Consider the following 144,179-nt stretch of genomic DNA (forward strand, 5'->3'; position numbering starts at 1 on the left):
CATCCTTGCTGATTTGTTCAAGTGTGTAATTTGATTGGCAGCTTGGTTTTTAAACTGAACCGTTACTTAACTTGACCAAGCAAGTTTATTTATTTTTTTTAAAAAAGGCATTTATCAGCCTATCTTTTTCAAAGATGTGGAAAGAGAGAAACATCTAGCTTAACTACACTGAAATCGTGTACCTCTACTATTAACACCATTTAAGAAACCGTTTGGCAGTTAAAACATGGTGTATTATTTTGTTCTTTTCTGAAGGCAGGGGGATATGAAAAAGTTAAAACAGTGGCTGAAATAAAGGGAAGAAGGTCCTGTGTTTGTGCTACAAATTCACTTAGTTCACCAGGTACGTATAAGAGCTCTCAAACACTGGACTTAAAAATATCTATAGCGAAAAAGTGAATAAACTCCTAACTGGTGACACGTGTCACAAAGTCTCAGACGGGGGGTGGGAATCTTAGAAAATTGTATTCAACAGGATAAGTCAAAACAAACAGATTTTTTAAAAAAAGTATTTTACTTGTATTGCATTTAACAGATTGTAAACAAAGATACAGACATAGGTTTGCATTGCAACATCAAATCACAACATTTATTTACCAAACAATTGTTTTTTTAATAAAAAAAGACATTTTCACAGGAGTGATGATTTATATATAAAGTCACTTCACTCCAATATTGAGCAACTATAGGAGACCTGGATGCTAGGACTCTGGAATACCAGGCCTCCCAAGTATTTCAGAATCCTTAACTAAAACATCATTAAGGATATGCCCCATGACTGAGAATTTTCATCATGCGCTCAAAAGTCCTAAGGCCAGTTCAAAAAATTTGAACCTTACATTTGGAATGTCAATCTTTGAAAAGAGGGATAGATATTCTGACAGAGGGGCAAAAGCTGATGTTCACTAAGTAAACTCCTTCTCTCACCCCAAAATTCTCCCTTCCTCCTCTAAAAGCATTGACTCATACTGGGGTACAGTTGGATGGGCACCAGCCTGTGTACCTCAAGTAACCCTTCATGCGCAAGCCTAAGCAGCAAGGGCTAGGCTATTAGACTATTAAGGGCAGCAGACCAACTGATCTACATATGGCTTATCAATGATATACAAGGTAGCGCCCATTACCCACTAGGCCATCTGGGGAGTGAAATGAACTACATTCGCACTAAATATGTAACCGATTGATGAACTAACATTGGAAAAAGGTGCTCAGTAATGGTCAGTTTATAGACTGGTCTGGAAAGAAAAAAATATGCTCCCCAAATTGTATTCCCATCCATCGTACGGAAATTTGACTATGATGCACAAAACCATTTAATAGGCAGTGACAGTACCGAAGATGACAGGTGCTAGACATACATTACAACCAGAGGTCAACTTCACTGTCACCAATCCTACTCTACCTCTCAAACACACAACTTCTGCCAATATATTAAAAACAAACTTTTTTTAACTAAATTGAACTGTTTAAAATGGCAACTTTGAAAAAAAATTTCAAATAAAAGTTGCCAATAGAATTTATAGCAGCATGAACTGGGCTATGACAATGCTGCAGAGATGGCAAAGCAGAGTAATTAACAGGGATCTACTAATGAAAGGAACATCTCGCCTGCTTTGTAAATGAGCACTGTTTAATGAAAAACTACAGCAATGTGGCGGGGGGGGGGGGGGGGGGGGGACTGTGAAAATTCTTGTCCTAGGATGGTTTCCCTCTTGCACACGCTTCACACCTTATATAAAAAAAGATCACCAGACACAATCCCCATGAGACCAATTCATTACAAAATTCAACTCCTGCAATTTAATTTCAGAGCTATTATAAACAAGTTTAAAACAAGGACAAACCCAGATTAAAAAAAAAAATCAAGATTTTTAAAGAGAACTTTGGGGCCTTATTATGGCAGTTCAGGACCTTGGGCAGATCACAGGACAAATCTGTTCAGGGTCCCGTGACTGAGCTAAATAAAACAGTTCTTGGCTTCAAGGGACAATTATCTTATTATACACAAGTCTCATCAGTAAGAGAGTGCAGAGTTTGAACACAAAATTTGCAAGTTGATTCCTTGTTTCAGTCAGAGTAGGGCAAGTTTCAGTTGTAAACTAAATTTCTTGACCAAGAACCATCATGATGCCAAAACTCTCTCTCTGGGCAGGAGTCTTTGAATTAGGAATCCAATTAAATTTTAGAAAGAAATATTTTCACCACTCTGTAGTTTAAAAATTAAACAGAAGCCAAGGTGAAGATTAAGGATTTATTATTGATAGGGATTTTGCCAAAAGGATATCCTTTTGTTAAGTTACTGATATTAAACTTGTACCACACAATCTAAACAGTCTTTTGATCACCGAACTGAGGTGCTGCTCACTAAATCTCAGATTTTTAACAAGCATTCTATATTGGCTTCATTCACACACATTGTCACATCTTGAACCAAACAGGCATCATAGAAGATTCAAGGCCCACAGGACATTCATGGACTTGTGTTCAGACTGTACACTTTTCCTCTTCCTCCTCCTGCCATTCATAATGCAGAGGCAGGAATGCAAACTGCCCATTCAGCTTTTGCAAATCATTTAGATTTCTATAAACAATAGCCCTCAGCAAGCAGCAGGGATCTAACCAATTCTTTCCATCATTGCCTTTATAGACATTGTTTCACAAATGAAACAAAACTCTGGCACAAAAATCCAATTCAAGCAACACAAGTCCATATCGTTGGTCTGAGTGATATTCTACACAAATTCATGGTGGAGATATGTACTGTAAAGACCTCCAGAGAAATTAGGCAAAGCAACTGCAAGTCATGACAAACTGTAAACAGTAATTGCCATTATCCTCCATAAAAGATATTTTAAGCAAGCATTACCAGGACAGGACTTCACTCAAGATCAACTTTAAGAACTTTAAAAGAGCTGTTAGAATTTAGGAGAGATGGTGGAAAGCCTAAATAATCTTCCTTTATTCTGGTGCTTCTGGGAGGTTGAGAAAATCGCACCCATTCTGCCCAAGTGACCACTGCAAAGCTTCCAAAAGGTTTCTGTGCAACTCTATTGAGACCCATTGATATGCTTGGCTTCCATCACTGGTCCTTCACACCATCGATGCCTGTTGTTCTGCAGAAATTACCACTCCTAACCATTTTACACAGCCTAAAATGGATGCTTATATTAAAATAAAAGCTCAAACGGCATCCCAGAACAAACAATATCCTTCAATTATTTACCACCTTTGCTAACTAGCCCAAGATTTTAACTGTATGAATTAATTTAATAATACAGCATTTTTGAAAGAACAAAATTTAAGATGGTTTTCTGCTAATTAAAGCTTAAGGAACAGGAAAAGAGTGATCTACAATACTTGGAGGACAAAAGCCCAATGACCAGAATGCAGGGCTGCAATTGAAGAGTTAGTTTGTTAAACATTTTGCAATAACAGGGTTTTCAACTTCCAAATTTTGATGCCATCATGGGGAAGTTAATCAACAGGAGGGATAGAGAGGTGGCAGGAGAGCCAGACAGTCCCCACAGGGAAGGCAGGAGAGTCAGTCCCCATGTGCATCTTTCTAGTAGCTGGCTAGACCATGGCAGAAGCCATGGTGGAGAGAAATGCATCACTAAAAAAGGTAATCCCTGCCTCTAAAAATTGGTTAATGATAATATGTAATTTATCAATATACATAGGATCCAATGGAAAAACAACCCAGATGCCTAATAATTAGCAATTTTATAATAAACCCACAAACAGATCAATGGCTAAAAAGCATTAACTATCATCTTTCTTTGACATTGGAAGTGGTAATGGTTTGACAGCTCATCTATTTAGAGTCTTTGTGGTACAGATATGTCTCTAATCCCATGTGCTGGCAGATAACTCAGTCAGTGCTGTTCAAATCCAGTAGAAAAGAAATAAAACTCAATTCAATCCTTCGTTTGATTGAAGTCCTAGCTCTGGGCTGGGCAGGAGGCAACCTGAATGTGTGCAGAGATGCAGTTCGAGCTCCTGACACTCTTGCTCCATTAACAACTAAAAACGTTGAAGAATATAAAAAAAAACCATCACCAAGCAGTGAGGTGATGGGGTTTTGCTTCATTAACATCCCTAACGCCAACACTGCCCACTCCATTTATAAAACACCAGTTTAGTAACATAAAAACATTTGCCAGTAAACAGTGCAGATTAGAACTCCAGTAAATATCGTATTGAAACATGTAACGCAATGAAAGCCATCACATCTCTCCTACCTGAATCTCAACTAAAGCTTCACATTTACTAATTAAAAGTGTTCTAACTCCCTTAAATGGGTAAAACTCAGTCAACCACCCATCTTTTCTCTGCATGGTTAACAGCCTGGGTTTCAGTCAACAGGTACTTTCCACTGCTTCCATTAAATGGTCCCGGAAGGAGCATGGTTTTGGAGGAATATCCTGGAGAACGTTTCCTCCAAATAGTGTCTGTGTCACACCTAACAGCAAACCTGTTCTGACAGAACAGAGGACATGCACGCACACACACACACCTTTCAGCTTTATTCTGAACTCCCCATCCCCACTGTTACCAGCAGACATGGAAATCCTTCAGAGTCTATCCATTTTGACACCACTACTAAAAAAACAGTTTAAAACAAAAATGGAAAGAACACCAGTCACAGTAAACTTAAAAAAAAAACACTGGCAATATCCAAGGGCAAAAACACTTAAATAAAACATGCTAAAACCACATTTAGAAAAAACCCATATTGCACAGGGTACATTGTGTAAACATTTAACTGCTCGAAATATCTGCCTCTTTGGATTAATTCCATCCCATAATATTGTACAGTTGCATAATGAGGTCTCTCTCATTATGGTAATTCCAGCACCGACTGATGTAAACAACGCTTGGGTTTCTCTGCAGTGGAGAAGAGATATTTGATTGGTCAACCCCAAGAGTCTAGGGATTTGCTGAAAAGAACTGCTCGTTTGCGAGTTTAAAGGTCACGTTCTATGGACCTGGGTTACGAAGGGCCTTGGAACTTAGAAACCCAACCTATAGCAGCATTCACAGTATAGTTTTAACATAATTCAGTCCCTTGAGTGGCTGGTCCATTTAAATTTCATCAGCCATAACTATCCAGCAATGTTACACGAGTCTCTTGCTGTTTGCTAGACACATCTTGGCAGAGGTGCTGGATCTGGTGACTGGAAGAGGCAGAGGCAGAGGCAATCTGTCCAAGCCTGAAAGAAATCATGTTGAAAAAAGTTAGAATCACAATCAATTTGTTGCAGAAATTTTACAGGGGGTGAAAATCCTCAAAAAAAATGGAATGTCCATTTTGATCTGCAATTACCTTAATTGCAATTTCTATTTTTGAAAATATATGTTATGAAGATATGCTGTACAGAATATTTATTTGTAATTTTATCAACTGGTTGTATATATATTTTTTTAAAAAAGGACATGGACATGGAGTAGCTGCTAATTTACACCTGTGAAGTCACATTCCATTCCTCAGAGATGCAAAGAAAAACTGACATGGAGAAGTCATGTGATAGAAACTTTTGTGGATGCTGGAATTGGGATCTAAGCAGAGAACACAGACGACCACAGGAGTCTCCCCCACTCTCCCTCCACAACATTTCAAAGTTTGCACCCTGCTTTGCTGAGAAAAAAAAGTGTCTACATCCCTGCAACAAACAGACTCTACTAAAAAAGCCATTGGATTTTCTACAACAGTGATTGCAGGAGAAAAGGGGATCTGCCAGCCACAATTCCAGACGCAGTGAATCTTTATTGACTTGACTTATTTATCTATCTGCACTTTAACTTGGCTAAGTTTAACATCCGATACTCTGTATAGTTTATTTCTTTTTGCAAGCTTGGGGTTTGGGCGCATTAGTGGGAAGGACGACGTATTTGTACATTTTTAACATTAATATTGTTATCTGGTGGGTTTTAGCAATAAAACTAATTCCTTACATGTTTAACTCAATAAAACCTGGCTGGCTTATTTCTTACAAGACTGCACACAGTCAAGTATATACTGAACAGGCACCACCACATCCTTTTTGAAATTCAAGCTTCTGCTATAACCAAACGAGTGGGAATAAAAGGAAAACCAGTCTATTCCTCCTCGCCTGGTTGTAACAAAAATCTAAATAATTTTGTATACTCTCCTCTGTTTGTTTCATCATCCATGTACACTGCAGGACAAGCAAATCCAGATTCCAACCCATGAACTCCCAGCCTACAGGCAAGTGCTACACAATATTAACATTTAGAACAGGGTTTATGTCTCACCACTGACTATCTGATAACTGCCATTATCACCAGCCTCATATGAGGAATTGTGCAAAGTTATTTTCAAAACTAAACATCAAGATTTGTAATCCATGAACGAGAGGAAAAGCAAAATCAGATTCTAACAATCAGCTCACATAACCTACCTCCTTGCTCTGAGATAAGTCAGCATTACAAGAGTTTACAGTCTATTTTAATGTAATCTTATCAAATTTAATTATAAATAACTTAGCACTTTTTTCCAGTCAGAATTCATTGTGATGAAGGATGCCCCTACTGTGAGCCCAGGCCTCATCAGGTCCGTTTGAAATTTTAATATAATCTTTACATCCAGAAATGGAAGTTAATTATTTTAGAACACAGGATTGAGTCCATAATGCTCACGTTCTTTCCATATTTTGGATTTATTCCAGCTGGTCAGAGAGTTTAGTTATTGTGAAAGGCTGCCCTTGGTCAAATAAATTATTCAAAAAGAAAAAAATGAATGTGAAAAATCAAAGGCACATTTGTCAATTGGGTGACTTAAGTGTCTGCAAAGCAACAGAAGAAAAATTTAAAAATACTTCACAGACAAAGCATTTTGGAGTTTGTCTGGAAAACCATTTCCATTTTATTAGGATATCTGGCATGGACATAATGGGCTGAGTGGCCTCCTTTTTGTGCCATAAGTGTTTGTGTTGCAATCATAGACAAGTGTTGGGGGCAGGCCAGGAGGAGGGAGGAAAAAAAACACCAGCTACTGTTCAGTTTAAGAGAAGCAATTATATCCAGATATCTGTATCGACCACTTGCTGGGCAATTTTGGTAAGTCCCACAAAGCCAGAGAACACCAACAAAATAGAAAGCCAGCCTCTACCTAACAGAACAACAGGGTGTATAGAGGCAAGGAGAGCAAAGGGAAATGAAACACTGATCATATCAACATATTTAAAAGAAATAACTTGCATTGATATGCTGCTGTTAACATCCTCAAAACATCCCAAAGCACTTCACAGCCAGCCAATGAACTACTCTTGAAGCAGTGACTATTCTGTAGTCAAATACCAATTTGCACTTGGCAAATGAAATGAACGACTAGGTTAGACCCATTACTTTAGCCTTTGTGCATCATTATGGGTTAAATAATGCTCTGGTCATGTTAGGTCTGTGGTCAGCTTTTATCCAGGTGAAAACATTAAGCTGGACAACAGAAAAACAGCTCCTCACTGCAAGCTCCTATTCCCCCCAACCCAGGGTCCATCAATTAGCATCCAAAAGCACCAAAAGGTTTTAATATTGCATATTCCAAGAAGCAGCTTGTCACAGTCAGGCTGTTTAATTGAGGATGCATAATAACTTTATACTCCAGGTTCAGAAGTACCTTACTTAATGACGTGAAAATAAAATGGCGTTTGGCATCAAGAAAGTCTGTCCGTTAATTTAGGCATACCACAAACAATGGCAGGTAACTGAACAGTTTGAACAATCTGTGCAAATTATCTTGATACACTTATAACTACCATACAATTAAACACATTGTCGTTTGCTTCTGAAGTATAAAAACCCCTCACAATCCAGAAATTGCCTTTTATGAAAGACTGCTAACGTGCCAATATCAACTCCCTTTAATAGGTGGGTACAGATTCCTAATCGTATGGTGCGGGCGAGGCTCTTGGTCCCTCCTTATCTTGACCCTTCCGAACGGGTTGCGGCCCCGACTTTGTGCTTGGGCAGCCATTGCATTCAAATTGTTGACAATGAGAGATTAGAAATGGTTCCCAGGAGACAAAACTTTTCACAGCAACATTTACCCAGAGGAACCAGACTGGGATTGTATTTCAGGACAAACGTCACTAGTTACTGACCACAGATCTAACATGGCCAGAGCATAATTTAACCCTTGTTGATGCATTTTTCAAGGCAAACCGTAAAAAGTGAATTTGGAACCAGTTTCAGGCAAAATGAGTAACGCCAGACGACTACTACAAGGCTCAACATTTTAACATCAAACATACTGCAATCAAAATCTTCAGTTGGCACAATGGACATAGCCATACCAAATTTTAGGCATTAATGTTGATGAGCTCGCTTCAGAATCACCAACTGGGGATTGATCAGTGTCAAACCAACAGCAAAATATTTGGAGAAAGGGAATGCTATTGCACCTTATGCACAATTTGTAGTGGCAAGGAACCCAACTTGGTTCCAAGTGGCACCAAAAACAGTGAATTTAGGACAGTTTGGAATAAATCAAACCCCATTTTGTTTGTGTTAATTCACGTTGCCATTTCTAACTCCCCCTCCCCAAACACTGTTGTCTTATTTGACTTTGTTTTGATAAACTTGCAGTAAATTGGACTGTTTGGAGAAGGCCCAGGAGAGCTGAATGGCACCAACTCTTGCTGGGATATAGTTCCATGGTGCCTGCAGCCATCTAGTAACTCACCCAAGTGGCCATTCTTCATTTGACAGCAAAGTATTCCACAGGGATGATTTCCTCCCAAGAGGAAATTTAAAAAATAGAAACAAAAAATAAAAACCCTACAATTCAGAAGAGCAGGGGGTCAGGAAAAAGGTGAAGGAAAGAAATATTAGAAACACTGAGCAATAGCTTGATCAAAAGGTGGGTTTTTAAGGAGAATCTTAAAAAAGGAGGGGAAAGGGTTTTGGGAGAGAATTCCAGAGCTTGGAGCATAGCAGGAAGGGGAGATAGACAAGAGGCTAGTTTCAGAGGAATGGGATTGGGGAGTTGTAGTGCTAGAGGGGGTTATGTCAAGTAGGATGGCAATTTGTAAACAGCTTGGTTCAACCCTAGCCAAGGAAGGGAATGGGTTGAGGGGGTTTGAGTTTGCAGCAGGAGCTCCCAAGAGGAAATGTAAAAAAATAGAAACAAAAAACAAACCTCAATTCAGACCAATCCAAGGTAAACAAAGTAACACTGGGCCTTTCAAGAGTCTGAAACTCACTAGAAGTGGTTTCAAGCACGACTCCTAATGATGATATTGCCAGCCACTGAGGCCACCTGTACTTGATAACAAAGCTGTTCTGTGCTCACTGGTCTGTATGTATTCCTCCAGCTAGTGAAGAACTTACAGGGGCCAGAAAAAGTCACAGATTAGGAATTGAACAATTTGTTGCTACCTAATATCCTGGAAACTGTAGAATCTTCCCTGCAATACAAATGGCATGAAGCCGAGGTAAACATCTTGGAGCAGCTCCAAAACATAAACTTGTCAGAGAATTGTGCTTAAAGCATCCAAACTAACTTCATTCCAGAAGACGTACCATTACTCAGCAAAAGGATGTTTGTTGTGTAATGGACTGATTCACTATATTGGTTTCAGATGTAGCCGTAGGACATTAGTTGGTATGCTCAGGTGAAGTCCAGCATCTCTGATCTACATACAAAATATCTACCTGATGCAAGGGTACAGGTTTTAGTGAGACAAGATGCCTCAGCTGCAGCATTCAATTAGGATTTTGTACCCAATTATTGAATGAAATTCAGCTATCCACAAAACGTTAAAACCTCTAGTTATGTGGAACATCACAAATAACCACTGCACTCCCAATAGGATTCTAGTTCAAAAAGGTGTTTGGCCATTTTTGAATACACCTTGGTCTTGTCAAGATGTACCCAATCAGAATGCCTGACAGGAGAGTGTACCTAATCCCCAGTGTGCTGTTCAATACCTAGAATCACAAAACGTCGGTATAACTACCTTCTTTTTAGGTGCAAGATTTACTGGTGTGTCAGGACACTGCTGCACCTGTACAAGTAGGTACTTACCAAATGCACGGAGAAGCTCTGCTTGCATAGCTCTGGTGAATTTTTTGACCAGGCACATTGCAGTAAGGCCAGCAAAAAAAATGTTGTAGAGAAAGATGATGTAAAAATTCCCCAGCCAGTTAAAACTGCCAAAGTTCCCCAACAGATCAAAGTTTGTGATTCCTAAAAGCAGAAAAAAAATTGTTTTAATAATCAAAAGAGGTAAACAATTCCAATACTCGATCTAACATCTGTAGGATGAATCAGAAATGTTGCATTACTTGACTCAGATCATTTAATGAGAGGCACCATAGTAGGAAAAGTGAAATGGTTGTTAAAATGGACCTTGCTGCATTCAAACCTTCAATAAACGTGTGTTCTTAAGAGCACACAAGTGAAAAACAGATGAATACACTGCTTCTGTTGAATTCTTTTTAAAAAAAGCCAGCCATACTGCAGAACACATTTTCACAAATAAAACGTCTCTTCTAATTTTCTCTCCTCTGAAGCTATTAACTTTTGCTAAAGTACAGTAGCATTAACAAGGTGCTCATTCATTTGGAAGCCTGAACCACGTACACGAGTGCAAGGAGCTGAGAGTAGCAGTGGCAGAAAGACAGAGTCAATATTACTGTGTATCTGCAGTATTTTCTTTCCTATTACAGAATCCTTGCAAATAATGCAAAGAGATAAATCCAGAGCAGCCTCAATACATGATTTAACAAGTGTACATACATCAAATAATTGGGTCCAGGATTAGAGCAAAGAGAGAAACAGGGAGACTTGGAAGGTCCTAAATTCAATCCCTGGTCTGAACTCTAGGTACCCAATTTCTCAGTCATGACTGAAGCAATAGTGCTACAATCGGCTGCAGTGCCCGTGCTAGGCGTGGAGACACGATAAAGGCCAAGGTTCCTGCTCCTGATTACTATCCAGCCAATGCATATGTACCATCTTAAATCAAATAGTTGGTCAACAGTCAACACATGCATAAATATTTAATGGCAGAGTGTCTAACATATGCAACTATAATCCAGTGAGGGAACCAATGCCTTCAATAGGAGGGGAAATTATGTAAAAAAAGAGAACAAGGTTACATAAATTCTCCAAAATTCCGCCTGATAAAACAAGGCAAGAGAAAAACTGAATTTTTTGATGCTGGTTTTGAACTGAAAATGGGGCTTTGAACTCCCAATGGCTGTAATGGAGTTTGGTGCCACCTGCAGGCAGCCTTAAGTAACTTAAATCCTAACAGCAATGGTGCTCACAAGATGCCATCAGGGCCAAAGGCTTGTCATGACTTGCGTAAAGCAAATTTGTTTTTATTGCATTTGCTTCTGGGATCTCTAATTAGCATTTTGGAGATCACATTCCACAATTTAATCTGTTTTTCTCTGGAAACAGAAAACCAGTGCCTTCCTTGCATTATACAAAGGGACAACTATTCCTTATTATCAAATATCATATTAATATTCTCTGGTTACCAAAGGCAATATGAAAAGCAGTAGCAAAAGGTCAAATTGTCTTGTTAACAGTGAGCCAATTCACTGATTGCTATTGGTTACTTTCAGAGAAGTCACAAAAATGACTAGTGGGCAATAAATGAGAGACAGGTGCAGTGCGCAGTTTACAGTGATTTTTCAGAGATCCCAATTTTATTCACAAATTATCCATTTCCATTTTTCCTTCCATTTTCTTCATTAATCTCAAAGACAACAATACTGAAGTAAGGCTCCACAGTATCCCAGCCAAGTCACCATTCATCACAAGCGACCCTCAACAGCAAGCATAAGCAAACCATTTAACCAGAAGGAACAAACAACTTCAAGTGCAGCATTGAGAGTGTCATGTCAGAGATGCCATTCTAAACTGAGGCCCTGCCTGTGTGTTCAAGTGGTCACAGAGGATCCAACGGAACTATTTGAAGAGAAGCAAAGAGCTCCCTATGTACTTCCCAAAAAAAAAACCCAGTAATGCAGTGAAGCTCTGCCATCAGGAATGTGATAAAACACTATATAAATCCAAGCTCTTTCCATCTTGTCTTCACCCAATATTTCCCTCATGCACGCACACAAAAACATTCAGCAGGGTACACGGGTTAACAAATTGACAACTCTGGTTGATTTTGTTCTCCTCCCTGTTCTGAACCGGTCGAAGCCAATTAAAACATCCCCAACAATGCCCCAGCCGAGATGTGTAAACTCAGCAGACCTGGAGAGTTTCAAACAGTAGCTACAGAAATTTACAATTGCTTACCGAGTGTCCGGGAGAATACTGGCAGGGCAGAGCTCAGAACAAGTAGTGACACGCAGTTCCCGATTATCTAGATGAAACAGATCAAAAGATCTTACAAACAAGAAAGATAATGGTATCCTTTAAGTGACCTTGATAACACCATCTCTGGAATACCATGTCCCGTTTTGGCTCCCTCAATTAGTGCGGGATATCAAGGCCATATAAAAGGAGATTTACAAGAGGGCCACTAGATTGATAACCAAGTTTAAAAGGCCCCTAATTACCAGGACAGGCTAAGAGAACAAGGACTTATTACTTCTGAAGCAAGCGGACTTTAAGAATCTCAGTTATATCTCCTTGAAGTAATTTTTTTTAAAAAAAAAAGTGTATCTTCAAATACACGCTTTTCCCCTTTGGGGAATAGCAGGAAAGTGGTGGAAGGATTCCCAGGCTGATTATCAGCTCATTGAACCGCATTATGAATGCTCCTTCTGCGACCCAGTGCTGGAGGGGTCTTGAACCTGGAGCTTCTGGCCCAGAGGTAGGGATGCTACCCATTGTGCAACAAAACCTCCTATCTTAAAAGTAATTAAAGGATTAGACTCAGTCCACATGGATAGGCTACTTAAACTCAATAGGTTAGGAAGGACCAGTAACTCAAGCATTGGTTACAAAAAGCATAGAAATCAGATAGATGCTACAAAGTGAATCTTTCTGCAGAGTCAAACTCTGGAATAAATTGACAGCACATCAAATGAGTGCAGGCTCACTATAAGCATTCAAAAAAGGAACTGGTCAAGTTCCTGTGAATAGCTGACATCTCTACATACAAAAGGGAGCAGGATCATTGAGGGGTCAGTGTTACAAGTCACTGTTTGATCACCTCCAGGGTTTGGAGAGGATTGCTGCAGAGTTTCTTTTCCTAAATTGACCAAATGTTTTGTCTTAAATTGTAAAATTTGCCTTTTCTGGGACAGTGACACTGGCAGTCAGCGGGGATAGGTGTTGGGATGGGGTGTGTGTGTGTAAGCTACAGTACATTGGGACAGGGCCAGTGGTATTTTGTAACCATACGATATTTAACTGACTACTTGATGGCTGTATGGAATATTACTCATTGCATAATAGAAACTGAACTGGACCAGCCATATAAATACTGTAGCTACAAGAGGTCAGAGGCTGGGAATCGTGCGGTGAGTAACTGACCTCCTGACTCCCCAAAGCTTGTCCACCATCTACAAGGCATAAGTCAGGAGTGTGATGGAATACTCCCCACTTGCCTGGATGAGTGCAGCTCCCACAACACTCAAGAAGCTCAACACCATCCAGGACAAAGCAGCCCACTTGATTGACACCCCATCCACCACCTTCAACATTCACTCCCTCCACCACCAACACACAGTACCAGCAGTGTGTACCACCTACAAGATGCACTGCAGCAACTCATCGCCATCTTGAAGGGCAATGAGGCTTGGACAATAAATGCTGGCCTAGCCAGCAATGCCCACTTCTCGTGAATGAATAAAATAATATCTATGAGAACAAGATGACACTGCTACCCATGGTTGCTGAGCCATTGGGCAACACAACTTAGCTGATGATGGCCAACTATAACCAGGTTATAATTCTATACAGCCCCTAGTGTGGATCTTCTTTGTAGATTTAAAAATCATAACATTTACATGCCATTCAAGAACTAGAGAGGATTAGATGGGAGATTTGGAAAGGTAAAACAGCCACAGGTCTTCTCTTGCCTAAAGTATTATTATGCAGTTACCCAAACTTGTAATAGTATACACAAGAAAACAATGTGGCATTTTATAATACAATACAGGTCTAACCATTATAACCCTCAAGAGGAAATTATTTTCAACAGACAGGTTTCCAACCCTACCTTAGTCATGGTGGTGTCCTGCTTCCTGGGGGCAAGTTTGATAAAAAGTGGAGAACTGTAAAACCCAACAACTGATGACACCATTAAGTAACTGCATTGAAGTTAAGGTACAATAAAATACTCAACACGTCAGATAAGAACTAGTCCTAGAGCATCAAAAACTACTGAGCCATCTTATGGCCGAGAATTTAAACTGAGTTTGCCCTCTAGGGCGGGCCTAAGAGCCCACAACCGCTATCGGAATAAGGGCAGGGGGCAGTTCTCCCCAATGTCGTGGCCAATATTTATCCCTCAACGAGCATTTCAAAAACAGATTCTGATCATTAGCACAAAATTGTTTGTGGGAATTTTCTTTGTGCAAATTGTCTATACATTTCCTAAATTACAGCAGTAACTGCAATTCAAAAAGTGCTCCAGAGGAGAGGAGCACTTCCTATTTCAGCACTAGGCCATGCACTCCGTGACCAAGCCTTGTGCCAGACAACCAGGGAGGAAACAAGAAGCCCTGAGAGGCTGCTGCCACCAAGGTCTTTCTCACTGCTGAAGATCCCAGGGGAAGAATTCAGGGAGGGGTGGTGGTGACAGTGGTTGAGAGGGGGCAGTTTACAACTCTTTGATCCATGGGAGTCCTAGGGCAGAGCCTTGCACCAACCTTCTTTAGCCACCAATACTGGGGAGACCAGACAGATGAACAGCAAAGGAAGATGGTTTCTAGCACAAGAGAAGATGGTTGTGCTTGTTGAGAGCTAATCATCTTAGCCCCAGGTGCAGGAGTTCTGCAGGGTAGTGTCCTAGGCCCGACCATCTTCAGCTGCTTTAATGACCTTCCTTCCATCATAAGGTCAGAAGTGGGGATGTTTGCACAATGTTCAGCACCATTCGCGACTCTTCAGATACTGAAGCAGTCCATCTCCAATGCAGCAAGACCTGGACAAGTGGCTATTAACATTTGCACCACACAGGTGCCAGGCAATGACCATCTCCAACAAGAGATAATCCAACCATCTCCCCATGACATTCAATAGCATTATCATCGCTGAATCCCCCACTATCATCCTGGGGGTTACCATTGACCAGAACCTGAACTGGACCAGCCATATAAATACTATGGCTACAAGTAAGGTCAGAGGCTGGGAATTCTGCAGTAACTCACCTCCTGACTCTCCAAAGCCTGTCCACCATTTACAAGACTCAAGGCAGGAGTGTGATGTGCCTGGATGAGTGCAGCTCCAACAACGCTCAAGAAGCTCGACACCATCCAAGACAAAGCAGCCCACTCGATTGGCACCCCATCCACCACCTTCAGTACTGGAGAAAGTGGGGGCTGAAAAACTGGGGCGGTCTATGCCAGAACCGTGCTGGGACCGGTTTTCTAATGAGCCGCATAACTAGGGGAGTAGAGGGGGCTTTAAACTAAACAAGGGTGGGGAGGGGTGATGGATCAAGCTTTGGGCGATGTAGCAAATCAAGGGGTAGAGTCAAAGCAGGAGAGCAAAATAGTAACATGGGAAATGAGGGTCAGAGGATGGTAGGAAGTGACAAACAGAAAAAAACCCAAGAGCACACCAATAGTCAAGACTAGATGTTACAAAGATAACAAAAAAACAAAACTAAAGGCTCTGTATTTGAATGTACGGAGCATTCATTAAGTAAATGAATCGATAGAATACATTGAAGTAAATAAATATGATCTGATGGCCATTACAGAGACGTGGCTGCAGGATGACAAGGATTGGGTCCTGAATATTGAGTAGGAAGCTAGGTAAAGGTGGAGGGGTAGCACTGTTAATCAGGGATGGCACTTGTGCAAAAGTCAGAGATGACTGATTCAGGAGATCAGGATGTAGATTTGGTTTGGATAGAGGTGAGGAATAGTAGGGGAAAGAAGTCACGAGTGGAAGTGCTCTACAGGCCCCCTAACAGTAACCACAATAAAAGACAAAGTATACAAGGAGAAATATTGGGTACTTGTGATAAAGGGACAGCAATAATCATGGGTGATTTTAATCTACATAGACTGGAAAAATCAGATTGGACGAGGAGTTCATAGAATGCTTTCAAGATCATGCTGCTCTAAGAAACTTCCCGGCACCAACCAGAGAGCAGGTTATATTAGACTTGGTATTGTGTAATGTGACAGGATTAATTAATGACCTCAGAGTAAAGACACCCCTATGTAGCAGTGGCCACAATATGATTGAATTTTACGTCCAGATTGAAAGGGAGAAGAGTGGGTCTAAGACCAGTATTTTAAACTTAAGGGTAACCATATATGGGCATGAAAGCTGAGCTAGCTGAAGTGAACTGGGATACTAGGCTAGGTAATAGATCAATAGAGAAGCAATGGCAGACATTTAAGGGGATATTTCAAAATACTCAGCATAAGTACATTCCTACTGTAAAGAAAAATTCTAAGGGGAGGACCCGCCGTCCATGGTTAACTAAAGTTAAGCAAAGCATCAAACTTAAGGAAAAAGCATATAACTCTGCAAAGATAAGTGACAGGTCAGATGATTGGTCAGAATAGAAAGAACAGCAGAGAATGACTAAAAGGTTAATCAGGAGTAAGAAATTCGAGTTGAGATGAAGATAGCTAGAAATGTAAAAACAGATAGCAAGAGTTTCTACAGGTATTTAAACAGGAAAAGAGTAAGTAAAGTGAGTGTTGGTCCTCTAGAGAGTGACAATGGGGAGTTAATAGTGGATAATTAGGAAATGGCGGATGAAGTTAACAAATATTTTGCTTCTGTCTTCACTACAGAGGATACAAAAACATTCCAGTAATAGCTGTAAATCAGGAGGTGGAAGGGAGAGAAGGACTTGGTGAAATTACAATCACTAGGGAAGTGGTACTGAGCAAACTGATGGAGCTGTGGGCCGACAAGTCTCCGAGTCCTGAAGGACTTCATCCCAGGATCTTAAAAGAGGCGGCTGATGAGGTAGTGGATGCATTGGTGTTAATTTTCCAAAATCTGCTAGATTCTGGAAAGGTTCCATTAGACTGGAAAGTAGCAAATATAATCCCTCTATTCAAGAAGGGAGGGAGGCAGAAAATAGGAAACTGTCGGCCAGTTAGCTTGACTTCTGCCATGGGGAAGGTGTTAGAATCGATCAATAAGGAGGTTATAACTGGGCACTTGAGAAGCTCAAGGTAATCAAGAAGAGTCAGCATGGTTTTGTGAAAAGGAAATCATGTTTAACCAATTTATTGGAGTTCTTTGAAGGAGTAACATGCGCTGTGGATAGTGGGGAGCCTGTAGACCTACTGTACTTGGATTTCCAGAAGGCATTTGATAAGGTGCCACATCAAAGGTTATCGTGGAAAGTTAAAGCTCATGGTGTAGGGAATAACACATTAGCCTGGATAGAAGATTGGCTGGCTGGCAGAAAGCAGAGAGTGTGCATAAATGGGTCTTTTTCTGATTGGCAGGATGTGATAAGTGGAATTCCACAGGGGTCTGTGCTGGGGCCTCGACTATTTACAATTTATATCAATGACTTATGAGGGGAGTGAAAGCACGGTAGCTAAATTTGCAGACGGCAAAGATAGGTAGCAAAGCAGGTTGTGATGAGGACATAAGGAGTTTGCAGATGGGTATAGATTGGTTGAGGGAGTGGACAAAAATCTGACAGATGGAGTATAATGTAGGAAAATGTGAAGTTGTTCACCTTGGCAGGAAGATAAAAAAGCAGAGTATTACTTAAATGGTGAACAACTGCAGAATTCCGAGGTACAGAGTGATCTAGATATTCTAGTGCATGAGTCACCAAAAGTTAGTATGCAGGTACAGCAAGTAATTAAGAAGGCTAATGGAATGATATCCTTTATTACAAGAGAATTGAACATAAAAGTAAGGATGTTATGCTTCAGTTATGCAGGGCATTGGTGAGACCACATCAAATAGTGTGCGCAGTTTTGGTCTCCTTATTTAAGGAAGGATGTAAATGCATTGGAGGCGGTTCAGAGAAGGTTTACTAGATTGATACCTGGAATGAGCAGGTTGTTTTATGACAAAAGGACAGACAGACTGGGATTGTTTCCACTGGAGTTTAGAAGAGTGAGGGGTGACTTGATTGAAGTATATAAGATCCTGAACGGCCTTGACAAGGTGGGTGTGGAAAGGATGTTTCCTCTTGTGGGCGAGTCCAGAACTAGGGGGCACTGTTTTAAAATTAGGGGTCACCTTTTTAGGACAGAGATGAGGAGAATTTTTTTCTCAGAGAGTTGTGCAACTTTGGAACTCTCTGCCTCACCTGACCCTACCTCCACTGCCTTCTGAATATTTTTAAGGCAGAGGTAGATTGATTCCCTTGCCTAACAAGGATCTACGGTCATCGGAGGTAGATGGGAGTGTGGAATTTGTAACAAACAAATCAGCCATGATCTTATTGAATGGTGGAGCAGGCTCTAGGGGCCAAATGGCTTACTCCTGCTCCTAATTCGTATGTTTGTATGATAGCATTTTTTTTATTCCTTCAAGATGTCAACATCACCAGCAAGTCCAGCATTTATTGCCCATCCTCAGTTGCCTCGGAGTGGTTGGCTAGGCCATTTCAGAGGGCAGTTATTGCTGTGGGTCTGGAGACACATGTAGGCCAGACAGAGCCACTGAAGGGCATTAGTGAACCAGATGGGTTTTCATGACAATTTTATGCCCTTCCAAACCCACAACCTCTCCCACCTAGAAGGACAAGAGCAGCAGACACATGGTAACACCAACAGATGTAAGTTCCCCTCCAAGCCACACACCACCCTGACTTGGAAATATATCAGTTGATACTCTATTGTCATTGGATCAAAATCCTGGAACTCTCTTCCTAAGAACACTTCCAACAGCCTAGCAAACTACTCAGAGGGCAATTGGGAATGGGCAATAAATGCAGCAGTTCAAGAAGGCAGTTCACCACCACCTTCACAAGGGCAACTCAAGATGGGCAAAATAAAATGCTGACTTTGTCAGCAACACCCACATGCCAAGGGAAAATCAAACATCACTTGGGGCAGAAGACAGGGAACAAGCCCTCACTCACGCTGTGGGTACTTGGCCTGTGCATTCTACAGGTGAAGATCCAATGATGTGCTTTGGGAGAACTGGAGGAAAGCCTGGTGAACAGAAAGGGGAGGTGACCCCACATCATGAGGCTCCATCTGTCTTTATTAGAACAGAATAGCATTGAAAGGATACAAAATGAGAATGACTTCCATAGCTGCTCCAAGTGAACCAAACATAGAGAGAGAGTCTTTCCCCAGAAGAGGATCCTAGAAGAGAAAAAGCACTTAACAACACTGCAAACATCACATATCATGAGTTACTCAAGGCTCAAAATACCAACATCCTCAAGCTGGGGCAGCAGTCACATAACTACAATTGGCTTTAGTGTGCCAAGCATTTTTATGGAGGGATTTAGCCAGGGGGGTGGTGATGGTGGAGAAAGAGACAGAAGGAGGGGAGTAAGGAGGTTGGGATGGGTAGTAGTCAGTGTTCCTGGGTGGTGATCAATACACAAAAAGCTCACTACTGGAAGTGTACGGTTGAGATATCAAACTGGATAGTCAAAATGCCTTCTAACACCCTCTGTCCAGGCGCACACAAGATTGGTCATTTAGACAAAGCAATGATCAGCTGTCAGTACCTGTAGCACTTGTAACTCAGCAGAAAGTGGGGAGGATACAAAATCCAGAAATCCACCACCACACTGCAAGAGGAAGCTGCAAACTCTCAGCTGCCATTTTCCTCCAAAACACAGAGATACTTATATACATGATGAAAAATGGGGAAAAATAAATTCCTGCAGCATTTGCAGTTTAACAGGCTGGTCCACATCTGGAAAAAAAGAGATAGGCCAACATTGGCTCTGAAGAGCTGATGGTACAGAGTTGCAAAGGGTCAACCCATCTTTTTCCTTTCTGGCAGACCTACAGTGCATGTTCCAGCATTTTCTGTTCTTCATTCAATTATGGTTTGTGCATGGTACAGGAGCTCCCCCTCCAGGTTATCAAAGATAGTACATGATATACCTTGAAAAACATTTAGGGGCTACATTGTATAACACAGCACAAGTAGCAGCTCAAGAGGCCATCTATTAGGGGAGACTATATACACGATTTATTTTTGCAAATGTTGGCACATTGTTGCATATGCAAGTGAGGATAAAGTTTTATCTTGCGTTTGTAATTCAGCATGAAGTGTCAGTTTAGAGAGTTGCAGGGAACCTACTGTCAAACACTACTTTTGCAAGTGAAAAAAACCCCAGCAGTTTTGAAAATGGAGCTGCACCAGGCTATTACACACGTCCAGGTTTTCTACATTCAAAATTAAATATCCCAACCTTCATGTAGATGATTACACATAATTAAGTGGCTTCTATCTTCAAGATTAGGCTTTATTCCACTTCAACAGGACACAGGTAGTTAATATGGTTACAGAATTCATAACATGCAACTGCCCTTGTATTTGAGCACCATTCATGTACATTTAGCTTTGGAGACTTTCCCTTGCTGATTTTTGGAAACTATAAAGCCACCAGACTGTGGTAATTCCACTTAGTTACAGGACAACAGCCAGACAAAAGCTACAGGAACAGGTCTGGGAAATTTCAGCGACTACACTTCACAAGGTGCGCCGTAGGAACAGAAGGTCATTCAGCCTCTTAAGCCTGCTCCACCATTCAATTAGATCACGGCTCGGTAACTCGTAATACCCTCGCATAACAGAAAATCCTGCTGACTTTCCCAACTCAAGGATGTGCAGCTTTTAAAATAAAATAAAAAAATCGGGGGGGGGGTGGGAAGGTGAGGTGAAATGTTTGGTTCAACCAGATGATTGGATGGCTCTCAGGACATACATGAACATCTTGTTTAATTTGACTATTTATATATTATGTTTTGCTTTCTTTCAAGTTCTTTACCTGCATTCCTTTGGGCATGGCTGTTTCATCAATAAGTAATTCAAGAACATGGAATCCCACCAGCAGGATTGAGATACCCTGAAATTACAGGAGAATCAAAACAATCAATTGGGAAGAACAGCCTTTCCCAGTTAGTATGAGAGTCCCAGAGTAATAGAGATGAAGCTACATTGCTGTGTTTCAGGAGCACTATATTCATTCAAGTGCTGTCTTTATGACCCTTAAAACTGATGGGACAAGAAGAAGTTTGGAGCTATCCCAACCAAACTCAGTGAGCATTAGCCCCTAGCACAACCCTTTGCTACACACAAACAGGTTGGTACAATAGGAGTTGCAGAACATTGCTGAGACAGAGCAGGACACCTTACGCTGCATTTGGCCCATGATGTGCCTCAGCTGGAAGGGCTTGGTGCCGATGCTAGCTGCTAATGTGTTGCATTGTTCATTAGCACAGACACCCTCACTTGGGGAATACAAAATTAAAGAAAAAAAATCACAATAACAACATTTGGTTTGATCATGTGCACTAATTTTAAAATATTGGAAGCTTTATTTATGGACCGAGTAGTGTACAGTTCCTGGCTAGTGTTCCATCAGGACTCAAACAGAAGCCAATCATGTTTGTGCCAAAGGTCAGCAAACAGTTCATCTCCTCAATGAGGTCTTTCATGTTGAATCCAGAAAATCTAACTTCACCATAACGAGCACAAATCAATTAACTCCTGCATAAAGCAAGCTTATTTCAAAGCTAAAGGGCCATACATCATTTTGTTTGAGTTATGCAAATGAGTCACTCCAAAAACAGTAACGGCAGCCTCGTGTTAAAAGCCTTGCAGCTCAACGTACAGGAGGGCCTCGACTCTTCAACCAAAGAATTTCAACATCATAAAATTCCAAGATGTATGAATAGCCACAAAAATAAACTTCCAGGCCACTACTTAATAAACCTGCAGAAAAGAAGTAATGACTTTGAGTTTTTTTTTTAAAAAGATACATTCACGGGTTATGGGTGTCACTGGCTGGGCCAGCATTTGTTGCCCATCCCTAGTTGCCCCTTGAGAAGATGGTGAGCTGCCTTCTTGAACTGCTGCAGTCCCTGTGGTGTAGGTACAACCACAGTGCTGTTAGGGAGGGAGTTCCAGGATTTTGACCCAGCAACAGTGAAGGAACAGCGATATATTTCCAAGTCAGGATGGTGAGTGACTTGGAGGGGAACTTGCAGGTGGTGGTGTTCCCACGTGTCTGCTGCCCTTGTCCTTCTGTGTGATAGAGATCACGGGTTTGGAGGTGCTGTCAAAGGAGCCTTGGTGAGCTGCTGCAGTGCATCTTGTAGGTGGTACACACTGCTGCCACTGTGCGTCGGTGGAGGAGGGAGTGAATGTTGAAGGTGGTGGATGAGGTGCCAGTGAAGTGGGCTGTTTTGTCCTGGATGGTGTCAAGCTTGAGTATTGTTGGAGCTGCACTCATCCAGGCAAGTGGAGAGTATTCCATCACACTCCTGACTTGTGCCCTGTAGATTGTGGACAGGCTTTGGGGAGTCAGGAGGTGAGTTACATGCTGCAGAATTCCTAGCCTCTGACCTTCTCTTGTAGCCTCAGTATTTATATGGCTGGTCCAGTTCAGTTTCTGGTCAATGGTAACCCCAGGGTGTTGATAGTGGGGGATTCAGCAATGGTAATGCCATTGAATGTCATGGGGACGTAGTTAGATTCTCTCTTGCTGGAGATGGTACATTATATTCTGCACATACATAAACTGCAATGACGATTAAGACACCAACTCCGAGTAAAACTGGAATGGAGTGGCATAGCTCAAGTTAGTTGAGAATGCAACCATGACAAAAGGCCCAGTCTCTCCTATTCAAAAAGGAGTAAGCTCTCGCAAAGCACACTTTGATGAAACCCTGGGTTAACTACTCTAGATTTAAACTTACACTCTCCCCAACACTGCCATTTGAAATTGGGTCTCCAAGAAGCTAAGCTTTCCCATCAATTTCTCTTTGTAACATAGCTTCCCAGTCACTCACAATTAGCAAAGTCACTAGAAAACAGTCATCCCAGCAATTCCTTCAATTGAAAAGGTTTTAGGTAGACTTTGTTTACAGCAAAGATGCTTTTAAGATTTTACAAGAAGGAAAATGCACAACATTCAACCCTAATAGGATTAGATTTTGTTTTGCAGAGAAGCACTCAGGATGTCTACAAACAGCACATACACAGACAACTGGCAAACCTTTGCAATCAGTCATTCAGCCCAAAACAAAAAGCTCAAACCTCTTACACTAAAAGAAAGGTCAGACTATAAAGTGTGCTGCTGTCTCCAGGTGACATTTGACAGCGGGTTGGCTGCATTTTGTTGGCAGAGCATTAAAAACAGTTTACAGAACACTTTGTAGTTAAACGTTCCATGTGATCAGCAATTCTGCACAATGAGTGAACAAGATGTGATTAGGTACATTGCATTCTATGCTTGGACAAGGTGCACATTTATCAGAAGAGGACTGTAATGAGGACCAAGTCTAATTTGCAGGTTTGCTCTTTGTATCATTGTAACATGGTGTAGATGGTGTCCTTCAAATATCACTAATTAATTTGTTCAGTATATCAAGTGGCCAGAGTAGAAAAAAGGTCAAAATTTGTATTGGAGCTGGACAGGCGTATGGCTGGAACCTCTTCACCAAAACTGAACCGATATTTTAAACACGGCAAGACTGTTGACGTGGTGTATACGAACTTCCAAAAGGCATTCAATACGGTGTATATCAGGAAAAGCAAGGGTCCCAGGTGTGCAGGGGACAATTTCAAAGTTTGCAGACGACACAAAGCTTGGGAAAATTGTAAATCGTGTGGAGGACAGTGTAAACTTCAAAAGGACATTGACACATTGGTGGAGTGGACAGATAGGTTGCAGATAAAGTTCAATGCGGAGAAGTGTGAGGTGATACACTTTGGTACAAAGAACATGGAGAGACAGTATAAAATAAAGGATACCATTCTAAAGGGTGTGCAGGAGCAGAAAGACCTGGGTGTATATGTACATAAGTCACTAAAGGTGGCAGGACAGGTAGAGAGAGCTGTTTCTAAAGCATACAGTATTCCTGGCTTCATTAATAGGGGCATAGAGTACAAGAGCAGGGAGGTTATGATGAACTTATATAAGACACTGGTTAGACCTCAGCTGGAGTATTGTGTACAGTTCTGCACGTCACACTATAGGAAGGATGTGAACACATTGGAGAGAGTGCAGAAGAGGTTTACAAGAATGGTTCCAGGGATGAGACACTTAAGTTATGAGGAAAGATTGGAGAAGTTGGGACTGTTTTCCTTGGAGAGAAGGCTGAGAGCAGACTTGATGGAAGTTTTCAAAATCATGAGGGGTCTGGACAGAGTAGATAGGGAGAAACTGTTCCCGCTCGTAAACAGATCTAGAACCAGAGGGCACAGTTTTAAAGTGTTTAGCAAAAGCAGCAAATGCGAGGTGAGAAAAACTTTTTCAGACAGCGAGTAGTTAGGGTTTGGAATGCACTGTCTGGAAGTGTGGTGGAGGCAGGTTCAACTGAGGCATTCAAGAGGGCATTGGATGATTATTTAAATAGAAACAACGTGCAGGGTTACAGGGAAAAGGCAAGAGATTGGCACTAAGTTAAAATGCTCAGAGAGCCGGTACAGACACGATGGGCCAAATGGCCTCCTTCTACACTGTAACAATTCTGTGATTCTGTGACTTACCGTTAATGCCAGAAGCAACAGCATTGCCAACGGGTATCCCAGGTTCCTTTGCCAGGGTGATGCTCTTCTCCTCATTTCTGTAGGAATAGGTTTGCTGTTAGATGTGACACAGACAGACACACACACACACACACACAGGCACACACAAAATTTCCTGTCCTTACCCAACTTAAGCCTTCTGGCATGGATATTCAGGAACTGGTTTTTGAGGGACTCCACACTGAAAAACACCCAGCAGGATGACATCTTGCCTGCCACCATAAGAAAGAAGAAAAAAAATACATCAGCAACAAAGTTGCTTTTAAATTCCTTTCACAGTAAATTGCTTTTAAACTTTGATTCAGCTGAAGATCAAGCCTTCTATTGTAATGACCAGCTATCATTGGGGCACAAAGTTGCACAGCTCAAATACATGACTTGTGATTTGAACTACTAACAATTTTCTTAATGGTTTTTTGGATACTCAACACTAATCTCATGCTTGACAGAAAATGAAAAGGGTATCAAATTCAGCTAAGCTGGTTCCATCATCATTGATGGGATTGTACACGGTCATATGTACTCTAGTATTACTGCCGGCAAGAACTGTTTTTGCATACCATTTAGCTTATGCAGCATAGCAGCCTCCTCAAATCGTGTACAGTTGAGTTGTTCATCCAGATCTTCCAAAAGCTACAAACAAAAAGTCAAGGAGTAAGATTGATGCATCCCTTCTCCCTTCAATAACAACATGCATTGACATAGCACCTTTAACAAAACAAAACATCCCAAGGCTCTTCACAGGAGCACTATCAAACATTGAGCCACATAAGGAGACATTAGGGCAGCTGACCAAAAGTTTGATCTAAAATGCAGAGTTTAAAGAGCATTCTTAAAAGGAGGAGAGATAGGCAGAGGTGTTTAGGGAGGGAATTCCAGAGCTTAGGGTCCAGGCAGCTGAAGGCAAGCCCTTCAAATGGCAGAATAATGAATATCACAGATGTGCAACAGGCCAGAATTGGAGGAGTGCAGAGATCTGAGGGTTGAGGCTGGAAGAATTCGAACAAGGATGAGAATCTTAAAACTGATGGGTTGTCAGACAGGGAGCCAACATTGGTCAGCGAGCACAGGGGTGATGGGCAAGCAGGGCTTGGTGCAGATAAAAAGCTACAAGAATAGTTTTGGACAAGTACAATTTTGTAGAGATTGGGAGGTTGGCCAGAGCATTGGAATAGTTCAGTCTGGAGGTAACAACATTACAGATAAGGGTTTCACCAGTTGATGGGCTGAGGCAGAGACTGGTGAGTGGAAGCAGGTGCTCTTGGTGATGGAGAGGCTAAGGGGTCAGAAGTTCAGCTCAGAGTCAAATAGAACGGAGAGGTTACGAACATGTGGTTCAGCCTGTGGTTAATGAACACAGTTTGTGGCAGGGACCAAAAACAATGTTTTTTAAAAATTATTGATAATATTTAATTGAAAGAAATTTCTGCTCATCCAATACTGTGCATCAGGCAAGGAATTTGAGGCAGTTCATCCACCTCAAAATAGAAAGGTTAGATAGTATTCTGGGAGTTCCAATACACCATAGTGACAGGACTGTATTTGCCATCTCCTACATAACCATGAGGGATGAACATCAGGGGGAGGGACAAAGTGGACAGAGTCACTGTTAATCAAAAATAAAAGCTGTTTTCACATGAATTTTCTAATGCTGCACATATATTGGAGAATTGCCTCTTGAAGCAATAGGGCCCACTTGAAATCATCCATATGCATACATGGGAATGCTAGCCTCTTCCAACAGCCTTTCTCTATATTTCATTTATCACTGACGTTCAGAGGTACAATTAACAAACTAAGTGTAAACAAGCTGTAAAATCTTGATTTAAAAAATTCTTAACTGGTGCCAGAATGAAGGGGGGGGGAGAAATCTTCCATTTCCATCCTTTCAAAACCTCAGGATGTCCCAAATGGCTTCACAGGTAAAGGTGGCTTTTTGAAGTTAGTCATTGTTGTAATGGAATCGAGCAACTACTCTGTGCACAGCAAGGTCCCACAAAATAGCAAGGAGATCAATTATGACCAATTTATTTTTGCTTTAAAAAGGTAATGTTTTTCAAGGATAAATATTGGCCAGGGCACCACCTCGACTCCTCAAAAAGAGTGCCTTTGGATCTTTTATGTCCACCCAAGAGGGCAGCTGGGGCCTCAGTTACATGTCTCATCCAAAACTAAAACCTCCAGCAGCACTCCTTAGTATTGGCACTGGAGAGTCAACCTGGATTCTGTGCTCAAGTCTCTGAAGTGGAACTTAAACCCACAACCTTCTGGCTCAGAGGCAAATCCTAGCATGGAGCCACAACTGACACCTTCAAATTAATGAAAGTATACACATATCTTCAAATTTCCTGAGTGTTCAATTCTTTTTGGAGCTCCTTCAGGGACTTTGTGGGTAAATGCAGAAGCTTGTGTACACGAAGGTTAGAAGGTTCCACATTCAGTTGCTCGTTGCTGTGCTAATTTAGACCATCTTAGTCAGGCTTTGGAAGTGTTACAAAGCTCTTGGAGCAAAATGGAAATCATTTCGATTTCTTGCTCATGAATACTGTCCAGTGGCTCTGTTGCCAAGTGCAGGTGTGTACACAAAACCAGAGACTTGAGTGTGATGGTCAGATACCCCACCAACATCATCTCAGTTCACAGAAAGAACAGCAAGTGGAGTGAGATACTAGAGTGCAGCCAGGACTAGTGGAAATGTGCTCAAGAGCCAGTCTATTGAGAAGGAAAAGCTGGAGTTACGCAACATTACCCTAGACTGCAAGAGGTTGCAAAATGAGATTCCTTACCCTGGGTTTTACAAGAAGTTGGCCAGTGACAGTGAACATGCGGGACAAGCCAAAAGGAGTGCACACTGTGAAGGGAAGGAGACAAATTAATTATGGAAATCAAAAACCTATGCAATTTGTTCTTTACACTAGCTAAATACTGATGAATCAGACAGATTTAACTATCTTCTCTGCTGTCTAACTCTGCACTAACCTATAATTTTTAAAGCACTGGGTGGTACACTACACTAGCAGTGATGACCAACAATCTTTTTTAATTCTTTCATAGGATGTGGGCATTACTGGTGAGGCCAGCATTTATTGCCCATTCCAAATTGCCCTTGAGAAGGTGGTGGTGAGCTGCCTTCTTGAACCGCTGCAGTCCATGTGGTGTAGGTACACCCACAGTGCCGTTAGGGAGGGAGTTCCAGGATTTTGACCCAGCGACAGTGAAGGAACGGCGACATATTTCCAAGTCAGGCTGGTGTTGTAGCTTCACCAGGTTGACATCTCATTTTTAGGTATGCCTGGTGCTGCTCCTGGCATGACTTCCTGCACTCTTCATTGAACCAGGGTTGATCCTCTGGCTTGGTGGTAATGGTAGAATGGGGGATATGCCGGGCCATGAGGTTACAGATTGTGTCTGAGTACAATTCTGCTGCTGCTGATGGCCCACAGCGCCTCCTGGATGCCCAGTCATGAGTTGCTAGATCTGTTCGAAATCTATCCCATTTAGCACGGTCGTAGTGCCACACAACACGATGGAGAGTATCCTCAATGTGAAAGTGGGACTTTGCCTCCACAAGGACTGTGAGGTAGTCACTCCTGCTGATACTGTCATGGACAGATACATCTGCAGCAGGCAGGTTGGTGAGAATGTTTTCCCTCTTGTTGGTTCACTCACCACTTGCCGCAGACCCAGTCTAGCAGCTATGTCCTTTAGGACGCGGCCAGCTCAGTCAGTGGTAGTGCTACCGAGCCACTCTTGGTGATGGACCTTGAAGTCCCTCACCCAGGGTACATACTGTGCCCTTGCCACTCAGTGCTTCCTCCAAATGATGTTCAACATGGAGGAGCACTGACTGATCAGCTGAGGGACAGCAGGAGATTTCCTTGCCCATATTTGACCTGAGGCCATGAGACTTCATGGGGTCCAGAGTTGATGTTGAGAACTCCCAGGGCAACTCCCTCTCGACTGTATACCACTGTGCCACCCCCTCTGCTGGGTCTGTCCTGTCAGAGGGACAGGACATACTCAGGGATGGTGATGGTGGAGTCTGGGTCAGTCATACTCACGAAATCATAGGCTATTTCAGAGGGCATTTAAGAGTCAACCACATTGCTGTGAGTCTGGGGTTACATGTAGGCCATGTAACGGTAAGGACAGCAGATTTCCTTCCCTAAAGGGCATTAGTGAACCAGATGGGATTTTACAATTAGCAATTAGGCTAGTTTTTAAATTCAATTCATTGAATCTGGAATTATATTAAATTCGAACAGCTGCTGTGGTGGGATTTGAAATTATGTCCCCAGAGCATTAGCTCAGGCCTCTGGATCACTAGTCCAGTGACGTTACCACCTCCCCCAGGGGCATGCATGCCTTAAACAAAGAAATATCTTTCACACTTCACAGATGTTTAAGTGGGAGAGAAAGTTTAAAATGAACTTACTGGTTTAATAAAATTAAACTAAACAGCATTCTGACATTTCCATCTTAACTAGTGATAAAATGCTGCAATAACATGACTCATTGTAGAAAAGTCATAGTAAACAACATTCAGCCCAAGATCAAAGAACTAGCTGCTTAAAGAAACAAATCAAAGCTCAATATTCTCTTCCTTGTGCCAATGCTCAATTTTTTTGAAAAAAGGGGAAGTTAAGCATGACAAGTTTGGCCAGTTCTACTCCAGTCAACAGCCTCAGTCTGCTTCCCATACCAAATCTATTTGAGTAAAGCTTTGTCCTTGCACTGGTTGAGCATATGCAAGTACACTCAAATTCACATTTGCCCAAGGACACAATTTACAACCATCTGAATTTTAAGTACTGAGATATTTAAACAAACTTCACATAATAATGCAAAAAAAAAAGCTTTTAAATGCCACCAGTTATGAGAAACAACAATCCAAGGTAGCACAAGTTATCATTCTATCCTAGGAGGAGTTACTCACAGAGGAGAAGCAGAACTCCAAATAGAGAAATACACGAGTAGAGGTACGGAAGGTAATAGTCCCACAGATCTGTTGGTGAAAGAGAATATGGATTAAAATATAGACTCAATAACAATGGAAGACTTGGTTGCAACATCTGGAAAGGCCCAGTCATGAGGATATGCAAGGCTCCATCCCAAGATCACACAAGCACAGGAGGAATGAGATGGTCCTCCAAACCCTGTGTTAGGGCTGCAAGACCCACAAGTGCTGCAACCCTTTGCCAATACTATATTACTTTTAAAAATATATATATAAATTGCACTTTTTGCCAGCACTCCTCTTCCAGCAATGACTCAGATGATGGAATGGAAAGCAACATACCCAATTTTGCTGATGACAAAGATAGGCGACATTGTAAGCAGTGTAGACGGAAGCCTAAAATTACCAGCGATATTGATAGATTAAGTAAATAGGCAAAAACTGTGGCAAATAGATTTCAAAGTAAGCAAATGTGAGGTCATCCTCTTTGGGCCTAAAAAGGATAGAACAGGATAATTCCTAAATGGTGAAAAGCTTGAAACAGTGGAGGTGCAAAGAAACTCAGAAGTCCAGATACACAGATCCTTAAGAGATAATTAACAGGTACAGAAAGTTAATCAGAAGGCTAATGGAATGCTGGTCTTCATATCTAGAAGATTAGCATAGGATGGGGGCGGGAAAGAGTCATGCTTCAACTACAAGCCCTGGTTAGACCACACCTGGACTCACTGATCTGTTCTAGGCGCCACACCTTAGGAAGGATATATTGGCCTTGGAGGAAGTGCTATGTAGATTTACTATGACATCTGAACTCAAAAGGGTTAAATTACAACGGAGAGATTATAGGGTTGCATTCCCTGGAAGTTAGGAGGTTAAGTAGTGATTTGATTGACATTTCCAAGACATGAAGGGGAACAGGTAGGATAGTCCCTTCAGCAAGACACTCACCGTACAGAGATTCTCTGCTAGCTGCATCGTTATTGATAATTGCTGATGCCACCCACACGATCCCCAGAACCAGGAGGGTCAGAAGGAAGAGGACAACAACCGTTTCATAAACTCGAGCCATAATTCCCTGTGGAAAAAGACAATACCATCTCTGAGACTGGGTTCCTGTATATTAAAAAGGACAACGACCACGCCTGAGCTGAAACTCCAGGTCAGGCGAGGTATTGAAACCAGCAAACATAACGTCAGCAGCCAGTGCCACCAACGTCCAGTCGAGGCTGTTTAATTGACCTGGTCATCCAGTGCCAGAAGCTTCAGGCAGACGAGTACAGTGGGATCCACACTGAAGGACATGCCATCAGCAACAGACAAAGAAGCTAATCCTTGAATTAGCTGGAGTCCATGACAGGCAGCGCAGCTGCAGCACACAGCAGGTCAACGAAAAAGAGAGTAAAAACAGCTACAATGACCAGTGGTGGAGAGCTGAACCTACCCCCAGGTTAAGCAACTAGCCACCTTCAAAGGCCACAGCCAAACACATCCTTCAAGATGTCAGAAAACTGGATTTCTTTTTATATACAAGTTAACTGGGGAAAAGGAAAAATTCAAGAGGATTAAACTTCTAGACTAAAAGGACTCAAGACAAACAAACAACAACATTCTTAGCGTCTGCTTCAATTGGGTTTTTTTTTAAAAAAACAATTAGCCCATCCTCAGTGACAGTAAGACAACCAGGCTCTTGACCAGCTCAATTCCAATCAATTGTTAGCATAAAATTACCAGAGCCAAAATAGCTCATTAATTCAAAACTTGTTAAAAAAAAAATACATGACATGCAAACAAACACGTTTCTGAATCATCATCAGCAAATTCAAAGCCTGACAAGAAACTATTGGTTTAGCAACACAATGCCTGATCCAGCCAGAACAAAGCGCTCTTCAGGTCCCGCTCTCCTCTGTTTAAACTATTCCAGGATCAAAGGTAACCCCCAGCTGCTCTTCTTTCCTACTGACCATCTTCTTAAACCCCTCTCCATCCTCACCTCCAACAAGAGGAACTATGAATGCTTGTTATTAAGATGGAGAGCATCTATTTAGCTGCTTCTGCCACATTCCTCCTTTCCCCTCACCCCCAACCCCAGGCCCAAACTCACATCTGTCTCTAGTTTCCCTCTCATCACCCCTCATGCTCTGAGCTTATCTTGGCCATCAGGCCCACCTTCTGCTCTTTTCAAGAGCTGTATAAATTCTGTTGTGCCATGGGGTACTGTACTTTGCTTCAACCAAGTTGGGAGGGAAGGGCATGTCCATGCTTCAGTTCTTTTGGTATATTCGCACTTCCTACTCTATGGTCGTGCACTTATCACACTACAGATAGTAACCTGCACCATCCTATTTTAGTGATGATTTCAATTATATTCAGCCATTTACTGCTGATCTTTGTCTTTCTGCAACACCACAATATCCCTTCTCACCTTTTTTGAGCCAGCAAATCCCTCCGATTCAGTGAAGAAGTAGGCAAAAGGCATCAGGAACACCAGAGAGATGTTGGAGAAGAGGAAAACAAGATTCCACAGGCCTGCAGGGGAAGACATACAGGACACTTACATTCTCTGGAGACTTCTCCGTTAACACCTGAACAATTAATTCCAAATGCCTTTGCTGTACAATAATTGGGTTCTGCAGCCAGTACTGGTGCTAGATAATTAAAATTATCCGAAATAGCCACCAGAACCATCACTGAATGCTAACTGGGAACATTAGTTCTATTGGGAGATAAAAATAAAATCATCAAGGAAATAATTTTCAAACTATGCAGTTGGAGACTTCAATTTTCAAAACCTTTCAAAATTTCCATCACGAAATTCGATTTGAATCTCAGGTTGAATGTATTCCATGGGGTTTCAACATATCAACCAAAACATCCAGTCTCCTGGTGCACTGCCCTCCCACACCAATTGGAACGCAAACAGGCTGAGTTCGCTGATTGGACACTCTTGACCATTAAACAATCCCCTTCTGTATCGCCAAATATTTTTTTTTTTATATATAACTACAACAGAAATCCTCAAAGAATGGAGGGAAAAAAAAACACTTCCTAATGTTCTCCCAGGATGTCTGCAACAGCATCCTGGAAATTAACCTTTGAAACCTGGGCACTCCGAGCCAATCCTGCAGGATTGGCATCCCTAATTATAACCAGCAATTTAGATACTGTATGTGGCTAATGCTTATGCTACAGGATGAAAAAAGGCAGTGTTGAAAAAGGAAAGAGTGAGGAGCGGAGAAAAAAAAAATGCCCAAGCCTAGATTTTAGTGATACTGGCAAGCTTCCACTTAGTTTAAAGCCTCATTACAATATCCCAAATTGTCAGTTCTCTGGGGCATTGGTGCTACTCCACAGGTACCGAAAAACCACACTCCACAAGCATAATGAAAACATGGCCACTTTCCTCAAAAAGCTAGAACTGTGTTTGCACGTGGGTTACCCCATTTCACCACTAGATGGCACCATTAGCTCACTCTACAGAACCTGTCTCATGCTGAGAAGCACAGAAAATCAGTACTTCAATTTGAAAAAAGCAACAACATAAATTCCAAGTGTTCATTTTCAGGTGTAAAAAATGTTAGCTGCATTCACTATTCGAATTGGGACTCGGGCTGATATCAGGTAGACAGAAATGTGGCAAGAAAAAATTAAATGAGGAATCATTTAGTGAGCAGCGGATTTGTTTTTGAATTCTATGGCCAGCCAATTTAACCGAGATTGTTGTGCCTGTTTCTGCACATTTTTTTTTCCTCTGTAGAGATTTGCTGTTGCCAATTTTCTCCCAGCCTGAAGGTGCTGACACTGGCTGAATCCATGGGCCCAAGGCACCCTCCAATACCTTGCTTCCAATGGTCATTCTTTGAGAGTTCACAGTGAAAGCCAGCTGACAAATTCTCACACACTTTCGGTAGAATTGCCGGTCAGTGATTAGCACTAGGAACCCTGGCTTATTTTCCCCTCTTCAGCCAGGAAAGAGACCAAATGCACCACCCAAATTACTGCTTCGGCTAACTCACAATGCTCTTATCAACTGTTCTACTCTGGTACAAGGAGTCACGGTGCACAGATAACAATGGCCTTGATTTGGTTTTAAAAACTGCACTTTTCAAAGCTGCCAAGCTTCCCCTAGTTAGTCTCATTACAAGCTCCCAAACTGTCAATTCTGAGGCTTTGTGCTACCCTGCAGGTGTAGCAAAACCACCACTCCACAAGCAATTTAACACTTTAATACGGCTTTTCCTCTGCATCCAAAATGGAGATCGCCTTTTGCAAATAAGCTGAAAAAGGGCCCTCGATCTGAAATTTTCCCTCTTTCTCTCAAAAATGTAGCTCTTTATTAGATGTGCTGCCTTATCACAGCTAATGCATAAAACTCTGCACTCTTGTCAATTCTATTCATTACCTGACACCAGACAACATTGTTATTTGAGCCAAAACAAGAACAAAAATACCTGGAAAAACTCAGCAGGTCTGGCAGCATCTGCGGAGGGGAACACAGTTAACGTTTCGAGTCCGAATGACCCTTCAACAGAACTAACCAAAAATAGAAAAGGGGTGAAATATAAGCTGGTTTAAGGGAGGGTGGGACAGGTAGAGCTGGATAGAGGGCCAGTGATAGGTGGAGATAACCAAAAGATGTCATAGACAAAAGGACAAAGAGGTGTTGAAGGTGGTGATATTATCTAAGGAATGTGCTAATTAAGGGTAGAAAGCAGGACAAGCAAGGTACAGATAGCCCTAGTGGGGGTGGGGTGGGGTGAAGGAATCGAAAAAGGCTAAAAGGTAGAGATAAAACAATGGATGGAAATACATTTAAAAATAATGGAAATAGGTGGGAAAAGAAAAATCTATATAAATAATTGGAAAAAAAGGGGGGGGAAATCAGAAAGGGGGTGCGGATGGAGGAGAGAGTTCATGATCTAAAATTGTTGAACTCAATATTCAGTCCGGAAGGCTGTAAAGTGCCTAGTCGGAAGATAAGGTGCTGTTCCTCCAGTTTGCGTTGAGCTTCACTGGAACATTGCAGCAGGCCAAGGACGGACATGTGGGCATGAGAGCAGGGTGGAGTGTTGAAATGGCAATCGATCCCTTCCCCCCACCCCACCCCCACTAGGGCTATCTGTACCTTGCTTGTCCTGCTTTCTACCCTTAATTAGCACATTCCTTAGATAATATCACCACCTTCAACACCTCTTTGTCCTTTTGTCTGTGACATCTTTTGGTTATCTCCACCTATCACTGGCCCTCTATCCAGTTCTACTTGTCCCACCCCTCCTTAAACCAGCTTATATTTCACCTCTCTTCTATGTTTACTTAGTTCTGTTGAAGAGTCATTCGGACTCGAAACGTTAACTGTGTTCCTCTCCGCAGATGCTGTCAGACCTGCTGAGCTTTTCCAGGTATTTTTGTTTTTGTTTTGGATTTCCAGCATCCGCAGTTTTTTTGCTTTTACCTTATTGTTATTTGAGCTCCCATTTACTCACCGTGAATAAGGGAACCATTCAACCACTGCATATAATAATTTTCTGGCAATGAAAGCAGGATCTCGTTGCTAATAATTGAAAATGGAAGGAGGAAGACTGCACCAGCAGATACTGCAAGAGTGAACGTGCACATCCATAACCTAGTTTAATAAAAAAAAGTCACAGTTAGACAACTGTGTTGTTAGGTCTAATCTACATCACTGCAATAGATTAACACCTTCCATGGAGCATATGGATCAGATGTGACACACCAGAATGAGGCATAGCTCAGTTCTTTTTCCCTGAAGGCAGCTGACTGCAGAGCCTCCATTCTCTTGCCTTCAGCTGCGCTCCTATAAATAGGCATACTATGGCATAGGGAGCCAACTGCAGAAAGGAGCCACAAAGACACCCAAGTTCTGAATCTACCAACAGGTTATGGCTGCGTGCTCTGGGAGAACAGATGGTGCAGGCCAGTCATGTGGGTTAGAACCAGCAGCTTTGCATAAAGCATCGGGGCCACCTTCCCTTGGGGGAGGGGGGGTAGATAGTTTCATATTTCAGTAAATAGCGTCTGCTAACTAGATTTTTAAAAAGTCTCCTCAGCATTTCAAACAATGCGGATAATCCTCGGAACACCACGGCAGCAGAGGCAATGAGATAACTCGTTATCCAGTTCAAGGTACAAGAACACTGACATTCACATCTAAATGCTTACAAAACAAGTGACTACACTGCAAATGTACTGCATTAGCTATGAAGCACTTTGGAAAGGGTGTGAAAGATGCTTTACTGATGCAAACTCCTTCTTTCCCTCCCAACTTTCAAGTCAAACACTCCACCAGCTCAGAAAGAGAACTGGTTAGATTTCTGGACAGCTCGCGCCAGCTGCTATCCTAGCTTTTCTTTAATAATCGAAAAAAAATTTCAACATTTATTGCATCTCAAATACAGCAATTTTGTAGCCAAAATAAATATCAATTAGCTTATAACACAAATACTGAAATGCCATGTCAAAGCAGGCAGAGGTAGGAAGGTGTATGAATCCTACACCAATACCATTCCAAAATATCGTGTGTAGGGCTTTGGCTAAATTTTATTCATTCTTGGGATGTGGACATCTCTGGCAGTTATTGCCCATCCCCAATTGTCCTGAGAAGGTAATGGTAGAGCCTTTTTGAACTACTGTAGTATTTTTGATACAACAGAGTGGCTTGCTAGGTCACCAAAGACCAGTGAAGCATCAGAGTAGCACAGCATAGAAAGAGGCCATTCAGTCCAGCGAGGCTACGTGTTGGTGTGGGTCTGGAATCACTAATAGGCCGAGACCAAGCAAGGGCAGCAGGTTTCCAACCAGAAAGACATTTGTAAACCAGAGGCATTTTTCCAAAAAATCCAACAGCTTCACGGCCACTTTTACTGATACCATCTTTTTATTTCCAATTTTTTAAAAATTCAGATTCTCAAATTGCCATGGTGGGATCTGAACTCTCATTTTCTAGATTACTGGTCTAGTAACACAATCACTATGCTACAATAGGGCAGCACAAATGTACATAAAAAAACTTTTAGACCAAAAAAGGCGGCCAGATAACTGTATGAGTTAACTTCTACATATAATTACATACGTAGCTGTTCAAAGGACAGAACTGTGATGGCTTTGTACCTGTCAGGATTACGGACAGATACAAAGTCCAATTAACGAGTGCATTTTAGACATCAATTTAAAAAGGGGGCTAAGTTACAACACTGAGTCATTATTATAAGTTTGCGGCTTGAGGAAGTAGCTCCCAGAGATCCTTCTTTAGGTACATCAATAACACCAACTGGGTTAACACTCAAAAGATGATTAAAGTGGGCGAAATCGAGTTTGATTGAAAAAAAATTACACTTACGTGATGCGATTGACTGTTGCATCTTCATTATTGTCTAGAGAAGATAGATAATTTCACATTACAAGCATGTTAGAATAAATGCTTTACAACAATGGCTTTCTTGGATTCAACTGGGAACGTGCTCTGTCACATCTTAAGACTGAAGAAAACTGTGGTCTCAATCAAAGCTTCAGTTCTAGATTTCAACTGTTAGTCAGAGAAACACGCCTCAGTTTAAATCTTAAATTAAGGACAATAACCATGGATGACTTTTAAAAAAAAAAAATCCAGAATTTCCTTTCTTCACAAAGTGAATCAAGTATTACTTTGGTTTAACTTCCACAGTCTTAAGGACACAAAGATTGAAGCAAGAGGCCATTTGACATTATCAAGTTCACTCCGTCCAGAGCCTATGCACAATTATTCCATCATAGATTCCCCTACTCTAGGGAACACCAAATTCCTTCCCCGAAATTAAACAAGCAGTACTTACTCCTGCCTCTATAGCCTTCAATCCCCTTTCTCAGCAGATAGCAATTCATTTCTGTTTGAAAGTGTTGTCGAATCCCAAACCAACCTAGAGTCCTTTCCACATGTCTATTATCCTGTGAAAAGAGGGAGTGAGCTTCCTCCACCCATCCCCAATAATCTAACTTTGCTCTAACTCGCCAACTGAACTCCCCATCCCACTACCTCTCCATTTTTGTTCTACCATCCCGCACCAATGTAGCTCGAGCACTTCACCTTTCTAGAAGGCACTCAGCAGCTCTCTGGTCTTAACATTTACTTTAACAGTTTTAAAAATAATAACAGCTCCTTTTTCTTTACACTTAGGAGATGCTTCCAATGCAAGAGGAAATGTCTTATTTTGAAGGTGGTAAAAAGAGAAAAGTTGGATTGGCTCGAGTTAGGGGCCCTCCATTGAAACTTTTTGCTGGGGTGGGAGGCTGCACAGTTGGCACTCTTTCCTTTGGCCTAGACTGCTGGACTCTGGCAACTGGAACGCTCTCCCCCGTTAACATTTCTCATTTGTCTTGACCCCAACACACCCCAAAGTGGGAATGGGGGAAAGCAGCTTTGAGGCCAGATCTAAAAATAAAGACTAATTTGTGGACAATATTGGTTTCTTTCACTGGTATGACAGAATAATGGTGCATGTAGTCTGGTCTGACTTGGGACTTTTAAAAGCTGGGGAGAGGGGGTATAGAATGGAGAGCCAGGCAAAGGGGAAAGGAGGGAAGTTATGCTGAATTGTTACAGCACAGAAGCAAGCCATTTGGCCCATCATGTCTGCACCAGCTCTCTAAATGGCACTAGGTGAAATGCTTATTCTCCTGCCTTCTCCCTATAACCCTGCAGATTATTTGAAAGAAACCCAATTCCCTCCTGAATGCCTCAATTGAACCCGCCTCCACCACACTCCCAAGCAATGAATTCCAGATACTAAACAATTGCTGCATGAATAAGTTTTTTTCCTCATATCACTTTTGCCAATTACTCTAAAGCTGTGCCCTCTTGCTCCTTTCATGAGTGGGAACGGTTTCACCCTGTTTACTCTGTCCAGGCACACAGTATCCTAGACTTTACTAATATTGGTATAGAATACAAGAGCAAGGTGGTTATGCAGAACATAAGAAATAGGAGCAGGAGTAGGCCATTCAGCCCCTCAAGCCTGCCCCACAATTCAATAAGATCATTGCTGATCTGCCCCAGGCCTCAACTCCTCTTTCGTGCCAGCTCCTCACAACCCTCAACTCCCCAATATTTCAAAAATCTACCTACCTCCTCTTTAAATACTTTCATTGATCTAGGCTCCACATCTGGGGTAGAGAATTCCAGACATTCACTGCCCTCAGAGAAGAAATTCCTTCGCATCTCAGTTTTAAATGAGCGTCCCCTTATTCTGTAACTATGTCCCTTAGTTCGAGATTCCCCCACTAGTGGAAACATCTTCTCAACACCTACCCTGTCAAGACCCCTCAGAATCTTGTGCGTTTCAATAAGATCACCCCTCATTTTTCTAAACTCTAATGAATAAAGGCCTAACCTGTTTAGCCGTTCTTGATAAGTCAACCCCTTCATCCCAGGAATCATCCTAATGGATCTCTCTTGAACTGCCTCCAATGCCAGTACATCCTTTCTTAAATACGGGGACCAAAACTGTACACAGTACTCCAGGTGAGGCCTCACTAACACCCTGTACAGTTGTAACAAGACTTCCCTATTTTTAAACTACAACCCCCTAACAATACAGGCCAAAATTCCATTTGCCTTCTTAATTACTTGCTGCACCTGCATGTTAACTTTGTGTTTCATGCACAAGAACACCCAGATCCCTCTGTGCTGCACTTTTTTGGAGTCTCCCTCCATTTAAATAATAGTCTGCCTTTTGATTTTTCCTACCAAAGTGCATGACCTCACACTTTCCTACATTAAACTCCATCTGCCAAGTTTTTGCCCATTCACTCAACCTGTCTATATCCCCTTGCAGATTCCTTATGTCCTCATCACAACATGCCCTCCCACCTATTTTTGTATCGTCAGCAAATTTGGATGCATTACACTCTGCCCCCTCCTCCAAATCATCAATATAGATAGTAAATAGTTGGGGCCCTAGGATTGATCCTTGTGGCACTCCACTAGTTAAGTCTTTCCAAACTGAAAAAGACCCATTAATCCTGACTCTCGGTCTTCTGTGTGTTAACCAATCCTCAATCCATGCTAATACATTACCCCCAATACTGTGAGCTCCTATCTTGTGCAATAACCTTTTGTGTGGCACCTTATCGAATGCCTTCTGGAACTCCAAATACACTACATCTACCAGTTCCCCTTCATCAGTTCTGCTTATATCCTCAAAGAACGCTAGCAAATTTGTCAAACATGATTTTCCTTTCACAAAACCATGTTGACTCTGTTTGATTGTGTTAAGCTTTTCTAAATGTCCTGCTACTTCTTTAATAATGGACTCTAGCATTTTCCCAACAACAGCTGTTAGGCTGACTGGCCTATAGTTTCCTGCTTTTTGTCTCCCTCCCTTCTTGAACAGGGGCGTCACATTAGCGGTTTTCCAATCTGCTGGGGCCTTCCCGGAATCCAGTGAGTTCTGTAATATTTCCACCAATGCCTCCACTGTCTCTGCAGCCACTTCCTTTAAAACCCTTGGATGCAGGCCATCAGGTCCTGGCAACTTGTCTGCCTTTAGTCCCATTAGTTTGTCAAATACTTTGTCTCTTGTGATAGAGACTGTTACAAGATCTTTCCTCCCATTAGCTCCTTGCTTATCTGATATCTTTGAAATGTTTATAGTGCCCTCCACCGTGAAGACCAATGCAAAATATTGGTTTATCTTATCTGCCATTTCCCTGTTCCCCGTTATCAATTCTCCAATTGCATCCTCCGAGGGTCCCATGCTCACTCTAGCCACTCTCTTTTTATATACCCGTAGAAGCTCTTGCTGTTTGTTTTTATATTTCTTATCAATTTGCTCCCTCTTTATTAGCTTTTTAGACCTTAAACCTCAGCTGGAGTATTGCATATAGTTCTGGGTGTCACATTTTAGGAAGGATGTGAAGGCATTGGAGAGAGTGCAGAAGAAGTTTATGAGAATGGTTCCAGGGATGAGGAACTTTAGACATGAGGACAGATTGGAGAAGTTGGGACTGTTTTCCTTGGAGAAAATAAAGCTGAGGAGACTTGATAGAAGCATTAATTGTGAATATCATTTCATGTTGAATCTATTGTTGGAATGGAGTAGGATTGGAAAGGGTTCAAAAGGAGGGCAACAATAAAACAAGAAAGAGGTCAAATAGCCAAAAATCTCTTCGAATTGTGCGGTAAGGGAGAAAGCAGAATGAAGGAACATACATCTGAAGCCAAAACATAACTACACTCGAGTTAGGGACTGAGAGAACAAAGGCAGACTCATACCCTGAAAAGGTAAAGCAGCACCAGCAAGTAATTATATACCTTTGACATTAAAATGTCCTATATAGCATAACAGAGGAGGAAGAGATCAGGCACAGAGCCTTTGCGAATGGGTTGGGGAGGGTTCTGAAAGCTTTGAAGGCTTAAGGCTCTAAAAAAAAAAAGCAGAGGGAGATACACAGGGTTTGGAAAATGTTCCAAAGTTGGACCAAGGCAGCCAAAGGTGCCACCAAACAGAGTGGAGAAAAAGTGCACAGGAAGCCAGATTCAGGAGGACTTGAAGGCTCGAAAAAGTTGCAGAAAGTGGGGTGAAGCCACCAAGGAATTTGCAGCTGAAGATGATGAGAATTTCAAATTTCAATCCACTGGGGGAAGGGGAGCCCATCTGTGTAACCTCCTCCAGCCCTACAATACTTCAAGAACTCCGCATTCCTGCAATTCTCACCACTTGTACATCCTGACTCACTTTGTTCCATCATTGATGGCTGTGCCTTCAGCTGTCTACAACCCAAGCTCTGGAGTTCCTTCCCTTAAACCTCTCCACCACCTTTAAAGACACTCCTTCAAATTTCTCTCTTTGACCAAGTTTTTAGCCACTCCATTTCATATGTTCTTCATTCAGATTGGTGTCAATTTGTCAGATGATGTTGCTGTGATACACTTTTTATATGTTTCCCTACATTAAAAGGCACTATATAAATGTACATTGTTGTACGTAGATAAAGACCACTGCAGCCCAAAATTAACCACAACCTACAGGATGCATTTATATTCACCCAAAACTCAACTGGGAGAGCATTTCAGAAATGGCTCCGATATTTGTGGCTACAGAAATGGCCAACGTACACCGCTCATTAATAGAGGAACAACATGTCCAGGATGTCGGCAAGACACCAAGGAAGTTTTAGGCCACACACAGATGTCATTGCATGTACTATTGGACAGACAGTCTTGGCACCACGGGGTACTGGATGAATAGCTGAAATAACATGAAAAATTGAATAAAAATAGCCTCGGCAGCTGTTGGCCGTATCCTCAGTTTAACAAAGAGTTGTCTACGTTCCCTCTATGTCCTGAAACTTAATGCCATCAGAAGTTGGAAGATACTGCCCACCCCCCCACCAAACGTCTGAAACTTTCAATGCTGTGTGTAGGTGAACCACAGACCAGCCAACCCCTCAGTTTGATCCCTTGCCTGTGTGGAATTAGTTGACCTCAGTGCCTCTGGGAGAAATAATTCTGGTCAGTAGAGAATACCAAAGTCAGATTGACAGCAGCAGACATTAAAAACATAATTCCATATAAAACAATGGTCTAATTAAAATGTTTATCATTGCACGGTTCTGCCAATAACAATTGGATAAATTAAGCACCTGGGTGCGGTTATAGGATGTACAGATCAACAAGGTGTTATGTTCAATCCCCAATCTATGCTAAATAATCCTGGGTACCAGTGGGGTATGACACGTGGTCTTGCAGGAAGAGAGAAAAATGTTATACTCCTATTCAGTGAGACCAACAATACCCAGTTGTGGCGCCTTCTGCGCTCAGACAATTTGCTTACAATTGCCTTCTTGGAAACGTAGCAATCAACAGTTTGCTAACTGACACTTTCTTTGCTCTTCATTTTTCAAACCAAACTCCCCTTGTTTGAAACCAACTGTATGACTCCAATCTGTTGCTGTGGGAAATTTCTCAATGTCAGCATTTTTCGAATTGAACTCTTCCAATGGGCAGGATGAAAACGTGGAGGTTTAGGAAATGGAAATTAGTGTTCAATGTGCACTTGTCTTTCAGTTTTTCCACATAAACCCTAGCCTGGCTGAACTCTAATAACCTCACAGGTAAATAAATTAAGCAGCCTGCTAAACAAACCCAATAACAGAAACATGTCCTGTGAATGAAAACAAGTCTCAACATTTAAAATGAACTTAATGGAACAAAACCATCCCCCCAACCCCCCCAGGGCAGGGTTCTGCCTTGGAAGAGCTGTGGAGACTTTGAAAATGATAACAGCATTGACGAGAGTGAGACAAAGACAACTGCATGTCGATCGTGGATAAGCCCTTTTGTTCATAGAAACGCAATACGCTATAGGCAAAAGAGTCTATGTCACTCACTTTCAGTTTTAAATCGGTTCAAGGAATCTTTATAATTCAGAGTTGCACCCAGTAAATAGTTTGCATTTTTGTTTTAAAAGTAAAACTTGAGCTAGGCCAGAGAGTGGCACTCTGTGAAGGTGAGGTTCTTCAAAGCACGGCATGGAGAAAGTAACAAAGCTGGTTTTTAAAAAATAATTTTATTTCAAATGGGTTAGTCATTTCAAGAGCATATGATTAGTGAAAATTGTGGGCTTTATTTTTTATTGTGTTACTATTAAGTTCTGGCAAATTCCTATTGCTGTCAACTTTATCAATTATCTGCAGAAACCCTGATAACCAACGACAAGCTATTTAATCAATTGGTATAAATTTATAGATTAGTTCAAGCTAACGCATTTCATATACGACTCATAGTTTGAATTTAATTAACTGACAAACTGAGTTTGGTTTTTAAAATCAGAGATTCGATCACATTGGGGGTCATCATGCCACAAGGTAGGAGAGATTCGAAACACTTGAAATGAGTTACAGATGCTGCATTTCAAATACATGCAATCTTTTAACATTTCACACAGCCCAGTAAAGCTGGTTTACAGAGGTCACCTTTCATTTCACCACTGGATTGGCAGGCTATACAAGACTCAAAATAAAATACCAAATTTCGAAACTGTAGATGTAACCCGCATATGTAAACACTCACCCATCAGAATTCTCAAGCTGACAGCCACCACCCTTTCAGATGCACTTGTTACAATGACTTGCATTTATAATCATACCTTTGACAGGAAAATCCCCCAAGAGGTTCACAGAAGCATAGTTACATTAAAAACATGCAGGCTAGACAGGCAATCTACTTTTAAGCAAAGCTGCAACCAGACTAAAGGAAGCATGCAACACAAGTAGGGGTGTGTGCATGTGTAAACTTAGGATACCTCAATCACCCTGGTGACAGTGATCTAGGGTCAGGATGTTCCCACCTGCAAGTATCACATTGAACCTACTAGCTTTTGGAAAGAGTTACAACATACATTGCAAATAACAGGATACAAGGTTACTGAATGGCCCATGCTGTATTTATCTACATCAGCGTACGACAACAGAGTATCAATGACCTACTGGTGGTATCACCATTGGAAATATCCTTAGCCTTAATAAATAATCGATTATTCATGCCACCCAAAGCCTTGGGTCTAAAATAGTCATCTGAGACCAAGTCAGAATAAATTATTTCAGAACTTTATTTTAAGAAAACATCTTTTATTACAAGAAAAAAAAACGTTACCTGCTGCAAAGTCTGCATTCTTCTTAAACCGAGTGATCACCAGATAGGAGAGGATATACAGAGCAGTGAACAGTAGTGCACAGATCTGTGGAGAAAGAACATGAAAAAAAGTTAAGAGCAGCAACCCAAATAGATCAGGCAACAAACAAACAAACGGCACTCAAACGTTCATAAATCAGCCTTCACCAATCACCACCTACTGAAATTCAGGCACAAAGCGAAACCCATTACTCATTTAGATGTGACATCTGCACAAAATCAACATCTCCCATGACTCTAAACAGCCTTGCTAAGGTGGAATTGAGCCAATGTAGAAAGTCTATGGTTGGTTATTTGGTCGGCACAGAGCCAGCTGGACAACATGAGTTCTCATTCTCAAAAATCATTACCCTATCGCCTGTTGGGGGCTGTATGAAAGATCAGCTGCAGTACTTCACTATTATGGAACTGCTTGGCAGCATTCACTGTCAGGACTCTGCATGGAGAATGGTCACTTGGTTGAAGTACCAGAGGGCTGGAGGGGAGGAAATAAGAGTGAGCTCATTTTTTGGTGTTCCCCCTCCCCCCACCCCCAAAATAAAACCCCAAAAACAGCACCTCTCACTCTTTCACCCATCCGCTTGCTAAACAAATCCCATCTTAAATCCTTGACTTCAATTGGGAGGAATTTGTCAAGTGCTGGATGCAATAGGATTGAAATACCTCTGTTTTGCATTCAGAACTTTACTTCTAAAATTACAAGAAGGAATTTCTCCCCCACTGCTGTTTTTGCAAAACAGTGCGCAAGACACTTCTCAATCATGCTGCACTTGCTTCAATGCTTTTCTCCAACCCACAGCAATTATATTTGAAGAATGCAGAGCTGCAACCCCACTCTTGCACTGCTCCAGGGAAGCATGCTATTTGTGCAATTCTACAGCTTGGGAAGACTGACCGATCCACAAGCTCAGCTGCATTTTAAAATCTTAGAAAAAAAAACAAGCTGTCCCACCATCTCTACCCCCACCCCTTCAATAAAAGCAAACAAGGGGAAGAGCACACTCAAATCCCAACATCATTTGCTTTGGGCTTTTTCAGTTTCCTATAGAATGTAAAATCTTGCTTCTTTGAGTTGCTGGGTTATTTCACATAGAAACTGTCACTTATGGGCTCATCTTTTGATCAAAGGTATCTTTAGTCTTGTTCCCTCTCCTCACCTGCAAATCATGAATCAAATTTTGTATTATCTGAATGCTAAATATTGCCATCTCTGCATCCTAAGTCACCAAAACAGAATATGAAAACAGATTTTTGTTGGGATATTAAAAGGGATTTGGAGCAAAGGTAAGTAAAATGGAGTTGAGCTGCAGATTCGTGACAATCTGAACATCAGGACAAGCTCAAAGGGCTGAATGGCCTACACTCGTTCCTTCCTTTTGTTTCACACAAAAAACCCTTTCACTCAGTTAATTCCTTCAGTTGCTTGCAATCACTTTTTTGTATGGGAACCTGGAGTTTTCAGTGAGCTATAGCAGTACTGAAGCATCAACTGCTCTTTCTCGAAGAAAAATGAAGTTTTACTAGTTCATAATGTGACAAATAATTTAAACTGGCCCAGGCCCAAAGATCATACAACAAATCATTTGTAGAGAACAGCCCATCCCTGCAAAACAAACTTTGTTCCATCTGTATGGGTTTTAAAGCTGCACAAAAGACAGAGCAGAGGTAGAGGCAGGTTTGAATCTGCTCCATTTCTGATCAAAGCTAAGCACGGGCTGTGACATCTCCCACCAGGAGCAAAGAAATGTGAGGGGAAGTCACACGAGGGAAATTGTTGCTTGCAGTTGGCTCGTGAGAGGGAGGGAACACTGTATGCCTCATGTCAACGTGCCCGAAAAAAGGTGAGCAACTAAAAAAGGGATAAGAAATAACATAAGAAATAGGCGAAGGCCACCAATGTAAAGGCCTATCAAGCCTACTCCACTATTCAATACAATCACTCATTTTTGGCTTCAATTCCACTTTCCCACCCACTCCTCATATGCCTCAATTCCAAGATGCCAAAAATGTCTTAGTCTCAAATGTATTCAAATGACTGAGCATCCACAATCCTCTGGAGAGAATGCTAAAGATTCAGAACCCTTTGAGTGAAGAAATTTCTCCTAATCTCAGTCCTAAATGATTGTCCCCTTATCCTGAGACTGTGCCCCCATGTTCTAGATTCCCCAGCCAGGGGGAAACAATCTCTCAGTATCTAACCTGTCAAACCCCTTCAGAATCATGTAGGTTTCAATGAGATCACCTCTCATACTTCTAAACTCCAGAGAATATAGACCCAATTTACTCAGTCTGTCATAGAACAACCCTCTCATCCCAGGGACCAATCGAGTGAACCTTGGCTGTACTGTCTCCAATGCAAGCATATTCTTCCTTAAATATGGAGACCAAAACAGCAACAGTATTCCAGGTGCAAGACACGCAAGTCTTTAGTGCCCGAATGATCAAATTCCTTATTGATCAGAGATGCTAGGACCTTTAATGCACTTTAGGGGAAAAATAAAAATCTCATTCCAGCACCCTATGCAAATGAAATCCATTGACCTTGTACGATTAAACTTTCTTTCACGAGAATGATTAGAAACCTACACGGCTTGCTCATGTCCCTGTCTTCAGGGACAGCTAGATAAGCACGAGGGAGGAACGGAACAGAAGGTTATCACGATAGTGAGAGATGCAGAGGGGTGGGAGGAAGCTCACGTGAAGCATAAGCACCAGCATGGGCCAGCTGGGCTGATATGCAATATGCTTTTAATTCAATTTAAAAGAATGAGCAGCCCTGTGCCCAACTCAAGGGAAAGAAAGCACCTAACTCCTTGAATCCCAAGCCCAGATATGGAGAAAATCTGCAGGCTACAGAGAAAGATGGCATGCAATGTTGACAGTGATGTACCCGCTCAAAATTTGAGAGACATCCCTCAAGCATTTGAAGGTGTGTCTGTGCGTCCCTGTGCGTGTGTGCACGCATGTGTGGCATGGAAGAAGGCACCACCAGATTCCTGGGCTTGAAGCAACCTCTACAGGATGACGGAGTGGGAGAAGGAAAAGGAGGAGATTCATGCACACAATTTCAAGGTTAGCTGTGATGTCTCCTATGACTGGATAATTTGATAACACTCACTATTGAAGTGACACATCAAATGATGACTGTTTGGGCAAAGTACCAGAGGACACCCATTGAACAGTGGGACTGGTCCTTTGCTCATTTCTCCATATCTTGCCCCTTACTCTTCAGTTGCTTGCAAGAGCTTACCATTTTCAACTTCAATGAGCAATGCGACTAGGGAAAGGAATACAAGGTGGTTTCCCCTTGTTTTCCATTAAGCACACGTTGAGGAAGGCAAGTCCTCTTCCCAAAGGATCCTCCACCTGTAGGCAGTTGCTGTCCCTCAAGGTTCCGGCTCTTCCACCACTGAAAATTCACTGGTTCCGTCGTTGGCCATAGCTCGTAACCCTGAGCATGGGACCCTTACCCAAGCCTGGGGCAACTTGCAAACAAAGGGCAGGGATGACCATCCGGAGGTCTTAAATGATCCTGCTGTAGAACAACAGCCGCAGTCAAAAATCAACACCTTTAAGAGATGAAGGGAAAGAAAATTTTTCTTCCAAGACAGAAAGGACAGATTACTATTTCAGGGGTTGCAAATCCTGATTGGTCTATTACCCAGAAATGTTCCTGCATAATGTCAAAAGCTAAACATCCAGCCAAATGACAGACATTAAAACTGAGCCATTTTGTAAAAAATGGAAAATTCTTGCATTACTTCAAGTTAAACAAATGACCCTACGGGGTCATGTGCAACCCAAGGCTTTGGTGTTGAGTGTTTGCAGATGTGGAAAGGAAATGATTCAGCTCACTATGCCAACTTTACATTGGGGATGGTGGGGGAGAAAAGAAGGAAAAGGCAGAGAATAAAAACCAATGGAAATAAAATAAAATAGAAAGCCTAGCCATTTAGAACACAGCAGGACTTGCACTGCCAACTGTGGGGGACCCAATTCCAAACCTTATTTCAATAACAAGTATGCCCCTGCATTGAGTGTAGTGTGCACAGATTAAATGAAAAGTTTCTTAGTTTGCACAAAGATACAAAAAAAATACACTGCAATAGTTTGATGCAAGATCCAAGAATAGACACAATGTGCACCAGTCTCAAGAGATATCTAAAAGCCATGCCAATATATTTGTGTGTCAGCAAATGCCTGGCGCCTGTATAACCCATATTCCAGGAATCCACATATGACACAGGGAAAGATTCTGTCAGGCCCATTGCTTTTTAGATTTATTGCAAGAAAAATTGCAAAAGAAGGTCAAGGGCAGCAGATAGATGGGAACACCACCACCTGGAAGTTCCCCTCCAAGTCGCTCACCACCCTGACTTGGAAATATATTACCGTTCCTTCACTATCGCTGGGTCAAAATCCTGGAACTCCCTCCCTAACAGCACTGTGGGTGTACCTACACCACAGGAACTGCAGTGGTTCAAGACGGAAGCTCACCACCACCTTCTCAAGGGCAACTAGGAATGGGCAATAAATGCTGGCATATCCCGTGAATGAATTTTTTAAAATCAGTAAATATTTGGTCAAAAAAAAATAAAACATGTCATTCTGAAATTCTTGTAGACAGCATACATAAAAGGAACATTAAAAATCAGGGTTGGAGGATCTTATTTTAAACATTGGTTAACTTTCTTTCAGTTGTGCACCATTCCAGCTCAATTTACTTGGGGCTGGGAGGAGGAAAAGACATGATGGCTTTGTAGCAGGGTGCTAAACCCATTGTTGCTTTTACTTCACACGTGCTCTGGCATCCTTCCATCTAGGGAATGATAATGGACATGCAGCAAACAATCCATTTCAGATGGGGTCTTCATATAAACATATATAAAAACAAAAACCTGCAGATGCTGGAAATCCAAAACAAAAACAGAATTACCTGGAAAAACTCAGCAGGTCTGGCAGCATCGCCGGAGAAGAAAAGAGTTGACGTTTCGAGTCCTCACGACCCTTCAACAGAACTGAGTAATATTAGGAGAGGGGTGAAATATAAGCTGGTTTAAGGTGGGGGGGGTAGAGAAGTTGGAGGGGGGGGGGGGGGGTGGTTGTAGGGACAAGCAAGCAGTGACAGGAGCAGATAATCAAAATATATGTCACAGACAAAAGAACAAAGAGGTGTTGAAGGTGGTGATATTATCTAAACGAATGTGCTAATTAAGAATGGATGACAGGACACTCAAGGTACAGCTCTAGTGGGGGTGGGGTGGAAAGACTAACAGGGCATAAAAGGTATAGATTTAAAAATAATGGAAATAGGTGGGAAAAGAAAAATCTATATAAATTATTGGAAAAAACAAAAGGAAGGGGGAAGAAACAGAAAGGGGGTGGGGATGGAGGAGGGAGTTCAAGATCTAAAGTTGTTGAATTCAATATTCAGTCCGGAAGGCTGTAAAGTGCCTACTCGGAAGATGAGGTGCTGTTCCTCCAGTTTGCGTTGGGCTTCACTGGAACAATGCAGCAAGCCAAGGACAGACATGTGGGCAAGAGAGCAGGATGGAGTGTTAAAATGGCAAGCGACAGGGAGGTTTGAGTCTTTCTTGCGGACAGACCGCAGGTGTTCTGCAAAGCGGTCGCCCAGTTTACGTTTGGTCTCTCCAATGTAGAGGAGACCGCATTGGGAGCAACGAATGCAGTAGACTAAGTTAGGGGAAATGCAAGTGAAATGCTGCTTCATTTGAAAGTGTTTGGGCCCTTGGACAGTGAGGAGAGAGGAAGTGAAGGGGCAGGTGTTGCATCTTTTGCGTGGGCATGGGGATGTGCCATAGGTGGGGGTTGAGGAGTAGGGGGTGATGGAGGAGTGGACCAGGGTGTCCTGGAGGGAACGATCCCAACGGAATGCCACCAGGGGGGGGTGAAGGGAAGATGTGTTTGGTGGTGGCATCATGCTGGAGTTGGCGAAAATGGCAGCGGATGATCCTTTGAATGCGGAGGCTGGTGGGGTGATAAATGAGGACAAGGGGGACCCTATCATGTTTCTGGGAGGGAGGAGAAGGTGTGAGGGCAGATGCGCGGGAGATGGGCCAGACACGGTTGAGGGCCCTGTCAACGACCGTGGGTGGAAAACCTCGGTTAAACACTCCTTTACTGATGGTTGGAGGGACCAATCCTTGAGAGGCGGGTTCTGCCACAAGTGTTGCCAAGCCGCTGGTCATTGTGGCACAACATGCCAGCCCCCGCAGGGCATGTCACCATTTTCCTGTCGTCAGCTAGTGGCTCCGAGGTGCGAGAATTGATGTCTAGGGCCTTCATGTCATGCTTGCAAGCATCCCTGAAGTAGAGCTTTGGGTATCATACTGGTCATCTGGCTCCAGTTGCCTCACCATACCAAAACGTCCTTGGGTATGAAGCCATCTTCCATCCTGCAGATGTGCGCAAGCCAATGAAGCCACTTCCGTTTGATGTATGCTAACAAACTTGAGAGCTCTGCCTTTGCGAGGGCTGCCGCATCTGTGATTTTGTCCTACCAGGATATACCCATAACGCGTTGCAGGTAGCGAAGATAGAGTTTTAAGTTGCCCATGTTTCACAGCCATTCAGCAAGTGCTGAGAACACTATTCAAGCAGTAAATGAACCAATGGTGGTGGTTTGGGGGGCTCAAACAAGTGTAAACTTTTAACCAAGATGTGAAACATTAAAAGCATACCACAGGGTGCAATGCAGACCGCACACCCTCGCACACGAACAATAACCTGCTCTCCAACCTCTGCCAAGGTCATTCAGGCCAACTGGTAACAAAGCAGCTAAAGATTACTCATCCCTCTTGCTAAGGAAGCACACACGTAGCCTCAATGCACAACTTCTTCAATTATATTGTTAAAAATCAGGGTGTGTGGGGAAAACTGAGGGCCTGTGACCTTGTGCTTCCTCTCAAATTTGCCATTAGCATTCAGAAAGTGAAAAGGTTTGCAATCACCACACCCCAAAACATCAGACAATCTCGTTTAAGTATTAACATGGGAAAAGAGCGCTTCACAGCCAAGTCCAATCCTGCCCTCGCCCAACAACTGCATCAGCAGTTTAATGTACAGCGATCAAGGGCAACAGCCTTGACCTAGAGGAAATAAAACTAACAAGTCAAAACTCTGAGCTCAGACAACCGTGGCAAGTGGGGATCAGCGTTATGGGTATATCCTGGTAGGACAAAATCACAAATGCGGCAGCCCTCGCAAAGGCAGAGCTCCCAAGTTTTGTTAGCATACATCAAACAGAAGTGGCTTCATTGGCTTGCGCACATCTGCAGGATGGAAGATGGCTTCATACCCAAGGACGCTTTGGTATGGTGAGGCAACTGGAGCCAGATGACCAGTATGATACCCAAAGCTCTACCAGGGATCCCAAGCAAAATTAAAAACACACATTACATGCCTGGGTTAATGGCCAAATGGATTTGTATTAGACAACAGGAACGGTACATTTGAAAAACTGCAAATGAAGTGTCTAATTGATGTGATTGAATGACCTTTAGTAAAAAGAATGTTAAACACTGACATCACTGCCAAAGTATTAACCTTGTTAAATTGCTAATCACTGAATGGAATTGTGCAGCATCTCTATGTACACAGAAAGTTACTGCTGCAAATATAAAGCCAACAACTGAATTGAATTTCAACTCTCATTAACTGTGCATTGTATTCAGAGAGCCACAGCATCCACTTCTCTTTTTAAGTTCTCCACAACTCTCAAGCATCTGCACTCAATTATAAAATATGAAATTCTGATACATTTTGTAGGACAGGATATTGTAGGACAAGATATTGTAGAACAGGATGTAGAGTAAAACAGTCACAATATTGCACAAAATCAGTTAACTCCTCCCGCCTAAAGATTTTCTGATGTGGTTTGTGACCATTACAAGATTAGTATAAATCTCACATCCCACCATTCCCCACCCCACCCCCACATCAAAAATAAATCTCTCAAGCCTAGAAATATGCATTTACGTACAAACTTCTCACAGCACATTTAACTATCTAAAAGTGTCTGTTTGCATTTCTAAAACAATGTTATACCCTCGGGGTTAATCCTGTTAATTTGTCTGGTTTGATTGCACAATACTGCCATTCCAAACCAGACCCAGCAGCACCATAAACATACAGATACACAGTTGCTCAAAAATAGCACTCAGGACTTCACGTTTCTGACAGCCCATCTTCTCAGTGTTAGTCAGAAGGAACGAGAGGCAAAGGGGAGGTCTGTACAGGCATCCTCCACTCCCTTCACCCCACCTTTAGCCACCTAGGCTTTAAATTCTGGAAATTCCCCACCCTTGACGACGTTCCTCAAAACCAACCTCTTTGACCAAGCTTTTGGTCAAATGTCCTAATGTCACTACGTGGTTCTTTGTCAAATGTTGTTTGCCAATACTTCAGTAAAATGTCACAAGGCATCTCACCATGTGAAAGGTTTTATATACATGCAAGTTGTTGTTGTACAAGCAGCACAGCATCTGGTATTGATTGGCAGGCTGAGCTCAATTGCCAGTAAATGTGCCTGTCAGAAGCCCCCATATTCATTTGCAAGAACTGTGCAAAAGACTAAAATCATTGCAAGTCTCCAACTACACAGTACATTTAAAAATATACACATCAGCAGAATAGGAGAACATGGGCTCATTTCCACAACTCTCTAGTCAATAAGTTACCAACCTTAGGCATTATTCATTGCGACATTGCAAAAGCGGGGGAGAAAATACTACTCGATTCTTACATTACCCAGCAACTTTGACATCTTAAAACTTTGAACCTCAGAAGCACCTCCCTGAATTACAGAAGTGATCCCATTTCAAAAGTAATTAATTAGGTGTGATGTATTTTGGGCTGTCCAAAGGTCACAGAAATGGCTATATAACTGCAAGTTCTCTCTTTTTCTGAATCCTTTTCTTAAAGATTCCCATCTTTCAGAAACCATTCAAGTGGACATAAAAGACCCCATGACATGATTTGAAGAGCAGGAAGTTTTCCCAATATTCTGATCACATTTCCCCTTCAAAACAACATCACCAAAACAGATTAGCTTAGTCATTGATGTCTTTGCTGATTGGGGGGTCCTTTCTTGCGAGTGAAAATTGGCTGCTGCAATTACCTACATAAACGCCAATGGTTACACTCAGTAATTTATTGGCTCTGAACCACTTTGGGATTCCCAGAGGATGTGAAATGTGCTGCACGTATTCAAGTTCTTCCTTCAAAGCCTATAAACATAAAAGTAAAAACAGGCTCCAGAGTACTGATTAGAACAGAAACAGAACTGCAGTCTTTCCTGCTTGAAGTTAAGTGAACGTTTTCACACACAAGCTGGAAGGATGCCCCACAGCTCTAGGATGTGGGGCAATAAACATTCTCAGGTCTCAGCGTCCTGTTCTACACAAACACTGCAATAAACTCCATTGGGAGCAACTTGCTCAGCAGAGAACGGTTTCCTCCCAGCTGGTTGTTGGAAGTACATTTTACTGCAACCTTTGGCTCCAGTAGTACAGCAGCAGGCTCTAAACCAAAAGCGTGAGATCTACAAACCAGCAGTGACTCACATTTCTGTCCTTCTGCCCTCAGTGCAGCAGTTTAACTATTAATTTTCAGTAACTGAGCTAAACTAATGGGATCAGATCTGCTCACACCCAACACCAACAAACCTGGCCAGCTAATGAAAAACAGCATTGACAATGGTTCAGGAACATCCATTTGTCACAGCTCAAAGTTGCCTAATGAGGAAAAGAAAGAGTGTAAAAAGGGTATGGCAGACAATTTTGGTAGGAGGATTTTACCAAGGTACACATTGAAGGAGGGTTCCTCACTTAAAACTCTGAACCACGACTAAACAAGAAACTATTTTAAGGCAAGGTAGATTTTCATCACATTAAAGAGTCACTTTGCCCGAATATTACAGGATCAAAACACTTTCCCCTGGAAGAAATGGGGCCCCTCAGGAAATAAAGCTGCCGCTTGTCATACCAAATTTTATAAAGCAATTTACATTTACAGAATATTGGAGACTTGAATGCATTTACTTGCACGAAGCTCGGATTAGTGCACCAATTTCTTTAAGAGGCCAACGGGCTGCTTATCCCAGTGCTGCTCACATGATGTCCTTCAGCTAAAAATTATGGAGGAAGTTATTACTTCTGTTCTTCTGCTATAAATCCAACCCACAGGCGCCGATTTAAAAACAATGCTCGTGGTTGGTTTTACATGAGGATTACTACAAGTCCTCAATAAATATTTTAAAAATCAGGGATTTTGGAAGGTCCCCATCATTGTTGAGCAAATGTCAGGACACAATTATGGATAGAAATTCAATTTCTCACAGGTAGGGTATAGAAGGAAAGATAAATGGTCTAAAACTCACCAATACTGAATTGATGAAATATACAAACAATACAGGACTTTGGGGAGCCTCTTCCACCAACTTTATTTTGGTGTAAGGCAGAAACTACTCTTCCTACAGTGATCAAGATGTTGAAGTCCTTCAAAGTACATTTTAGAACCCTTATACAGGGCAAGAGAGAACATGAATTGTATAGCACGCTGCATGACCTCAAGACATCTCAAAGTACTTTCCAGCCAAGTGAAGTACCTTTGAAGTCTAATCACAGTTGCAATGTAGCAGGTTTTATGATATTATTTGAGGGATTAATATCAGCCAGGGCACCAGGAACAACTATCCCTCTTTGCCAGAACAGTGCCATGGGACCTTTTTAATCCACCAGAGATGGTTGACAGGGCTAAATGAGTGTTGCATTTTGGATGAGGTGCAACACTCATTTAGTACTGGGACTGCAACCCACAACCTTCTGCCTTAGAGGAGAGAGTGCTACCCACTGAGCCAATACTGCCTGACAGAAGAGCTTTTTAATATAAAAACAGAAATATCTGGAAAAACTAGGCAGGTCTGGCTGCTGGGTTTTTCCAGGTATTTCTGTTTTTGTTTTGGATTTCCAGCATCCGCAGTTTTTTGTTTTTATAGCTTTTTAATATGCTTTGCCCGAGTTCAACTGACATTCAAATAGCTTCACTAACTACATGTGTTTCCTGTGTACTCAAGAATGTGACAAGGGAATTGCATTGTTTATTGAGTTATCTTGATGTGCACAAACCCCCAAGAGCATCTTGCAGCAAACTATTCAAGCAGTAAATGAACCAGTGGTTTGGGGTGGTGGTGGTGGGGTAGCGGGGGGAGGAGGATGAGGAGGAGAAAGAGGGTTCTGGTGATAGACTGTCCACCAATATCCATTACAAGCCTACCGACTCCCACAACTACCTTGACTACAGCTCCTCACACCCCGCTTCCTGTAAGGACTCCATCCCATTCTCTCAGTTCCTTCGCATCTGTTCTGATGTTGCCACTTTCAAAAACAGTTCCTCTGACATGTCCTCCTTCTTCCTTAACCGAGGTTTTCCACCCACGGTGGTTGACAGGGCCCTCAACTGTGTCCGGCCCATCTCCCGCGCATCCGCCCTCACACCTTCCTCTCCCTCCCAGAACCATGATAGGGTCCCCCTTGTCCTCACTTATCACCCCACCAGCCTCCGCATTCAAAGGATCATCCTCCGCTATTTCCGCCAACTCCAGCATGATGCCACCACCAAACACATCTTCCCTTCACCCCCCTGGCGGCATTCTGCAGGGATCGTTCCCTCCGTGACACCCTGGTCCACTCCTCCATCACCCTCTACACCTCAACCCCCTCCCACAGCACCTTCCCACGCAACCGCAGAAGGTGCAACACCTGCCCCTTTATTTCCCCTCTCTTCACCGTCCAAGGGCCCAAACACTCATTTCAAGTGAAGCAGCATTTCACTTGCACTTCCCTCAACTTAGTCTATTGCATTCGTTGCTCCCAATGCGGTTTCCTCTACACTGGAGACACCAAATGCAGACTGGGTGACCACTTTGCAGAACACCTTCGGTCTGTCCGCAAGCATTACCCAGACCTCCCTGTCGCTTGCCATTTCAACACTCCACCCTGCTCTCATGCCCACATGTCTGTCCTTGGCTTGCTGCATTGTTCCAGTGAAGCTCAACGCAAACTGAAGGAACAGCACCTCATCTTCCGACTAGGCACTTTACAGTCTTCCGGACTGAATATTGAGTTCAACAACTTTAGATCATGAACTCTCTCCTCCATCCCCGCCCCCTTTCTGATCCCCCCCTTTTTTTTCCAATAATTTATATAGATTTTTCTTTTCCCACCTATTTCCATTATTTTTAAATGTATTTCCATCCATTGTTTTATCTCTACCTTTTAGCCTTTTTCGATTCCTTCACCCCACCCCACCCCCACTAGGGCTATCTGTACCTTGCTTGTCCTGCTTTCTACCCTTAGTTAGCACATTCCTTAGATAATATCACCACCTTCAACACCTCTTTGTCCTTTTGTCTGTGACATCTTTTGGTTATCTCCACCTATCACTGGCCCTCTATCCAGCTCTTCTTGTCCCACCCCCACCCCCTTAAACAAGCTTATATTTCACCCCTTTTCTATTTTTCCTTAGTTCTGTTGAAGAGTCATACGGACTCGAAACGTTAACTGTATTCCTCTCCGCAGATGCTGCCAGACCTGCTGAGTTTTTCCAGGTGTTTTTGTTTTGCCTCAGATCTGATTCTTTGGTCTCCTTCAAAGTCACAACAGTGTAGTGCCATGGAGGCTGCTGATGGGATTTTGAAGGCAAGCACATGCCGCCTTGACGGGGTTGATCACATGCGATATCACAGTAATAAATTTTCTTTTCTTCATTCATGGGATGTGCATGTGGTCTGCATTTATTGCCCATGTTTAATTACCCTTGAGAAAGGAGGTGGCGGTTGAGCCTGTGCAGTCCATGTGGTGCTTATTATACCTTGTCATAGCGGTTTGATACAACTGAGTAGCTTGCCAGACCATTTCAGAGGGCAGTTAAGAGCCAACCACATTGCTGTGGGTCTGGAGTCACAGGTAGGCCAGACCAGGTAAGGGCAGCAGGTTTCCTTCCCTAAAGGGTATTAGTGAACCAGATGGGGTTTAGTTTGCATGCTCGCCATTACTGATGCTAGCTTTTTAATTCCAGATTTAATTAACTAACCAAATTTAAATTCCCCAGATGCTGATGCAGGATTTGAACTATATCTCTGGATCATTAGACCAGTAACATAACCACAATGTTGCCACACCTTTAACGTTCCACAGCACTTCACACAAAAGAACAATTAAGAAAAATTAATTTTAAAGGAATTTGTAACGGTGGCGATAAATTTCAAACAGCAGTGCACAGGAGGATGAGTATAGGGATGTAGAAGATTGAAATGTGTTACGATGTAGCAAAATCACGGAAGGCAAGAAAGACTATTTTAAATTTAAACACATGGGGGTCATAGAACTGGAGTAGGTCAATGAAAAATAAGAGGACAATGGATAAGCTGCCTTAATGTGCAACAGGATACATCAGAATTTTGGACAAGTTGAAGTTTAGAGGGTGGCGGATGGAAAACAGCAAGAAGGGCATCACATTAATCCAAAGTCTGGAGATCTCAGAGACATGATTAGAGTTTCAACAGCAGCAGTGGAGTGTGATGTGATTCACAACTGCCTGTCTGGAGCGTATTTAATATTCAAAGAGGGCATCCTGTCTTTGCTCATGACTCCAGTCTAGAAACTTGTTTCTCACATCCAAATTCATTGCTCAAACTCTGGTTTAGCACTGAGCTATTGGTATTGTCAACAATTGTTAGATGCAAAACTCACCTTGGTGACAAAAATAATTAATACTGATCATCAGGTGGTCACTGACCCACCTTTAAGATACCAATTGGCCTATGTACTCCCAGCATTTCATAAGATCATAAGAATAGGAGTCGGAGTAGGCCATTCAGCCCCTAGAGCCTGATCGGCCATTCAATAAGATCATGGCTGATCCGATAGTGGCCTTAACTCCACATTGCCACCTGTCCCCATAACCCTCCACTCCTTTGTCAATCAATTTCAGTTTTTATTTCAGGTCTCCCACACCAGCAATTCTTGATTTTCAGGTCAATTACCCCCCCCCATTTTCAGTCAATTGCATTTGTCATTGCACCCAGTCTCACCACTAAATACAGACTGACTGTCCCTCCAGGCATGCTAGCTTATAACGTTTTTGTAGACAGCATTGACATCTTGGTAATGGTAATTAGCCATAGTCCACAAAGGACCATAGGCATCTCTCTCCAGTATTGGTTATATAGCTTGAGGGGCACCACTCCATCGCAAGAGTGGAACAAGGCGAGGAGGCAGATCTCCATGAACTACCACAGCCAGTACAGGGATTGAACCTATGCTGCAAGCATCATTCTGCACCACACACTAGCCATCTGGCCACTGAGCTAACCAACACCCTGGACTGAATAAATTGCACAAATCTATAGCCATCTCATCTTTCTCATCAACGCATCCCACCAAAGCCATCCTCTTCTCTATTACAGATTATTCATTTCCCTCCACCATTGTGAATATATAAAGAATTGTCTCTGAATAGAGGCAAGTATACAAGAAACCCCAAACTAGATTCAAGTGCAACATTTCTTGACAATTCAGTTTAGGCTTTCATCACAATTCATTTGGGCCAATTTCCACAAGCAACTCAATGTGGTTGAAAAACCTGTACTGTACTCAAGGGAACTGGGTTATATCAGCAAGTCAGATGACTGCAAGTACAATAAGATTAAAATTCCCATTGCAAAGATCCCAATAAAAACAAGCAAAGTCATTTCTAATACAGTCCCTAGTCAGCAACAGTCTCCAGCACAAGGCTGCAGCAGTTTCAGTCATACAAACCACAAAGGATATCCAGTGTGGAAAATGGAAACAGTCTGGTGAATTAAAAAGGTGCTGTAAGAATGGGGTTAAAATGCAGGGAGTGCTGTCCAGCAAAGTCACTGCACACAATTTGCATTATACTCCACCTAGAAGCGGTTGTACCAGCATGAATTTGGATCACAAAAATGTTCTCTCTGCTTGTCCAAATGCTAAAAAAAAATTCAATCCTGTTACAAAAATTACATTCTGAACATTCCTCTCCTCCACAAGCAATCAAACCGAGATGTAGCATGCAGCAGAGTCGTACATATTGTATGACTCCAGGTTCAACTCCTGATCTTTGCAGTTAGCCAATCCCAGTTTGGGTGCTACAATGGGTCTCAATGCCACTAGGGCAACAAAAAGCCCCATTTTTGCTTATGAGCACTATTCAAAATTTATTGAAAAGTATGCATAATGTACAAAATCAGCTAAAAGCGTAATGGATTCAGCAATGAGGTTCACAGGGGCAAACACCTTGCCAACACCCACTGTCCAGTGGTAGCTCCGTCCTTTCCCTTCACCATTTGCAATTTACAAAAATTGGCTCAACACTGCATCAAGTCCACAAAAGAAAACATAGAATAAGATTTTCTGACAACCTAAGATTTAAATTATGCTTTCATCAGGTTTAAATTATCTTTATTTCCTCCGACCAAATCAGCTTTAAAATCTGTACCCTAGGAAATTGGGCAATAACAGTCAGGAAATAGGACTGAAATTTCTACTGCTGACAAAGGTCACAAGAAAAGCAAATGCCAATCTATATCTGAGGATATGAAGATTAGACATTTTGGTTAGTAGCAGGGGAGACATGGTTCTTATGGAACAGAAGCAAGTTGAAGAACGTTGGAGGAGAAATTAAAAAGAAATTCCATGGGCATGAAAGCACTATGAAACGAGGCAACAATCACACATAACAAATTGCCAATCACAGTTATATTGCTGGAAGACGACCCAGGGTAAGGAGAATCTTACGGTAACGAAAAAAAGATGCAAACCTCAAGTGATTTTCATGCACTTCCAGGCAACTAATTACATAGAGGGAGATAGGACCTAGGAGCATGTCATTTTGCTGATCCAATAGGGTAGGGTATGGTATGTTGTGTTGCGTGTGATCTAATAGGGTAGGGTATGGTATGTTGTGTTGCGTGTGATCTAAAGAGAACCTACAGGAGGTTGGTGCTGGAGGGTGGGGAAGGGCAGAGATAAAAATAAAATACGTTTGCAACTTTAATCACTTCGAAGTGATAAATGATAGCACTGTACAATACAAGAAAAAAGGAATTGGCTGTGTTCTGCAGAAATGGGTAAAAAAGTTATCCTGCATTGTGAACAAGAACAGCAGGATCAAAATGCAACTGTTGCAAAACCTTCAGATGACCTCTGATCCTAATCCTGCAATGTGATTTTCTAATCTACAACCCATGATATAATGATTACAATAACTTGCAGATTCATCTCATCATACAAGCTTCTTGATAAAATGTACATTTCCAAGATATTTACAATGAAGCATTTCTTACTTGGAGGGGACTGTCATCAGCAGGTGGGCTGAGACAGAGGCAAAAAACAAGCAATGTTAGAGGCAGAAGTGGGCAGTTTGTGTGATGGAGAGGATATGGGGTTGGAAGCACAGCTCAGGATTGAAAAAGGCACCAAGGCTCTGAGCAATTTAGTTCAACCCAACACTGTGGCCAAGGAGAGGGAGGCACAGCAATCAGTGACAAAGGCACAGGGATTGAGGCAGGAGGTGGAAGACAATAGCTTCATTCTTTCCAATGTTTAGGAGGAGATAATGGGCAAGTGACCAAAGAGCAACATATGCTTGTAAAATAATAAAAAACAGAAAATGCTGCGAGCACTCAGGCACCTCTGTGGAAGAAATGAAAACATTTCAGATCAAAAACCTTTTGTCATAACTGTAAAACCATACTCCAGCAAGAAGTCGACACTCAGTGGAGCAGGAGGGGGGAAAAAAGCAGCCAAAGGAATGACTCTTCCTAGAGTAGTGCCACAATCCAAAGCACTTTACAGCCAATCAAGTACTTTACTTGTCACTGGTTTAATGTAGGAAACTTGGCAGCCAATTTGGACACAGCAAGATCCCACAACAGCAATGTGATAATGACCAGATAATCTGTTTTAGTGATGCTAATTGAGGAATAAATATTGGCCAGAGTACAAGAGAGAATTCCTCTGCTCTTCAAAATAGTCCTCTGGGATCTTCTAACTTGTAGTACTGATTTAATGTGTTATCTGAAAGTCAGCACCTCTAACAGTGCAGCACTCCCTCAGTACTGCACCGGGAGTATCAGTCTAGATTTTTGTGCTCAAGTCTCTGGAGCGGGAATTAAACCCACAACCTTCTGACTCTAAGGCGAGGGGTGGTACCAACTGAGCCATGGCTGACACTGCCAGGAAAACACTAAAGAGTAACTCAAACCATACTATAAAAGCTCCTTTGATCACCCATTCCAATTAATGCCCTAGTGGCAGTGAAGTGCAACTCCACAGGCACTGGGGGTCATTGGTACCTCAAAGTGATCAGTATTCTTGTGTGGACCTGGCCAGTGAGCAATAGCAAGCTATTAGACAGCAGGGTGCATCATTGCCAAGCCCAACCACGTCTTCAACAGCCACACACTTTCCAGTAATGGGACACTGGGTAGAGATCAACAATAGGAACCCTAGCTGATTTTTCTCCTCACCAACATTGGGCTGGGGGGGCGGGGCGAGGCAGGGGAAAAATGTAATTATTACCATTTCATTCTTGAATCTTTTATGGTCATGCGCAGTTACTGATTGTTGAAAACCCGAAGGATGCACATTCTTACAAGCCTGTCACAAGAAGTTAGCTGACTTTGAACACTTGCAAGTAATAGAATATTATCTCAGTAATTCTACAAAACAAAGATGCCACTTTGTGCAGTAATTCAGCAAATGCCGTCAGCAATAATATATTGATTACCAAGTTTGATAATGCCAACATTAAATGATTATCTACGAGCAGGTTAAAGGTATACTTTATGGCTCCACGTCGTAACAGAAACATTTGACAAATGTGCAGCAAACTTTGTGCCTTATGTCTCAACAAGTACTTTAGCATGTGCGCTTTAAAACTCACTCCCTCCACCCCACCCAAACTCACGCCCACTCCACTCCCCAGCAATTAATTCATTATGTCTTTCAATGGATTAGTTCTCTGCCAATCCTTAGCCAAAAGGTGTTTAAATGCTGGGACACAATACAGAGGGTGCTAACAGTTAGCTGGTATCTTGCCTAAGTCTCCATTCCTCAAACAATGAATATCAACAAGCAGCTCAACTGACACAGGCATCACAGTAAGAGACTAATTTAGTTCTTCCTCAAAGTCCATGCACGTGTTCTTTGCAGGTTGAGTCACTAGGTAGCAGTCCAGGAGCGGGTTGATTGCATACCACAGATATGATCTAGCCAGAGATCCTCTTGGTCAGTGTGGGTTGTTAGATAATGTTTTTACCCACTAAACTATTAGAGTAGATTACTGCACAGAGGCAATTAAATTCCTCTGATGTCAAATACGTTAGTTAACTGAAATATTAAGGGGTGAGTGTTGGGGGGCGGCAAGGCAGCGTGGAGGGAGGGGGTTGTCGTCATGTCTCTTATGGGGTAGAATGGTGTGCAATATGGAAGTCACTTCTGAAGAATGCTGCCCAGTGCAAATACTCATGCCAACAAATCTTAATCTAAACACAAGTCAGCACAAAATGTTGAAAAGCTGGACAACTTACTAGAGCCTTACACCATATTCGGCTAGAAAGCATCCCTGAAAGCATTACCGGATATAATTCATTCAAAGTAGGATAAACATATTACATGCACCATATTCACAATGTGGAAGTGGAGATTATACCAACCCTTTGTGTGACAATATGAGTGGCATACTCATTGCATAACCACCATTTTTAAAAAAAAGTTTTAAAAATTGCATCAGGCAACACATAGGACAAGAGTCAAACAGCTTTGACTTCAGTCGAGAGATAAATCAGGATACAACTGCAACCATTTGCGCTCAATAACTGTGTAGTGCCAACAAAATAAACTTTTATATTTTAGCTATGCATTTTAACTTAAGTCAACCATTACTCTGGGATCATCCTGGAGTCGAGCACAACCCCAAACTCCTCTTTACTTCTAACTGTCACCTTTGTTCTCCCCAACCTACATCAAAAATGAGCAGCTCACATTTTTTTAAAAATTGCTTTTAACATGGCCGCTGGTTCAGAGCTCCATGGCCTCATCCCTCCAAGATATCGGCGCTCCTCAAATTCTGGCCTCTTGAGCCTTTCCAATTTTAATTGGTCCGCTACTGGTGGCCATGCCTTTAGCTGTCTAGGCCCCAAGCCTGGCTGATAATCAATCAACGCACCTTCAGTGGCCATCAAGTCCTGGAGTAGGACTTGAACCCAGAGCTTCTGGTTCAGAGGCAAGGACGCTGCCCACTGCGTCACAAGACCTCCTCAAAACATTTCTTTGACCAAGCTTTTGGTCAGCGGACCTAAATCCTTGTGGCTCAGTGTCATGCTCTGTCTTATAAAACGCCTGTGAAGCATCTTGAGATATTTTATGATGTTGAAGGTGCTGTATAAATATAAGTCATTGTTGTTGTTATACCCATCCTGCGCCCACATCGTGTTAGTCCCCCATTCTTTCAAACACCTATCCTGTGGAAATGGTTTCTCCTTCAATCATTAACATTGAAAGCACATTCCAGAGCTTCACAACCCTGTGTTTAAAAATTATTTCCTGCTGTGCCAAATCTCTCACATTTAATCTTAGACATATAACCCCTCATTATAGATCCACGAATCATCTTTTCTATCTGTTCCATCCCTAACACCTCCATCAAATCACCCATCAATCTCTTCTTAAATAGACCTGATCAAAGTCCCATTACGCCTGCAATTACTACATAATATCCCACCTAGACTTCTGCTACATTTTATTGGACAAGATTTGTCATGGCATCCTTTCCCATTATTCTTCCAGTCCATCTCCTCATTTTAGTTCTATTCCTATCTTTCCCAGTTTAGGCAGTACAGAGAGTCTCCCCTCTAGCCCATCCATATACACTATGTCCAAGACTCGATCCTTAGCTTGCCCTTTTCCCTTCATCTGAGGGATTTTGGAGATGGCACATGGTGGTTCCAGGAATGAAAGATTACAATTACCTGGATAGATTGGAGAAGCAAGGGCTCTTCTCCTGAGAGCAGAGAAGGTGAAGAGGAAATTTAATAGAGGTGGTCAAAATCATGAAAGGTTTAGATACAGCAAGTGAAAAAGCTGTTTCTAATGGCTAAAGATCTGATAGCCAGAGGGCACAGATTTAAGAAAATTATTGGAAGAACCGGAGGAAAAACTTTGCTTCAAATGCAACAAGCAGCTCAGATTTGGGATGCACCACCCGATGGGATAGCAAATACAAATTCAATGGCTGCTCTTAAAAGTGAATTGGACAAATACATGTAGGAGAAAAATTGCAGAGACATGGGGATTGCTCTTCAAGAGTTGATGCACGCACTTGATGGGCCAAGTGGCCTCCCACTGTGCTATGCTACTTTGATTCCATCTACATGCTGTGCCTCTACCACTATCACATTGTACAGCATTTGAATATTACTGCTACATTAAAAGGAAAGTCAAATCTCCTCCAAATACTCCACTAATGCCCATAGTGTTGGACACCAGGGCAGGATCCCAACACAGCACGCAATAAGTTACATATTCAGAGATTGTCTAAGGTTGAAAGAAAATGCTTCCTCCTAATAGAACCAGTAAAATAAAACCTCATCTTGATTTTCAAACCTGGTAAAGAGTCAGGAAAGTCTCTAACAGTAAATAAATGGGAATACTATGCACATCTAAAATGGTTTGGTGTGTTCCATTATGAAGCTTCGACTATATCTTAGCAGGCGTAAAGACATCGCTCACTGATCAGGCACTTGGTTTTACAGTTAGCATGCTGGAGATTTGATGAAAATAGAATCATAGAATGGTTACAGCCCAGAAATAGGCTGTTCAGTCCATCACATCCAAGCCAGCTCTTTGAAACAGCTACTCACACAGTCTCTCTTGCTCATTCCCCACAATTTTTATCTTCTTTTCAGATAATTATCCAATACCCTTTCGAAAGCCATAATTATATCTGCCCCCAGCGCAGTGCACTATAGATCCTAATCACCTACTGTGTAAAAGGTTTTCTCTCTTATGTCACCTTTGGTTCTTTCATCATTCACCTTAAATTAATGCCCTCTGGTTCTCGATCCTTCCACCAACGCAAACAAATTCTCTCTATCTACTCTGACCAGACCCCTCCTGATTTTGAACACCTCTATCAAATTTCCTCTCCAACTTTTTCTTTTCTAAGGGGAAGAATCTCGGCTTCGCTCATCTACCCAGGTAACTAAAGTCCATCAGCCCTGGAACCATTCTCATCAATCTTTTCTGCCCTATCTCGCCAACGTCTTCACATGCTTCCTAAAGTGCAGTTTCCAGAATTGGACACAATACTTACAGCTGAGGGTGAACTAGTTTTTTTTTAAATATACATATAAACATTCACCATAACCTCCTTGCTTTTGCACTCTATACCTCATAAAAGCCCAGGATTCCATATACTTTTCTACTTTCTCAACCTGTCCTGCCACTTTCAATGATTTATGCACATCGAGACCCAGGTTGATCAGCTCCTGCACCCCTCTTTAGAATTGTATCCTCTATCTTATATTGCCTTTCCACATTCTTCCTACCAAAATGCATCACCACATTTCTCTACGTTAAATTTTATCTGGAGGGAGCGCCGTTCTCATACTTATCATACCAAGTGATAGTTGACGACCCTTTTTTAAGAAAAGGGTCTTTCGGGCGATGAATTCAACTGGATAAGAGTTTTTTCACCTTGATTAAGAATTAAAGGAAAATCAAAATTAATCGCTGCCAAAGTCCAAAAACTTACAATACACTCGCGAACTCGGTTGTGAAAGAGCTTTGCTCTAATCATAACGTCGTCTTCCATCACGACCCTTCATGGCGAAGACAACGCGCGCTACCTGTTGCCTCGATCTATGAAGTTATCGCTCTCCCCAGCTCCAGCTCCGTACGACTATAGTCTTCTAATCTGCCACCCGCTGCATCGTCACCATGGCACACGATCCCGGATTGGCTGCAGATGCCACGAGAAACCATAGCCCCAAGCATACCATTGGTGGAGATAGCGTCTCAAATGGAGACTGGCGTATGATTGGCCAAAATGCCTCACAGGCAATGTGCGATTGGTTGTGGTTGTCCGCAAAGCTTCAACCGATTGGTGAGAAGCGAAAAGAGATTAACCAGTAGTAATAGAAAATGGAAAAGGTTTGCGCATCTGATTGGTTGTGAGCTTTTCCGAAGGCAAAAACACGAGGCGAGAAGCTCCACCGAGGCCTTTAATTGGTTGAACGTCTTCTATTTAAACTATGCGTCATGCCGGGAAATATGGCTGAAAAAAGAAACTTTAAATGTTGGTGCTGTGATACAATGTGTAATGGAAAGAGGCCAATGTAAATGCCTTGTTATTAAATGTTGTTTAAAATCTGTACCAAAATAATTAGAATGCAACGTTTGAACTAAACACACAAGAAATGGAAGTTGTTTCGTATAAAGGCACTTTCTTTTGTCAGTGCAAAATTGAGAGAATATACTTCTCAGGCTTTATTGGCATAAACAGGTAACACTAAAAGAAGAAAACTAAAATAAAAACAGGAAGTTATTATGAAGAAAAGTTCTTTTTTTTACAAAGAATGCATATTTTCAACATTTCCCTCGTTTGTTTTCTGTAAAATGACTGGATTGCAGGAGGACAGTACAACTACGATTTAACTTTTTGCTGCACGAGTACAGAGAAAAGCCAACAGTCATTTTAATGAATTAACGATGAAGGGAGGAAAGTTCAAATTGACCAATCAACAGCTGCTTGTAAACCAGCGTGGGCCACACTGCCGCCTGGAGGCAAATCCCAGCATCAGGTCTTGCTCCTTTACACCAGTTTTTAAAAAAAATACAATTAGACCATATATTCATCCTATCTTCTTTCTAGTCTCCCCGAGCCTCCAACATGTTATTTGTGGCAAAACCAGAGCATGGTAGAAACACCCAGCAAGTCGGTGGAGAAAACGAGCTAACGTTATTGCCCTCCAGATTTCCAGTGTTTTTAGTTTTGATATTTAATGTGTGGCTTAGGTAATTACTGTCTGGATCTATTATTTTTTCATTAAGACGTCCCCATCTAGCTTCAATAATATCCTTGTTTACAGTAAAGACATCTTATATGTTATGATACTGCAATTGAGATACTGTCTTTCAAAAGTGGATGATTCAAATTGAAGTGGATGATCAGCTGAGATCATATTGAATGACGAAGAATAGACTGAATGGCCTACCCTTGCTCCTATGTTCCTAAAATATTGTCCTATTTCACAAGTGGACACTTCTTATTCACAATTTATTCATATGTAAAAACATAATGCTGTATTGAAAATGATCCTCAATTCCCCCACCATATTTTCAGACTAGCAGTTCTACAATTGTCCTCAAAATCCTTGAACGACAACAAGTTGCATTTATATGACACATTTAATGCAGTAAAAAGTCCTAAGGCACTTCACAGGAGCACTATCAGTCAAAATTTGATAATAGACCAGGTAAGGAGATTTTAGGATAGGTGACGAAAAGTTTGGTAAAGACATAGGTTTAAAGGAGCATCATAAAAGAGATGACGAGGCAGAGAGCTTTGAGGAGGGAATTTCTGAGCTTCAGGACTTGGCAGCTGAAGGCAAAGAGGCAAGCACAAAACAAAATTCTTCTTCTTGAGTTCTCTATCCAAAGGCAAGTCTTTGGCAAACAACTGCTAAGCACCATGATTTTTCACTACAGGTAGGGTGAGGAGGCAGACCACCAAGTCTACCTCAGCCAGAATGGGAATCAAACCCAGTACTGTTGGCAGAGCCAGGGAGAGCAATCATCGGCCCTGGTGCTTCTCCTCTTTCCGGGCCCCTTATTCTCCATACCTGCCACCCCCCCCGTTAACCCTCTCCCTCAGTCATGTATGATATTTTTTCCCTTTTAAGATTCACCAATCAATTCATCAATCACAGAAAGGTTCTATTAAAATGATAACGCCCATTGTTGGCATCTGGTTACAGATATCATCTAATATATATGCAGAATAGGTCATTAATATTAAGAGCAGCAACAATATAATGCTGTGTTAGTTTGTGTGCATCCTATAGGTGATCCCACTGTGACTATTAGACAAACCAGAGAATACAAATTTTACTTTATCAGCATTGTGCAATATTGTTAATTTAACAGGAAAAATATCCTATTAGTTATTTATAACACTGTGCAGATGTCAACACTGATCACAGAATCACAGTGCAGAAGAGGCCCTTTGGCCCATCGAATCTGCACCGACACGTGAGAAACACCTGACCTACCTACCCTAATCCCATTTACCAGCACTTGGCCCAAGCCTTGAATGTTATGATGTGCCAAGTGCTCAACCAGGTACTTTTTAAAGGATGTGAGGCAACCCGCCTCCACCACCCTCCCAGGCAGTGCATTCCAGACCGTCACCGTCTGGGTAAAAAAGTTTTTCCTCACATCTTCCCCTAAACCTCTTGCCCCTCATCTTGAACTTATGCTCCCTTGTGACTGACCCGTCAACTAAGGGGAACAGCTGCTCCCTATCCACCCTGTCCATGCCCCTCATAATCTTGTACACCTCGATCAGGTCGCCCCTCAGTCTTCTCTGCTCCAACGAAAACAACCCAAGTCTATCCAACCTCTCTCCATTACTTAAATGTTTCATCCCAGGCAACATCCTGGTGAATCTCCTCTGCACCCCCTCCAGTGCAATCACATCCTTCCTATAATGTGGCGACCAGAACTGCACACAGTACTCCAGCTGTGGCCTCACCAAGGTTCTATACAACTCCAACATGAGCTCCCTACTTTTGTAACCTATGCCTCGATTGATAAAGGCAAGTGTCCCATATGCCTTTTTCACCACCCTACTAACATGCCCCCCTGCCTTCAGAGATCTATGGATACACACGCCAAGGTCCCTTTATTCCTCAGAACTTCCTAGTGCCATGCCGTTCATTGAATACTTCCTTGTCAAATTACTCCTTCCAAAGTGTATCACCTCACACTTTTCAGGGCTAAATTCCATCTGCCACTTATCTGCCCATTTGACCATCCCGTCTATACCTTCCTGTAGCCCAAGACACTCAACCTCACTGTTAACCGCCCAGCCAATCTTTGTGTCATTCGCAAACTTACTAATCCTACCCCCCACATAGTCATCTATGTAGTTTATATAAATGACAAATAATAGGGGACCGAGCACAAATCCCTGTGGTACGCCACAGGACACTGGCTTCCAGTCACTGATTTCGATGACTGTCTCAGCCCTCATTAACATATTGTGCACATTGTACCGTATGGTCATGGTGACAGTAAGTTCATATTTGGGGCACAGATTCAATACTTGCAACCCAGATAAACTGCACAAGATCTTTTCCATTCTGTAGAAGAATTGGAAGACTTTCTCCTGCTTGGGTGCATGATATTATTCAATATAATTATTTTATAGAAGAGGTGTATTTGGATTCTATTTTATCAGTAATATCACAGGGTAGAAAGATCAAATGACCCCTGAGCAACAAAGTGGAATGATTGAACAACATAGATCTTCACTGTCAGTCAGAAGCATTGGAGTCCTCAGGTGTCTCTGTGCAACACAACTTTTAAGAGACCAGAGGACAAAGACTGAATTGTTCACAATTGTATTTGTGTTTTCTTGATCAGTAAATCTGAAGAATCTGCTGATTGCTGCTTCTCACTACAATATATTTTCAAAATTACTACACAACAAAACTTTATCACAATATTTAATTCCTCAAAAAGCTCATAAAAGCACCAAGATAGAGTGGGATAATAGGTAAGTGGACAAAAGGACAAGATTGAAGTCAATGGAAAAGACTCTTGAGAATCATTTGCAGAATTTAACAGGTTACTGATTCACTATAAGCCCATTATATAGTGGATGCATTGGTGATCATCTTTCAAAATTCTATAGATTCTGGAACAGTGCCTGCAGATTGAGAGGTAGCAAATGTGATCCCATTACTTAAGAAAGGAGGGAAGAGAGAAAACAGGGGAACTACAGACCTTTAGCCTGACATCAGTGGTAGGGAAAATGCTAGAATCTATTCTAAAAGATGTAATAACTGGGCATTTAGAAATTAAGGATGAGATTGGGCAGAGGCAACATGGGTTTGTGAAAGAGAAATCATGTTGGCATTTTTGAGGATGTTGCTAGCAGAATAGATAAGGGAGAACCAGTGGATGTAATGTACTTGGATTTTCAGAAGGCTTTCGATAAGGTCCCACACAGGGGGCAGAATATTGAGCTTGGCTGGCGGGCGCGCGCCCGAACTGGCTGAGTGTAAAATGATGCACAATGGCGTTGGGCGGGCATCCCGACGTCATCGCGTAGTCCTGTGATATTTTTTCAGTGGGCGCGTGCCGGAGTCAGCAGTGCACCCACCGACAATTAAAAGGCCTACTAAGGCCATTAAAAAGTCATTAAATTCAAATTTTTCTGCCAGTCCAACCCTTCAGTTGGCAGGCAGGCAAAAACGCCAAGTGGCCTTTGCACTTTTTAGGAAACCTCATCCACGGGCGGGATGCGGTTTCCTAAAGCAAACAAAAATAAAATAAAAACTTTACACTTAATTTAAAAACGTCACAGAGTCACATGAGGGGACATGTTTTATGGCATTTTTATTTTCTGCATTAGTTTTTTTAAACAGCACTTCATCTACCTGAGGCAGCTCTGTGCCTCAGGGAGATTGAAGCGCTCTTTCGCGTGCATGCTTGAGGTTCACGCTAGGCCCACCCGCCCTCCCCCCCCCCCCCGCAGAGGCAACACTGAGCGCTGCCACTCACTTTAATTGGCCCGCCCGGGTAAAGTCACAGTGCGGTGCCGATCGCGGGTGGCGGTCAGCTTCCCGACTGCCTCCACCTGCCCCGGCCAAGCAACCCCACCAAGGGCAAAATTTTGCCCAGAAGGTTAGTAAGCCAAATTAGAGCTCATGGGATTGGGGGTAATATACTGGCATGGATTGAGGAAACAGAGAGTAGGGATAAACTCAAGTTGGAAGGCTGTGACTGGTGGGGTAGCGCAAGAATCAGTGCTTGGGCCACAGCTATTCACCATCTATATCAATTATTTGGACGGGGGGACCAAATGTAATATTTCCAAGTTTGCTGATGACACAAAACTTGGTGGGAATGTGAGTTGTGAGGAGGATGCAAAGAGGCTTCAAGGGGATTGAGACAGGCTAAGTGAGTGGGCAAGAACATGGCAGATAGAATATAACGTGGAAAAATGTGAAGTTATGCACTTTGGTAGGTAAAACAGAAATGCAGAGTATTTCTCAAATGGGAGAGATTGGGAATTGTTGATATCCAAAGGGACCTGGGTGCACTTGTTCATAAGTCACTGAAAGCTAACATGCAACTGCGACAAGTAATTAGGAAGTCAAATGGTATGTTAGCCTTTATTGAGAGGGGGATTTGAGTACAGGAGTAAGGAAGTCTTGCTGCAGTTGTATAGAGCCTTGGTGAGACCACATCTGGAGTATTGTGAGTAGTTTTGGTCTCCTTATCTAAGGAAGGATATACTTCCCATAGAGGGAGTGCAATGAAGATTCACCAGACTGATCCCTGGGATGGCGGGATTGTCCTATGAGGAAAGATTGAGGAGACTGGGCCTGTATTCTCTAGAGTTTAGAATAATGAGAGGTGATCTCATTGAAGTGTACAAAATTCTTACAGGGCTTGACAGAGTAGATGTAGGAAGGATGTTTCCCCTGGTTGGGAGAACTAGAACCAGTGGACACAGTTTCAGAATATGAGGTAGGCCATTTAGGACTGAGATGAGGAGGAATTTCATTAGTCAGAGGGTGGCAAATCTTTGGAATTCTCTACCCCAGAGGGCTGTGGAGGTTCAGTCATTGAGTATGTTCAAAACAGAGGTGGATAGATTTCAAGATACCAATGACATTAAGGGATAGTGCGGGAAGATGGTGTTGAGGTAGAAAATCGGCCATGATCTAGTCAAATGGTGGAGCTACTCCTGTTCCTATGTTCCTATGACGCACGCCTGTCTTGGCAATCTCACCCCACAAAGCCTGCTCACAGTAAACTTTTATTAGTAACTAAATAAACAGAACTCCAGCCATGATTCCACCCTCTGTTCTCAAGATAATTATGGACAACAAAGGCCATCCAGCCCAGCTCATCTGATCCATCCAGAATGACATACAAACATATGTATTAGGAACAGGAGTAGGCCATTCAGCCCGTCAAGTGTGTTCCACCATTTGATAACATTGCCTACATTATACCAGTGACTACAACTCAAAAGCACTTAATTGGCCGTAGAGCGATTTAGGACATCGTGAAAGGTTCTGTATAAATGTAGGTTTTGTCTTTCTTTCATTATATCTGCATGCAGTAGGCAGAGTGACTGTAGGATTGGTGAAATTGGAGGCCCAATGTTGATTCTCTGAGGATAATTAATCACAGAGCAATCAACTGATGTTAGGAAAGTGGCTACAAAGAAATCACTACATTTACAAAACAATTCAACTCTGTAGCTACTACAACCTTACCATTCTGACTCCTCTGGCGCCAACCCACAATATACCATAAATGGCATCTGCTCCTTTTATACTAATGATACTATCCCCAGGATTTGTCAATCAGACATCTACCAGCAGCTTAGGAAAGAACGTAGATTGAATTGTTGTTCTGAATTTTTTTAGAGAGGAATGATACAAGGTACATAGATTCAGTACAGCCTTAACTCAAGAACTGGATTGTTTCTCCTTCCCCCAGAAACTGCCATACAAATTGTATTGTACCCTATGAATTTACAGCCAAAAATGGAAAAAACTCTAACAGCAAATAAAAGAGTGACACCCCACTCTACTCCTGCTACCCCACCCCCAACCTCCTCCCACCCCCCAACACACCACAACCTCCACCCACCCCTCCAACAGCCCCAACCTCCCCCACACCCCTCCAACAACCCCCAACCTCCCCCACACCCCTCCAACAGTCCTTAACCTCTGACCACCCCTCCAACACCGCTCCCAATCTCCCCCACCCCTCCAACAACCCCCAGACTCCCTATCCCTCCAACCTCCGTCCCCTCCTTCAACACCCTCACAACCTCCCTCCAACACCCCCAATCTCCCTCTACCCCTTCAACACTCCCCAACCTCCCCCCAGCCCTCCAACAACCCCTAATCTCCCCCCACCCCTCCAACAGCCCCCAACCTACCCCACACTCCTCCAACAGCCCCTAACCTCCCCCCACCTCTCCAAGACCCAAACCCATACAATCATCTCCCTTCCCTCCCCATCCCCACACCCCAGCATCCAATTGGCTCTCAAAAGAGATTTCACTTACCATTTTTCAAGCAAGAACACTTTTAGTCATTGCACTGCTGTTGACCTTCTGGCAGCATCGTGGTTTTCTGGTGGACTGTTCAAAAAAATCGGAACCACGAAGCTGCCCAAAGGTCGGAAGGAGCAGCGCAGCAACTCAGTGAAACTGACCTGACAGACCCGCTTTAAAATAATTTTAATAATTTTAAAGTCGGTCTTTCAGTTCTTGACTGGGGGGGGCAACAAGAAACTCCATTTTGAGCAATGGGCCCAGTTCCCCCCTAGTGACCCAGTGTTTGGCACCATTTGCATCCCCTTCTCCCAGGCCCTGACTATTAGCATGGTCAACACACTAGCTGTCTAGCCAACTGAGCCAACCATTTTTAGGATGCAACATTAAACCAGTCTGCCCTCTCAGGTAGATGTAAAAGATCCTATGACACTATTCAAAGGTTAACAGGGCAGTTCTCTCCAGTGTTCTGGAAAATATTTATCCCGCAATTAAAATCACTAAAACAGATGAACTAATCTTTATTACATTGCTGTTATGGGAGCTTGCTGTGTGCAAATTGGCTGACGTGTTCCCTACATTACAACAGTGACTACAATTCAAAAATAGCTAATTCGCTATGAAGCATTTGGGAGATCTTTGAGGTGGTGCTATAGAAATTCAAGTCTTTCTTTTTTCTTAATAAATGAGCGCTAAGGCAAATTGCTCTCGTTTTCTGATGCAGAAGTTGGTAGTGTGCCATAGGCGGCTCTTTCCTTGTCTCTCTCGTTCTATCTCTTTCACAGTTAGAAAATGCAGCAGCTCCTCCACTTCAGGCAACAGCATCTGCTGCAGAGGCTGGTGTGGTAAAATTGCCTAACATTTGTTCCTTTGCTGCAGTCTTTTCACAAATGAGTGTATGAGCATGTGGTAAACAAAGGGCTGCATATAGACAACTGGCTATGCCTTGTCTAGACTTTGAGTGACAACAGGTTATTTGTCCATGGTGGTAGGTGAAGGACGTCACAGACTAAATGAATTCTGGTCTCATCCACTTTGAAAAACTGAAGAGCTCACGAGTTCCCTCTACTGATATAGCAGCTCACTGCATTTTATATGCATTATGGTCATGATTGAGGCCAGGATTCATTCACCAACAACACTTTGAGCTTGATCCAGACACAATACCTGACTCATAGATTGTAATTTTTGGTATTCAGGAGGCTGACATGTGCAGCCATCCATTAAACGAGGGGCATTTAACTTTGTGGATTAATAACAAACTCCTGCTATATTCTAACAAAGCCTAGGTGCTTGGATATCCAAATTCCAAAAGTATTTTGACTTTGAATTAAAACATGTTCTAGGGCCTAAGAACATAATCCTAGACTACATCAACTTGTGTTGTTCGTAAAGAATTTAATTCAGTACCTCATCCATGAGCCTTATGAAGAATTGCATGTGGAAGTAGAGACCATGATGAAAGGAATGTTTTTTAAATTTCATTTTGGGATGTGGATGACACTGGCTAGGATGCATTTATTGCCCATCCACAATTACCCTGAGAAGTGATGATGGAACTTCTCCTCAAGCCACTCCAATCCACATGAAAGGTTACTGCACAGGATAAGAACTCATGGTGTTGGGGGTGATATATTAACATGGATAGAGGATTGGTTAATTAACAGGAAACAGAGTGTCAGGATAAATCAGTCATTTTCAGGTTGGTAAACTGTAACTAGTGGAGTGTCATAAGGATCAGTGCTGGGGCCTCAACTACTTACGATCTATGTTAATGACTTGGATGAAGGGACCGACTGTATTGTAACCAAAATTGCTGAGGATACAGAGATAGGTAAGAAAGAAAGTTGTGAGGAGGATACAAAGAGTCTGCAAAAGGATATAGATAGGTTTAGGTGAGTGAGCAAAAAATTTGGCAGGCAAAGTATAATGTGGAAAAATGTGAGGTTGTCCACTTTGCGATGAAGAATAGAAAAGCAGAATATTATTTGAAAGGGGAAAGGCTGAAGAATGCTGCAATACAGAGGGATCTGGGTGTCCTTACATGAATCACAAAAAGTTAGCATGCAGGTATAGCAAGTAATTAGGAAAGCAAATGAAATGTTGGCCTTTGTTGTGAGGGAGATGGAGTATAAAAGTAGGGAAATCCTGGTACCTGGAGTACTGTGAACAATTTTGGTCTCCTTACTTAAGAAAGGATATACTTGCATTGGAAGCAGTTCAGAGAAGGTTCATTGGGCTGATTACTGGGATGAAAAGCTTGTCTTATGAGGAAAGGTTGAGCAGGTGGGGCCTATACCCATTGGAGTTTAGAAGGATGAGAGGTGACCTCATTGAACCATATAAGATTCTGAAGGGGCTTGACAGGGTAGATGCTGAGAGGATGTTTCCTCTCATGAGGGAATCTAGAACTTAGGGGTACAGTTTAATAATAAGGAGTCTCCCATTTAAGATGGTGATGAGAAGGAATTTCTTCTTTCAGAGGGTTGTTAGTCTTTGGAATGCTCTTCCATAGAGAATAGTGGAGGCTGGGTCATTGACTATATGCAAAGCTGAGTTAGATAGAATTTTGTTTTACAAGGGAGTTGAGGGTTATGGGAGACAGGCAGGAAAGTGGAGTTAAGGCCACAATCAGATCAGCCATAATCTTATTGAATGGTGGAGCAGGCTCGATGGGCCAAATGGCCTACTCCTGCTCCTAATTCTTATGATGTTATGATCTCATCATGATTGTGCTCCTGTCATTGTGTTTCAGGATTTTGACCCCAACGACGTTAGTGTATGTCCAAGCTAGGATAGTTTGTGACTTGGAGGAAAACTTCCTCAGGATGGTCTTTCCACAATGATGCATTTGTTCTTCCTGGTGGTAGAGGTTGTTGATGGGGTTCGGGGGAGGGGTGTGACTGAGAGGTGCTGTTGAAAGTTGCTACAATACAAAAGGCATTCCACCACACTGTCGATCAACACCTAGTCCTGCAAGAGAAGAGAGATCGGTAGCAACATGCTGAACATGTGGCATGTGGAAGAGGGCCAGTAATAATTGGGCCTGGTTAGGCAGGTCCAAAAGAGGTTGCAACCTGTGTGAGAGTAAAGTCTCTTGGGGAACATGTTCAGCTGTTTGATCAATCTGGGGTCAAACCTTACCAGTTTATTCTCATGGGGAATAGTGGCACCACTTTTGCCAGAGTGCGCAAATACTTTCAGTGAGGGTGGAGACCTTCTGGGCGTGAGATGTCACAAATTTTGAAACTTTTAAAGCAATGGGGCATGTTGCAGATTAAAGATGGGAGTGAAATTTTCTATTGCCTGAGCAGAGAAGATGATCAAATTAGGGTGCCATGGCTTCTTAAGATGGAAGAAGTAAAGCAGATCCATGACCAGGGACAGTTCAGAGAGATCTGATTCATTTGAGCAAGCCTAAAGAAATATGTCAATAAGTATGTGAAGAGATGAAATGGCACAAATGATGCACTGTGAGTAACTTGTGAGCCAGAAGGCAGGAATCAATTCAAACCACTTAGTCATAAGAGATGCATGATTTGGATTACAGGACAGCAGAAATAACAACATTGTAATAATTGAGCACTCACCAAAGAAGTCTGAGACATTTTACTGTGCCCACCAGACTGCAAAGATGATGTTGGACCACTTCTTTTGTATATATGAATTCTTAGAATGCATACAAACAGAAGCACTATTTGAGTTTCAGTTAATTCATGGGCTGGTGGAGGTTGCTGGTGTGGTCTGTAATTTCTGCATTATTTACCAACTGGCAAGGAGCACAAATGTGGAACAACTTAATCGGACGCTTGGTTGAACTCTGCCTTCCCGTCATAAGCATAAGCCGCCTCAATTGTGAAGCATACTTGCCTTATTTATAGCTAAATCGCACATGACCACACTGGGGGTACATTTTTTTGTCTTGTGTTCAACCAGGTTCCATAATTCCCTATAGGTAATAGGTTTAGTCATGTTCTTCAGGGCAAAGGTGTTGTAGATTAGAGTTCGTACATTAACAATGCACATGAAGACATCTGTAAAATTATCTGAGTTTCTCTGGGGACTGCTATCAGAGCACCAACCTCATCAAAAGCAGTATTATGGAAGCTGAAGAGAATCTTAATGAAAGTAAGCAATTCAATACTTATTGCTAATTAAAAAAAGAGAAAAAAGAAAGGTAGCAGGCCAGTAGTAATCCACTATGTACCAAATAGTTGGGAAGCATAGAAAATCCCAGTAAAAAGAATAGAATGTATCTTAACATGTGAAGAGAAGGTAGTACGTGGAACCTTCAGATGCAACGTCATTTCCTTCCCTTGCTCAATGGAGAAGATGACCACAGTACCATTTCAATGATAGGAGAAAGACAAATTGAGAGTCTGAGAAAAATGACCAATTTTCATCTCCAGCACTACAAACTGAAGACACCAGAACCTGAACTAGAGAAAGGGGAAGCAATGCAACCTAGATGATGTGAGTAGCCTCACCAAACTTTAGAAATGCCAGAGGTGATACCTGAAACAACTCAGGAATAGACGAGCTAGAGGACTGCATGATGGAACCAGAGTGACTTTGACTCAAATCCCAGGAAGTGAATATGTGCTCTCGTCAACAACTGATGTGGCTGACATAACGTTCAATGATAAGGATTCAAGTGGCAGACCAAGGTTTAGACATACTAAAAGTAATAGGGAAACATGCAATGTAATCTCTTCTCTTAATGTCACGTGAAGCCATTTTGGGCATACTATTAAACCTGGAAGAAGAAGAAGACTAGTCACAGGTGAATATGAACATAACTATTGTTTTTGTAATGCACTATTTACATTCAATATTGGGTTAAAATGATGAAAGGGAGCATAAATGGTAGACTTTCTGTACTGTATCATACTGGAAAAGTTATGTCTAAATATGTAAATAAGGTAAGAGTGCTACTTGGAAAAAGAAAGTCAGAATATGTAGCCTATAACAGTAATAGCACCTGACGATCTATTTATCACTTTTAAATAAGAAATTAACTGTTTGGTTTAACTATTTATGTACAGAATTACTGAATAAAGAGGTATTGGGTCTTCAATTCACTGTAGTAACGTAATAATGAAAATGTGAGAATAATTTGTGAATAATGTTATGAATGCTTCGTCCTTGTACCAGAAATTGGCAAAAATATTAACGAGCTGAGATGTGAAAAGTGAACTATTGCATTTGAAATGTTGCATTGCCTGTTTATTTTGTAATATGCACTGAATGACTGGGGACAGTTGAATCCAACCAAGCAAAAACACAAAAGCAAGAACAGCATGGAAAGGATTTGCTTAAAGGGAGGAAATTCTTGTATAACTTTTGTATATATGAATTCTTAGAAGCATACAGACAGACAGAAGCACCATTTTCAAGTTTCAGTTAATTCATCCATGGCTGTTGCAGGTTGCTGGCATAGTCTGTAATTTCTCTATTATTTACCAATTAGTAGGGTATGGAAATATGGAACAATTTAATTTTGTCTTATTCTTTCACGGGATGTGGGTGTCGCTGGCTAGGCCAGCATTTTTATTGCCCATTCCTAAGTACCCCTTGAGAAGGTGGTGGTGAGCTGCCTTCTTGAACCGCTGCAGTCCATGTGGTGTGGGTACACCCACAGTCCTGTTAGGGAGGGAGTTCCAAGGTTTTGACCCAGCGACAGTGAAGGAACAGCAATATATTTCCAAGTCAGGGTTGTGTGTCAAACGCAATCATTTGAGTAACAAGCGAAGTTCTAGATAACAAGTCCTATATTTGATACGATATATAAGGCTCTTTAATACCAAGAAGTTCTGTTGTAATTTTGATGAAAAAGAAAAAAATACAAGATGTTTTAATATTCTCTTAAATTTTGAGTTTTCATTGTTTATAAAAACTTCTGATGTAGCATTATTATTGTAGGTGAGGCCTGCTGGGCAGACATTGTACTTCATACCTCTAAACATACAGCAATAATGGAGGGAATTATACGACTAATTATTTAATATTTGTGACTTTTGGTTTGCTGAGAAAATATCAATTCTCTAAAAGCCTGCTTATTTGATAATTGTAGTTAGGCTAACTCAATGAAATTACTCCTGTGGTGAATAAAAGTTGTACTTAATTATAAAAGCAAAAACTGCGGATGCTGGAAATCTGAAACAAAAACAAAAATTGCAGGAAAAACTCAGCAGGTCTGACAGCATCTGTGGAGAGGAAGACAGAGTCAACGTTTCGAGTCCGTATGACTCTTCATCAGAACTGATGAAGAGTCTGATGAAGAGTCATACGGACTCGAAACGTTGACTCTGTCTTCCTCTCCACAGATGCTGTCAGACCTGCTGAGTTTTTCCTGCAATTTTTGTTTTTGTACTTAATTGTACTCCCTTATCTAAGTGAAGCAGATAGAGGGAGGCCAGAGAAGAAGGAAAGCTAACAACTGCAGAAACGCAATACAAGAAGTGGCCAGTTTTGTAGCAGAAGAAAGTCAAATTGTTTAATGAGGCATTAACACATTATCACTGCAACCTAATTAAGTATATTTTCTGCAATGCTGCCACTGTGTTTTTTTGAGTAGCTAACTCCACTTTTGGAAGTCAGGGGAGAGAAGTGTGTCAGTATCTGATCGTCCTCCACATGGAAAAGGCATCTAATAAAGTTACACATGAAAGACTTCTGGTTAAGATCAAAGTTGTAGCGATTTACGGTAAACTTTAGGAATAGTTAAGAAATTGGCTAAAAGGTAGAAAACAGCAAATGCTCATTGGAGGAGTCATGTTGGATGGGGGAAGTACTGAGTGTATATCCCAAGGCTCACTACTGGGACTCATTTTTAATTTAATACCAATGAGTTTGATTCTGAAACTCAATGAAATTGGTCAAATTTGTAAACAATACCTAATTAGGAGGTGCAGGGGAATTGAAGGAAGCAACTCATAAATTACTAAGTATGTAAGTGGGCAGGACAATGGCAGGTGAAATTTAATGCAAATATAAACTTTTGCACATAGGAAGAGAAAATGGGCTACATTGATACTGCATGAATGTTGTTAGAAAAGATAAGGGCAAAGTTCAAAGAGATCTAAAAAATAAAAACAAAAAACTGCGGATGCTGGAAATCCAAAACAAAAACAGAAATACCTGGAAAAACTCAGCAGGTCTGGCAGCATCGGCGTAGAAGAGCAAAGTTGACGTTTCGAGTCCTCATGACCCTTCAACAGAACTAAGTAGAAATAGGAAAGGGGTGAAATATAAGCTGGTTTAAGGGGGGCTTTGTTGGGACAAGCAAGCAGTGATAGGAGGAGATAACCAAAAGATGTCACAGACAAAAGAACAAAGAGGTGTTGAAGGTGGTGATATTATCTAAAAGAATGTGCTAATTAAGAGTGGAGAGCAGGACAAGCAAGGTAGCTCTAGTGGGGGTGGGGTGAAATAAACGATGGGTGGAATACATTTAAAAATAATGGAAATAGGTAGGAAAAGAAAAATCTATATAAATTATTGGAAAAAACAAAAAGGAGGGAGAAGAAACAGAAAGGGGGTGGGGATGGAGTTCAAGATCTAAAGTTGTTGAACTCAATATTCAGTCCGGAAGGCTGTAAAGTGCCTAGTCGGAAGATTTGAGGTGCTGTTCCTCCAGTTTGCGTTGAGCTTCACTGGAACAATGCAGCAAGCCAAGGACAGACATGTGGGCAAGAGAGCAGGGTGGAGTGTTAAAATGGCAAGCGACAGGGAGGTCTGGGTAATGCTTGCGGACAGACCGAAGGTGTTCTGCAAAGCGGTCACCCAGTCTGCGTTTCGTCTCTCCAATATAGAGGAAACCGCATTGGGAGCAATGAATGCAGTAGACTAAGTTAGGGGAAATGCAAGTGAAATGCTGCTTCACTTGAAAGGAGTGTTTGGGCCCTTGGACGATGAGGAGAGAGGAAGTGAAGGGGCAGGTGTTGCATATTCTGCGTTTGCATAGGGAGGTGCCGTAGGAGGGGGTTGAGGAGTAGGGGGTGATGGAGGAGTGGACCAGGGTGTCACGGAGGGAACGATCCCTGCGGAATGCCGCTGGGGGGGTGAAGGGAAGATGTGTTTGGTGGTGGCATCATGCTGGAGTAGGCGGAAATGGCGGAGGATGATCCTTTGAATGCGGAGGCTGGTGGGGTGATAAGTGAGGACAAGGGGGACCCTATCATATTTCTAGGAGGGAGGAGAAGGCGTGAGGGCGGATGCGTGGGAGATGGGCCAGATACGGTTGAAGGCCCTGTCAACTACCATGGGTGGAAAACCTCGGTTAAGGAAGAAGGAGGACATGTCAGAGGAACTGTTTTTGAAGGTAGCATCATCAGAACAGATGCGATGGAGGCGAAGGAACTGAGAGAATGGGATGGAGTCCTTACAGGAAGCGGGGTGTGAGGAGCTGTAGTCGAGATAGCTGTGGGAGTCGGTAGGCTTGTAATGGATATTGGTGGACAGTCTATCACCAGAAATTGAGACAGAGAGGTCAAGGAAGGGAAGGGAAGTGTCAGAGATGGATCATGTGAAAATGATGGAGGGGTGGAGATTGGAAGCAAAATTAATACATTTTTCCAGGTCCCGACGAGAGCACGAAGCAGCACCGAAGTAATCATCGATGTACCGGAGAAAGAGTTGTGGGAGGGGGCCGGAGTAGGACTGGAACAAGGAATGTTCCACATACCCCATAAAGAGACAGGCATAGCTGGGGCCCATGCGGGTACCCATAGCCACACCTTTTATTTGGAGAAAGTGAGAGGAGTTAAAGGAGAAATTGTTCAGTGTGAGAACAAGTTCAGCCAGACGGAGGAGTAGTGGAGGATGGGGATTGTTCGGGCCTCTGTTCGAGGAAGAAGCTGAGAGCCCTCAGACCATCCTGGTGGGGGATGGAGGTGTAGAGGGATTGGACGTCCATGGTGAAGAGGAGGCGGTTGGGGCCAGGGAACTGGAAATTGTTGATGTGACGTAAGGTGTCAGAGGAATCACGGATGTAGGTGGGAAGGGACTGGACAAGGGGAGAGAGAAGGGAGTCAAGATAGCGAGAAATGAGTTCCTTGGGGCAGGAACAAGCTGACACGATCGGTCTGCCGGGACAGTCCTGTTTGTGGATTTTGGGTAGGAGGTAGAAGCGGGCCGTCCGAGGTTGGGCGACTATCAGGTTGGAAGCTGTGGAAGGAAGAGGAGTTGAGGTCAGCGACAGTCCTGGAAACAATGGCTTGATGTTCAGTGGTGGGGTCATGGTCCAGGGAGAGGTAGGAGGAAGTGTCTGCGAGTTGACGCTCAGCCTCCGCGAGGTAGAGGTCAGTGCACCAGACAACAACAGCACCACCCTTGTCAGCAGGTTTGATGACAATGTTAGGGTTGGACCTGAGAGAACGGAGTGCAGTAAGTTCAGAGAGAGACAGGTTAGAATTGGTGAGAGGAGCAGAGAAATTGAGACAACTAATGTCACACTGACAGTTCTCAATGAAAAGATCAAGAGAATCTTTACAAGATCACGCCGATGCTGCCAGACCTGCTAAGATTTTCCAGGTATTTCTGTTTTTGTTTCAAAGAGATCTAGGAGTCTTAGTAGGCTGATAATGTGCAAACAATGCAGACCAGCAATCAACAGAGCCAATAGAATGTTGAACTATATAGCCAGCAAATGGTAAAGTATAAATCAGAGGAAGTCATGATCAAGTTGTACATTGCTCTGATCAGGCCACCTTGAATACTATGTCCATTACTGGTCACTGATAAAACAAGGGAGACATCAAGCACTGAGGGATTGCGGAGAAGAGACATTATGCTGATACCTAGTGTGAGAGCTATGATTGAAGCCTGGAGACTTGAGCTATTCATAGTGATAGGGAACACACGAGAGACAATCTCTTGAAAGTGAATTCCTACATTATAACAGTGACTACACTTCAAAAGCATTTAATTGGCTGTAAAGTGCTTTGAAATACCTGGTGGTCGTGAAAGGTGCTATCGAAATGCAAGTCTTTCTTTTGTATTAAGTAAGACTGTTAAGGAAATAGAACAGGGAAATCTTGAATCATACTTTAAATTGTGAGAGTAGGATAAGGGACACAGATTTAAACTAGTAAATACAAATTTTGGAGTGATGTTAGGACGTCCTTCTTCATAAGACTGATCAATACTTGGGGAAAGGACCCCAGAATTGTTTAAGAAACAATTAGATGCAGAAATGGGGGAATGTTGTGTCTTTCTAAACAAATTATTTTTTATATATTCTACAGCTTGCAAAGCTATATTTGTTGCCCATCTCTAAGTGCCCTTGAGAATGTGGTGGTGAGCCGACTTCTTTAACCGCTGCAGTCCACGTGGTGTAGGTACACCCACAGTGCTGTTCCAGGATTTTGACCCAGCGACAGTGAAGGAACAGTGATATATTTCCAAGTCAGGATGGTGAGTGACTTGGAGGGAAACTTGCAGATGGTGGTGTTCCCATGCCCTTGTCCTTCTAGGTGGTAATGGTTGTGGGTTTGGAAGGTTCTGTCAAAGGAGCCTTGGCGAGTTGCTGCAATACATCTTGTAGGTGGTACATACTGCTGCCACTGTGCGTCAGTGGTGGAGGGAGTGGATGTTAAAGGTGGTGAATGGGGTGCTTATCAAGTGGGCTGCTTTGTCCTGGATGGTGTTGAGCTTCTTGAGTGTTGTTGGAATTGCACTCATCCAGGCAAGTGGAGAGTATTCCATCGCACTCCTGACTTGTGCCTTGTAGATGGTGGACACGTTTTGGGGAGTCAGGAGGTGAGTTACTCACTGCAGCCTCTGACCTGAGTCCAGAGTTGGTCAGAGAGAGGTATTCTTTACTACAAGCATGCAGGGGAAAGATTCAAGCTGCAGAATCTCTCAAAGTAACAGTTACAATAACATACATTTATACACAGTACAGGTTCAGCTGGTCACATGCCCAAGCATGTTTTGTCTGCTCATAACCTTCATGTGCTGCTTGTAAACACGTACTATTATATTCTTGTAGGCAAGCTGGTGAGTAGCAGTGTGAAATGTAAGAAAAACAGAAAACAGCTCGGGCTTATCAACTACAGTAACTTCATCTCTAAACACGTATAGAAAGACAATTGCAGATGTGTCGGCCAAATGTTGTGATGAAAAGATACAGCGAGAGTTGCAGCTTTCATGAATATAACTCACTTTATAATTCACAGTAATCGTATTAACACTTTTATTTCCCCACATCAATCCCTCCTGTTGGCCCCTGGACAGGTTACATCTGACTCAGGTGGACACAACTGATCTGACTGGACTCTCAACCAACACGGTTGTCCAGGGATCCTACTGGACTCCTGTGGGCATCAAGTCCTTGGTGCTATTTACATCCCTAGTCAATTTGCAGTTCTCTTACAGCTTTGCTGGTCATCCTAGTGATGTCCACTTAGGCTTGGAACGTGGATAGTCAGATTTAACATGATAAATATCATCTTGGCATCCCTTCTCTAGCAGTTGTGCTGAGGCAGCAACTGAGTTGTATCCCATTTGACATCATTACCATTTACACAATGTGCAAAATCATCACCTTTTGGTCACAACAAATGCAGAAGCTGATGATCAGGACGAGCACTGAAGCGACCCCAGCAGCTATTCTGCCTAATTCCCACCAATTATGTTGCATGTGGCTGGCTACAGCGCTAGCACTAGCAGAGCCCCTTAGTACGCTGGCCTTCCCTTTGGCTAAATCCACTTGGACTCTGCCCTTTGCTGTAACCTGCAGGCTCTGATCAATAGAGCTGCCAACTGTCAGTAGAGCCTTTTTAACTGCTTCTTGAGCAGCTTTCCCTGGCGTGCTATTCTCATTTAATTTGTTATCCCACCAAGGGCTGAAAACCATACCCATCAGAGTTCTCCCTGCCGGGTGGAAATCTCTCCAGGTGAATGAGTCAGAAACCTGAAGACAGAATGTATTGTTTTTCCTACAGCCCAATCCTCCATAGAGGTAATTATTCTCAGCAGCCAGGAAACACTACTGGGCCAGAGATGCCTGGACCACTCGAAAGGCCTTCTTCTGTGACTGTCATCGAAGAATTGCCATTCATTGATCTTAAGGTGTTACATGTACACACAATATAGTTCGGTACAGCACTCATCTTCAGTCATGAGCAACATGCTATCAGCCCCTTTCCCATATATCCATATGATCCCTAACAGCACTGTGGGTGTACCTACAACACAAGGACTGCAGCAGTTCAAGGTGGCGGCTCACCACCACCTCCTCAAGGGCAGCTAGGGATGGGAGAAAAATGCTGGCTTAGCCAGCGATGCCCACATCCCGTAAAATGAATTTTTAAAAATACACTAACCCATCTGCGACCACCCCTAGAGATTCAACTTTATACCCCTCCCCAGGTACATTTTTAGTACCTTGTAGCATTACTAGTAGAAATCTAAGTGTTCTTTTTCTCGCTGCTGGTCGGCTGTGTTATGGGTAGTTCTCTTCTTCCTTGCTCCAGATTAATTAAACTCAAACTACTGATCTCGTGTGCATTGCCAGGGTATGCTCCAGGTCTAATATCTTTGATATCTAATTCCACATCACCAATTAGATCAGGGGCCAGTATATCACATGTCCATCTTTTGGACTAGGAATCAATTGACTTCATTTTGGCCTCTCCCAATTCAGACATTCCCTTTGGTAACCTCTTTCCTTGCAGCTCTACAGCTGTAAACACATATTACCATTCCTTGGGCAGCAAATTACAGGCCTTTAGCACATTCTTGTGGCACCCATGAGGTGTAATCCTTAATAGTCAAGAGTTACCATGAATTCAAGACCAAATTAACACTTCAGAATAGTCCTCCGACATCCCCAGATATGCTTCGTTTCCTCATACCTTTAAGGCTCCTTACTCCAGGAGCTATACGAATTTTGTAATCACTGATCAACTGCTACAATTTGTGCTCTGCCCAAACAACTGATTCTGGATGATCCCCACAATTATTCTTTAGTATTCTACTCAAGTTATATATTACTTCTAATGTGACCATGGTAACATTGTGCAACAATGTTTTCTGGTTCCCTGTCCTAATCTTGCTACCCTTGGAAGGCAGTACAGTGGTGGGACACTGCGTCAGCTTCCGATAACTGCACGTTGTTCAATTAAAACATCTTGCACAAAACATCCTAATCGATTAATGTTGATGTACTGTTCTTGACTACATCGTCCTTCAAGCCTTGGGTGAAAAATACCATCCATCGAGATTGCCCAGGCCTGCTATTGTGTTGCAGTCGGAGTTCCTCAAGCGCAATGTCATGGCCATTTGATTCAGGGCGGCTCTGCAATGTATTTTGTCTTATCCAAGTCAGGTCCCATGGGTACTCCAACTGTCTGTCAGGTAAACTTATCTGATATCTATACATTGGGTTTCTTTATCCACTCTCCCCTGCCTCCTTTAGGTAGTCATATGTGTTGCCCAGGATGGAGATGGGTGCTTGTGTTGATGTGCGCATGGTGGGCGCCTCCCGCACTGTTGCGGTCACCAAGAGGGTGATCTGAAATGAAATAATTTAAGAGATCTGCTGCTGGCCCTCCTGTTGGCAGAAATAGAATGTGAGTCATAAAGTTTAACCTTAGACCAGTGTTTCCCTCTACTCCCTCTTAGCTTATCCAAACATACGCAGGTGTCACTGACCATCAGGACTGTGAGAGGCCCTATCCAATGGGGTGCCAGTCCTGGTTTGGAAGGCACGACCTTTACCATTACTCTGTCCCGTACTTCAGGAAGCTTAGGTGGTTTAAGCTCAGTTCCCTGTCTCTCCCTGTCAGCAGCTTCTTGCTGATATTTACTTCTGTTACAACTTGGAGTTGCCTGCAAAATGGGTTCTTTGGTCAGAATCCATTTGCAAGGGAACTCCTCATCTGCAGATATCATCTCACTCAATGATGTTCCTTACTCTTTTGCAGGATTGTTGTTATCTTCTGGGCTATTATCATATAAGTATGTGTAATTAAAACAACAGATTATGCATACGACTTAAAAATTCTCCGCTCTCCCTTTACTTGTATCCATCTTTAGATAATCCTTATTAAGTATTATTTCTCCCTAACTTTCAATTGTCACAACCCAAAACTCCTTTCACTTTAATAGTATTCCTCTGGCCATAGCCATCTTATGTTTCTCTTAAAGTTGTTTTTTCTATGGAGTATGTGTCAGTGCCTTGATCAGTTAAAAATGTTTTCTTACTCTTCAGGCCATCTTAACCATTTCTTGTCACACTGTTTATCAGGTAGCTGAACAAGTCTGGGCCCTGTTCGTCAGTGCAACTGCACCATGTATCCTTGTATGTTAGTTACTACCCAGAGAGTGGTGAGCCTGTGGAATTCGCTACCACAGAAGGTAGTTGAGGCCAAAACATTGTATATTTTCAAGGAGTTAGAGATATAGCTCTTGGGGCAAAAGGGATCAAAGGGCATGGGGAGAAAGCAGGAGCAGGCTATTGAGTTGGACGATCAGCCATGATCATAATGAATGGTGGAGCAGGCTCGAAGGGCCGAATGGCCTACTGCTCCTATTTCCTATGTTTCATAATTTCCGTCTAGATTATTCCCTAAAGCTTTGATTGAAAAGCTCCCTTTCACCCATCATGTTTAGTGATAATCTCTCTGCCCTCTTCCACAAAGCCTTGTTTTGCATTTCTGTAAGGTTTATCAGGTCTAAAGGGACTATGCTGTGTATTCTGCCGATCAACTTCATCATCTGGGATTTCACTGTCTTAAAAGGATGCACCATTCGATAATTCTTCCTTTCAGGTTATCTTCTCAAAGGATCAAAGGGATCTCTGTCTCAAGATCTTTATCTCCGTCAGTTCTCAATTCTCAGGTGGTGGCCAGATTATCAAATCTCCAAGAGGAAGCTGTCATCTTATTTTTCTCATGTACGTTCTAGTGAAAGTGTAGATCAATACCAGATTGATATATTCCATTGAACTACACCCAATGTGAGTCATTCCAAATCCCATTTGGTGTTGTGTCCTTTTCCTCTAACTCTATCTCCTACTCTCAATCACTTCCTCATACCATTTTACACATGCAGTAGGTACCATCTTATCTCATTCATGAGCCTTGAAGAGACTTTACAGTCCAAAAGCATGTTTTCATGATATCTTTAAAACAGAAATCAAACATTTCTGTTTGATTCCAGGCATTAACATGCTTGCTTATTTGTTTTTCCTTTTAAATAACATTTTATTTTCTCAAAAGTAACTCACTAGATTGTGCCTGATTTTTCATTTTTAAAATTGTCCCAAATTCAAATAGCAGTGTACTTGGGCTGACAGGTGTTGTTAGTATTCAATTTATTTTTTCAAAGACAAACTTTTTTTTTGATACCAAGAAACCACCTAGACTGTTCTTCCATTAGCCTTGTTTTTGAAAATTAGAATTTTATTTATCCCCTTAAAACGTCAGGCAAATGTTCCTGTGAATGCTTGAAATAGCATCCCTTGTTGAGTTATTTTATCCAGTGCAATTTCAGAAACAATTATGCCCAGGTTTGTTGGCTTTAAAGGGTCTGATACTGAGAAGTCTGATACTCATTGGTCAGTGTGTTTGCATCAGATCTCCCGTTCTCAAGCTCTTTATCTTGAAAGATAACAAATGGCAACAAACAGCCTGAATGGTTAAGGCCAAGTCTCTGAAGGGCAAAGCTGTGCTTTAATTCTCAAAACTCTTGGTGCGGTGGGGGGGAAGTTCACTCAGAGCTGGAAACCATCACCTGTTTAAAAAACACAAAAACAATCCATTGTGGCTCTGACCAAGAGCCAAATGGGTTAATATGTCCAATCATATCTATAAATTTAGAAACTTAAAATCTAATAATGCTCAATATACATTTAGCAATTCAAAGGTTGTGAAGAACTGAAAAGGAAGCAGCTGTCAGCACAAAAGGGTTAACACCGCTGCTTGTTTTCGGGGGTGGGGGGCGCAGAGAAAACTTAACATGGAGTTGCATAAATTTACGTAATATGTAAAAAAAACTTCCCCAATCAAAAACCAAACTCCATTTTAGACTTGCTTTATTAAATTAATTTGTTAGCTTTTCTTCAGCCTTGCCCAAATTTTAGATTAAATTCCATTGTTCCGAAACCTTTAGCATTTTGTAAGATGTTTCTCACCCAATATCTCGAGTTTATCCTTTCCCTCCTTTAAAACAATTTTCAACTTCTGAAATTCGCTACTTAACCAAATTTGAAAGAAATAATCTGCAAAGTGTGCTGTTAATTTAAATTTTTAACAGTTCTTTCTTAACTCATATGTTTTGAAAAGTTCAAATTGGATTGTTGCCAAACTTATTCAAGACTTCAGGCTTATCTTTATATTTTGGGAACAAACTGTGTTGCTTTATTAAATTCAGCACAGAAACTCACAGCATTCTAAATTAATATAAATTGTTTCAAAACCTTAAAAAAATTCCCTTTCCTCCGTCAGGAAGATATAATAATGTCCATAATGTTATTGGAATTTATTGTAAAATATAGTCTGTGTCTATATGTGTGTGTGTGAGACTTAATTGAATTAGAGGCAGCTAGTCTGGGCGCTTTGATGTAAGAAGTTAGGTTTGAAATGTTAATTGGGTAAACATGGGGATGTTTTAGAATGTGAAGTGTAAAGGGGCAATTTGCATTTTTAAACAAATTAGTGTGGCTTGAATTCAAAAGGGGGGGTGTAATGTATACCTAGCCAGCAGAAGGAGTAAGAAATAGTGTGTTTATTTATTTTTCCCAAAGATTACGTAAAACTTAGTGCTATGAGAGATTTATCAGGAAGGTAAAGTCCAAAGACATTGAGAAACAATGGGTATTTGCATTCAAAAGAGAAAATATGTATAAAGCAGCGAAGGCTATGTGTAAGGGGAGGCAGTCTAAGATTCAACAAGTGTGAAACGCCTTCAGCCAGCATGTACCAAACTGCTGCCTTCAGGGACTGCAGCTAAGAGAACTCACTTTGAATTTGACTGTTCAGGGTATTGTTTACTTTGCCTGGGTCTTTTAAAAATGTATCTTACAGTTGCCTTAATCTAACTCCCAGTTACACTTTCGTTAAGATGGGGATTTAGAAGTTATCATAGTAATTTGTAGATCTATGTATGTATTTAAAGTAATTTCTTCTATTAATAAACGTTTAATCTAGTTTTGTAAAAACCTAAGACTTGGTGGTCTTATTACTTCTACTGAGTTCAAGGCACGCATCTCAAAATTTATACAAATTGCAAAACAAGTTGTGGCAGCTGTTTCAAATTTCCCTTTTGGATTTGAACTCAGCATTTACCATCAACTGTGCCAGAACACCTCTTTTGAAAACTTTGTCAGGAACCAAACCTTAGATCTTTAAACTTTGTAAAAAGTTTCTAACCCAAGATCGATCCAACTCAGGATCAGTTGATTCAAAATTCCAATTTACACCATCGAGCATTAAAACTACCCAGTTCTCACGTGTGTGAATATGTATCCAGATTAAAAGTCCCATGTGTTTATCAACACTGTATTCAAGTTGCAGTTTTTGTCCAGAAATCTCAACTCAAACCTTATAACTTAAAATATTGGTTTGTTTAATTGTGTTTTCCTTTAATCCAACTCATTGAACTATTCCATTCTCAAAAAAGTGCTGAGACTCCTTTGCAAAATTACAGTTTAGGGAGGAAAACACATTAAAGCTCACACACACATTATCCACACAGATACTTTATTACACACCTTCCATTCTCCAATCATACGACATCTGTCTAAACAGCCCAAAACTTAAGAAAGGTGGTCTTGATTCTTCTTTCTTCAAAATAAACTGTAATTAAAACTAAAAAAGAAAAGTACATTTTCACAATAAAATTTTAATATTCTCAAAACATACTCCAAATGAAACATCAAGCTGCAGTGGGAGGAAAGAGGGATCTTTTGAGGGTTCCTCCTAAAGGAAGCATCCAAAGTGACCAAAACTCACATTTCCTCTGCCCGATTTAAAATACAGCCACTTAAACTACAATATGCAAGACCAAAACACAAAAGATTAACCACCCTTTAGTGCAGAGACATGTAGGCGTTTGACACTAACATGCAAACACACAAGTAAATTTTCACAGGACACTAATGAAATACACGAACAGCAAGTTACACACAAGTTTTTTCCCTTTTGTTAGCCTGGGATCCACCCAAGGTCCCAGCTATCCTTTATATTATGCTTTATGATGCAGCAGATGACATGTGCCAGGTGGATTGAATCCATGAGGGAAACTCGATCCCGCTATCACAATGGTTTTGCAATTTGTATTTATTTCGAGATGTGTGCCCTGAATTCAGTAGTAATAAATCCACCCAGACTCAAGATTTTTTTAGAAAACTGAATTAAACATTTATTAACAAAAGAAAAGATTTCAAGCATATATAGGTCTACAAATTACTACTATAATAACTCTCAAAACCCCTAATTAATCTGGCTTCCAGTTACACCCCTGTTAAGGCAACAGTAAAAGAAATATCAAACAGATGCCAGCAAGTTAACACAATACCCTGGACAGTAGAATTCAAAGTGGCTTTTCCTAGCTTCAGTTTCTGTAGACAGCAGCCTTAATGCACAAATACTGGAGGCTTTTCACATTTCTGGTAGATCATACAATGCCTTCTCTAACACATAACCTCAATCTCCTTTATACAATGTTTCTCCCTTTTAATGCAATTTCCATTGTTCCTATAAGTCTTTGAAACTTTACTGTTCTCATAATATAAATCATTTCATGGTGCTAATATTAACCTTTGGGAAAAACAAACACACTGCTTGGCCTAGCTTCTCTGGCTAGGTGTAACATCCTACCATCTCTTTGAAATTCAAACTACCCTGATTTATCTAAAAATGCAAATTCTCCTCATCTTACATTCTAAAACTTCAGCCATGTTTACATATTTAACATTTCAAACCTAACTTCTTTTGATGAGTCAAAGCCTCCAGACCAGCTGTCTCCAATTCAATTAAATCCCACACACAAACTATTCAAACCCCACTATTAACCTATTTTTACAAATCACAATGAGATTTATTATACTTCCATGACATCTTTACCTTTCTGAATTTCCCTAGCAGGTATTGTATGATGGGCCCCGAGTGCCCACCTCCTTCCCTGCCATACTTTCAGGTTACGTTTTGTGGCACGACAGGCTGTCACCTATCTAGTGCTTGCAACTTGTCTATTCACCTGGGTCCTCGACCCTATGCACAAGGCTCTTCACCTTTGTGACTACCCGTTAAGTAGTCCCATCTGCCCGTCCCTGACTCAGGCTCCTCACCTCAGATGGGGTGCCCCCTCCCCCCACCTGTACATCAGCTGTCAGCGATACTGTCCCTTACTGTCAACCACTCTGGCTCTGTTCAAATGTTCATAATCCCGGAGGTTCCGAAGAGGTCCAAGCAGTCAGTCAGGCCTAACTAAACATGGGTGGTATAAATAAACAATAACTCACCTTAGTGTCTGCTGTCTGCGGGGACTTTCCTTTAATTGGAGCCGTCAGTGGATCCTGTTCATGATGCCAAGTTGTTGTCTCACTTTTGTTTACATTTTTTTTTCGTATAGGCCAACGGTTGTGATGGAAAAATACAGTGAGTGTTGCAGTTTTCATGAATATAACTCACTTTATAACTCATATTAATCGTATTAACACTTTATTCCCCACATCAGTTGGCATGCACTACATTTTCCTTATCTGTTATTAAGCAAATGGTATAAAGATTACAGTGCCTGAGCAAATATTAATTTCAAATAGAGTCTATTAGCAAGCAACCCATTAAGTTAAAAGACCTGGGAATGAGGGAAACTAATTTAGGCCTAGACTTCACAACAGAGAAAGGTTGTTCATTTGGATCCAATTCTTCTGCTAATGAATCTACAAAAATCTATACTTTTCATTAAGTTTTAGTTTGTTTCATCACAAGAAGTATCTGCAGTCTGTGCTGAGTTAGAAAATCTTGAAGTAATTGGGCTGCACCTGACTTCAGTCGCAGAGAATGGAGTTAGCCATGATTGATGCTGCTGATCTCAATCCAGTAACCTCTGTTGGCCACTAAGTGAGGCCTGAATCAAGTTTGGCTGGGATGCCTTGCAAGATAAAATTGCCTGCCAACACTGAGCTGAGACTCACACCCTATCAACCGACATTTGCAAGAGGTACCAGAGAGTCACGGGCATCAAAAGAAAACTGCACCCTAGCAGAAGTCACAAAAAATCAGCATGAGGGACGGGGGAAGAAAATTGGCTGAAAAATTTGTACTATGAAGTGTATTAACAATGCTCAGTAACACATTTTAAGGGAAATTCTATAGTCCTGTGCTGCACTCACAGCACAGTTCAGAGAATCCGTGAGACAATGTTATGGCCGTACCCCATACGCAGGTTCTCAAGTGCATCACTCCTGAGGGCAGGATTGTGGACTTACCCTCTTGGCACCTGCATTTTCTCTTAATCTAAATGTTGTGCTATCTGGATTGTGAAAGTCAGTATAGAGACTCGAGCACCAATATAAAGGACGTGAAACCCAATTCATTAGAGCCAGCATGTGAATCATCAATACAAAAAAAACAGCACCATTTTCCTGCTTGCTCTCTACAAAGTAGGTGGTATTTTGAAAAGTCGCTGAGATCAACCTAAAAATAAAGAAAATGCTCACTTCCCTTTGCAAAGCAAGGATCTTATTTTGGATCTAAGAGCATGACACAAACTACTTCCTTACTGAACCGCAACTCACTATATTGCAATTGTCGTAATTCAATGAAAAGCTAAATTGCTGGCTGACAGCATAGCTCTGACAACCTTAACATGTTTCTGGTTTTCAAGTTATTTATACTATATTTACAAAAGCACTATATTGAATCAAAATATAACAGCACAAAAATATGTCTCATTTAATGGCTTGCTAGGTGGCTTTTTAAAAATTCATTCATGGGATGTGGGCATTGCTGGCTAAGCCAGCATTTATTGTCCACCCCCAAATTGAAACCAAATCAAATAAAACACTTGGGGAAGAAAAAAAACATTGAGGGATAAGGGGAAGGCAGAGAATTTGGATTAAAGCTAGTATCCATCTGATGGGCCTTTGTGAAAATTTTCCATAACTCATTGCAATGAACAAATTTTTGAATTAAGTGGATTATTTAGCCAATAGCTTTGCTCCTAATGAGTTTAGCCACCATATCTTTAAAAGGAAAATAATCAAAGAATGAGTGCTCCCTTCCTGTGTTTCCATCTAAATGTGAATATCCATGGGATATCCAGCAATGTGGGAGATGCTGAATTAATGTACACAATTAAAAAGCACTTGCTAACAGTCCCTTGTGTGGACTGTATCAAAGGTAACAGCATATGTAATTGGAGGCAACCTTCTGGCATGTGCAGGAATTAGTCAAGAAGGCAAGACGAAGGATGATGGGTATGTATTCTAATTGTCAGAATGTGACAGTGTTCCCTATAGATCTGCCAATCACTTTATTAACAGAGAACAGTATGTTCAAGATTGATGGCAACACCATGTTAGTAACACTAATTCATATAGATGGAAGCATAAAGTTGCAAATGGACATGCTCAATTTGTGGCAAATTAGTTTAACATGGGGGAAAATACAGTTTCTAAACTGGACCTTGTATCAGGAAGTTCAGGACTTCTGGTCCTAGGTCTAGCGTGTACTTAACATACATTTATGAAAAAAATAATAGAAGGGTTTTATTGAAATTGCTACCCAGGTCACCAGCTTCAGATGTACTAGTTTTCAGGACCTTCTGGATAAGGGTCCAGTACCTGTGCAAGATAACCACTTCTGAAAACGGCTTAAATCTCTGCATTCATGTACAGCAAGTGGGCAAGTACAAAATTTGGTGGGTGTGTGCAGAACAAACAAAAAAACCATTCCCTTAAATTAAATCCAGATGATTCAGGGGTGGTAATGTGACAAAAGTTGATTTCCAATGCCCTGTCACTGAAAAAGCTTCAGTCAATTGAAAGTATTAAAGGGAGTTTTTTTTTTAAAAAAAAAGGATCATAGAACCAACATAGGCAAGTGAAACCAAGATAAATATCAGCCATGATTTAAATAAATGGTAGTACAGCTTACTTTTGATTCAGAAGTAACGAATTGATAGTAATTTAAGCTCCTTTATTGCATCCGACATGAAAAAGGTTATGCATAGACATAAGCAAACATGATCAGAGATCAAAGACAACCATAAAAATAGGTACATACCCTACACAGTACATTCCTAACACCCTGGCTGTGTTAACATCATACTCAAAAGTTCGACACTGAAATGAGTTGAGCCTGGAGATAAAGACAAAATGCATGCTTGAGAATGGGATGGGACAGGAATTCAAAGTTAATATTCTTCCCCTTCCTCCTCTCCTTCCCCTTCAATGGAGTCAACACCAACTTCTTCGTAATCTTTCTCCAGAGCAGCCATGTCCTCACGGGCCTCTGAGAACTCTCCCTCCTCCATACCCTCACCAACATACCAGTGAACAAAGGCACGCTTGGCATACATCAGGTCAAACTTGTGGTCCAGGCGAGCCCAAGCTTCAGCAATGGCAGTGGTATTGCTCAGCATACACACAGCCCGCTGAACCTTGGCCAGGTCACCTCCAGGTACCACAGTGGGAGGCTGGTAGTTGATACCAACCTTGAAACCAGTTGGACACCAATCCACAAATTGGATGCTACGCTTAGTTTTAATAGTAGCAATAGCTGCATTGACATCTTTTGGCACCACATCACCACGGTAAAGGAGACAGCAGGCCATGTACTTGCCATGGCGAGGGTCACATTTGACCATCTGGTTGGCTGGCTCAAAACAAGCATTGGTTATCTCCGACACAGAAAGCTGCTCATGATAGGCTTTCTCAGCTGAGATAACTGGTGCATAGGTAGCCAATGGGAAGTGGATACGGGGATATGGCACCAAGTTGGTCTGGAATTCGGTCAGATCGACATTCAGGGCACCATCAAAGCGGAGGGAGGCAGTGATAGAGGACACTATCTGGCTGATGAGACGGTTCAGGTTGGTGTAAGTTGGCCGTTCAATGTCCAGGTTTCGTCGGCAGATGTCGTAGATGGCTTCATTGTCAACCATGAAAGCACAATCAGAGTGCTCCAGGGTGGTGTGGGTGGTTAGGATAGAGTTGTAGGGTTCTACCACTGCGGTAGACACCTGTGGAGCTGGGTAAATGGAGAATTCAAGCTTGGATTTCTTGCCATAGTCAACAGAGAGACGTTCCATCAGCAGGGATGTAAAACCAGATCCAGTACCTCCGCCAAAGCTGTGGAAGACCAGGAAACCCTGGAGACCTGTGCATTGATCAGCCTGTAAAGAGACAAATAAAAACCATGTCAAGTATATCAATTGTTGCTGTCCCAATTTTGCAAGTGCTTTCGTAAAAGCAGCATCAGAGATTCTGACAGCATCCATTACTCTTATGAATAGTTTGTTTGTTGTTAACTTAAAACATAGGGCAGCCATTTAAGCACTATTGGGTTACATTTCGATATGATGTGTTACCTTCAGTACAGTTAACAATTTAAAAAACATAGCCACCTTGAGTCAGAAGCTAATGGCTTCAAGTCCCACTCCAGAGACTCAGGCAACAAATCTTGTCTGACACTCCAGTGCGGTAATATTAAAAAAGGTGCTATCTTTTTGTTGATATGTCAATATTAAAATTACCCTCTGATAGGTATAAACACCCCTTTACCATCACAAAGGGATTTTCTTATTGCTTTTTGTGGGACAATGGTATTTGCCTTCCCAATTTCCTCACAATCAGAAGTATTTTATTAGATTAACACACTGGGACAGACATTACATGGTGATCATATCATTAAACATTTCCATTATCATCTATTTGGAAATTGATCAGTTATGTTGAAGGTGATGAGAAAGCCAACCCATAGCAGGTTTTTGGAACTGCAATCATATCGCTTGTTCAATTTTAAAATGTAACTCACTAGTTTACGGATTCGGTCCAGAACAAGGTCAATAATCTCCTTGCCAATTGTGTAGTGACCACGGGCATAGTTATTGGCTGCATCCTCCTTGCCAGTGATGAGCTGCTCAGGGTGGAACAGCTGGCGATAAGTACCAGTGCGAACCTCATCTGGAAACCAAAGCACAAAATTGGTCAGTAGTCGATCAAAGAAGTCACACAACCTGCGCTATATTATAATATGACTGTATATTAAGATCCACCCTGTTTTGAAAAGCTTTTGAGCTCCAAGTAAATTGCATAGATTATATTCCCAATAGAATTGACTCAGCATTTAAAATAGTTTACCTATCACAGTTGGTTCCAAGTCCACAAACACAGCTCGTGGAACATGCTTTCCTGCCCCTGTCTCACTGAAGAACGTGTTGAAGGAATCATCTCCACCTCCAATGGTCTTGTCACTGGGCATCTGCCCATCAGGCTGGATGCCGTGTTCCAAGCAGTAGAGCTCCCAGCAGGCATTTCCAATCTGCACTCCAGCCTGGCCAACATGGATACTGATGCACTCACGCTGTGGGAGAACGGAATATTAACACAGTCATTAATGGGATATTGTATTGCATCTTCTTTGAAAGAAAGATTACAGAAAGCTCACAAGGCATGACAACCGCTAATTAAGAACTGTAATTTTTAAAAACCCTACGACTATAGCAGTGGCGCATATGCTCTAGGTCTATGATGTTAAATGTTAAGGTGCCCCTTGTTGCATGGTTTAGCTGCTCAGAAGTCGTGTCCTTTATTAGATGACACTTGGCCAATCTCGTGATCCCATGGCGCTTTAGCCGGGAAAGTTGCACATGCGCAGAGAGCGGGGACAGGCTCTGACATGAGCATTATGGGACATGTAGTTTCAAGCCGCCTCTCCATCTGGGTGCCAACCAGTGGCGGAACTACAATACCCACAATATAGTGCGCACTGCGGCACCTACAGGCCAGAGAGCATCCGCCATGTTAACAGCCGAACCGCGGTGAACTGTCTCCATCCATCAGTAGCAGCTGCCGCTAGATTCCTCTGCGGGAATCCAGTGCTGAAGAAAAAACAGCGGTACGCGTTATGAACTGATCGATTTACCACAGAGCCACATTTTCAAGAGGCTCGGCAGCCATTATCTGCGCCTGGCTTTCAGTCATGGAGCAATTTAAAATTAGAGCAAAAATGATTATTTATTGGGCCGCCTCCCCCCTCAAATCTCCTCCTAGATTTTAAACTGCGCACCTACAGGCTAACGCGAGTGCTATTCAACTCCCGCGCTTTGCACTCAAAACAATCGTTGAAAGCAAAAAGGTGTTCACTGGTGTGCTTTCAAACCGGCCGGATGGAAAGGAAACAGATCCTGATTCTCGCGGGTAAACTTTATATTTAAAAGGCAGAGCGACCAATGTAGCGCATTCGGCACATGGATGCTGCAAAGATCATTTATTTTATACCTCACCCGAGCGAAATAATCAAATCGATCAGTGAATTTTCCCCAAACAAAGAAAATATTTACACCCTGGAAGATTGTTTCCCGGGGGGAATTGAGCGCCATCGACCTTTAATACCAAATATTAAAAGGTGAAGTGAGTCTCAGTTTTAACAATGTTGTCACGTTAGTTACTTCATGACTACATTGTTTTCATTCACAAAGTATGTTGCACTTCAAAAAAAATGCAGCACGATGGCGACAAAATGGAATTTACTGCGAATGCTAAAATTTTATGTAACTTACTTATTGCATCTTAATTATGGACAGCCCAGATATAAATTTATCTTTTCAATGAGAAAATTGCAGACTTACCATTTTTTTTTTCAAGTTATATATGGATGAGAATGACCTTACAAAAGATGACTGTTACTTCGCTCGACAGTAACGAGTCGATGTAAGTAACCGAATGGGAAAGGTTGGCGGGTGACACCTTTTTATATTGATGGAGGCCGGCCTTAGTCCAGTCTTTCATTGACATTGGCTCCAAGGAAGAAGGGAGGTGGCGGGAGAAGATGTCAGTCAGATTTGGATTGGGCAAATGTCGCTATTTTAAAACACGTCAGCTTTAACGGTACAAATCCTGTTTCAGGAACTGCGCAAAAAAAAAGCACTGCAGAATGTACTAGAAAAGGGGCGAGTACCTTTCGCTTTGAGCAAGTGCAAGTGTTGAGATTTGAAGTGGAACATTTTTTTCCTCCAGCCCTACTCTTCAATTTTACCAGCAGTCCAGCCACGCCCTTCATCTCTTTCACAGATCAAATTTCAGAAAAAAGTGACATTCTGAAAAATCCTCACATTTCATCCACTTAATATTTGGTGAACAAAGAAGAAAGCTCAAGGGGCATTGGAAGCTTTAATAGAATTTGAGTGTAAGAAGAATGACATCTGTGTTCTGCAGGCATCTGCAGTAAGGGCGGGGATGAGCGAGATTGCAGAATGCGGACAATGAGAAAAGCAATTTGACCGAGCCCACAGTTGCTGCAGAATTTAAATCACACTTCCATCATGTTTCCTTGTCTTTTTATTTTGGAATGTCGAAAAGAGAGACATTACACACAACATTGTGATAAAATTATGCCGTGCCTCATTAGTTTCAAAATAGCGAAACAGCTTTTTTACTGCAATATAGAATAATGTGTACATGTTTAAATGCTGTAAGTGACCCATTCTCTTTACACAGAAGAGTTTTTTGGTGAGTTACTAGGCAAAGGCTTAAAGGCATTAGATATCACCCTTCTGTCTCAGTGGTCGCATTCTCACCTTTGAATCAGAGTGGGGATTCAAATGGCACTCCAGAGATTTAAACGTCATCCAGGCCAGTGGTTCTCAAATTTATTTGGTTGAAGGAGTCCTTTTCAAATGGATTAGTAATCATTGATCTCCAAATATATACTGCTCATGATATGAAAGTGCTGTATGTAAGGGGTGTTTTAATAATGGAGCACTTTTTAGAATCAGTCGATTCTAATTTCAGCAAGTGTAAATTCTGCACTAATATGGCCTAATATGTATTTTTTTCCCTTCCAAAAGATCACTAAATTCTACAATCCCCCAAATCTGGAGAATAGCAGAAGTTAGAGACACAATCATCGATCAGCTTTCTGACGCCTGGCACCTGCTAATCTTCGTGTTGTTCTCAACACTCCTCCATGCGCACTCCTCGGTGAGACAGCCAGCCCACTCTATGGTGCACATGTAGCGCCCACACCGCACTCATTCTTCCCAGTTTGCACCAAGCCCGCCTTGCTCTTGTCTTGACCACAGCACCACTCTGGAACTAATTGTAAACTCTACAATGCTTCTTCCGTGCTAACCATTATAACAAAGGATTACATAGCTACAGAAGGAGGCCATTTGGCACAACCAGTCCGTGCTGGTGTTTATGCTCCACTCAAGCTTCCACCCAATTTTTCTCATCCAAATCTACTATCGTAACCATCTATTCTCTTCTCCCTCATATGCTTAACTAAAAGTAAAATACTGTGGATGCTGGAAATCTGAAATGAAAACAGAAAGTGTTGGAAATACTCAGAAGGTCTTGCAGCATCTGTGGAGAGTGAAACAGAGTTACCGCTTCAAGTCAAATATGACTTCTTCGGAACTGAAGGACAGTAGAAATGTTATGGGTTTTATATTGTTGAAAGGGAGGAGGGGGAGGAAGAACAAAAGGCAAAGGTCTGAGATAGGGTGGAGAGTGGGAGAGATTAGATAACAAAGATGTTTTGGAACAAAAGGCAAAGGTACTAGTAAAGAAACAAAACATTGGTCCAGAGTGAGTGTTAATGGCAGAATATTGAACAGAATAATGCCATTAACACTCACTCTGGACGAGTGACATTGGAATTTAGCTAATAAATTTGAAGATGATATCAAAATCTGGCAAATGGCATTTAAACACACTATGGCAACTGGGATTTTATTTAGATAAATGTAGCATCATGCATGTTGGTTGTGGCCAACACAGAATACATTTATCATTTGTGGGGAACATCACTTAAAGAAGTTGAGAGATCTAGGTGTCATTGTGCACAGATAACTGAATGTTCATGGTGAATGTAGAGAAGTTGAATCAAAGGACATCATTCAGTCATTATACAGGTCATTGCTTAGACCAAATCTGGAGTATTGCACCTGAACAAGGAAGTATTTAGTCATGATGCCTAGGCCATCACGGTGGGGGGGGGCCAGGCTTGATGGACCGACTGGCCTTTTCTGCCCATCAGTTTCTCTCGCCCATCCCTGATTTTCTTCACTCCACCATTGGCAACTGTGCCTTCAGCTGTCCAGACCCTAAGTTTGAATTCTCTCTCAACCTCTCCTCTCCTCCTTTAAGATGTTTGTTAAATCAATAAAGCCTATCTATTTGGCCAAGCTTTTGCTCACCTGTCCTAATATCTCCTTATGTGGCTTGTTGTTAAAATTTATTAACCACTCCTGTGAAGTGCCATAGTTTTACTGTATTAAAGGTGCTATTTAAATGCCAGTTGTTGTTGTTGAAGTAAGAACAGAAAATTGGTGTTGGGATGCACATGATTAACAAAATGGTGGAATCACTCACTGGGGAGAATAGCTTACTCCTGTTCTTATATATCTTCCTAGGTGCAAAGTCCAGATAAGGGAGGAATCAAACTCCTGGATGCTGGCTTCCCAACGCTTGAGGCTCAAATGGAGAGCAGTGGTTTGATAAAATAGACATGCTATGGACCTAAATCCCAGTCTGAGGTAAAAATTTTCTTTAACCTTGCATTGAGTTCAAAAAATATTGGTTTTATTTCTGAAATTACTTTAAAATGGTCAAATGTGTCAGCTGTGAAAAATTTTAAATACCTGACTCTGCTTTGTTTTCCTCTCCAGTTTGTTTCCTGCATGCTGGTTGCTCTCTGGTACTTTGACTCAGTAATCATTCTTAATGTGTGACCCTGGACAGTGAATGTTAAGCTTTTCAACATGCATCTAGCATACAAACTTGTACTTTTCAATAATTTTGGTATTGGTAGGCTGATCGACATCCTATGGTAAACTGTGCATCATAGCTCCCACATCATCTGGTACTAGGTTCCTTGGGATGGAAAGTTTCAGATGAAGTAATGTTTGAGACTACTTTTGAGACTACTGCCCAAATATTCTGCTCTTGTGATTTAGGGAAAAGGGTTTGTGCCATCAGTCTATGACTCAGTAAAGACATTTGAGGGCTGGTTCCATCCACGTTTCATACTCTTCTCAAGGGCCAGCTCGTGTAGTGCAGCTCAATCCATTCTATATTCCATGGGTGCTTGTAGCTTTCAGTACTTCAACCCAAGTGGCCACTTTTCATGTGTGAGCATAGTTGCAACAGGCTACTTGGCTGTGTGTGGGTGAGATGGGTGCAGGGAGTGTCCTCACAAAATCTAACTCTGCCCTCCACCTGTCTGGTTGAATTTACTGTACAGTAAGCAGGCACGGACTGATTTCTCTCCTTTTTAACTAGGCCAGCTATCATGCCAATATTGCTACTCTGGCTGAGCTCAGCTAACACATTAGAAACCAGATACTGACTTTCATAGATTGAGTTTATATGTTAAGAATTGTATTGGATGACATACTAGGTGCACATGGAACTATACCCCAATAATAGTGAGTCAGTGCTCCTGATCAGTGTACAGAAACATCTGCTTAGTTCTCCAAAAATGTGCATTTATCTTCTGACCCACTACTCTTCCTAAACTTGAGGTCATCCAAAACTCTGCTGCCCATGTCTTAACGTGCAGCAAGTCCTCTTCCCCTATCACCCCTGTGCTCGCTGACCTACAATTGTTCCCGGTCAAGCAATGTCTTGATTTTAACATTCTCATCCTTGTTTTCAAATCCCTCCATGGTGACACCTCTCCCTTTTCTGTAACCTCCTCCAACCCCACAACCATCCAAGATATCTGTGCTCCTCTAATTCTGACCTCTTGTGCATTCCCGATTATAATTGCTCCACCATTGGTGGCCATGACTTCAGTTGCCTAGGCCCCAAGCTCTGGAATTCCCTCCCTATACCTTTCCATCTTTTTCCTCCATTAAGCCACATCTCAAAACCTACCTCTTTCACCAAGCTTTTGGTCATTGGACCTAATATCTCCTTATGTGGCTCGGTGTCATGCTTTATTTTATAATGATCCTGTGAAGCGCCTTAGGAAGTCCCATTAAAGATGCTATATAATCAAACGATGCTATTTCTGTTTAGGTATTTATTTTCTAATGTACACTGGATGCAGAGGGATCAATGTATGAGTTTTTCTCATTTTAAAAGCAGAGTTGGAGTCACCATTGAGGAAGTTTTCCTGTTTAAAAAACGTAGTCATTACGGCCTTTTGCCCATTGAGTCCTTGCTGGCTCTCTGTAGAGCAACCCAGTCACTCCCATTCCCATGCTCTATCACTGTAGCCCTGCAGTTTTAGCTGCCCTAATAGTTCCCTATTTGGCTCCTGTGAATATCTAGTTCATGGTTCATGTGTTTTAGTGTGGCAGGAGGTATTGTCACTGGACTAGTAATCCAGAGAACCAGGGTGCCTGGGTTCAAATCCCACCATGGCAGGTGGTGAAATTTGTATTCAAATAAAAATCTGAAAAGTCTCATGATGACCATAAAATGATTGTTGTAAAAACCCACCTGGTTCACTAATGCCCTTTAGGGAAGGAAATTTGCCATCCTTACCACAACAATGTGGTTGACTCTTAGCTGACCTCTGAAATGGCCTAGTATCAAAGCCTAAATGAAACCGCACAGACCACCCAGCATCGACCTAGACTCTGGAAATGACAGTGGCAAACTTGCCCCTGTTGACCCTGCAAAATCCTCCATACTAATATTTGGGGGCTTGTGCCACAGACTAGTTAAGCAGCAGCTTGACATAGTCACACTCACAGAATCATACCTTACAAATAATGTCTGCAACACCACCATCCCTGGGTGTGTCCTGTCCCACCAGCAGGTGGCAGCACAGTGGTGTACAGTTGGGAGGCAGTTGCCCTGGGAGTCCTCAACAGTGACTCTGGACCCCAAACATGGGCAAGGAAACCTTCTGCTGGTTACATACCCCCAACCCCCTCAGCTGATGAATCAGTACTCCTCCATGTTGAACACCACTTGGAGGAAGGAAGCACTGAGGGCAGTGTATTCAAGGGTGGCTCAGTAGTACCACTACAGACCGAGCTGGCCGAGTCCTAAAAGACATAGCTGCTAGACTGGGTCTGCGGCAGGTGGTGAGGGGAAAAACATACTTGACATTGTCCTCATCAATCTGCCTGCTGCAGATGCACCTGTCCACGACAGTATCGGTAGGAGTGACCAGCGCACAGTCCTTGTGGAGACGAAGTCCTGTCTTCACACAGAGAATACTCTCCATCATTTTGTGTGGCACTAACACCATGCTAAATGGGATAGATTTCCAAGATTCAGCAACTCAAGACTGGGCAACCATGAGACGCTGTAGGCCATTAGCAGCAGCAGCAGCAGAATGTACTCAATCACAATCTGCAATCTCATTGCCCAGCATATCCCCCACTTTACCATTACCACCAAGCCAGGGAATCAACCCTGGTTCAATGAAAAGTGCAGGAGGTCATGCCAGGAGCAGCACCAGGCATACCTAAAGATGAAGTGTCAACCTGGTGAAGCTACAACACAGGACTACTTGCGTGCCAAGCAGCAAGTGATATACAGAGCTAAGTGATTCCACAACCAACAGATCAGATCTAAGCTCTGCAGTCCTACCACATGCAGTCATTTATGGTGGTGGACAATTAAACAACTCACTGGAGGAGGAGGCTCCACAAATATCCCCATCCTCAATGATGGGCGAGCCCAGCATATCAATGCACAAGATAAGGCTGAAACATTTGCTACAATTTACAGCCAGAAGTGCCGAGTGGATGATCCATCCAGGCCTTCTCCAGCATCACAGATGCCAGTCTTCAGCCAATTTGATTCACTCCACATGATATCAAGAAATGGTTGAGGGCACTGGATACTGCAAAGGCTATGGGCCCTGAAAATATTCCGGCAATAGTACTGCAGACTTATGCTCCAGAACATGCCGCGCCACTAGCCAAGCTGTTCCAGTACAGCTGCAACATTAGCATCTACCCGGCTATGTGGAAAATTGCCCAGGCATGTCCTGTACATTAAAAGCAGGACAAATCCAACAAGGCAAATTATCGCCCTATCAGCCTACTCTCGATCATCAGTAAAGTGGTGGAAGTGGTCATCAACAGTGTGATCAAGCGGCACTTGCTTAGCAATAGCCTACACACTGACGCTCAGTTTGGGTTCTGCCAGGGCCACTTAACTCTTGACCTCATTACAGTACAGCCTTTATTCAAACATGGACAAAACAGCTGAACTCCAGAGGTGCGGTGAGAATGACTGCCCTTGACATCAAGGCCGCATTTGACCATGTGTGGCATCAAAGAGCCCTAGCAAAACTGGAGTCAATGGGAATCAGTGGGAAAACTCTCTGCTGGTTGGAGTCATACCTAGCACAAAGAAAGATGGTTGTGGTTGTTGGAGTTCAGTCATCTTAGCTCCAGGACATCACTGCAGGAGTTCCTCAGGGTAGTGTCCTAGGCCCAACCATCTTCAGCTGCTTCACCAATGACCTCCCTTCCATCATAAGGTCAGAAGTGGGGATGTTCACTGATGATTGCACAATGTTCAGCACCATTTGTGGCTCCTCAGATACTGAAGCAGTCCATGTCCAAATGCAGCAAGATCTGGACAATATCCAGACTTGGGCTGACAAGTGGCAAGTAACATTCACGCCACACAAGTGCCAGGCAACAACCATCTCCAACAATTGAGAATCTAACCATCGCCCCCTTGACATTCAATGGCATTACCATCACTGAATCCCCTACTATCAACATCCTGGGGGTTACCATTGACCAGAAACTGAACTGGACTGGCCATGTAATTACTGTGGCTACAAGAGCAGGTCAGAGGCCAGGAGTCCTGTGGCAAGTAACTCACCTTCTGACTCCAAAAAGCCTGTCCACCATCTATAAGGCAACAGTCAGGATTGTGATGGAATATTTTCCAGTTGCCTGGATGAGTGCAGATCCAACAACATTCAAGAAGCTTGACACCATCCAGAACAAAGCAGTCCACTTGATTGACACCCCATCTACAAACATTTACTCCCTCCACCACCAATGCACAGTGGCAGCAGTGGGTACCATCTACAAGATGCACTGCAGGAGCTCAGCAAACCTCCTTAGACAGCACCTTTCAAACCCATGACCACTACCATCTAGAAGGACAAGGGCAGCAGACACATGGGAACACCGTCACATGGAAGTTCCCCTTCAAGCCACTCACCATCCTGACTTGGGACTGTATTGCCATTCCTTCACTGTTGCTGGGTCAAGATCCTGGAACTCCCTCTCTAACAGCAGTGTGGGTGTACCTACACCACATGGACTGCAGTGGTTCAAGAAGGCAGCTCACTACCAGCTTCTCAAGGGCAATAGGGTTGAGCAATAAATGCTGGCCTAGCCAGCGACACCCTCATCCCATGAATGAATAAAAAAGTGTATCATTTTTAGTTTTAGGAATTAAAGTTTAACTGTAGAAAATAGGATAAATGCAATTAAAGCAACTTGGAACCTATTACACTTAAATGTTTGGGGCCATATTGCCTTAAGCGGTTACCAGTTAAGATCATAAAGCAGCAGGTGGGCTCATTTAGCTAAAGAATTGGAGGTGTTTCTCCTCTGCAATCCTTGCAGTAAAAGCATTCCAGAAAAACGGTTTTGTTTGTGAGGTAGGGCAAAATTAGTTTAAAAGCATACAGTTATCCCTGAAAGTGTGTTAGCCCCATTTACTTCATCAGATCAAAGAAGAAATTATAAATGAGGGATAATTAAAGGTCGGTTTGAGGACAGCCAGTTGTCATGGAGTCGGGTGGAGTCTTCTGGTTTCAATTTATCTGGGTGTTTGCTGAGTTAGTTGCAACCTTATATATTTCGATTATTACACAAAAATCTTCAAAGTTAGACTCAAATAATCCATTAAACCATGATGGCATGTAGTGTCACAAACATACGTTTCATAAAACCTTAATTTTTGTTCCCTATTAATTATGTATCTTCAGATGTTTTCAATCATTAATTCTAGGATATTTAGTCTACATAAAATGCTTAACTAGTTGCTGGTATGTTGTGATATAACAGTAAGTTTTGCCTGAAGTTTAGCACACATTCAGCATTGGCCACAAAATCACTATTAAAGTTGTCTAAAATGAAGGTGAGTGGTCTAAGGCAGCATGTTTGCATCCCAAAATTAAAGTAACTGTAAAATGTCGTTCCTCAAACATCTTCCCCACCTTCACCTCCAGCTTCCTTTTTTTAAGATTCATTCATGGGATGTGGGCTTCGCTGGCCAGGCCAGCATTTATTGCCCATCCCTAGTTGCCCTTGAGAAGGTGGTGGTGAGCTACCTTCTTGAACCACTGCAGTCCATGTGGTGTAGGTACACACACAGTGCTGTTAGGGAGGGAGTTTCAAGATTTTGACCCAGCGACAGTGAAGGAACGGCAATATATTTCCAAGTCAGGATGGTGAGTGACTTGGAGGGGAACTTCCAGTTGATGGTGTTCCCATCTATCTGCTGCCCTTGTCCTTCTAGATGGTAGTGATCGTGGGTTTGGAAGGTGCTGTCAAAGGAAGCTTGGTGAATTCCTGCAGTGCATCTTGTAGATGGTGCACACTTGCTACTACTGTGCATCGGTGGTTGAGGGAGTGAATGTTTGTGGATGGGGCAGCCAATCAAGCGGGCTGTTTTGTCCTGGACAGTGTCAAGCTTCTTGAGTGTTGTGGGAGCTGCATTCATCCAGGCAAGTGGGGAGTATCCCATCACACTCCTGACTTGTACCTTTAGTGGACAAGCTTTGGGGAATCAGGTGGTGAGTTACTCGTCGCATGATTCCCAGCTTCTGACCTGCTCTTGTAGTCACAGTATTTATATGACTAGTCCAGTTCAGTTTCTGGTCAATGGTAACCCCCAGGATGTTGATAGTGGGGGATTCAGTGATGGTAATGCCATTGAACATCAAGGGCCGATAGTTGGATTCGCTCTTGTTGGAGATGGTCATTGCCTGACACTTGTGTGGCGCGAATGTTACTTGCCACTTGTCAGCCCAAGCTTGGATATTGTCCAGGTCTTGCTGCATTTGGACATGGACTGCTTCAGTATCTGAGGAGTCATGAATGGTGCTGAACATTGTGCAATCATCAGCAAACATCACTTCTGACCTTATGATGGAAGGAAGGTCATTGATGAAGCAGCTTAAGATGGTTAGGCCGAGGACACTACCCTGAGGAACTCCTGCAATGATGTCCTGGAGCTGAGATGACTGACCTCCAACAACCACAACCATCTTCCTTTGTGCTAGGTATGACTCCAACCAGATTTTTCCCCCGGATTCCCATTGACTCCAGTTTTGCTAGGGCTCCTTGATGCCACACTCTGTCAGATGTGGCCTTGATGTCAAGGGCAGTCACTCTCACCTCACCTCGGGAGTTCAGCTCTTTTGTAATGTCAGGAGCTGAGTGGCCCTGGTGCAACCCAAACTGGGCGTCAGTGAGCAGGTTATTGCTAAGCAAGTGTCACTTGATAGCACTGTTAATGACCCCTTCCATTACTTACTGATGATGGAGACTAGACTGATGGGGTGGTAATTGGCCAGGTTGGAGTTGTCCTTTTTGTATACAGGACATACCTGGGCAATTTTCCACATAGCCGGGTAGATGCCAGGGTTGTAGCTGTAATGGAACAGCTTGGCTAGAGTTTGTGAAGGTTGGTTGTAGCTGTCTTCCAATTCATAAGAACATAAAATATAAAATCAGTAGCCCATTTAGCCAGATCCACCAGTCAACAAGATTATGGTTTATTTTCTACCTCAACTCCACCTTCCTGCACTATCCACATTAATATTTTATTGCAAAAAATCCATCTATCTCTGTCTTGAATGTATCCAACAGCTGAACATCCATGGCTCTCCGGGTTAGACAATTCCAAAGATTCATACCCCTTTAAGTGAAGAATTTTCTCATCAGTCATAAATGGCTGATCCCTTATTCTGAGATTGTGACCTCATGTTTCAGAATCCAAGGCTGGGGGAAACATTTTCTCAGCATCAACCCTGTCAAGTCCCTTAATGTTTCAACCTCTCATTCTCCTAATCTCCAGGGACTATAGGCCAATTCTATTCAACATCTCATGGGTCAAGTCCCTACTCTCAGGAACCAGCCTCGTTGAATGCAAACATTAAGATTGGACAATCAGAAAATATTCTGACTTCTTTCCTTCCCCCCTCCCACCAAATGGATAACTTTGCCTTATTATATTCCATCTGCTATGTTCTTGCCCACTCAGCTGTCTATATTCCTCTCATCTAACTTTGTATTGTAAGCAAACTTGGATATGTTGCTCAGTCCCCTCTTCTAAATCATTAATAGAGATTATAAACAGCAGAGGCCCAAATTCTGATCCTTGCAACACCTTGCTGAATACAGCCCAAGATTCTGAAAAACCTCCCATTTACTGTTATGGTTTTCTGTTAATCAATCCTCAATCTATGTATTATTCCAATCCTCCATCTAGGTGATCATACAACTGTTGGGAGTTGGGGGGGGGTTGGGGCAAGAAAGGAAATAGTTCATTGGAGCAAAGAAATATTACTCCTGTCCTTGCAGAACATCTACACTTCTATTAGATTGCCAGACAGAGAACACATGTAGTAACCCTATTTTCCCCAGTCCCTACCACAAACACATAGGATGGTACAATTTATAGCATCCTGTCAGGTAGTTGTTCAGCTCTAACCATTAAGCATAGTTATGCTATCATCCATTATGTTCTGGTACTAAAGTCACTGATTTCCAAGCCTCACTTTTTTCCCTCCACCCACCCCTCCCCTCTTAATCCCCTTGCCAACCCAGTACACTTGCATTAGGATGACACTGATGTAATTAAGTAAGAGATAATTTCAAGTGCCTAGAATGCAAGGATCAAGTTCCTTTAACAGGATGGATGGACTTGGATTTAGAAGTTCTGAAGTACATCTAAATACGCTGGCTTTTGCTGTGCCCTATTACCCAATGAGTGCTAGTTAAAAAAAGTAGTTTACATTTGTTTAACAAATGTAAAAATACAACAAGGCAGATGAAGACAGGGATCTTTATTGATAACACCATAAGGACAGAACAGGAGTTACATTTGCAACAGAAATTTGCAATGCTGCACAGCATCTCAATTCAGATGTACATTGCTACAGATGATCACATTTTTTAGCTCACATCACACCTTAAATAATAAAAAAAAGTAATTATCCACTGACCCAAAGCCAACTGAAGTTAATCAAAGATGCTTTCAAAGAAATGTAGCAGACTCAACATTGGGTAGACAAAAAAAAAATTGTAACAGCAGAGCATATGGAATGCAAACATCATTCCAGTTGTGACTGAACGACAATGGACATGAACCATGCAGCAGTGTAACTGATGATAGTAAATTGAAGGACCCAGTCCAAGTTGGTCAATCTTCAGTTACAATTCACTATGTTTAACTCAATGTTTTGTACTTTTATCTTGGTTCCCTGTTACAGCAGCACCATATTGTGATGAGAAACATTTTAATATTCTTCCCCTTCCTCCTCTCCTTCCCCTTCAATGGAGTCAACACCAACTTCTTCGTAATCTTTCTCCAGAGCAGCCATGTCCTCACGGGCCTCTGAGAACTCTCCCTCCTCCATACCCTCACCAACATACCAGTGAACAAAGGCACGCTTGGCATACATCAGGTCAAACTTGTGGTCCAGGCGAGCCCAAGCTTCAGCAATGGCAGTGGTATTGCTCAGCATACACACAGCCCGCTGAACCTTGGCCAGGTCACCTCCAGGTACCACAGTGGGAGGCTGGTAGTTGATACCAACCTTGAAACCAGTTGGACACCAATCCACAAATTGGATGCTACGCTTAGTTTTAATAGTAGCAATAGCTGCATTGACATCTTTTGGCACCACATCACCACGGTAAAGGAGACAGCAGGCCATGTACTTGCCATGGCGAGGGTCACATTTGACCATCTGGTTGGCTGGCTCAAAACAAGCATTGGTTATCTCCGACACAGAAAGCTGCTCATGATAGGCTTTCTCAGCTGAGATAACTGGTGCATAGGTAGCCAATGGGAAGTGGATACGGGGATATGGCACCAAGTTGGTCTGGAATTCGGTCAGATCGACATTCAGGGCACCATCAAAGCGGAGGGAGGCAGTGATAGAGGACACTATCTGGCTGATGAGACGGTTCAGGTTGGTGTAAGTTGGCCGTTCAATGTCCAGGTTTCGTCGGCAGATGTCGTAGATGGCTTCATTGTCAACCATGAAAGCACAATCAGAGTGCTCCAGGGTGGTGTGGGTGGTTAGGATAGAGTTGTAGGGTTCTACCACTGCGGTAGACACCTGTGGAGCTGGGTAAATGGAGAATTCAAGCTTGGATTTCTTGCCATAGTCAACAGAGAGACGTTCCATCAGCAGGGATGTAAAACCAGATCCAGTACCTCCGCCAAAGCTGTGGAAGACCAGGAAACCCTGGAGACCTGTGCATTGATCAGCCTGTAAAGAGACAAATAAAAACCATGTCAAGTATATCAATTGTTGCTGTCCCAATTTTGCAAGTGCTTTCGTAAAAGCAGCATCAGAGATTCTGACAGCATCCATTACTCTTATGAATAGTTTGTTTGTTGTTAACTTAAAACATAGGGCAGCCATTTAAGCACTATTGGGTTACATTTCGATATGATGTGTTACCTTCAGTACAGTTAACAATTTAAAAAACATAGCCACCTTGAGTCAGAAGCTAATGGCTTCAAGTCCCACTCCAGAGACTCAGGCAACAAATCTTGTCTGACACTCCAGTGCGGTAATATTAAAAAAGGTGCTATCTTTTTGTTGATATGTCAATATTAAAATTACCCTCTGATAGGTATAAACACCCCTTTACCATCACAAAGGGATTTTCTTATTGCTTTTTGTGGGACAATGGTATTTGCCTTCCCAATTTCCTCACAATCAGAAGTATTTTATTAGATTAACACACTGGGACAGACATTACATGGTGATCATATCATTAAACATTTCCATTATCATCTATTTGGAAATTGATCAGTTATGTTGAAGGTGATGAGAAAGCCAACCCATAGCAGGTTTTTGGAACTGCAATCATATCGCTTGTTCAATTTTAAAATGTAACTCACTAGTTTACGGATTCGGTCCAGAACAAGGTCAATAATCTCCTTGCCAATTGTGTAGTGACCACGGGCATAGTTATTGGCTGCATCCTCCTTGCCAGTGATGAGCTGCTCAGGGTGGAACAGCTGGCGATAAGTACCAGTGCGAACCTCATCTGGAAACCAAAGCACAAAATTGGTCAGTAGTCGATCAAAGAAGTCACACAACCTGCGCTATATTATAATATGACTGTATATTAAGATCCACCCTGTTTTGAAAAGCTTTTGAGCTCCAAGTAAATTGCATAGATTATATTCCCAATAGAATTGACTCAGCATTTAAAATAGTTTACCTATCACAGTTGGTTCCAAGTCCACAAACACAGCTCGTGGAACATGCTTTCCTGCCCCTGTCTCACTGAAGAACGTGTTGAAGGAATCATCTCCACCTCCAATGGTCTTGTCACTGGGCATCTGCCCATCAGGCTGGATGCCGTGTTCCAAGCAGTAGAGCTCCCAGCAGGCATTTCCAATCTGCACTCCAGCCTGGCCAACATGGATACTGATGCACTCACGCTGTGGGAGAACGGAATATTAACACAGTCATTAATGGGATATTGTATTGCATCTTCTTTGAAAGAAAGATTACAGAAAGCTCACAAGGCATGACAACCGCTAATTAAGAACTGTAATTTTTAAAAACCCTACGACTATAGCAGTGGCGCATATGCTCTAGGTCTATGATGTTAAATGTTAAGGTGCCCCTTGTTGCATGGTTTAGCTGCTCAGAAGTCGTGTCCTTTATTAGATGACACTTGGCCAATCTCGTGATCCCATGGCGCTTTAGCCGGGAAAGTTGCACATGCGCAGAGAGCGGGGACAGGCTCTGACATGAGCATTATGGGACATGTAGTTTCAAGCCGCCTCTCCATCTGGGTGCCAACCAGTGGCGGAACTACAATACCCACAATATAGTGCGCACTGCGGCACCTACAGGCCAGAGAGCATCCGCCATGTTAACAGCCGAACCGCGGTGAACTGTCTCCATCCATCAGTAGCAGCTGCCGCTAGATTCCTCTGCGGGAATCCAGTGCTGAAGAAAAAACAGCGGTACGCGTTATGAACTGATCGATTTACCACAGAGCCACATTTTCAAGAGGCTCGGCAGCCATTATCTGCGCCTGGCTTTCAGTCATGGAGCAATTTAAAATTAGAGCAAAAATGATTATTTATTGGGCCGCCTCCCCCCTCAAATCTCCTCCTAGATTTTAAACTGCGCACCTACAGGCTAACGCGAGTGCTATTCAACTCCCGCGCTTTGCACTCAAAACAATCGTTGAAAGCAAAAAGGTGTTCACTGGTGTGCTTTCAAACCGGCCGGATGGAAAGGAAACAGATCCTGATTCTCGCGGGTAAACTTTATATTTAAAAGGCAGAGCGACCAATGTAGCGCATTCGGCACATGGATGCTGCAAAGATCATTTATTTTATACCTCACCCGAGCGAAATAATCAAATCGATCAGTGAATTTTCCCCAAACAAAGAAAATATTTACACCCTGGAAGATTGTTTCCCGGGGGGAATTGAGCGCCATCGACCTTTAATACCAAATATTAAAAGGTGAAGTGAGTCTCAGTTTTAACAATGTTGTCACGTTAGTTACTTCATGACTACATTGTTTTCATTCACAAAGTATGTTGCACTTCAAAAAAAATGCAGCACGATGGCGACAAAATGGAATTTACTGCGAATGCTAAAATTTTATGTAACTTACTTATTGCATCTTAATTATGGACAGCCCAGATATAAATTTATCTTTTCAATGAGAAAATTGCAGACTTACCATTTTTTTTTTCAAGTTATATATGGATGAGAATGACCTTACAAAAGATGACTGTTACTTCGCTCGACAGTAACGAGTCGATGTAAGTAACCGAATGGGAAAGGTTGGCGGGTGACACCTTTTTATATTGATGGAGGCCGGCCTTAGTCCAGTCTTTCATTGACATTGGCTCCAAGGAAGAAGGGAGGTGGCGGGAGAAGATGTCAGTCAGATTTGGATTGGGCAAATGTCGCTATTTTAAAACACGTCAGCTTTAACGGTACAAATCCTGTTTCAGGAACTGCGCAAAAAAAAAGCACTGCAGAATGTACTAGAAAAGGGGCGAGTACCTTTCGCTTTGAGCAAGTGCAAGTGTTGAGATTTGAAGTGGAACATTTTTTTCCTCCAGCCCTACTCTTCAATTTTACCAGCAGTCCAGCCACGCCCTTCATCTCTTTCACAGATCAAATTTCAGAAAAAAGTGACATTCTGAAAAATCCTCACATTTCATCCACTTAATATTTGGTGAACAAAGAAGAAAGCTCAAGGGGCATTGGAAGCTTTAATAGAATTTGAGTGTAAGAAGAATGACATCTGTGTTCTGCAGGCATCTGCAGTAAGGGCGGGGATGAGCGAGATTGCAGAATGCGGACAATGAGAAAAGCAATTTGACCGAGCCCACAGTTGCTGCAGAATTTAAATCACACTTCCATCATGTTTCCTTGTCTTTTTATTTTGGAATGTCGAAAAGAGAGACATTACACACAACATTGTGATAAAATTATGCCGTGCCTCATTAGTTTCAAAATAGCGAAACAGCTTTTTTACTGCAATATAGAATAATGTGTACATGTTTAAATGCTGTAAGTGACCCATTCTCTTTACACAGAAGAGTTTTTTGGTGAGTTACTAGGCAAAGGCTTAAAGGCATTAGATATCACCCTTCTGTCTCAGTGGTCGCATTCTCTCCTTTGAATCAGAGATTGGGGATTCAAGCCCCACTCCAGAGATTTAAAACGTCATCTAGGATGTCTGAGGAATAATAAAATAACATAGACGACGAGAACAAAAAAACTCTCCGATATTTACAGTAACATTCTGGAGAGTATCAAAAAGACAGTCACTGAAGCCAAAAAATTGATCTGCAGAGAAAAAAAACTAGAAAATATTGGATACATATGTATAAATTACAAAGAACACAGCTTTTATAATACTGTATCTGATAAACCTGCGACACCAATTTTTCTAGGCGTTTTGTGTGTCACAGTCGCCTATTCCTCCCTCATACTGCAAAGGATCATATGCGAATCACTTTATGATCACTCGGGAAGGGATGATTTCATTAGTAATTGACAACACGGCTTTCGGAAAATATTATACAAATTGGATAGAATTGTTTGAGGAAGTCACTAGAGTAGTTGATGAGAGAAATCCTTTAGACATCGTCTACCTGGACTTTCTGAAAGTCTTTGGTGAGGCACCTCAAACTCGATTTCTTGGCAGTATAGAACATTGTATCAGCAGGAATTTCATACACTGGATTAGGAATTGACTCCAATCCTGCAGCTAAAATGTGGCAGCTAATGGATGTGCCTGAACCTGGAGACATGTTACTCGTGGTGTCCCCCAGGGACGGGTCGTAGCGCACCCCGCCCCCCGCCACCCCATTTTTTGAATGGCGGTATGGTCGGTAAGTTTACAGGTGGTACCAGAATCTATGCAATGGTTAAGACGGTAGAGAAATGCAATCTAAGGAAAATAAATTTAGATGTGCTAGGGCAGTGGTTCTCCAACTTTTTTGACTGAAGTGATTGGTAGAAAGATTTGAGGGGAGATGAGGAAAAAAAACTTCTTCCCAGAGGTTTGTAAGGGGTCTGTAACTCACTGCCTGAAAGGGTAGTTGAGGCAAAAACCCTCAACTCGTTTAAAAGGTGTCTGCATATGCACCTCATGCACCATAACCTGGATCAAATGCTGGGAAGTGGGATTAGGCTGGGTGGCTCATTTTTTGGCCAGCGCAGACACACTGGGGCAAGTGGCCTCTTTCTATGCCGTAAACAATCTATGATTCTTCAAATTGATTCGTAATTATGGAGCCCCCATCAAAATTATAATACTATATAATACTCATAATATGAAAGTACTGCAAATAAGGAATGTTTTCATAATGCTTTTTAAGTAAATAGGTAGTTACTTACTTATACGTGTAAGATTGGTGCACCTGCTTCTCACTGCAGAGCCTGCCTATCCTTGGCACAATGATTATCACACTCTGCTCTCACCTCCCAGCCTCTGACTGCCGGTCATTCGCTTACTCTTGACCACAGTGTTCCTTCTAACCATGATGCCCAGGGTGGTTGTCCATGCCGCCCACCTTGCTTGGTAAGCCCTTTCATTTGCAGACCCCCTGGAAAGTCTCAGTGGACTACAGTTTGAGAACCATTGTGCCCGGGAGTAGGTCACTCAATGGCAAATTGCATTTAACTTAGATAAATGTAGTGTCATGCCCAGAAGACATATATGACATATATATCATCCTGGTTGCTTTGTAAAAAATGTTTTTTAAATGGACAAAGGCTTTACACTGACTGAAGCCTGACTAGCTGCGATTCACACAAAATGAATTTGTAGCCTTCAGAAAACAGCAGGGACCTTGCTCTCTCTAAAGAGGTGCCAATACCTTCTGTGACTGCAGAAATCAAATTCCAAGGAAATGCACAAAGACCCTTTACATTTCTGGCCAACGGAGACGATACGTCTGCGAGGACAAAAGGACCCTGTAATCTCAGTTAAACTTATTAATGGATGAAACAAGAATCCAGACCAGGAATATATATCCTTTGTCCAAACCAAGGGGAAGAAGTGGGAGTTCTATCACATGATTCCCCCACCTCTGGACTGCTAGAACCTGTAATATTGCCTTGTGGAGCTGAACAAAGGTAGTCTGCCATCTTCCATCAACCAAACATCAGCAGAACCAGAGCTCTGTCCTGGTTTAAATTGCCTGGCCCTCATTTACACTGTTTCTACTGGAACGTCTGAACTTCTGTACCAGCGCCTACTTCAAATCTAATCCATCTCCACATGTTTCTCTCATTGTGGAAGTCAGCACTACTGGAAAAGTGGATTCCCCCACATCAGCTTCAACCTGCTAATCTCTCTGAAGGAATACACCATTGGACTTTTGATTCTGGAATCTGGACTCAAGTGAAACAATAGTTCTTATTTTGTCTATGGTCTTTGCCCTGTACCTCTTTCCTTCCCTTATCCCTCCTTTAATGTGTGAATGTACCGGGGTTACGTAGCGACACACCCACCCCACGTTTTGAGTGTGTGTAAAATAAACTAACTCTCTGGTTTTATCCGACCTTGAGTTTGCTGTGGGGTTATTGATAGAGGATTGAGCACTCCAAACTGAGGGTTTGGGGAAAATACACCACCGCTTATAAATCAAAAAAACACCTTTCTGTTTATGGATGGGTGGTGGGAGGAGAAATCAAGGCTGTTTAAATTAAACCACCTCCTGTCCGTAACAGAAATTGGAGCTCAAGTCTGAAGTAGACCCAATTCGAATTTGACCAGAGTCCAAGTTAAGAGACGAGCAAAATCAGATATAAAAGAGTCAATTGGAAGCCAAAAGAGGAAAACACAGTGGCTGGAACTAATTTTGAAACACAAGGAACTTAGCACAGCAAATCCCTTTTTCCTAACATTAAGAAAATGCCAATGTTTGATGCCCAGATGTTTGTTCAGCAAGGGAATTTAAATGGTGAAACTTTGGTGGCCCTTAACACAGAACAATTGAAAACTGTAGCTAGGGAGGTACAGTTAAAATTGCTTAGCAAAATCAAAAGAAGTGAACTGATGCAGTTTTTGGTAGAACATTTGGATCTCACGTTACCAGTAAAACAGTTAGAGATCTATCATGCTCAATCATGACTCCGAATCCCTCACCCCCAAACCCCTTGGCCAATTTTGAATTGGAAAAGCTTAAATTGCAGCTAGCGTTCCAGGAGAGAGAAAGAGAGGAGAGAGAGAGCAAAGGAACAGGAAAAGGAAAGAGAATTCCAGTTCCGAAAATTGGAAATGGAGCTAGCAGCTCATAGGGAGAGAGAGGCCAGACAATTGGAAGTGGCAAGGCAAAATCTCTCTCTACCCAATAGCACCCCTTATCCCCCTAACCTGGAACCACTATCTGAGGCCCTCAAGTATGCAAGATTCCTTTCCAAATTTGAAGAGAGATGTGGAGTCATTTTTTTACCACCTTTGAGAAAATAGCAGGACAGCTAAAATGGCCCTCAGATATCTGGACATTTTTAATTCAAGGGCAGCTGTCAGGGAAAGCCCAAGAGGTCAACTCCATGCTGCCTCCCGATGTGTCTCTGAATTATGAGCAGACCAAGGCGGTAATCCTTAGTGCCTACGGGATAGTCCCGGAGGCATATCGCCAACAATTCCAGAATGCTCATAAGAAGCTCACCCAAACCTACATCGAGTTCAAACAGCTGAAGCAAATAGCATTCAACCGATGGATAAGATCCCTAAGAATCCCATGCACCTATGAGGGATTGCATGAGCTAGTACTGTTGGAGTACTAAAAAATTGCCAACCCTCCAACCTGCAAATAAACCTAGAGGAGCAGGGAATCCTCACAGCCAGGGTTGCAGCCATCAGAGCAGACAGCTATGACTTCACCCATAGGCCTGGAGACTCAGGCAGACCCTTTCCAAACCATACCCATGAGCATTGGAAAGATAAGCAATCTAGATAGGAAAGGCCCACCTCACCCAGAAAGGAAAACACAAAAGAGGGTGTGAGAAGCCCTCCTGCAGCCTGAAAGCAGAATTCCCGGAGGCTGGTGCGCTCTCATTGCAACAAAAATTCCATAACCCAAATGCCAGAGATTGCGAGGCAAGCCATTTGGGCTTCACATGAGTAGTTCCTCGAAGGACGCCCCAGTGGGTAGTGCAGCAGAGTAGGCAGAGCCTCTCGCTACAGAAACTTACCCATCGAAGGGTATGGCATTATGCATGCCTGAGCTGGCCAAACTCCCAGAGAGCTCCTGGAGTTTTATCTCTTCAGGAACAGTGTCCCCCTACCCATCTCAAAAAGCAACTCTGTGGTACTGCTCCAGGACATAGGGGCACTCAATTCTTAATGTTAGAGGGGAACCTAAACCTATCCCCTTAGTCCTCCCTGAAGGCCAAAGCCCTGATCAGTGGAGTGGGAGAAGGATCTGTGTTTGCATCCCTCCAAAATGTCCACCTAGAGTGTGACCTTGTTTGAAGCCCTGTTACAGTAGGAATTGTCCCTACGCTACCAATAGCAGTAATCAATTTCCTTCTGGGGATCAATTTGGCTGACAGCAAAGTGTTAGCCAGAGAAAGAAATGAGGCCAAAGTCAACCAGCAGAAATCTGTAGGTGAGCAGAAAGCTGGAGAAGGTCCAGAGGACCAAAAGGGTGGAATAGCACTCATAGAAAAGTTACAGCACAGAAAGTGGCCATTCAGCCCATCGTGTATGCACCAGCCAAAAAAGAAAAAATGATAAACTAGCTGCCCATTCTAATCCTACCTTCCAGTGCCCAGTCCGTAGCCTTGCAGGTTATAGCACTTTAGGTGCAGCTCCAAGTACATTTTAAAAGAGTTGAGGGTTTCTGCCAAACCAGGCAGCAAATTCCAAACACCCACCACCCTCTGGTGAAACAGGCAGTCTACTCTATCTAGGCCCCTCATAATCTTGTACACCTTAATCAGGTTATCCCTCATCTTCCTCAATTACAAGGAAAACAGCCTATCCAATCTTTCCTCATAGCTGCAATTTTGAAGCCCTGGCAACATTCTTGTAAATCTGCTCTGTACTCCCTCCAGAGCAATTATGTCCTTCCTGTAATGTGGCGACCAGAACTGTACACAAAATTCAAGCTGTGGCAGAACCAGTGTTTTGTACAGTTTCATCATTACAGCCCTGCTTTTTTATTCTATATCTCATCCAATAAAGGAAAGCATCCCATATGCTTTACCACCTTATCCATCTGTCCTGCCACCTTCAGGGACCTGTGGACGTGCACTCCAAGGTCTCTCACTTTCTCTACCCCTCCAATGCCCTCACCTCAAACAAGAGCTGCTTGAAGATAGCTCAGCCAAAACCAGGCCATTGAAATTAAAAGAGGTCCAGAAAAGGCCCCTAGAATTTGAAATAGATTCATCAAGTATCCCAGAATTAAATAGGGGCCAGAGAAGTCCTAGAGCATGGAAAGAAATAGTGAGAGAGATGCCCAACGTAGCAGAAGAACATGAAAGAAGGCAGGTTATTAAGTCCAGAAAAGGTTAGAACCATAGAAAAGTTACAGCACAGAAGGAGGCCATTCGGCCCATCTTGTCCATGTCAACCCGAGGACACCCAGGTGCCCTTTCTAATCCTTCCTGCACCCGGCCCATAGCCCTGCAGCTTACAGCACTTAAGGTACAGATCCAGGTACTTTTTAAAAGAGTTTAGAGTTTCTGCCTCTACCACCAACTTGGGCAGCGAATTCCAGACACCCACTACCCTCTACGTAAAAAAGCTCTTCCTCATGTCCCCCCTACACCTTCTGCCACTTATCTTGAATCTATGTCCCCTGGTTCTAGAATTCTCCACCAAGGGAAACAATTTTATCCTGTCCACTCTATCTATTCCCCTCATAATTTTGTACACCTCAATCAAGTCACCTCTCAGCCTTCTTTGTTCTAAGGAAAATAACCCCAACCTATCCAATCTCTCCTCGTAGCTACACTTTTCTAACCCTGGCAACATTCTTGTAAACCTCCTCTGCACTCTCTCCAGAGCTATTACATCCTTCCTGTAATGTGGTGACCAGAACTGCACACAATACTCCAGTTGTAGCCTCACCAGTGTTTTATACAATTCCAACATTATATCCTTACTTTTATATTCTATACCTCTGCCAGTGAAGGAGAGCATTCCATATGCCTTCTTTACAACCTTGTCTACTTGAACTGCTGCCTTCAGAGACCTGTGTACTTGTATGCCAAGATCTCTCACTTCAACTTAGTATATTCCCATTTATTGTGTAATCCCTGTAACTGTTTGACCTCCCTAAATGTATGACCTCACACTTCTCTATGTTAAAATCCATCTGCCACTTTACCGTCCACTCCACCAACCCATCTATGTCGTTTTGGAGATTATGGCTATCCTCTACACTATCCACTACTCGGCCAATCTTTGTGTCATCTCCAAATTTCCCAATCGTGCCCCCCACGTTCACGTCCAAATCATTAATATATAACACAAACAGCAAGGGTCCCAACACCGAGCCCCGTGGAACACCACTTGAGACAACTTTCCATTCGCAAGGGCATCCATCAACCATTACCCTTTGTTTCCTGTTACAAAGCCAACTTTTTATCCAGTTTACCACGTTACCCTGAATCCCATGGGCTTTTACTTTCCTGACCAATCTGCCAATTGGGACCTTGTCAAATGCCTTGCTAAAAGCCATGTACACAACATCCACTGCATTACCTTCATCAACCCTTCTTGTCACTTCCTCAAAGAATTCAATCAAATTTGTGAGGCAAGACCTTCCTTTAACAAATTCATGCTGACCATCCCTGACTAGTCCATGCCTTTCCACATGACAGTTAATCCTTTCCCTCAGGATTGATTCTACTAATTTGCTCATCACCGATGTAAGACTAACTGGCCTATAATTGTTTGGCATTTCCTTTGATCCCTTTTTAAACAATGGAACTACATTTGCATTTCTCCAGTCCTCCGGTACCTCCACTGTATCTAGTGAAGATTGGAAAATCCTCCTCAGAGCATCTGCTATCTCCTCCCTGACTTCCTTCAGCAACCTTGGAAACAATCCATCTGGCCCTGGTGACTTATCAACTTTCAAGGATTTCAACCCTTCGAGTACTTCCTCTCTCTTTATGACTATCCCGTCCAATATCTCGCAGTGTTCCTCCTGGACTACTATATCTACATCCTCCCTTTCCTTTGTAAACACGGAGACAAAATATTCATTCAAAACCCTTCCCATAGCCTCTGCATCTGCACACAAGTTTCCATCTTCATCCCTGATAGGTCCCACTTTTTCCTTAACTAACCTTTTAGCATTAATGTATTGGTAAAACATATTTGGGTTATCTTTAACTTTACTTGCTAATCTTTTTTCATGCCCTCTCTTTGATTTCCTTATTTCCTTTTTTACTTCATCCCTACACTTCCTATATTTGTCTAGGCTATCTGCAGTGCTTAGTTATTTGTGCCTATCGTACACTTCTTTTTCTGTTTGATTTTCCCCTGTATTCCTCTAGACAACCAGGGGGGTCTAGATTTGGCAGTACCACTCTTATTTTTGTAGGGGACATGTCTACTTTGTACAATTAGGATCTTGCCTTTTTAGTGCTTTCCACTAGTTTTCCACTGTTTTAACCTCCAGCATTGCTGTCCAGTCCACCTCAGCCAAGTCCCTTCTCATTTCTACAAAATTTGCCTTCCCCCAGTTCAAGACTTTTACTCCTGGCTTATCTCTGTCACTTTCCATGGTAATGCTAAATTTAACTGAATTGTGATCACTGTCCCCGATATGGTCGCCAATTGTCACTTCACCCACTTGCCTTTCTTCGTTCCCCAATACTAGGTCTATAATTGCATCTCCTCTCGTTGGGTTTGTCACTAATTGGTTGAAAAAATTTTCCTGGACACACTGCATGAATTTTTCTCCCTCAGTGCCCCTTATATTGTTTGAATCCCAGTTGATATTAGGATAGTTGAAGTCTCCTACTATTATTGCCCTCTTGTTCTTACAAGCAGAAATTTGCCTACATATTTGTTCTTCTATCTCCCTTTCACTATTTGGGGGTCTGTAGTATACTCCCAGTAGTGTGACTGCCCCTTTTTTATTTCTAAGCTCAATCCATAAAGCCTCATTTGTTGACCCATTTAGTATATCATCCCTTCTCACAACTGGAATTGATTCTTTAACCATTAGTGCTACCCCCCTCCTTTTTTTCTCCTACTCTATCGTGCCTGAAGACTCTATAACCAGGGATATTAAGCTGCCAGTTTTGTCCCTCCTTTAGCTAGGTCTCCATTATAGCAATGACATCCTGCTGCCATGTGTCTACCTGTGCCCTTAACTCATCTACCTTGTTTGTAATACTCCTTGCATTGAAGTATAAACAGTTTAACCCTGTCAATTTCCCTTGCTGGACGATTTGTAAACTTTGCTTCTCCTGTAACTGCATGTCTATCTCAACGTCCCTAGCTAATGTTCTACCTCAATTTTTCTGATCTGAATCTGACCTATCTGATCCTACTCCTGGGATCCCATCCCCCTGCCATACTAGTTTAAATACTCCCCAACAGAACTAGCAAAAACCCCTGCAAGGATACCGGTCCAGCTCTGCCTGGGTGCAGCCCGTCTGGTTTGTACAGGTCCCACCTTCCCTGGAACCGGTCCCAGTGCCTCAAGAATCTGCATCCCTCCCAGCTACACTATCTCTCCAGCCACATGTTCATTTGGTCTATCCTCTTATTCCTGCTCTCACTAGCACGTGGAACTAGGAGTAATCCTGAGATTATTACATTTGAGGTCCTGCATTTTAATTTATCTCCTAACTTCCTGTACTGAGCTTGCAGGTCCTCATCCCTTAGTTTACCTATGTCGTTGGTACCAATGTGTACCACAACCACTGGCTGTTTACCTTCCCTCCCTAGAATGTCCTGCAGCTGCTCCGTGACATCCTGGACCCTGGCACCAGGGAGGCAACATACCATCCTTGATTCACGTTTGCGGCTACAGAAGCGTCTGTCTGTGCCCCTAACTATTGAATCCCCTATCACTATAGCCCTGCCATTTGTTTTCCTCCCACCCCTCTGAGCAGCAGAGCCACCCACGGTGCTGTGAACATGGCTGTTGCTGCTTTTCCCTGAGAGGCCATCCCCCCTAACAGTATCCAAAGCGGGGGATATCCAGAGAGGGGGATGACCACAGGGGACTCCTGCACTACCTTCCTGTGTCTTTTACTGTTCCTGATGGTCACCCATTCCCTTTCTGCCTGTGTAATCTTCACCTGTGGCGTGACCACCTCGCTAAACGTGCTATCCGCAACTTGCTCAGCATCGCGGATGCTCCACAATGAGTCCACCCGCAGCTCCAGCTCCGAAATCCGGTTAGCTAGAAGCTGCATTTGGACACACCTTCTGCACACATGGTCACCAGGGACGCTGGAAGTGTCCCTCATTTCCCACATCCTGCAGGAGGAGCATGTCACAGGTCTGAGTTCTCTTGCCATGACGCCCCTCTCGACTGAGCTAGTTACTCCCTTAAAAAATACGCTAGCTCGGGGCCTTATTTATGTTAGCTAGGAACCTTGTTTCTTGATTAATTATACTTGTACAGTACTACTCTATACTTTTTTTTAGCTCCTACCTCAGTATTAAGCAATGAATTACTTTAATAGATTGAAAAAAAACTCGCCAGGATTTACTCATCAATCAGCTGCTTTTTTAAAGATCCACTTTCAGAAGACTGTCCCTCGTAGGTCTGGTGCACTCCTGAAGGTACTGCCTCTCCCTGTCTCTCTCTTTTTTTGATTTGAGGAAGAGGGAGGGATGGAAACACTACAGCAATGTAATGTTTGGGGCTACTCCATTCTTTGACAGTGGGTCCTCCTCGATCCCCTTTTGAGTTGTGGTGACTGCGCTGACTTCTCCCAGAATGCTTCTCAGTCACTTCTCACTACCGTTAAGGACTTGCCTGAAGTATGGCCAGCAGAATCCTTCTTTCCAGCATTAAATAGGGATGAAGGGAGTTCCCAATGCAATAAGCAGGTAGGAAGTGAGATCCCTGCCCCAGTCGAAAAGCCACGAGGAATGTAGCCAGAACTGTACCTCCACTTGAGGGCAGAAGAGTTCCAAGGGACATGGAACGAGTTAGGAGAGCGCCCACTCCCAAGCCAAAGGCCCCAGCTAGGAAGCCATTGATTGGCATGGCCGGCCCCTTTACGGCGAGTTTAAATGTGGAGCAGAAAATTTCCCTTGGCCCAGAAAGCGTGAGGGTGATGCCTCACATTGTTGAAAAACCACCAGGAGGTACAGCAAGAGTTAACCATTCCCCAGAGGGCAGTAGTATCCCAAAAAACACAGAATCTATCATGCAACTGACCAGCAGAGGAACCCCAGCCAGATTGTCCCCAAGCTCAACCACCATAATGCAGAATCGCAAGGTGACTGGACAGAGTTAAGCATCTGAATTAAAATGATCCATAAACCTCCACCAGGTTACAGCACCGTAGCCATATCCGGTATGGATGCAGAAGAGGTCCCTGCCAGAAGGCCATCTTCCTATCATCCAGGCCCAGAAAGGCTGGCCCAAGTTCAAGGGCCTACTGCCCACCTGTTGCCATGCCAACCTAAAGCACCTAGCACCAGAAGCAGGAACTCTCCAGTTGTGCTAGCGCCCGAGCCAGATCCTGAAACAGAACCCACTAAAGAAGCCAAGGTCTCTTTAAAACACCCAACTTTCCAGACCTTCAGCCTAACCCTAGTCCCTGGGTCTGAACAGCTGAGCTTGATTACCAAAGTGGACAGGCAGGAGCTAAGCTGGACAAGGGCAGCTCAGCCCTATGATCCCAGGGCCTGGCACCCATAGAGTGAGATGTCCAGCGCTCCCCTGCGGATCGCCCAGAGAAACTTGACCATTACCCGCCTCCTGAGTGCTAACCACCCTGAAGAGAACCCCTCAGACCCTTGTAAGGGTAATTAATCAGAAGGTTGGAATGCCTGACGCCCAAAAGAGGAAAATCAGAACTCTAGCCCCGAATAGACATCTCCATGCAGATGAATTTCGAATCCTCCCAAGTCACCTAAACCTTCGATAATCCCAGGACCAGACAATGTCCATTCGGACACCTTGACCCAGGTTTAAACCACAAAACAAAAATGCAGCAGGGAACTTCCATTGCCCCTGCTAGCTGTATGCCTGATGTGCCAGTATGAATGAGAGAATGTATGTATACTTCTTCGCTTCCTATTCTTCCTCCCCTAAGTCCACATTAAAAAATTAGACAGAATTCTTCTTTTTTTCTCCAATGGTGGAGGCATATCATGCCCAGAAGGCATGAAAGAAAGAAAAAATATGTATATATGCTTTATAAAATTATGTTATCTTTTAAATGGACAAAGGCCTTACACTGACTGAAACCTGACTAGCTACAATTCACACAAAAGGAATTTCTAGCCTTCAGAAAACAGCTAGGAACTCGCTATCCCTAAAGAGGTGCTAATGCCCCCTGTGACTGCAGAAATCAAATTCCAAGGAAATGCACAAAGACCCTTTACATTTCTAAGGCAGAGCTCTGGCTAACGGAGACGATATGTCTGCAAGGACAAAAGGACCCTGTAATCTCTGTTAAACGTATTAATGGATGAAACATTAACTATCTCAAGAATCCAGACCAGGACTATATATCCTTTGTCCAAACCAAGGGGAAGAAGTGCCGAAGGGTCATGAAGACTCGAAACGTTAACTGATTTCTTCTGCACCGATGCTGCCAGACCTGCTGAGTTTTTCCAGGTAATTCTGTTTTTGTTTTGCGAGTTATATCACATGATCCCCCCACCCCAGGCTGCTAGAACCTGTAATATTGCCTTGTGGAGCTGAACAAAGGCAGTCTGCCATCTTCCATCAACCAAACATCAGCAGAACCAGAGCTCTGTCCAGGTTTAAATTGCCTGGCCCTCACTTACACTGTTTCTACTGGAACATCTGAACTACTGTACCAGCACCTACTAATTCATCTCTATGTGTTTATCCCATCATGGAAGTCAGCGCTGCTGGAAAAGTGGATTACCCTGCATCAGCTTCAGCCTGCTAATCTCTCTGAAGGAATATACCATTGGACTTTTGGTTCTGGACTCTGGACTCAAGTGAAACAATAATTCTTATTTTGTCTGATGTCTTTGCCCTGTACCTTTTTCCTCCCCTTATCCCTCCTTTATTGTGTGAATGTACCGGGGTTACGTAGCGACACACCCACCCTGCATTTTGAGTGTGTGTAAAATAAACTAACCCTCTGGTTTTACCCTATTTCAAGTTTGCTGTGAGGTTATTAATAGAGGATTGGATCACTCCAAACTGAGGGGTTGGGGAAAATACACCACTACTTATAAAGGGGGAAACCAAAACCCAAAAACACTTTTTGTTTACAGATGGGTGGTGAGAGGAGAAATGAGAGCTGTTTAAATTAAACCCCCTCCTGTCTGTAACATGTATCATGCATGTTGGCCAACACAGAATACACATATCACTTGCAGGGAACAATACTGAAAGAGGCTGAGATATCTAGGTTTTATTGTGCACAGATGTTCTTGACCAATGCAGAAAAAGTTGTAAACAAAGCTCATAGTGTATGGGGTTGTATTGATAGACCCATTCAGTATAAACCAAAGGATATCATTCAGTCCCCTCTGAAATAGCCTAGCAAGCCATTCAGTTGTGCCAAAAATGGCTACAAAAAAATTACAATAACTACAAAATACACCAGATTCAGAGATGACGAAAGCACACCCAGCCAAGTCAACCTTGCAAAATCTTCCCAACTTCTGGGCATTTGCGTTGAAATTGGGAGAGCTGTTGTACAGACTAGTCAAGCAACAACCTTGCATATATATGCTCACAGAATCATACCTTTCAGCCAACATCCCAGACTCTTCCATCACCAACCTTGGGCATGTTCTGTCCCACCAGCAGGACCCAACCACCATAGGTGGTGGTACAGTGGTATACATTTGGGAGGGAGTGGCTCTGAGACCTCCACATTGACTCCAGACCCTGTGAAGCCTCATAGCATCTGGTCAAATTTGGGCAAGGAAACCTCCTACTGATTACTGCCTAACACCCTCCCTCAGCAGATGAACCAGTACTTCATGTTGAACACCACTTGGAAGAAGCACTGAGGGTAGCAAAAACATGGAAATATATTCTGGGTGGATGATTTCAAGTCCATCATCAAGAGTAGCTCAGTAGCATCACTACTGACTGAGCTGGCTGAGTCCTGGAGAACGCAGTTGTCAGATTGGGCCTGTGGAAGGTGGTGAGAGAACCAATAAGAGGGAAAAACCTATTTGTCCTTGACCTCACCAATTTATCTGTTGCAGATACAACTGTGCATGACAGTATTGATAGGAATCTCCACCGCACTGTCCTTGTGGAAATGAAAACCTGTCTTCACACTGAAGATATCCTCCAATGTGTTGTGTGGTGAATGTTAAATGGGATAGATTCAGAACAAACTTACCTCTTTTTATATTAATGATGATTGGCAGGTGTTATAGTCAATTAATAAGGCAATGATTGTGTCCTTAAAGGGGCAGAATGAATAAACTGTAACAAAAAATCAAAAACTTAAAGGAATTTAACAAACCAAATTAAAATTTAGTTCAGGGTGTTGATGAAGCCCTCCAGTCCTCCTGGTGCCAGAGAGCCTCAAACATATGGCGGACACCACGTGCTCCCTCAGAACTGATCTGACATCTCAAAACTGGGCATTCATGAGGTGCTGTGGTTCATCATCAGCAGCAGACTTTTACTCCACAACAACCTGTAACCTCATGGCCTGGCATACCCCTCATTCTGGTTGATTCCCTGGCTTGATAGTACTGTAGGAAACATGGAAGCCAATTTGCGCACAGCAAATTCCCACAAACAGCAATGTGATAATGACCAGATAATCTCTTCTTTTGTGATGTTGCTTAAGGGATAAATATTGGCCAGGGCACTGGGGATAGCTCCCCTGCCCTTCTTCAAAATAGTGTCATGGGATATTTTACATTCACCCAAGCAGACAAATGGGACCTGTTTAACACCTCACCTGAAAGATGGCACCTCCGACAGTGCAACACTCCCTCAGTACTGCACTGCAGTGTCAGCCTTGATTTTTGTGCTTAAGCCCTCAAGTGAGACTTTACTCCAAACCCTGTGACTCAGAGATGACAGTGCTATCCACTCAACAATTAATGGCAGGAGGAGGCTTCATGAATACCTCATCCTCAATGATGGAACCCAGCATATCAGTGCAAAAGACAAAAAGTGTTTACAACCATTTTCAGCCAGAAGTTTCAAGTGGATGATCCATTGCAGCCTCCACGTGAGGTTCTCCATCACAGAAGCCAATCTTCAGCCAATTCTCCTTAAACATATCTCTCTCTCTCTTGACGTTTTGAGTCTGTATGACCCTTCATCAGAACTAAGACATATAGAAATGAGATGAAATATAAGCTGGTAGAGTGGGGTGGGACAGGTAGAGCTCGATAGGGGGCCAGTGATAGGTGGAGGCCAAGAAGAGACTGCCAAAGATGTCATAGACAAAGGGACAAAGGGGTGTTGACGGTGGTGATATTATCTAAAGGATGTGCTAATGGGGACATTAACAGTAGCAAGCAGGACAGGCTAGCGGCAGATGGCCCTAGTGGGGGTGGGGTGGGGGGAAGGGATTGAAATGGGCTAAAAGGTGGAGATGAAACAATAGATCGAAATAAATTTTAAAATAGGAGGGAAAAGAAAAATATATTTGTAAAAAAAAATTATGAATTATTGCAAAAAGAGGGATCGGAAAGGGGGTGGGGATGGAGGAGAGAGTTCATGATCTGAAATTGTTGAACTCAATATTAAGTCGGGAAGACTGTAAAGCGCCTAGTCGGAAGATGAGGTGCTGTTCCTCCAGTTTGCGTTGAGCTACACTGGAACATTGCAGCAGGCCAAGGACGGACATGTGGGCATGAGAGCAGGGTGGTGTGTTGAAATGGCAAGCGACAGGAAGGTCTGGGTCATGCTTGCGGACAGACCAAAGGTGACCGCTTTGTGGAACACTTTTGGTCTGTCCACAAACATGACCCAGACATCCCTGTCGCTTGTCATTTCAACACACCACCCTGCTCTGATGCCCACATGTCCGTCCTTGGCCTGCTGCAATGTTCCAGTGTAGCTCAACGCAAACTGGAGGAACAGCACCTCATCTTCCGACTAGGCGCTTTACAGTCTTCCCGACTTAATATTGAGTTCAACAATTTCAGATCATGAACTCTCTCCTCCATCCCCACCCCCTTTTTTCAATAATTTATAACTTTTTTTTAACAAATATATTTTTTTCCCTCCTATTTTTAAATTTATTTTGATCTATTGTTTCATCTCCACCTTTTAGCCCATTTCAATCCCTTCCCCCCACCCCACCCCCACTAGGGCCATCTGCCGCTAGCCTGTCCTGCTTGCTACTGTTAATGTCCCCATTAGCACATCCTTTAGATAATATCACCACCGTCAACACCCCTTTGTCCTTTTGTCTATGACTTCTTTGGCAGTCTCTTCTTGGCCTCCACCTATCACTGGCCCCCTATCGAGCTCTACCTGTCCCACCCCCCTCTACCAGCTTATATTTCATCTCATTTCTATATGTATTAGTTCTGATGAAGGGTTGTACGGACTTGAAACGTCAACTGTATCCCTCTCCGCAGATGCTGTCAGACCTGCTGAGTTTTTCCAGGTATTTTTGTTTTTGTTCTAGATTTCCAGCATCCGCAGTATTTTGCTTTTATCTCTCTCTCTCTCTTCCTTTAAGATGCTTGCTAAATTGGTAAAACCTACCTCTTTGACCAAGTTCTTGGTCACCTGTCCTACTATCTCATTATGTGACTTTGTGTTAAAATTTGTTAATTGCTCCTCTGAAGTACAGTAGTTTTACAGAAGTTGCAATATAAATGCAAGTCTTTGTCGTTGAAATGAACATGGCTAATACAATGGTGGAATCACTCATATGTTCTTAGGTGCAAATTACAGATAAGGGGAAAAAAAATCTTTCTAGCTGCTGGCTTTTCAACACTTGAGGCTCACGTGGAGAACAACGGTTGAAAAGGTAGACCCTAAATCATGGAACTAAATCCCAACCAGAGGTAAAATTTCATAAAAAGGCCCAAAAATGTCCCCATAGGTTGTACCTATTTTTATGTTATCAGCCAAATCACTGTAATCTCAGCTCCCCTTCTCAGGGGGTCTATTCCATTTTTCAGTGTGCTGGGAATATGACAACATTTATATAAAATATATATTATGTATTATTAAAAATTTATGTGACAATGCCCTTGCCTTACATCAACCCAGTATAATTGCATTAGAATGTTTTGTTGATGAATTGAAACTGATTCAAATATCTGGGGAATTAATATTTAAGACAATTTTAACTATCTAGACTACAAGGATTGTCTTCAAGTTCCTGTTTAATCTTCAAGAAATGAATGGTTTGGATTGACTTCAGATGGTATTTTGGGACTTCCAAGTATTTAAGTATAAATGTTGGTAGCTGCACTGTTCTCAAGTCCCATTTAATTCTGAAAACTCCAGCATTTGCTGTGCCCTATTACCTAATGAGTGCCAGCAGAAAAGGAGGGCAATTCTGTTAAACAAATGTTAAAATACAATGAGGCAGATGAAGACAGGGATCTTATTTATTGAGAAAGCAATAAAGACAGAACATGTGAGTTACATTTGCAACAGAAGTTGGCTTTGCAATGCTGCACAGCAATCTCTCAATTTAGATGTACATTGCTACAGATTGTAACTAATTATGCAGGTTAAAAATTCAATCACACCTTTGTTTAAATAATGAAAAGCCCAGCTATCCAATGACCTAAAGCCATTTGAGGTCAATTCAGGAGGCTTGGCGTAATGATGCCACACAGGGGCCTCAAAAGTTGGGTAGAAGAAAAGTTGTATAAAACAGAAAGAGTATGCTCTTTTTTTAAAAAAAATAAATAAATATGGAATGCAAACATCATTAAGGTGTGATTGAATAATAATGGCCATGACTTATGCAGCAGTGTGTATCTTGATGATTACCAAATTGAAGGGCCCTACTTCAAATTGGTTAATCTCCAGTTAACATTCACTGTGTTTAATTCACAATGTTTTGTACTTTTATCTTGGTTCCCTGTTACAGCAGCACCATATTGTGATGTGAAAAACATTTTAATATTCTTCCCCTTCCTCCTCTCCTTCCCCTTCTACAGAGTCAACACCAACTTCTTCGTAATCTTTCTCCAGAGCAGCCATGTCCTCACGGGCCTCTGAGAACTCTCCCTCCTCCATACCCTCACCAACATACCAGTGAACAAAGGCACGCTTGGCATACATCAGGTCAAATTTGTGGTCCAGGCGAGCCCAAGCTTCAGCAATGGCAGTGGTATTGCTCAGCATACACACAGCCCGCTGAACCTTGGCCAGGTCACCTCCAGGTACCACAGTGGGAGGCTGGTAGTTGATACCAACCTTGAAACCAGTTGGACACCAATCCACAAATTGGATGGTACGTTTTGTTTTAATAGTAGCAATAGCTGCATTGACATCTTTTGGCACCACATCACCACGGTAAAGTAGACAGCAGGCCATGTACTTGCCATGGCGAGGGTCACATTTGACCATCTGGTTGGCCGGCTCAAAACAAGCATTGGTTATCTCCGACACAGAAAGCTGCTCATGATAGGCTTTCTCAGCTGAGATAACTGGTGCATAGGTGGCCAATGGGAAGTGGATACGGGGATATGGCACCAAGTTGGTCTGGAACTCGGTCAGATCAACATTCAGGGCACCATCAAAGCGGAGGGAGGCAGTGATAGAGGACACTATCTGGCCTATTAATCGGTTGAGGTTGGTGTAGGTTGGTCGGTCAATGTCTAGGTTTCTTCGGCAGATGTCATAGATGGCTTCATTGTCAACCATGAAAGCACAATCGGAGTGCTCCAGGGTGGTGTGGGTAGTCAGGATAGAGTTGTAGGGTTCTACCACTGCAGTAGACACCTGTGGAGCTGGATAGATGGAGAATTCAAGCTTGGATTTCTTGCCATAGTCAACAGAGAGACGTTCCATCAGCAGGGATGTAAAACCAGATCCAGTACCCCCACCAAAGCTGTGGAAGACCAGGAAACCCTGGAGACCTGTGCATTGGTCAGCCTGTGGAAGACAAATGTAAATTTCAGTTACCTGGCATCTAAATATGGCCAGCTGCAACATTTAGCTTCCACTTGGGGATACCTATCCACAACAGGTAACAATACTCACCAGTTTACGGACTCGGTCCAGAACCAGGTCAATGATCTCCTTGCCAATTGTGTAGTGACCACGGGCATAGTTATTGGCTGCATCTTCCTTGCCAGTGATGAGCTGCTCAGGGTGGAACAGCTGGCGATAAGTACCAGTACGAACCTCATCTGACGAAGGAAAGTATAATATTTTAGTTACTCAGCTGTGGATTATTAAACAGGTAGAGAAAGGGTGATTTGTGATTAACAAAAAGTGGCAGATTGGAAACCCATTGAAACACAATGACCCATGTATAGTTTTTCAGATATATCAAAGTAAATACTGCTTTCAAGCCAAATGGAGAATGGTCTCTGCAAATAGCTAATAAACAACAATGACTGAAATTAGTTGTCACCTACCTATCACAGTTGGTTCCAAGTCCACAAACACAGCTCGTGGAACATGCTTTCCTGCTCCTGTCTCGCTGAAGAAGGTGTTGAAGGAATCATCTCCACCTCCAATGGTCTTGTCACTGGGCATCTGCCCATCAGGCTGGATGCCGTGTTCCAAGCAGTAGAGCTCCCAGCAGGCATTTCCAATCTGCACTCCAGCCTGGCCAACATGGATACTGATGCACTCACGCTGCACAGAAACAAATAAAGCTGTGATCAACTACTTGAACACCTTGCCTAAAATTTATTCCCTACAACTTTATTTCTGCATTCATGCTGATCCTAAGCACCAGCTTTAGGAGTGGTCAACAGTCCCCCAACGTGGAGGCAAATGTACACTCCCTCTGAATCAACTGCAAATCTGATAGTCGTCTCAGACATCTGACCAGCTGATGGGACAGTAATGACTTAAGCAGAAGGGAGGTATGGTTGGGCGACTACACACAGCAACTTATGAAGCAGCTCTAAGACTCATTTAGTTAGTATGAAGTAATTGTAATTGTGCTGGATTCACCAACAGGCCACTGTGTCAGGGGCAGAATTGCTATCCTTGTGGTTGTGTGTACATTAGGGGTGACTTGGAAATTGATATTAGAAGAAATTTTATCCAATAGAACAGGTCGATGTGTGTGTGACAGGGTGGAGGGTCTCACATGCTCAGTCAGAGTGGGACTCACATGTTTGAGGGAGGTACCATGAAGAAACAGACACAGACAACTCGAGATAAGTCTAGTATTGACAGAAACAGGATAAAATGTGGTCATTAAGGTTTGCAGCTGATACAGAAAAATTAGGCACATCATCCAGCAGTTCAATAAGTTTTATAGTTCCTCCTCAGTACTCCACCCTTAATATTGCATAACGGGGTTACATCAGTATTAATTGAGATAAAATGTAATTACTTTCTAATGCCTTGCATTCTACCATCTTGATGTGCATTTAGCTATCTGTCTTTATTAAATACATGAACTGCTTTTGAAGTAATGATTGCTTTTGAAGTAATGATTGGCACTTCACAAAGCAATTCAAATCTCATTTTAATCCTTAAGTGATGCCCTCGTTTGAGCTTGAATATACATTTGAAGGTGAAAATTAATTTTATTCAGGAAATCATTTGAATGAAGCGTAAAAGAATAACGCTTTCAGAAAACATTTTTGTGAGCTGCGAGTTTGATAAAAGAGCTTTGGTCCCTCCTGTAAAATATAGTTAATCTCTAGAACGTGATTGCTCTGCAAATCAAGAGCTGCTTCTTGCTAGACAATAGCGCTTATTCTGAGAAACCATATCCACTAGGCTGAAAAAACACATCCGTGCAATTCTTTTGAGTTCAATACTGCAATATTCATGAGCTGCTCAAAGTCACTGGTTCTGATGCTGAATTTGGGTGGGGTCACACTGCAGTGCGGATTGTCTCCACCTACCACCACCCTCCCCTCCCAAAAAAAAACCCTTCAGATATCCAATTGTTTTGTCGGACGCCAAACCATCGGTCAGATTGAAATCTTTTCTCCAAGCCATATTTCAAATAGGACCTATTTCAAACCAGTAACCAATACGGACTCTATTATTGTCTGTACTTCGAATCGCTAGCATAAAGCTGCGTGAATTACAATGCTGTCTATTTCTTGGTGACCTAGTTTGACGTTGGCTTTGTGCCCTACGCATGACAATTACTGACGTAATGCCGCTAGTAAGTAGACCTGCAGTGATTTCGCCAGGGGATCGGTATGAAATTCTCTAGCTTGTAGCTATGGTCGACAAACCATTGAACAGGAAAGTGAAGTATGTGGAGACGTTACAGTATCCCGACAAAACAAAATAATTTGAAGGGGAGGATTGGTAAATTCAGCTCACATCCTCTGCTCATTACTTAGAGCCACTCCCTATTGCATTAACACATAAGATTTACGTTTCAGAAGTCCCATCGTTTTAGATCGATTTGTAACAATTAGTTGGCGAAAAGCTTTTAAAACAATGATCTTTTTCTTGGCCTATCCTAATAAATTAGCCGTTAATTTGGGTCAATTTTCTCTTCTAGATATTATTTGCAGAAGTCCACTGAAAAGTGGCTAAGTATGAAGTGGATTATATTGACGGAAAATTGCATGGGAATAGCGTACATGTACATTCCCTTCCCATGTTATTTTGATCTTAATAGTTATTTCCCATTGTAACCAAAACATTCATAGACAACAGTTTATTACATTGCATTTACAGCAGGCAGGCCATTTGGCCCGGTGTTTATGCTCCACCCGAGCCTCCTCCCATCCTGCTTCATCTCACCCTATCAGCATATCCTTCTGTTCATTTTTCCCCTCAAGTACGCGTCTAGCTATTCCTTAATGTTTTATGTTAAAGAGATTAATTTGCGTAGTGTAATTCAAAGATTAAATAAACCAAGTGTACTGAAAAATACATAATTAGGATGCTTCAAAATTAGGACAAGTACAATACAAAATTTAAATGTGTAGCTTGCTGGGAATAAACCCCTTTTCGCATTAAACAGCATCTTACCATGATGCCTGGTCCTTGGAAGTAGACAAAACAAATGGAATAAAGAGGAGGCTTGAGCGACTTCTTCCTACAGCGCGACTTTTACGGGTCGTCGTAAGAAAAAACCTACAATTCAGATGGGAGAGACATGTTCTTATACTAGGGGCAGACTGCGGGACTTGGGCAGCGGTCCCACTCTCATTGGAGAAACTGAGTTTGAGTGACGGGGAACCACCACAATGCCGACTCTCTAATAGGAGGATACGTCCTCCGTTAGGTGCCTCACGGGTCTTGATTGGACAAACGCTCCTGAATCAGCTAATCGCCTTGACCACTTGTGGTTCCTAACAAAGGCTGACATTTGATAAAACACCATAAAACTGGGAGAACGAAACAATATAAGGTTCAGCTTTTTGAAACGTAAAGCATCTTAAAAATCATTCAAACCGCCATCCTTCGAAAATGGCATTGTCCCGTCTTATAAGGAGAAATTCAATGTAAATATCCTTTCACTGTTAACTTGATATTGGAAAGCGCATTATTGGAACTGCTCACTACATGGAGGAAACGATTGGGTAAATTATAAATAGCAATTTACAAATAAATAATTTTCTGGCTATTCTTTGCCTTAAAACATTAGGATGGCCACAATTGATAAAGCAACGTTTCAATTTCTTTGACAAAAGGAATTTTCCCTTCCCAACAAATAATGCATTTTTTGACATAAAAATTCACGCTGATGGATTAATACCAGCTTTACACTACTGGAACCTGAATGTAAAAGGTGTTATTTTATTTACAGGTTACTGCAACATGAATACGATGACCTGTAATGTTTACTACGCTGGCTCTTTGTCTCATTTGTAACGAGGTGTGGCTGAATTGCCTCTTTTCTAGCAGAGAACGTTCCTCTTGTTGCAATTCATCCAGTGCTCTCTAATGCTAACGGCGCCTTCTCCGTTCTTGTCACACCCTATAAACTTCCCTGCAAATACTGCCTTCAGTGGGGGGAAAATAAAACCCATTCCTTACTTGGGCAACTTTGTTTTGAAGAGTCATACAGACTCGAAACGTTAATTCTGTCTTTCTCTCCACAGATGCTGTCAGATCTGCTGACTTTTTCAAGCAATTTTTGTTTTTGACTTTTGTTTTTTGTCGGTAGTGTTTCATGTTACAAAACTGACAATGGGACTGGGCGGGGTGGAGGGGATTTTTTTCAGGTTTGAAAGGCAGTCCTTTGTTTCTGTGGGTATGTTAATGCAGAGCTACTTTAATTTGCAGTGACTTTTACAGTCTAATCCTGATTTGGTCAAGTTATATAAAAAGGTCATTTTCGCACAATTTCCCAGTAACCTCGCACAATTAGTTAAACCGTTTCTATTTCAGTTGATCTTGACTGTACAAGCGTTTAAATAATTCAGTTCCACGGAATATGATTTAGTATGGGGATGTCGTTTTTCTGCTGGCAGAGAAGGAATAAAGCTGTTTGCAACACTAGACAATAGCCAGGTGTAAGCTTCAATCGTATCTATCAGCCAATGCATAGGCTGGAAAGGAGTGTGTTACAAGAGATCGAGGTGTTCAGACTAGACTGTGAACGGCTATAGTGAAGATAGATCGATTTGTTAAAGTCTTCTGAATACAAATATGTGCCTGTCAAGAATGGAAGTCCAACTTCTGTTCCTTTATTGTACGGGAAAACAATAGTATCTTAACCTTTTTCTAAAGTTATTATTCGCTCCTGTTAAAATTTATCAATTTCAAAAGAATGGAATGCTCCTGTGTACCATGTGACTCATACTGCAGTGATATTGTACCATGTGATTCATACTGCAGTGATTTTTTTTCCTTCAATTTATCCTCAGATTTTTTTCCTTTATTACCCCTATCCTGAAGGTGAAGATTCCAGACAACCACAAGGAGTGATTGTGGCCATTTGCTACCTTACTCAAGTCACCATTCTTCACAATAGATACACTTTACTGGGACAGTTTACATTACGCACTAGATTAGGATCGTTTTTAGCAGTTCCTTAAATGGGATTTCCTCAAGAATTCTCATTGTTTTAATTTATATGACAGTGGCTTGTTTTCCTAAAAAATGCAGTATTTGAGAAAGCAAAGTATTCAGATCCAACTGGAACTGGACAGTATCAGATCAACACAGTGATTTCAAAGACATTTAATCTATTTCCGATATTGTAACTTTTGCCATAATTATTAGCATCTGCGCTGGCATGGCACCAATACCTAATAATGATCGATTGCACCTGATTTTATTTGTCCCTGTGTTTGGCTGTGCAAATCTGATCATAAAATCAACATCCTGGGTGTTACCATGGACCAGAAGCTTAACTGGACCAGCCATATAAATACTGTGGCTACAAGAGCAGGTCAGAGGCTGGAAGTTCTGTGGTGATTAACTCACCTCCTGACTCCCCAAAGCCTGTCCACCATCTACAAGGCACAAGTCAGGGGTGTGAAGGAATATTCTCCACTTGCACGGATGAGTGCAGCTCCAACAACACTCAAGAAGCTTGACATCATCCAGGACAAAGCAGCCTGCTTGATTGGCATCCCATCCACCACATTCAACATTCAATCCCTCCACCACCAACACTCAGTGGCAGCAGCTCACCAAGGCTCCTTAGACAGCACCTTCCAAACCCACGACCTCTACCATCTAGAAGGACAAGGGCAATAGACACATGGGAATGCCACCACCTGCAAGTTCCCCTGCAAGCCATACACCACCCTGACTTGGAAATATATCGCTGTTCCTTCACTGTCACTGGGTCAAAATCCTGGAACTCCCTCCCTAACAGCACTGTGGGTGTACCTACAACACATGGACTGCAGCGGTCCAAGAAGGTGGCTCACCACCACCTTCTCAAGGGCAGTTAGGGATGGGCAATAAATGCTGGCTTAACCAATGATGCCCACATCCCATGAACAAATAAATTTTAAAAAGATAGATTTGCTATGACCCCTAGTCCACCTACACATTATTTCTTGCAGGTTTGTACCTGAGCTGCAGTAAATAATGTCCATTTAATGCACTGAGGCAAATTTAATTCGTTTGTCTCCTTTTTGTCTCTCTTTAAAGATCCTTCATAGGGTACAGTACCAAGGCAGGGCAAGGGTGATCCAGAGAGCTATTCTTCACTTGTCATGGATGGGACTGTGAGGGTACAACACAACCTGATCTTGTGCTATCTCACTATTCACTTGTGTGCCTCCAGCAAAAGTTGCTGCATAGTCTTACACAGAGTTACATAGAACAAGAGAGCACAGAAAAAGGCCATTCACCCCAACCATTCCATGCTGACCATAGAACCATTGAACCTTAGAAAAGTTACAGTGCAGAAAGAGGCCATTCAGCCCATCATGTCTGTGGTGGCCAAAAAGAGAAAAAATAAACTAGCTGCTCATTTTAATTACACTCTCCAGCACCTGGTCTGTAGCCTTACAGGTTACAGCACTTCAGTTGCAGATCCAGGTAACTGTTAAATGAGTTGAATGTTTCAGCCCCAAACACCAACTTAGACAGTGAATTCCAGATGCCCACCACCCTCTGGGTGAAAAAGCTTTTCCTCATGTCCCCTCTAATCCTTCTACCAACCATCTTAAATCTATTCCCCCCTGGTAATTGACCCCTCCGCTGGGGGAAACAAGTCTTTTCTGTCTGCCCTATCTAGGCCCCTCATAATTTTGTACGCCTCAATTAGGTCACCCCTTAGCCTAAGGAAAATAACCCTAGCCTATCCAATCTCTCCTCATAGCTGCAATTTTCAAGCCCTGGCAACATTCTTGTAAATCTCTGATGTTTATGCTTCAATGCAAGTCTTCTTTTATCCTTCCTAAACCAATTCTATCAGCATAACCCTGTATTCCCTCTCCCTTATATTCTCATCCAGCTTCCCCTTAAATAAATCTATACTACAAACACTCTTGGTGAGTTCCACATTTTCACCACTCTCTGGGCGAAAAGTTTCTTCTGAATTCCCTATTTGATTTCTTGGTGACTATCCAAATTGATGGCCTCTAGTTTTGCTCTTCCCCACAAGTGAAGCATTCTCTCTGTAACCACTCCTTCAAAACCTTTCAGAATTTTAAGGACCGTATTTGGGTCACTGCTCAGCCTTACTTATTCAAGAGAAAAGAGACCCAGCCTGTCAATCCTTTTCTGATGGGTATAAGGTTGTAAAGATCTGCCCTGCAATCAAAGACCAGTCAGTTTAACTTCGGTGGTGGGGAAACTTCTAGAAACAATTATTCGGGATAAAATTAATAGTCACATGGAAAAATTTGGATTGATTTGGAAGAGTCAGTATGGATTTGTTAAAGGAAAATCATGTCTAACTAATTTGCTGGAGTTTTTTGAAGAGGTAACAGAGAGGGTTGATGAGGGCATGGCTGTTGATGTGTATATGGACTTCCAAAAGGCATTCAATACAGTGCCACACAACAGACTTGTGAGGAAAGTTATAGGTCATGGAATAAAAGGGCAGTAGCAACGTGGATACAAAATTGGCTGAAGGATAGGAAACAGAGAGTAATGGTTAATGGGTATTTTTCGGGCTGGAAGAAGATTTGTAGTGGAGTTCCCCAGGGGGATTGGGACCCTTGCTTTTCCTGATATATATAAACGATCTAGATCTTGTTGTGCAGAGGACAATTTCAAAGTTTGCGGACGACACAAAACTTGGGAAAATTGTAAACCGTGTGGAGGACAGTGTAAACTTCAAAAGGACATTGACACATTGGTGGAGTGGGCATATAGGTGGCAGATGTAGTTCAATGTGGAGAAGTGTGAGGTGATACACTTTGGTACAAAGACAGTATAAAATAAAGGATACCATTCTAAAGGGTGTGCAGGAGCAGAAAGACCTGGGTGTTTATGTACATAAGTCACTAAAGGTGGCAGGACAGATGGAGAGAGCTGTTTCTAAAGCATACAGTATTCCAGGCTTCATTAATAGGGGCATAGAGTACAAGAGCAGGGAGGTTACGATGAACTTATATAAGACACTGGTTAGACCTCAGCTGGAGTATTGTGTACAGTTCTGCACGCCACACTATAGGAAGGATGTGAACACATTGGAGAATGTGCAGAAGAAGTTTATGAGAATGGTTCCAGGGATGAGACACTTCAGTTATGAGGAAAGATTGGGGAAGTTGGGATTGTTTTTCTTGGAGAGGAGAAGGCTGAGAGGAGACTTGTTAGAAGTTTTCAAACTAATGAGGGGCCTGGACTGAGTAGATAGAGAGAAACTGTTCCTGCTCATAAATGGATCAAGAACCAAAGGGCACAGTTTTAAGGTGTTTTGCAAAAGAAGCAAATGCGAGGTGGGAAGAAACTTTTTCACACAGCAAGTAGTTAGGGTTTGGAATGCACTGTCTGGAAGTGTGGTGAAGGCAGGTTCGATTGAGGCATTCAATAGGACATTGGATGATTTTCTGAATAGAAGCCACGTGCAGGGTTACAAGGAAAAGGCAGGAGATTGGTACTAAGTTAAAATGCTCAAAGAGCTGGTGCAGAGATGATGGGCCGAATAGCCTCCTTCTACACTGTAACAATTCTGTGAGAAGCTCACAGTTCTTGTATCATGATTTTCACGCATGGAGTGGGAGCCTTAGTTGACTTACCCCCCATCCAGCTCTTAGCCCTGAAGCCAATTTCAGCACCTATGTCTCCCCATCCCCACCGCCAACTAAGATTAGCTAACTCATTACAAGTAGTTTTATTTCAAACAGATGTTAGTCTCCTCTGATTCATCCCACAGTTTTATTTGACAGAATATTCTCGATAAGTAGCATGCTCCATGCATATCATACTGCAATAATGCTCGAATGAAGGGGAAGACTATCAAATATTTGGTGTAGAGTAAAACCTGCCCATTATAGGTTTAAAACAATATAGAAAACAATAGTTATTAGGGTAAATTATGAGGCTATATTTTAACTATTCAGATGATGTCATAAATGTGCCAGAACAGAGCTCAACAGCAACAACTTGCATTTATATCATGCCTTTAGCTTAGTAAAACATCCCAAATTGACACCAAGCCAAAGAAGGAGACATTAAGACAGGTGACCAAAAGTTTAGTCAAAGAGGTAAGTTTTAAAAAGTGTCTTAAAGCAGGAGAGAGAGGTGGAGATGTTTCGGGAAGCAGTTCCAGAGTTTGGGGTCTGGACAGCTGAAGACACAGTTGCCAATGGTGGGTGAAGCAGGTGGAGGATGCATAAGAGACCAGAGTTGGAGGAACACAGAGTTCTAGGGTACAGAGATGGGGAAGGGTGAGGCTACAGAAGGGATAAATAGGTTTGAATACAAGAATGAGCATTTTAAAATTGAGTTGTTGGTGGACAGGGAACCAATGTAGAATGACATACAACCAGTTCTCCGATCCCTTAAATTAAATTACAACATTTAAATTCACTTCTAGGCATCCAAAACTCGGCTGCCCATATCGAACCTCGCATCAAGTCCCATTCACCCACCACCCACCACCCCTGTGGTCTCTGTTCCTTGTGTAATTCTAGATGGTGGGATTTGGTAGGTGGTTCAACCATAGGTTGCATCACAGCCAGGTCTGATGATATGCTCATCTGATATCTGTGTGTACTTTCTAGCAGGAGTCATTGAAGAAAGCAGAAAGTATGATTGATTTTCTTTAGTCTAGGGGCACTGAATTACTCCTCTTGCTGCCCAGATAACTCAGATGGACCTTTCAGGTTTGTTCTGTCTGGCTGACATTGTGCATTTATCCACTGGTCTACTGGGGGAGCCATGACCATCATCAAAAGTATCCATGTTACTGCAGTAATCTGTTCACCAATGCTGTTGATTCTCACTGAATTGGTACCGATCAATAGTTGCTGACTCTGAATTTATGAAATTGACAGATAGGTAATTGGAAATGTGAATCATATTGGTGCTGTTTCTTGTCAGTAGTTTTTAATGAATAATGGAAAGTGCACTTTTCCTTTTTAATATTAGATTTCTCTACAATAAAACAAAGGACAAACGATTAAATTATTTTCCACAATGCTTTTGTTCACTGATTATTCAAGAGCACATCAGGCATGCCACTGTCAGTAATCCCACTGCACCTCGCCTCACCCAGATTGCATGCTGGAAAGCTAATTAGAGTGGACAGTCGATTCTTCAATCCTGTTGCTAGGAGATGAATAGCT

General features: G+C 42.3%; 4 protein-coding genes across 4 annotated transcripts; all 4 read right to left on the bottom strand.

The window, feature by feature from the left end:
• Nucleotides 1-495: 495 nt before the first annotated feature.
• On the bottom strand, nt 496-66,487 carry lmbr1l (limb development membrane protein 1-like). The gene is made up of 17 exons (XM_078534563.1): nt 66,328-66,487; nt 44,431-44,515; nt 37,141-37,174; nt 35,267-35,406; nt 32,209-32,312; nt 30,735-30,861; nt 29,766-29,834; nt 27,616-27,680; nt 25,390-25,462; nt 24,955-25,041; nt 24,791-24,867; nt 21,063-21,140; nt 19,340-19,413; nt 14,154-14,244; nt 12,281-12,347; nt 10,046-10,207; nt 496-5,213 (listed from the first exon to the last, which is right to left on the bottom strand). The coding sequence occupies exons 1-17, from the start codon at nt 66,385-66,387 to the stop codon at nt 5,119-5,121; spliced, it is 1,488 nt and encodes a 495-aa protein (XP_078390689.1). The 5' UTR covers nt 66,388-66,487; the 3' UTR covers nt 496-5,118.
• A 29,531-nt stretch (nt 66,488-96,018) lies between these two features.
• LOC144672748 (tubulin alpha chain) lies at nt 96,019-99,789 on the bottom strand. The gene is made up of 4 exons (XM_078534712.1): nt 99,691-99,789; nt 98,201-98,423; nt 97,875-98,023; nt 96,019-97,233 (listed from the first exon to the last, which is right to left on the bottom strand). Exons 1-4 carry the CDS (start codon nt 99,691-99,693, stop codon nt 96,253-96,255), a joined length of 1,356 nt encoding a protein of 451 aa, XP_078390838.1. The 5' UTR covers nt 99,694-99,789; the 3' UTR covers nt 96,019-96,252.
• Nucleotides 99,790-111,065: 11,276 nt separating this feature from the next.
• LOC144672749 (tubulin alpha chain-like) lies at nt 111,066-113,724 on the bottom strand. The gene is made up of 3 exons (XM_078534713.1): nt 113,482-113,724; nt 113,156-113,304; nt 111,066-112,514 (listed from the first exon to the last, which is right to left on the bottom strand). Exons 1-3 carry the CDS (start codon nt 113,600-113,602, stop codon nt 111,534-111,536), a joined length of 1,251 nt encoding a protein of 416 aa, XP_078390839.1. The 5' UTR covers nt 113,603-113,724; the 3' UTR covers nt 111,066-111,533.
• An 18,724-nt stretch (nt 113,725-132,448) lies between these two features.
• LOC144672750 (tubulin alpha-1A chain) lies at nt 132,449-137,139 on the bottom strand. Its single transcript, XM_078534714.1, has 4 exons — nt 137,002-137,139; nt 134,454-134,676; nt 134,074-134,222; nt 132,449-133,965 (listed from the first exon to the last, which is right to left on the bottom strand). Exons 1-4 carry the CDS (start codon nt 137,002-137,004, stop codon nt 132,985-132,987), a joined length of 1,356 nt encoding a protein of 451 aa, XP_078390840.1. The 5' UTR covers nt 137,005-137,139; the 3' UTR covers nt 132,449-132,984.
• Nucleotides 137,140-144,179: the final 7,040 nt, after the last annotated feature.

This window comes from Cetorhinus maximus, chromosome X (genome assembly GCF_964194155.1).
Source record: "Cetorhinus maximus chromosome X, sCetMax3.hap1.1, whole genome shotgun sequence".
Classification (NCBI taxonomy): domain Eukaryota; kingdom Metazoa; phylum Chordata; class Chondrichthyes; order Lamniformes; family Cetorhinidae; genus Cetorhinus; species Cetorhinus maximus.

Coding starts and splice junctions, on each gene's coding strand:
- LOC144672749 (XM_078534713.1), bottom strand. CDS start 113,602: ATGCCCAGTGACAAGACCATTGGAGGTGGAGATGATTCCTTCAACACG. Junction 113,305..113,481: donor CTTGGAACCAACTGTGATAG/GTAAACTATTTT, acceptor TTTGGTTTCCAG/ATGAGGTTCGCACTGGTACT. Junction 112,515..113,155: donor TGGACCGAATCCGTAAACTA/GTGAGTTACATT, acceptor GTCTCTTTACAG/GCTGATCAATGCACAGGTCT.
- LOC144672748 (XM_078534712.1), bottom strand. Junction 98,024..98,200: donor CTTGGAACCAACTGTGATAG/GTAAACTATTTT, acceptor TTTGGTTTCCAG/ATGAGGTTCGCACTGGTACT. Junction 97,234..97,874: donor TGGACCGAATCCGTAAACTA/GTGAGTTACATT, acceptor GTCTCTTTACAG/GCTGATCAATGCACAGGTCT.
- LOC144672750 (XM_078534714.1), bottom strand. Junction 134,223..134,453: donor CTTGGAACCAACTGTGATAG/GTAGGTGACAAC, acceptor TTCCTTCGTCAG/ATGAGGTTCGTACTGGTACT. Junction 133,966..134,073: donor TGGACCGAGTCCGTAAACTG/GTGAGTATTGTT, acceptor TGTCTTCCACAG/GCTGACCAATGCACAGGTCT.
- lmbr1l (XM_078534563.1), bottom strand. CDS start 66,387: ATGGAAGACGACGTTATGATTAGAGCAAAGCTCTTTCACAACCGAGTT. Junction 44,516..66,327: donor ACCGAGTTCGCGAGTGTATT/GTAAGTTTTTGG, acceptor CTTTCTCCACAG/ATCTGTGCACTACTGTTCAC. Junction 10,208..12,280: donor AGTATTCTCCCGGACACTCG/GTAAGCAATTGT, acceptor TTCTGCTTTTAG/GAATCACAAACTTTGATCTG.